Source organism: Pelophylax lessonae, assembly GCF_965119305.1.
Source record: "Pelophylax lessonae genome assembly, chromosome: 4".
NCBI classification, from domain to species: domain Eukaryota; kingdom Metazoa; phylum Chordata; class Amphibia; order Anura; family Ranidae; genus Pelophylax; species Pelophylax lessonae.
This window is the reverse complement of record NC_138771.1, coordinates 409339077-409483255: the sequence shown is the minus strand read 5'-3', so window position 1 is coordinate 409483255 and position 144179 is coordinate 409339077. Positions and strand designations below refer to the sequence as shown.

Sequence of the window (144179 nt, the reverse complement as noted above, 5' to 3'; positions counted from 1 at the left end):
TGCAGACCAGGAGTGAGGGGATAATGCAAACTGGAGGGGATTTTGCAGACTAAGGGGAGGGGGAATTGTGCAAATTTGGGGAGAGAAACTGAAGGGGATTGTACAGACTGGGGGGGGGGATTGTGAAGACTAGGAGAGGGGGTTGTGCAAACTAGGGGGGGATTGTGCAGACTGGGAGGATTATGCAGACACTTACAATGTTGTAGAGGTAAACTTGCAATACATATCATCAATGCAAAGAGGGCAGATGTGTAATCCAGCTAGTTCAGGTGCAGGAGTGGTGTCCCCACTTGCCCTTGCATTCCGTGTGCATTCCACTGCCAGCCGAGCGTAACGTCACTGAGGAATCAGAATCTGTGTTGACGCGTTTCGCCCATCCCACAGGACATTCTGAAAGACAAAGATTCTCAGTTGATAAAAAGGATCCTGCGAGCAACCTCTTAGTGATAGATAAATAAATAAATTGCTGCCGACACTCCACTACTCATAACAGTGTAAACAAATCAAATAAAATAAATAGTGCTGCGCAAAAAATAAATATATAAAATAAATAAAACTATCAATCCATGAAAAAAATGTATATAAATATAAATAATCAGTGCCGCAAAAGTGTTATTAAACATAGATATGATAAATATCAAACAATAAATATGCAATAATGCAAATATAATAAAGTGCAAATGCAAAAATTGTGCCAGTATGCAATATATAAAAAATGTGCAAACTGTATAAATATGCAAATAATGCAAAAGGAAGTCCAATAATAAATCCATGTGAATAATAGTGCTGAAAACAAACATTCCTATAATAGTGAATCAGCCAACTGCAGGTGCCTAGTGCTTCCCAGTGGTGAGTGACCAGAGTGTCACAGTAAACAGCAATCGTGCACCCCCTTGTGAATGGGTGCTCACCTTTAAAATGTATACAATGAAGCGTATATATTAGAGATCCTAATGAACATCCATCCGGATCCTTTTGACTCGTCTCATCCGAGAAAACCAAGGCTGGTATGCCGTATCCCTCAATGCAGCATCATATATAAACAGAGAACTCACAAAAGTGCATGAAATCCTTAAAACTTTTATTAAATAAAAAGTAGACAATCCCACTCACATGTAGTAGTGCATAACATGCACCTTCAAATGATCATAGCAGTAGAAACAATCCATCCAGAAACGATAATATCGTGGTGGTATAGTGGGAGACGCCGTTCGCATTTGCCTGTAGTGTGTACCGGCAGCCGACAGTCTCACCAATAGATAGTGAAGCGCTCTGTCCGTCCTTGCCCCTCCCCTACGCATGATGACACAAGGGACCACGTGTCTTCATCAGGGGGATATACCTACATGTGAGTGAGATTGTCTACTTTTTATTTAATAAAAGTTTTAAGGATTTCATGCACTATTGTGAGTTCTCTGTTTATATATGATGCTGCATTGAGGGATACGGCATACCAGCCTTGGTTTTCTCGGATGAGACGAGTCAAAAGGATCCAGATGGATGTTCATTAGGATCTCTAATATATACGCTTCATTGTATACATTTTAAAGGTGAGCACCCATTCACAAGGGGGTGCACGATTGCTGTTTACTGTGACACTCTGGTCACTCACCACTAGGAAGCACTAGGCACCTGCAGTTGGCTGATTCACTATTATAGGACTGTTTGTTTCAGCATTATTATTCACGTGGATTTATTATTGGACTTCCTTTTGCATTACTTGCACATTTATACAGTTTGCACATTTTTTATATATTGCATATATATTTTTACTGGCACAATTTTTGCATTTGCACTTTATTATGTTTGCATTATTGCATATTTATTGTTTGATATTTATCATATCTATGTTTAATAACACTTTTGCGGCACTGATTATTTATATTTATATACATTTTTTTCACGGATTGATAGTTTTAATTATTTTATATATTTATTTTTTGCGCAGCACTATTTATTTTTTAAGATTCTCAGTTACTCAGCGAATTTAGGTAGCTATGGACGGATGTATATCCATTCACTTAACTCCATATCTAATTCCTGTTGGGTGTACTAGGCTTGAAAGCCTCCCTCTTTAGTTACTTCTGTAATCACAAACTCATATATAACACCACCTTACTGCTGGTAGTTCGTTTTTACCTATATTTTGGATAGACACCATACCTATATCTTCCCAATGTTGTTATATATAGCTTGTATTATTTACATATTCTATAGACCTTAGATCCTATAGATCCCTCCTAGTTCTACCTGCGAGCTCAGCTACATAGACTTATACTTAAACCATTGCATTAAATTTATAACGAATTTAGTTATATATGATTAACATTTTATTGATATTAAAATCTAATTAAAATAAACACAAAACAATCCCGATAGTTGAAAATAATAAAACAAAGAGAAAATAACCGATACAAAAAAATATAAATGAAACTGAAATGCAAAAAAATAAATAAATTGGGAATAAAAATGAAATAAAAATACAAATGTGAAAAAAAATGAAAATAAAATAAAAATGAACATAAAAATTAAATGGGCATAAAAATATAAATATAAAAAAAATAAAATAAAATAAAAATAAATGTAAAAAATGATATATGAAAATAAAAATAAAGTAAATCTTCAGTGTTCTGGCTGAGGGAAGAAGGCTCTCCAAGATTTTACAATACATGGCACCGTCCATTGGTCCCTCAATGCGGCAAAGTTGGTCTGTACCTTTAGCAGAGAAACAGCCCCAAAGCATAATGTTTCCACCTCTGTGCTTGACTGTAGGGATTGTTTTCTTAGGGTCATAATCAACATTTTTCTTCCTCCAAACATAGAGTCCCCCTCCTCAAGAAGACACATGTACAGTCATGCCAATGAACATTTAATTGATTCAGAGGGAGATTGGGAGAAAGAGCTATGGTCAAATGAGACCAAAATTTAGCTCTTTGGCATTAACTCTCCTCGCCTTGTTTAGAGGAGGAAAAATGCTTACTATAACCCTTAGAACACCATCCCTACAGTCAAGCAGGGAGGTGGAAACATGATGCTTTGGGGCTTTTTCTCGGCTAAAGATACAGGCCGAACTTGCCGCATTGAGAGGCCAATGGATGGGGCAATGTTTTGTAAAATCTTGGATGAGAACCTTCTTCCTTCAGCCAGAACACTGAAAATGGGTTGTGGATGGGTTTTCCAGCATGACAATGACCCAAAACATACCGCTAAGGCAACAAGGAAGTGGCTCAAGAAGAAGCACATTAAGGTCATGGAGTGCCCTGGTCAGTCTCCCGACCTTAATCCCATAGAAAATGTATGAAGGGAGCTGAAATTTTGAGTTGCCAAGAGACAGACAAGAAACCTTAAAGAGGAAGTAAACCCTCCTCTACAACTTGTACCTTGTATGATAAGGCTTACCTATAGGTACAGTAAATATCTCCTAAACATGTACCGTTTAGGAGATATTTACCTTACATGCAGCCAGTGACGTCACTGGCGCATGCGCTCTGAAGGAACGGCCGCTCGTGCCGTTCCTTCAGAGTCCCGTGACGTGAATGTCGGCTATCGCACGCGTGCACGGGAGTGACGTCACCGCGGCTCCGGCCAATCAGATGGCCGGATGCAGCAATCCCGGAAGACGGTGAGTGGGCGGCACGGCGGGGGCTCGTTCTAAGGTAAGTATTGCATAATTAGCTAGTATGCGATGCATACTAGCTCATTATGTCTTTCTCTTGCAGGGTGAAAAAAATGTGAGTTTACAACCTCTTTAAGGATTTAGAGAATATCTGTAAAGAAGAGTGGACCAAAATCCCTCCTTAAATGTGTGCAAACCTGGTCACCAACTACAAGAAACATCTTACCTCTGTGCTACCCAAAAATGGTTTCTTCACCAAGTACTAAGTGATGTTTTGCTTGGGGATTGCTTGGGGATCAATACTTATTTTACTCACTGCACTGCAACCTAATTTATTGCATTTGTTTTAAGTGTTTTCTTCTGGATTTTTGCTTGATATTCTGTCATTTAAAATACACCTGTGATAAAAATTATAGACCCTTAATTTCTTTGTAAGTGGGCAAACTTACAAAATCTGCAGGGGATCACATAATTAATTACCCCATTGTATGTTGTAAATCCCCTTGCCTGATCCAAGGTTTGATGTTCATAATGAGGGTATCCATCTTTGTTTTTTTTTATCAGCAAATTTCAATTTCCACACTACTTTTGTGCTGATGGATGCTATAAATTGTCATCAAACCACCCAAGTAATTGACTGCCTGACCCATATTGGCTTAGCCATAGCTGCCTACTTCTGTCTGTTGCAGGGAGTGAACAGATACAATAAATATGCATAGCCCCCAACGGTCCCTGATTCCAGGAACTGTCCCTGATTTGGAACAAAGTCCCTATGTCCCTCTTTCCTCCTAATTTGTCCTTCATTTTGGTCTGATCAATATATTTGTATAAAAAAGTGTTTCCCAGTGCTAAACTTTGCTTTCAGTTTCTAAATGGCTGCATTTGTAAATGTCAAAATCCAGTATAAAGGAATAGTAGTGGTAAAAGAAAGCACTTGTGGGTTCAACCAATCTTTATATATATATCCTATGCCTACATACTTTTCCTTGTCTAAAAACTTTTATTGAAAGTGTTTCGGTACAAAACATACAATGCATAATAAAACATCCATACATCATATATAAAGTTTTGTAATATACATATAAAAATATAAATCCAAAAAAAATAAAAAAATAAATGTTCTCTTCTTCTTTTTAGAAAAACCAACTGTAATATCCGATTCCTCAGTCATAGCAAGATATTTAAGTATATCAATATCAATAGGATTCAGAAATATACATATGGTATAATGAGGTAAAGGTTAATGCAAACATATAGTATTAGGGATTGACTGGAGGTGCAACAATTTGTGAAGCTTTGTACGTGAGCCAAGGGTTCCATTTTAGGTCATATATGTGTTTGGTGTTAGTAATGGAGTGTTGTAAATACTCCATATGTCTTATTTCCTCAATTCTACTTTTCCTAATAGGTGTCCCTCATTTCCATCTCCCAAAGTTGAGAGGTATGATGATGTATGGGAAACATAAAAATCCGTAATCATCATCATCATCATTACCCTTCTTATCAGCTTTCCAATCTAATCTTGGTTGTTGTTAGTGCACATGCTGCTGAAGGGAGTGCTTTGTGCATTGTGTAAATTTAATACGTTTACTGTTTTAAGTGTAAAGCACACTATATATACTGTATTCAGTCTGTTGTTTATGCTGTGTATGTCAATTGTTATGCATGTTGTCCATGCTCTGTGCTCTCTATGGTCTATTTTCTACATGCTGTTGTATCCGGAACTGTATATGCTATGTACTGTGTGGTCTGTGTTGTACAGTATATGCTGTGCACAATGTGTGCTATATACTCATCTTTCAACTTTCTGAAATGATAAGGAGGGACACATTCAAACACACAGTATGTAGGCAAGGACACATCCCTGCCATGATCCTGGTGACCTAGACCGCAGTGGCTTAGGCTGGCCATACATTATACAATTTTCTTACAATTTTCTGTACAATTTTCTTGAAATTTACCTTCAACTATGTAGTACAAAGGCCTGTCTAATTGGATACGAGTGAAAGTGTTGTTTAGCTTTGACCTCATATTATGTGGTTTGTGGTAAATCTTACAGAACATCGTAGAAGGAAATTAAACATGTATGGCCAGCCTTAGTATGCAAAACATTTTTTGGCTAAACCACACAAGTGCTTTTGTGACCTCCATTTTTTTCTTTATTTTGGATTTTCAAAATAACAAATGCAGTAATATAGAAGATAAATACACTTTTAGTGCAGTACAACATTTTTGGTAGGAAAATAGCACATTTTGTATAGAGATGTACACAGAGATTACAGTAGACCAAAATGAGGGACAACTGAGGCTGCACAAAGGACAGAGGAAAGGCAGCAAAAATGCATCAGTGTGAAAGGGCCCCTTAAGACGTACAATGAAACTTTGAAACATTATCTATATGATGTTTACATATGCTAGATTTGTGTGTTGCCAGTGTTTGGCACTGTACCTATTAAGATGTACTTTGCTTTTTCCCCTGAAAAGCAGGCAGTCCACTGTTCTCATTACAAAGAACCCCTCTGGAGGTCTGAAAGGATGAAAGTGATGTTGCACTGGTCAATACAATGTGGGTGGCTGCTACTGAATAAGTCATTTCCCAAACAGTACACAAACTGTAATGCCTTAGAGGTTGAACAATAGTGTAAACAAATAAAATATCAATACTTTTGATTAAACTGCTGAGCTCTACCCACCAGGAAGCAAATTCATCTATTGTTTCAGCCTGTCAAAGATTTTCCTTAAATAAATGATTAGTAGGTAATTGTGAAATTGGACATCTGGAATATTTGTGAATGTCTAAATGACCCCCCCCCCCCTTTTCCCCCTAAGGTATCCCTAATTTGACATAGTGTAAGATCTAGTTTGGACAAATGCTCCTAAGAGCTATACTGGTAGTGGCATGGCTATTGGTAGGTCCATTAATGCCAACAAGGTCTCCAGTGACAACAACCCTGATATAATGGGAGCTTCAAGGTTGGGATTTGGTTAAGGAGCTAACAAGCCCAACCTGTAAAAACAGATTCCATTAAGACCAAAACAGCAATCAATGCTCTTCCTAAAATACAAATTAATGAGGTAAGTAGCAAGGAAAGTATTTGTTACCAAGTGGAATATAATGTTTTGGACGATCTAACAGAGCATATATGGGCAGACTTGAATAACTGACATGCTGGAAAAAGATTTTTAAGACTAAAGCCCCGTACACACGTAGCGATTGTCGGCCGAACGATCGGCCATCTTTTTTCCGGTGCTGTCCTGTCGGTTGAAAAGTGCTAAAGACTGCACACGAATTTTGTCAGCCAACAACAGCCGACTGCAGAAGGGATGTCATGTGATGGTTAACTTTCCATGTGTTTTTTCTTCTCTGAGCATGCCCAGTCTTGCTCATCTGCTGTTTGTCGGCCGAATTCTGTACTGACCGAGGAACAATCGGCCGTTCTGGTGTTGGCCAACAAAAATTTTAAAGCCTGCACACCAGATTCTGTTCGGCCGAAAAGTCACAGTCGGTTGTCCGAAGCATCATACTAACAAGCCGACAATCGGCCGATCGGACGTTGGCCGAATATTTACGGCCGACAATCGCTACGTGTGTACGGGCCTTTATTTGCACCTATGCACTTTTTTTGGTCGAATTCCAGCTAGTACACTTGCCAAATAATGACAAATCAATGAATCTAGTAATTGATGACTGGTGGGGAAGTAAAGTATAATTTTCCCACACCATGCAATTTACTTTGTCCCCTGCACTGACTTCTGTTCTGACACTTAACACCATGAAAACGTGTTAGTCATTAATACTCAAATTCAATCATTTTCTAATAATTGCTCTCACAAGCTTTCCTCACCGTTGTGTTGATATGGTGAAGAATATTAGGCAAGTTGCTGTTTAGTGGCAAATTTTGGTAACAACTACATTTGGTAGTGAATCAGAACACCAGATATACTTTGTTTTGGATCACTACTTGGGTTATTTATTACAGACTAAATCATTTGCTCATTTTTTTTTTAGTAAAAGTACAAAGTTATTAAACTGATAAAGGGTTTGTGAAAGCGAAATATACAAAGATAATAAAATGTTTCAAAGGAATATTATTATGTTATTATGGACAGATCAGAGATTAGCTAATCAATCCAAAAAGTTGAATATCCAAGCCAGAGCAGGCCAATGTACAGCTAATGGAGATTAACAGAGATCTGTTCATTACATATTCACATGGCCCTATTCCCACAATGTAAAAATAATTTGTTAATTCATTTAGAGTGACATTTTGTTTTCACACAGTATTTAAAGCAACCACCTTCATTCTAATTTAGTGAATGGACTCATTAGTAAGGGCATGGGAAGTTAGATGTGGGAACCTCTCATGACACTACAAAACATTACTACTGCAATACATATTAAATGTCACAAGGGATCATGCATTTGTAGTTTAACAAGCATCCGGTAGATGTGGGAGAATATACACTATATTACCAAAAGTATTGGGACGCCTGTCTTTACACACATGAACTTTAATGGCATCCCAGTCTTAGTCTGTAGGGTTTAATATTGAGTTGACCCACCCTTTGCAGCTATAACAGCTTCACCTCTTCTGGGAAGGCTGTCCGCAAGGTTTAGGAGTGTGTCTATGGGAATGTTTGACCATTCTTCCATAAGCGCATTTGTGAGGTCAGGCACTGATGTTGAGAGAAGGCCTGGCTCGCAGTCTGCACTCTAATTCATCCCAAAAGTGTTCTATTGGGTTGAGGCTTGGACTCTGTCTAGGCCAGTCAAGTTCCTCCATCCCAAACTCACTCAACCCCATGTCTTTATGAACCTTGTTTTGTGCACTGGTGTGCAGTCATGTTGGAACAGGAAGGGGGCCATCCCCAAACGGTTCCCACAAAGTTGGGAGCGTGAAATTGTCCAAAATGTCTTGGTATGCTGGCGCCTTAAAAGTTCCCTTAACTTGAACTAAGGGGCCGAGCTCAATCCCTGAAAAACAACCCCACACTATAATCCTCCTTCACCAAATGATTTGGACCAGTGTACAAAGCAAGATTCATAAAGACATGGATGAGCGAGTTTGGGGTGGAGGAACTTGACTGGCCCTATATCAGAATGCAAGATGGCTCATCAATCCAGAACGATACGAGGTTTGGAATTCCCAAATGGCTTATATGTGCGCCAACATATAAAAAGAGGTGACCTAATGGAAACATTGTAAAAAGAATAAAAATAAAAATGACATATATAAATATATTGAAAATTAGTTATAAACTAAAATCGCCGACACCAAGTCCTAAAACCCTTAGTGCCATCTTGTGGTTGAAAACACTCACAGCTCCAAAATAAAATTGTACAATATTCATATATTATTATATTGGTTAAAACAAAACACACAAATCGTAGCAAAAAAAGACTGATTACACAAAATCAATAAATTCACAAACCGTAAAAGATAAGCTAGTTAGAATCACAAAGAGCAAAACATTATCTTACATATCTCTCAGATATTGGCAATATGTTTCTTCATTCTTACCTGAAAGGAACGTACAGTGTGGCCTATGTATTGTAGGCTGCATAGACATGTAATTAGATATACAAAGTTTTTGATGTACAGTACAGGTATGCAATGACTGGATATGGGATTTTAGGGTGGTATTGGGACCAAAGGATGTGGATTTCCTATTCCATTAAACAATTATGCTAGCAGACGGTGAATAATATATATATGTATAGAAAAAGATTTATTTTAAAGCGCCCCCCTCCATGCTCACGTGCAGTGGTGAGCGCATAGGTAGGTCACGCCCACATGTGTAAACTGTGTTTTCACCACAAATGTGAGATATCGTCACAAACATCTGAGTGAGAGCAATAATGCCAGCACTTGACCTCCTCTGTAACTTTAAACTGGTAACTTGTAAAAAATGTTAAAGCGTCGCCTATAGAGATTTTAAAGTATTATAGTTTGGCTCCATTCCATGAGTGTGTGCAATTTAAAACCATGACATGTTGGGTATCTATTTACTTGGTGTAATATCATCATTCATATTATTTTTTTTTTTTTTTAATTCATTAAAGTGTATTATTTCCCAAAATATTGCGTTTGAAAAACCGCTGCGCAAAAACCATATGACATAAAAAAATTGCAATGACCGTCATTTTATTCTCTTGGGTCTCTGCTAAAAAAATAAATAAATATAATATATAGGGGTTCTAAGTCATTTTCTAGCAAAAAAAAAAAAAAATGAATTTTACTTGCAAACAATAAATGTCAGAAAAGGATGGGTCCTTAAGGCTACGTTTCCACTAGTGCCAAGGTTGCGCAATTTAGAGTACGACTTTGCAGTGCGACTTTGATGCAACTTTGAGTGCAATTTTGATTTGACTTTACACGCTCTGGCTCAAAATCGCATCAAAAGTTGCATCAAAGTAGTGCAGGCACCTTTTTAAAGTTGCTGCATCTTTAAGTCGCATAGATTGGAATGGGTGCCATTGAAATCAATGGACTGTGACCTGGCATGCGACTTTATTAGTCCAAAGTCACAGGACAAGTCGCACTAGTAGAAACGGAGCCTTAGTGGTTTTAAATTGAGTGCAAGATGTTCCCTCTATTATAAGTCATTATACTGTATAATTTAAGAACCTCCCCTGGAGGTATTATTACCTAGGTATATCTCGATGTAGTGCTCCTTCCAAGTTGGAAAGTGAAATGTGCAGTACTGGTTCCTCAGTAGGAATGAGCTTTGGGTTCAGGTTCAGCATAATTTTGTTTTAAACCTGAGCCATTCACAGTTCACCAAACAGGCAAAAAACGAAATGTTCAGATATGGCCAGTTCACCCGCCTGCTCTAGCTTCTACCTGCTGCAGACGAAAGTCATTCATTCATTTTTTTGGTCTTACATCATTAGGTGACATCTTTTGGCCACCCACTTGCCATCTTGTCTCAAACTGTAAACAAGCCAACAGGCATTCTGTGTTACAACATTGACAAAATATAGTCCTGAACCATATTTGGTCAATGATGTCAGCAGGCCAATTGTTGTCATTCAGCAGCCAACCGGAAATCTGTCATTTGCAGTGGCATTCTGGTGGGGGGTGGACATCTAGGAGCCCCTTATCTTAAAGATCAGTGTACATGAATTGCATACCCTTGCAGGAGGCCCTGAAAATCTTGGGTTCCCTGTTCATTACGGAGCCCTGAGCAGAGGACTACTTCAGCTGACACCACCAAATTACCTTGATCAGCTAATTCCCTGGCTGTCATACAAAAGAAAAATGCATGCACACTGAGGAGATAAATTAATAATTTGTATTAATATCTATATAAGGGTGAGACAGGTGAAGGAAACAGTTGACTGAAGTTATCAAACAACGTACAGAGATGTTAAAGTGACCAGCATAGTTTCCCTATAATAAATGAAGATAACATCGAGATTCACTTTAAAAATATTAGATAGTAGGAAGGAGTTACTTTAGTAGAAAAAGGGGCGGGGGTTGTCCGATGTACAGTATGTCCTTTTGAATGAGGAAACTGAACTTGAGCAGCTAATACTTTCGTAGGATGGCTTTAGCTTGAATTGGAATACATGCAGAGTTCCTGCAAGCAATATTTGTAGAGACAGTTAAAGTAATTGTAAATTATTGTTTTTTTAAAAAAAACAGTTATATTATACTTACCTGCTCTGTGTAATGGTTTTACACAGGGCAGCCTGGATCCTCCTCTTCTCGGGTCCCTCTACTGTGCTCTTGGCCCCTCCCTCCTGTTAAGTGCCCCCACAGCAAGCAGCTTGCTATAGGGGCACCCGAGCCGAGCTGCAGCTTTGTGTGGCCATTCAGACACGGAGCTGCCATTCCTCTCTCTTCTGATTGGCTCACTGACTTTAAACAACAGTGACGCAGCTGTACCTCAGCCAATCAGGAGAGTCTCTGTTCTAGAGATTCCCCTCACGTCCTGTTCTTGAGACACAAAGCAAAATAAATGTCATCCAATCATAAGGGAGAGTCCCAGGATGGCAGAGGGACTCGTGTACATCGCTGGACAATGATGGGGCTCAAGTAAGTATTAGGGGATTCTGGGGAGGCTGCTTCACACAGAAGGCTTTTTATCTTAATGCATAGAATGCATTAAGATAAAAAAACCTCCTGCTTTTACAACTCCTTTAAAGCATTTGATACCCAAAAAAAATATATATATATATATATATATATATATATATATATATATATATATATATTCTCTTCCTTTAAAGCATGTTATACAGCACAGCGCTTGTGATGTGTAATTTGGCATCTCATATCCCCTAAAAAACCTGGCCGCTTCTGCCAGTTTCTACCCTCTCCCTGTAAACTGACCATGGTGTATCATGGCTGCTGAGCCCTGACACCGTGGTCAGTGTACGTGCCTCCGTCAACTGCAGCTCTCCTGTCCTCCTCCCCCTCCCCTCCCTGCTTTATGCTTCTGTGTCAGGTGCCCACCCCCTCCTCTCTTGCTGCTGAAAAACCTTTTTATATCTTACATAATCCTCTTTATTTCCCAATAATAGGTGCTCCTATCACTGTGTTTTATTAAAAAAAATGCTGTTCCTACCTGTTTTTAGAGCGCCGGCTTTCTCCTCCTCTCCTTCTGACTGATGACAGCGGGGAAATCTTGGCCCCGCCCGCTGCAGCTGTCAGGCGCTCTGAATACAGGTAGAAACTGCATTTTTTTAGTAAAACACAGTGACAGGAGCACCTACCATTGGAAAAGAAAGATGATTATATCAACTGAGCAGTGTAGGTTAGGAACCACATTAAGGATAGTGAACTGCAGTAATAGATGGGCTCTGTCACATGTGCTTAAATTTAGAGGCCTGTACTGTTCAATGTACATTGCTCAAAAACCAGGACCCACTGCACCAGTGTAGGGTTTGACAATGGGTCCAAGGATTTCATCCCGATACCTAATGGCAGTCAGGGTGCCATTGTCTAGCCTGTAGAGGTCTGTGTGTCCCTCCATGGATACGCCTCCCCAGACCATCACTGACCCACCACCAAACTGGTCGCGCTGAACGATGTTAGAGGCAGCATAACTTTCTCAGTGGCTTTTCCAGACCCTTTCACGACTGTCACATGTGCTTAGGGTGAACCTGCTCTCATCTGTGAAAAGTACAGGGTGCCAGTGGTGGACCTGCCAATTCTGGTTTTCAATGGCAAATGCCAATCTAGCTCCAATGCCGGGCAGTGACCACAGGGCCAACTAGAGGGCTCTCTGGCCACCTCCATGAAGTCTGTTTCTGATTGTTTGGTCAGAGACATTCACACCAGTGGCCTGCTGGAGGTCATTTTGTAGGGCTCTGGCAGTGTTCATCCTGTACCTCCGTGCCCAAAGAAACAGATACCAGTCCTGCTGATGGGTTAAGGACCTTCTACGACCCTGTCCAGCTCTCCTAGAGTAACTGCCTGTCTCCTGGAAACTCCACCATGCTCTTAAAACTGTGCTGGGAGACACAGCAAACCTTTTGGCAATGGCACATATTGATGTGCCATCCTGGAGGAGTTGGACTGTCTGTGCAACCTTTATAGTGTCCAGGTATCGCCTAATGCTATCAGTACTCATACTGACCCTAGCCAAATGCAAAACTAGTGAAAAACAGTCAGAAAAAAATAGGTAGGGAAAAACAATTCTGTGGCCTCTATCTGTAAAACCATTCCTGTTTTGGGGGTTGTCACATTGTTGCCCATCTAGTGCACCTGTTGTTAATTTCATTAACACAAAAACAGCTACAATTGATTAACAACCCCCTCCACTACTTAACTGACCAGAGAGTTTAAATTACTTGATGCTATACACTGATCAAAAAGTGTTCCTTTCATTTTTTGAGAAATGTACTTAAACTTACAGCAACTGGAAATAGCAAACACACTTGAAATAAGGGCAGGGTCATATGGGTTTAGAACCCTCTCACCCAGTCCTTGAGCAAAGTAGAGGGAACCGTTTAGTGTCCTGTTGGGGGGGGGGGCATTGTCCTCAGTAGATGTGGCTATAATTATGGTGATGACCCAAACTGACCGCCCGCGGACTCCTCTAAACTGCCTTCTAAGGATGCTCGGCTCTCCGGTGACACTTGCAGCTTTCTGGCTTGATCTGATCCAGTCTGGGTCTATGCAGATCCACGCAGCTCTCCCTCACATGTCCGAACTTCCCCACAGTCTCTCTCTCTCGCTTTTTTTTTTTTTTTATATGCTCCCTTCCCCTAGTAATTGCTCCTGGGCTGCCTGACTGGCCAGGAATTGGAGGGGCATTGAGCATGTTTACTCCAAAACCTTATCTGGTCAAAAAGCCTTCAACATGGGAAGGATACCTTGCCAGGGGGCTCCCACATTCCCACCCCAGTAGATGTGAGAGTTTGTCTAGGGTGGGGGGACATGGAATCAGAATTGGAATCTAGAATCTCCCTTTAAGATAAGGGGACCCCCCTCCCCAATATCTGCCACCTCTATGTGAATGAATCAGAAGTACAATGTACCCCTTGTTACACATTCATAAATGATTGCAAAGTGAATAAACACACAGAACCTATAGAAAAGGTATTTTACGGAACATTTTATTGGAACATTCCACTTCAAGTGCATCGTCTATTGTCAATTATGGTAAACAACACTCCGATGACCCTTCAGATGCAGGCTTAAGGCTCGTACACACTTGACGAAAATCGGACAAAATATCCTCCTATTTTTCTCTCTCTTGCTCAGCCTTCTTTACCATTTTTAGTTGACAGTGAATAATGTTCACGAAATTTCTCCTCCGATATTTTTTTTTGGAACATTTGTTCCTAGACGGAAGTCGTCAGCAACTTCAGATCATGCACGGTCTTTCGTATGCGATTTTTCGCGGACGTACTGCATACACATTAAACAAAAATTGGTCGTGCCGGGGACGGACAATAAAAATTTTGGTGTTCATCCCTCCGTTTTTTTTTCGTTGAAAATGTCGGCATCGGCTGCTGAAAGTTGTGTACGCACTAGCCGAAAATCGCACGATTTTGGGAATTTTCGCCAGATTTTCTACTAGTGTGTACTCCACTTTAAGGCATCCTCCTAACATGTTAAACAGATTGTGTATTTTTAATGTTTATTTATTTATTTATTTTTTACCTTCAAGACTATATCAGCAAACATGCATTAGCAGAAGTGAGGCTCCAGGTAAAATGCAGAGCAGTCAGTGCCAGAAACAGGTTAGCAGATCATGCTGCTACATAAATAACTCATTGGCTTATTTAAGCCACTAACAATCGTCTACTGTACAACACAGTTGGCCTTTTTATAATATGAATTACTGATTTATTTTGTTTTATAAGATATAGGAGAAGATATACAAAACATACAGTATGTATATAAAATATACAGTATGTATAGGTTTATTTGTCGAAATAAATATTGCTCAACAAGCAAATAAAAAACTCCATTACTTGTGTTTTTTCACATTAGATTTAATATATATTTTTCAGTGCAGTAATAAAGTCTCCTCCATATACAATATCTGTATAGCAACAGATAAAGCAACAATTAAAGAAGGCCAGTGTTGATACTTCTTTCCTATAGGCTAATTGGGGTTAAGCAGTGCAAAGGCTTTAGATCTAAGTAGCTAATCAGGGAATGTATACCTCTTGTTGTCAAGACTTTTTCCAGGCTAAAATCCTTTCCTATCAGGGGAGAGTGGAGAGGAATGCATTCCATAGACTCATGCACCTCTTCACATGCAAAACAAGTGGACATATGGCTCATCTCCATCTTTGGGGGATGTTCTGTCTAAAGTCCTCCCAAAGTTTCAGATTGTATGACAAATCACGTCCTAGACTATCACAGGCAGAAAGGCTTGAAACATTTGCATCATTACCCCCAGACAACAGCTTTATTAGGCTGAATAGGAGGTTTGCTGCCTGGCTCGCTCAGACACTGACCTCTACTTCTCAATTTCTCTATTGTTTGTGTACTGCAAGTTATTGCTGTTTAAACCATATGGTTCCTTTTTCAGAATTACTAGGAGTAGAAATTCCATTTGGATTGTTTCTCATCAAATTGAGCTACTAGATCTTTGTAAAACGTAAATTCAAATAAACCAGAAAGTATACATGTATTAATAAATAACAAAAGCTGACCTAAATGAAATCACAGCTATACCATGCTGATACGTTGTTACTAAATAAAGTGTTATTTGAGTATTGCTTTTTCCACGTGATTTTTAACATTCATTGCTCCAAACGCTTAAATTGCTTACCAAATATTATTTGCTTTAAAGTTTTTTGTTTTTTTTTAGACTTTTTCCAAATTTACACTTCTTATGGATTCAATATTGATTCCTCTTCAAGCACTAAATAAAAGAGTGAATCCCCCAGCAGATCTTAAAAAATAAAAAAGCAGCTCATGCCTTGTCACCTGCAGACTCACCCACTCACCAATCCAGTGCTGGTCTTCTTCTTGCCAGAGTTACTCAACATGCATTTGTTTAGTTCAGGGACCCACCCTAGGCTCATAGAAGGATGCCATAGAGAGTGACGTAACATTATTATGGACAAGCAAAAAATTGGGGGAGCAAACCCTGAACATGTATATCTAAAGCCAGTGCAGCTATGGACCAAGCAACATATATATTAAAAAAAGAATAGCGCACACATGCAAAAGAAATGACTATCAAATATGGAGACAATCCATAAATAAAAATTGGGATTTAGACCCACCATATGGCCATATCGTGCTCAAGCCCACCACTGTGTCAAAGTACCCCATTATCAGTGGGTCCTACACTATCCATAAAAAAGGGGTGAATCCAGCCTCTCTAACCCTTGGAGACAACACTCCTTGCTGGGAAAGATGTGCTAATGTACTACAGGGGACTCCTCCTATATCTACTTGATAGTGGACACTGATAGAGTACAGGTGTGTGTGGGGGATGGGATGCTCAACCTCGGTAGTCTGGTCAGACCGAATACATAATAAACAAGCAAAAAATTGGGGGAGCAAACCCTGAACATGTATATCTAAAGCCAGTGCAGCTATGGACCAAGCAACATGTATATTAAAAAAGAATAGCGCACACATGCAAAAGAAATGACTATCAAATATGGAGACAATCCATAAATAAAAATGGGGATTTAGTCCCACCATATGGCCATATCGTGCTCAAGCCCACCACTGCGTCAAAGTACCCCATTATCAGTGGGTCCTACACTATCCATAAAAAAGGGGTGAATCCAGCCTCTCTAACCCTTGGAGACAACACTCCTTGCTGGGATAGATGTGCTAATGCACTACAGGGGACTCCTCCTATATCTACTTGATAGTGGACACTGATAGAGTACAGGTGTGTGTGGAGGATGGGATGCTCAACCGCAGAAGTCTGGTCAGACCGAATACATAATAAACAAGAAAAAAAATGGGGGAGCAAACCCTGAACATGTATATCTAAAGCCAGTGCAGCTATAGACCAAGCAACATCTCTTTTTCATGGATAGTGTAGGACCCATTGATATTGGGGTACTTTGACGTAGTGGTGGGCTTGAGCACTATATGGCCATATGGTGGGACCAAATCCCCATTTTTATTTATGGATTGTCTTCAAACTTGGTAGTAATTTATTTTGCATGTGTGCGCTATTCTTTTTTAATATACATGTCTTTTGGTTCATAGCTGCACCAGCTTTAGAAATAAATGGGTATTCTCCCCCAAATTTTTTGCTTGTTTATTATGTATTCGGTCTGACCAGACTACCGAGGTTGAGCAACCCACCCCACCCCCCACACACACACACCTGTACTCTATCGGTGCCCACTATCAAGTGGATATAGGAGGAGTCCCCTGTAGTGCATTTGCATATCTTTCCCAGCAAGGAGTATTATCTCCAAGGGTTAGAAAGGCTGGATTCATCTCTTTTTCATGGATAGTGTAGGACCCACTGATAATGGGGTACTTTGACGTAGTGGTGGGCTTGAGCACTATATGGCCATATGGTGGGACCAAATCCCCATTTTTATTTATGGATTGTCTTCAAATTTGGTAGTAATTTCTTTTGCATGTGTGCGCTATTCTTTTTTAATATACATGTCTTTTGGTTCATAGCCGCACCAGCTTTAGAAATACATGGGTATGCTCCCCCAAATTTTTTGCTTGTAACATTATTATGGGGCATTATTCAATACACCAATCAGGAATTACCGATCTCTCGAAGTAAAAAAGGGTGAAACTGGTGGCATCACAATACCAGAACAATGACACCTGCAGTTTTTTTTTTTTTTTTAGACTGTTTTTCCAAATTTACACTTCTTATGGACACCTGGTCTTCTTTTAAAATGGTGTGGGGTGCTTTAATTTGTTTTGCGGGTGGAGCAAACAGTGGGTGAATCGGAGTCTAGAACTGGGCTTTAAGAGGGCGCATGCAACATACAGCGTCACACCACCGTACAATTGTCAGTTAAAGCAACGCAGTGCAGTATCGCAATAAATGGCCTGGTCATTAAGGGGGTAAAACCTTCCGGGGCTTAAGTGGTAAATAAACACACACTCACCTGACCCACGATCCAGCGATGTGTCCACCTGAAACCTCGGTTCTCTCCCCGCCTCTCCCCGGCATCGGCAGCACAAGTGTGACAGCTTGCGGCTCCACACCTGGGTGTGCACTGCGCATGCGCGAGTTACGCTGTGCCTCTTCAATGGCCGGGCAATCTTCTGGGACCTGTGACATGCCCCAGAAGATTGCAGGGAGGGAGCAAGAAGAGGAGAACTTCTGCTTGAGCCGCCTAGGCTGCCCGAGCGGATGTTGGAGCTGGGTACCTGTCAAAACTAGGTACACACTCCTCTTACAAAAAAATGACATGCCAAATGTGGAAATGTATAAAGGGATGAGGAGTCCTTAAAGCGGATTTTCCACTTTTGTGTGGAACTCTGCTTTAATAATTATTCATGAGTGTGGGAATGCCTAATGTGCGTAGCCTAATTGTAGTTTATATATGCAAATATGTTCTACTTTTGTATGTGTGTGTTGTGCAAGTATAGGTTTTTTTTTTTTTTTTTTACAAATAATATTATTTATACATTTTTATTTTAAATTTTATTAACTTTATTCCTTTCTCAAGGTGGCTAATATGCTCACTGTGTACAAATATACAAACTTGGTGACAGGTTTTCTAATGTCTCTGATGGAGACTAGCACACAACATAGCAGTTTTGGGCATGATCCTCTAACTAGGGATAGGGTTCAGGTTTGCAGCTTATTGGGATTCACAAATTCTGATTATCACAATTTTTCAGGAGAAAACTTTAGATGTTCACCATCACCACCAGAAAAAAGGCAATAAAAGGAAATCTATACACAATAATTTCCTCTAAAACTGCTGGCAATGCAACAACTGTTCTGACCTGAGGGGGGGGGGGGGCACCCTTGCTCATATGATAGTAAGTGGACGGGTGTCAGAAGGAAGAGAAAGCTAGGGAGAGTATCCTGAAGATAGGTGATCATCCATCAAGTCTACTTGTTAGAGAGAGTAAAGAAAACAAGAGACTGAACCCCATTCATTCCAGTGGTAGGGTAAATTAACAGCCTGGCTGTTCCATATCTATCACCAGAGATTTGAAGATTGAAGTCCTCAAATGTTGTGAATAGTTCAATTGGAGTATCCTACTATTCCCTTTTCCTATCCCAAATACCAATAAACAACAAAAAAACAACACCCCTAGACTGTTCATTTCTGCCAAGAGCCAACAGGAGCAAGGAGGGATACAGGAGCTGTAATTAAACATAAACCTGTGTTGGTAACCAGGGGGGCCCGTAGAGACAGTATCCAGCAGTCCTTACAGGGGCAGTGCTACATACTTTTCCTTGTTCAATTATTTTTTGGTCAAGAAAGATCAAGGGTGATATAATCAAGCAGCGGTCTTTACATGGACAAAAAAGTGACCGTGTAGTATAACAGTAACCATGACTATTTAACACATACACACACACACACACACACACACAATTATGCATACATGTAGGCTTAAGATACATATTAGGTATCTTAGGGTAACACTTAGGTGTCCTTTTATGAAACGGAGATGACCAGGCTTTTGAGAACGCTCTGATTGGCGGAGCGAAACGCGTCAAGCCGTCCGAACACGTAGTACGTCATTTCCAGCTGCAACCTCTTCCGGTTTCCGGCTTCCGGTTACACGGGTGGAACGCACGGCCATTCGTTTGCCGTCCCGTGGGTTTGCTAAAGGCGGATTGACTTTCCACATATTGTAAGTGTATCTTTATGTTGCGTGTATAATAAACTTTTGGAACATACTGCACGATGATGGCCCTTTTCTTTTTATGATATTGGGGAGCATTACCTGGATAATTACCTGGATATAGAGGCACAGGAGATCTACAGCTTGTATCTGTTGGCGATCCATAGAGGTGTTCACCTCATAAAACCAGTTTTAAGGCGATATTTCTCTCAGCTTCTGGTGAGTGGGGAACCGAGAGGGGAGCACCAACTCACTAGGACTGAGCACCGGCACTTTATTCATATATTTATTGAGCACTTATATGAGCACAAGAGACTTGCACTTTATTCAGTTTGGAAGATTATAATTGCTATGAACTTTTAATTTTATATTTTGATATATGATATGTTACACATATGAGATTATTTTTGGAATATATTTATATTTATGCTGTTATTTATATTTAGTGTGACACTATATTTGTATACACAGTTGCACAGTTATTTATCTGCACGAGCACTTTATGATGATATTTATTAATTAGTATAATTGATGTCAATGGTTTCGGTTTAAGCAGCGCAGGTACTTAGTTTTTCAGATTCATACAGGATTTATGTAGTGTCAGCAGTTTGGGCAGTACTTTGAAATGTTCAATGAGAATGAAATTGAATAAAATATAGTGAAATGAACTGATGGCAAACATCTAAATATACAGATTAAATATATATAAGGGAACTGTTTTACCAGCCAAAGTATTTGTATTTCTCACAGCCCTTCTACACAGAACAGCCCTGTCTAGCAGAACAGAGAACGTGATTTTCCTCTGCTGCAGTTAAAGGATTAGTTCACCTTTTGTAAAATGTACATGTTACACCCGTATACAGGGTATAAAATGTAACATGTGACAGATGCAGTTGCCCCAGCATACCCTGCCCCAATCTCCCATTTTGCCCCCCCCCCCCCATATCCTAATTTAAAAAAAAACCGCAACCATGATGTGAAAGCGACAAATACCGACATTCTTTGCGGCTGTCGGCTTGCAGTTCTCAATGAACTACCAGGGCGCTGTTATTGTAATATTTCCATTTTCTTTCTTTTTAAACTGTTTTTATTGAAGGCAAAAGAAACATGGTACAGTAACATGCAGTAGAAAGATTAGGTACATGCCGTGATATAACAAGTCACAGTAAAATATAGAACTACAGCATATAACATTCAGGTAACAGGTAACAATGTGATGTGCATAATAGATCGACCCGGCGTCCCGACTGAGAAGCAGTAAGGGCACGTACAAACTGTAGGTGTGGCCGAGGTCACAATGCGGGGATGGGCCCCCACATAGAAGGGGTCTCAACCAAAACAAAGGTATAACACTTAATGAGATATGCCGGGGGCCGAGTGGGGAGGGGGGGCTGGGTAGGCAGGGTTGGGATAAAATCAGGGTGGTAGGAGAGGGTCATGGGGGGGAGGTAATAGCAGGTAACCCGGAGGAAGCCTCGAACCCCCCAGGAGCCCAAGTGGGGAAAGAGGGCTGGTAAGGAGGACTTCCCAATCAGGTGAGTACAAGGCTGTCGTCAAGGCCTGGTGGTAGGCAATGGTCAATCCAGGGCCACCAGAGCCGTTCATAGGGGGTCAGTTTATCCAACAAAATTGCTTCTGTTTTAGCATGTAGCATGGCTTGGGTAACTCTGTGTAGCATAGCCAGATGACAGAGCGTAGGGGTAATATTTCCATTTTATAATGTAGTACATTTTTAATAATAACGAAAAATGTTAATGCAAAAAGAATATGCTGATTATCCAAGATTTAAAGACTACCACGCCACTCTCATCTGAATAAAACAAACAAATCTGAATTAATACACACTCATTCGTTTTTAGGTTGAATTCATTTCCCCAACTGACTTTGTTGGGCCACGCACATACAAGGTAAATTAATAGTCTCTCAACCCCAATACAATAAGAATTTTATCAGAATATTCACGCTACGCTCACTAGAATAAAAACGAATGGATCCAAATAAATTCGGATCATTCATTATGTTGTTATATTATTTCGGATGCTTCAAAACATTACCAAAAGACCTAAACTATTGAATCATGTCATTCAAATAAAACAAATGAAAACAAATGAATTCGTTTTTTTCATTATAATTTATTTTGTAGTTTAAATTCATTACTATTGTGATTTGGAGATTTAGATACATCTGAATCTCCAAATCACGCAAATTTCATCCAAATCAAAATTAATAACACATGGTTATTGATTTGGATCTGAGAAGATGCCAACATCCCTATTTTGGTGTAAAACACAGAAGCAACTATTGGGTATTGTAAGGGGTTTGCTCGGTAGCTGAAAACCCGCATTTGCCTGCTGTTGATTTGCATTTGCTATAGCCAGTTGTTTCAGTATCTCCTCCATTTTGGCACTCCACCATGTGTAAGGGGTTGGCTCGGTAGCGGGTGTGGGTGACCCCCTGGGTGGGTTTGTTACACAGAGAGACAGCCGAGGAGTGGTTGAAAACAACGGTCTATGGTTTATTCTTCCAATTTGCTGGAACAAGTGCAAGCATCCAAACAGCATAAATCAAACAAAACATAAAATAAACCCTGGCCACTTGGGGCGTCTACCTTCACAACACAGGAACCTACCTATGGAGTCTGTCACAACCTACTGCTGGGAAGACACTGCTGGTCATACAGCAGTAAACCTATAGTCTATTTGTTTTTCTTTTCACACAGAAAAAGTCCACACCACCTCACCTTCAGAAGTCTTTCTCAGCTCACTGCTCTCCTTAACGCACAAAGCCTCAGGATGCAGCAATCAGTAGTCATCCTCTGGATAACTTATAGAGGCCTTAATTACCTCATTCTAAATAGCTGAAGCTTTCCAACGTCCTTAAACCTTCCTGGCTACCTCCGCAGCCGACACCTGATAGTAATTGGTGAATTGTCTAAACAAGGCAGAAATGTATCTCCCGTCTGTGACAACACCCACAGATTTACCTGACTTCCTGTCACAGTATATAGAACTTTAAAGGCACCAAAGAGAATTTTTATCTATAAAAATACAGACTTTTAGTGCTACAAAGGTAAAACACCTCAAATCATTGACTGATTAAGTCATAACAGTTGACTCTCATCAAATTATCCCTCATGTTAGAATAAGGTACAAATACACAACTTAAAGGAAGATAGCACGATTTACCAAACGTATTTTAAGCAGATCTTTGTCAGAGGGTGTCACGGTCTGAAGTCAGGCTCGTAGGCTATAGCAGAGGAAGCTCACACAGGAACCAGCAGTATAGGAACACAGGTAGGTTCCCTTGGCAGAAGACACAGGCTCACCTGAAGTGTGGAATCTAAGTACTAACCAGTGTTCACAAGTGCTCCTGATGGTGAAGATAAATTTTGCTGCGTGTTAGCACCAGGTCCCTGTCCTCAGGATCGCCCCACCAGAAGGTGAGCAAGCCAGGGTCCAGTAGCAGATATAGCAGGTAAGGATCAAGCAGAAGCATAGTCAAGGAGTAGCCAAAGGTCGGTAACGAGTAGTTGCAGGTTGGGACTAAGCAGAAGCGTAGTCAAGGAACAAGCCAAATGTCAATAATGGATGATAGCGAAGATACAGGCAGCAGTAGCAGGAGATAAGAGAGATATTGGCTGGTGAAGGCACTAAATTCTGGCAACCAGGAAGTGCAGAGACATGGCTTAAATCAGGAAGTTCATGGGAGGAGCAAAGGGTTCAAGGTTCAAGGCAGTTAAGATTAACAGCACGATCATTCAAGGATTTGTCCAGAGAACTGTCCAGCATTCCAGGTGGCTCAGCAAGCAGAGTCATTGTCAGACACAGCAGAGGTCCCAAGTTCAAGTATGGGTCCTGACAGGAGGAGAGCATATCTATATGACATATAAAATAAAATACTCCTTCACACTATATAGAGCTGATCTTTAGCATCAGTGTTTAACAAGCAAACATTTAAAGTGCTTATCCAAAAAAATGTCTATAAAAAAGTATCCAACCAATTCTCCAAAATTTTCAAGGAAAGTGTCACAGTGCTATGTGTATAACAATAAAAAAGTGCTATTGTAGTTCATGACCAATTTTCAACATTTGGACAGAAAGAGGTGCTAAAATGTGCCACTGTGCAACCAACGTATATCCAATCCACCTACAGTATGATGTACTCTATTGTTTCACCACCTTTGCCGCAGAAGAAAACTTACCAGATTTCCATGACTAGCCACTACAGGTAAGGTAAGTCATGTAAAGTATTATGTTATAATGGTGCTCCCAATAGTTCTGACTTTCCTCCTTTGTGTTGTTTAGTCAGCAATCATCTCCCCATTAAATAGAAGAGCAAAGGGGGCCAACAGTGTAAAACCTTCAATGTTTATTGTATTAAAAACACAATGCTCTTACTCACATTTAGCGGTGCTTGTATACCGCACACCAAAGGCTATACACAATGTAGGTACATTAAAATCCACTGCAGTGAAATCCTCTTATCTTCATGTGTGATCTGTGTAGTACTACCACACTTGCCAACTCCTTCCTACTTCCTCGGATGTAGTGTGCATGATGGTGCCATATTTTGTACCGCTTCACGCGTTTCATCACACAGGGGTTATCAAGAAGCACCTATTTTCATTATATGTAATAAAAGTTATCAGTGGTTTCAGGCTGTTTTCTTCCCCAAATACCCCATTCCTGGGGGGGGGGGGGGGTTATACTCCATGTACCTTCTCTTCCCCTTTGTGGGTAGTTTTCTGAGCAAGGAAATAAAGGAATAAAGGAAATAAAGCTCTGCAAAGTCTGTTTGAGAAGAGAGGAAGATTGAGGCAGCTAGAGGCAAGTGACGCAAAGATCGGCACACCCCCTAACATCCATGTGTCTAACTAGGGGGTATTTTGTCCTGATGTATGAGGAAATCAGAACCTATTCTGATACATTTAGCAACTTTACCAGAATGTCAGTGTCCACCTTTGACAGCATACTAACTATTGTTAGACTGCGGTTAGACTGCAGCTGCAAAGAATGAATACCAACATGAGGATGAATGAGAACCAACATGACAATCAACATGAGAATGAATACGAACATTTCAGAAAGAAAGATGGAAGTGTATTAAATTTTTCTGCTTCTAAAACACACTACAGCTATCTGCAGGTAAACGCAATGCGTGTTTAGCTGCATATAGGAACAAAAAGTCAACTCTGGATGCAGCCCTTTCCTTCTTTTACTAAACGCAGTTTAACTGTATACTGAGCATTGCTAATCATTATGTATGAATAATATGATTGCTTTGCATTGTGTGCATCCAACTGCTTTTAGAAAAGTCTTCTAAAAACTAAAAACAGCTAAACTCTGAAATGTAGACACCTGTGTGATGTAACCTTACGGGGGGGGGGGGGGGTGAGGACACAGCAAGCCAGCCAGATATTTATATACCCCGGACCAGTCTTTCTCAAACTTTTTTCAGTCAATGCACCCTTTATAACTGTGCAAAATCTTAAGGAAACCCATTCTAAAATGTGAAAAACAAAACTAGTAGTTTTATGTAATGCACCAACATCCACACAAATAGGACACCCAACATTTATTCTTATTCACCACTTCAGCCCCAGAAGGTTTTACCCCCTTAATGACAAGGCCAATCGCAAAATATGGCCTGATAATTAAGGGGGAAAATCTTCCGGTCCAGAAGTGCTTAATGTGTACAATGAAAACATATGGCTTCCTGTAACTGAAAGGCAGGTTTGATCCACCGCTGGCTTGTATAGAATTTTTAGACACATTTTGGGTAATTGTTAGGCCCACCTGAAGAAACCTGAAGGTACCCTGGTTGAAAAAGGCGGCCCCTGACCACCAAACAATATACCACTTGGGGAAATGGGACAATGGAGAGGTTGCTGCCCTCTAGTGGATCCCCCATGATGCAGGTGCAAAGCAATGGCCACCTCAGAATGGGGTGGTTATGTCATCATGCTAAACTTGATGTCGGCACTAATCAGCCATCTTTGGAATTCATATTTGCATTCCAAGAGGCTGCAGAAACTGGCCCAGGGCAGACAACCCACCAGGGACAAAGCATGGGAATCCCCACTTGGACTTTCAAGTGTTTGTACCTCATTGTAATATGAGGGGCAGTTTGATAAGTGTCAGTTATGAGTTTATCAATCAATGATTTTATGTGTTTTAACTTTGTAAACAATAAAAGTCTGTATTTTTACATAAAACATTCTCTTCTCTGTGAACTTTTACACCTTTGAAGACCCATATACTCAATAGTTTCTTCTGTGTATTGCAATTATATAGTATAGGTCTAATGCAGTGTCATATTTGCATCATATCAGCAGATTCATTTTCTTTTCATGTTTCCTTCCTTGTAGGTGTGATGAAGAGTGTGTAACCAGACCTCTTGAAACATACCTCTGCAAACCTAGTGCCTCTATTAGGCAGAGGACCCGCTAGGAACCCATCCTCAGTAGTGAAGATGGCAATCATGCCAGGTTTCTGTCTTCAGATAGGAAGGAGATGCAATGCCTCCCTGGGCAGTTGCCAAGGTTTCTATATGTAGTAAAGGGAAGAAAATACACAAGCACTGTTGATATTAGTAAAATGGTGTATGTTCCTCAGGTCACCTCTCTGTGGTTTAATTGCTGGGAGTGGAGCAAAGCATTATGTAACCCATTCCAGCTTGCTGCTGCTATTTAAGTGACAGATAACCTTCAGTGCTGCTTATTTTTGGCCTAACCCTGCATTTTATGTCTATTTTGTGTCCAGTAATGGCAAATCAAGGACAGACTCCCTAAACTGCACCTTGCCTGGGCTCTGAAATGAGGACACTGAAGCTATTAACTTGGAATAATTTATAACCGGCGGCTTAAGGGATCAATTAGTGTACAGGACAAAGAAAGTCCACTAGTTACTTACGGCTTGCCACCAATCCCCCCACCCCAAAAAAAATTAAAAATGAGTCTGCTGTGTAAAGTTTGTTCCACATTCTGAAATTAGAGAAAATAAATATTGACCTGAACAGTCTTTTCTATATGTAAGTTTTTAACTGTGGAAAGAGCTGCAGATCTGTTTATGTGTCTTTTAAAAGAATTGTAATTTGATTTGTTTGTCTCTATTTGGTATTATGTGAGAGTTCAAGCTTAAAGTGGTTGTGAAGGCTGAAGTTTTTTTTAATTTAAAGCGGTGTTCAAGCCTCCCCTCTACCCCTCCAAAAATTAAAAGTCAGCAGCTACACATACTGTAGCTGCTGACTTTTAATATTAGGACACTTACCTGTCCTGGAGTCCAGCGATGTCGGCACTGCAGCCGATGTTTCCATCGGCTGTTGGGTGCTGCAGCCGACATTGCCGGTGAGGGGACCCGGCAGTGAAGCCTTGCGGCTTCACGGGCGGGTCCCTAATGCGCATGCGCGAAGCGTGCTGCGCATTTGGATTGACTCGGCGCCGGGAAAAGGAGGAGGGGGCCAAACTTCCGAGGGACAGCGCTGCGGCAACGTCTTCTGGAAGTGGGGAAGGGTACCTGTCAAAAATAGGTACCCATTCCCCCTCCCCCTTGAAAGGTGCCAAATGTGGCACCGGAGGGGGGGAGGAAGCAAATGAGCGTAAGTTCCACTTTTGGGTGGAACTCCACTTTAATGCATTCTCTGCATTGCGATAAAAAACCTTCTATTGTAGTTTTGTTTTGTTGTTGTTTTTAATAATAGGTAGCACTCCTCCTCTTAGGGTGGTATGGAATGACCCCCCTCTAGGTAGTGTGGCAAGGCAACATTTCCAGTGTCTGGTTCTTGGTGTGTGATGTGAAGAAAGATAGGTTGAACACCAGTCACCTTTTTTTTACCTTTTATTGTTGAATTGCAAGGAAAAAGGTTTAGGGGTGTAAGATACCCAAAAATAACACAAGAACAGGACAGTTGTTCTAAAGTAGTAGTAGGCACTGGGAGGTCAATCAAACAAAGCTATGACCCTATAAGACAGGCACTGTCAGTTAAGTTTCAAATGTATCTCTTGCTGACTCTTGGCCCTCTGATCACAAAGATATCTGTGGACAATGAATTCTAACAATGTCCAATGACTTCTGCCCAGCTTCTCTGCAACACTCTTCAGCAAGAAGATTCCTTCCACCCCCACTACCTACAGATATCCTCTTCACTTTTGATGCAGTTTTTATGCTGAATAAATATACTCACAAGCCCAGCGTGTTCATTGTCATCTTCTTTCACAGCCATTCCTTTCTGTAGGTCCCTTCTGCCTGCCATCTTGCTCTCTGGTGTCATCAGGGAGCCAGTTTTCTCGTTCTGGTTCCTGCAGCCTAGCCATCTGATTATATGGTGCCTTATGCAACTTTCTAGTGCTGTGAGGAAGCCTGCATCCTCCTAGGTGATGTGATGCAAGTATCTGAGAAAGCAGCTGGAAGAGGCAAACATATCATTCTCACCGAGGCAAAAATGGAATGGGAGCAGGATGACCAAAGAAAATAAATAAAAACTGTTTTTAAAAAACAATTCTGCCATTTAACCACTTCTGGACCGGAAGGATTTGCCCCCTTAAAGACCAGGCCATTTTTTGTGATTTGGCACTGCGTTACTTGAATGCACAATAGTGCTGTCGTACAACGCTGTACCTAAGTAAAATGTATGTCCCTTTTTCCCCACAAATAGAGCTTTCTTTTGGTGGTATTTGATCACGTCTGCGATTTGTATTTTTTGCGCTATAAACAAAAAAATTGTGACAATTCTGAAAAAAAATATATATATATATATATATATTTTTCACATTCTGCTATATAACATTCCCAAAAAAAATTAAAAATCTAAATTTTTTAACATTTTAAGCCAATTTGTTTTCTGCTACATATTTTTGTTAAAAAAAAATTGCAATAGGCGTATTTTGATTGGTTTGCGCAAAAGTTATTGTGTTTACTAACTACGGGAGAGATTTATGTCATTTCTATTGTTTTGTTTTTAGATTTTGCGATGTAAACAAAAAAGAGCGACAATTTTGAAAAAAAAAAAAAAAAACACAATATTTTTACTTTCTGCTATAAATCATTCCCAATAAAAAATTTTTAAAAAATAAAACTTTTTTATCAGTTTAGGCCAATTTGTGTTCTGCTACATACTTTTGGTAAAAAAAATTCCCAAAAAAGCGTATTTTAATTGGTTTGTGCAAAAGTTATAGCGTTTTTACAAACTACGGGATAGATTTTTGTTTATTTTTTTTGTTTTTACTAGTAATCTGCGGCGATCTGCGGCGATCTGCGATTTTTAGCGGGACTGCGACATTGCAGCGGACAGACCCCCTAACTGAAATTTTTGACACTTTTGGGGGGACCAGTGACATTACTACAGTAATCAGTGCCTTTTATTTTCTATTATATTCCCTTATTTTCTATTCTATTATTTTTCTATTCTATTTTATTCTCTTCTGAAATTCAAATTTAAATACAAAAATGATTCAAATTCGATTAGAGAACTATTTAAATTTGAATTTCATCTGAATATATTGTTTCGTTATTTTGCATTCATTTAAATTTGTTACTTCTGTATTTCAGAAATTCGGATTCATCAGAATTTCTGAATAACTAAAAATTTGTCTGAATTTCAATTCGGAATGAAAATAACTACACATCTATTAGAAAACATCTCTCAGAAAGCAGGTCCAGCTCCTTTTTAGTGTATTCAGACAGCAGATATTCCTGCTGTCCGAATACAATGTCCCGGTGGAAGTGATTTTTTCATCCACCTCACTTGGAGGAAACCGTTATATTTTTGTTCAGCCCACGAAAGAAATAACCCATCTATGATCAGCTTTTTTTTTCGTTTTGTTTTGTAGAGTTTGAAGCTGCCCGAGTTGAAGGTTAGTGATAATTGTGTTTCCCGGTTCTTTTCTTGACAAGTTTTCCTGGGTCCGACCCATTGGTTCTGTGTATTATAAAAGGGGCAGTGGTCCATACCCAGAGGGCTCAGGGCTGAGAACGAAGAGGACTCGGAGACAGTTACATACACGAGAAACTTGGTATTGCTTTGGGATAACGTCCTGTTGGCCTTCTGAACACGCTGAGTTTGGGATGACAAGCAATGCACTGATGACCTCAGGACCCTGCTACAATCTGGAAGAGTTGCTGGGACTTGTAGTCCACCTTAAAAATGTCTGGACACTACCACTATGGACTCATTTCTGTGCAGGTATGCTGGAGCAGCCACAAGCCTGAGTTAGGGACTAGAGATGTTTGGAAAAGAATGCACTTTATGTTAAACTGTCAGTAAAGCTTTTGAAACTTCCTTTGCGCAGTCTGAAGTTGCTAAAGGGGTGTAATGCAAGTAATCGGCACATGTAAGTTACTGGTTGGTTCACTAAGCACATTGGGGTATGAAGATAACAGTACAAGAGTTCATACAGTGTGAAGATACAAAAGTTACTAAGGGTTACAAAAAGGTTTCTCTAACAGCCTGTCATAAGCATGTACATGTGACAGGTGGAATGGATTCTTGCAGGAGGAGTTGTCAGCACTCTCTACGTTTGAACAAGTCCATCAACCATAGCAACAGGAGCAGATGAGCACCGCGGAGGTCCCCAATTTGTACACAGGTATGGAAGAGGAAGAGTTAAGTGAAGTGCATGCATGGAGTCATTGCTAGGTGCACACCCGGGCTTCATACTATTACTGGGAGTGAGGTAGAGGTGATACACCGGACAAGTGGAGAAAGCAAAGTCTCTGCGTGTCCCTCCTTATTGCACAAGTGACCACGGTGATGTATATTATAGCAAGAGAGTTTACTAGAGTTCAGTCATCTGTTCAAGCAAAGGTAACCTGTGTGTAAGGCATAAGTGGCTATCGTACCCAAAAGAACCCACCCTGGGGCAAGCCTCTCACATGATCCTTACTTGGCTTCCAAAGAGGAGGGGAACATTGAAAACGTGACTTCCAGCACACGACCCCTACCTAAAGAAGCTAGCCAAAAACAAGGCTGATGGAGGAACCCTCCCTGCCGGGATGTTGAATTCTGATAGCTGCACCTGCCTCTGTCACAATACACTGAACATCAGCTGCTGCTGAATAGCTTGAGCCCTGATTAAGAAAAATTTTGTAGCATGTCCCTTCGACATTAGTCAAACAATCAACTTCTGTCAAGCCTAGAAGCAACACACACTAATTTTATTGAGGGATAGAATAGCACAGGCCAAGGTTCCTATAATTTTTTAAATTTATTATTTATTTTTGCTAACTTATTTACATTAATATTTTATTTCAAAAGTATTAAATGCATTGTGCTATATACATTAAACACCCATGTATTTTATCCAAAAGTCAAGGTTGACTTATGCACCAGGATATGATCTTGCACAAAATATAAAGATCAAGATATGACAGAGAACACACAAATCTCTTCTGTGTCTACTTTGCTCAGAGCTCTTGAAGGAATAAAAGCTTTGAGATACCCAGTCTCTGATGCCTGCATAGCTACAAAGAGATCAGTTACCATAGCTGAACTCTGTTTTGCTAAAGAAGAAGGCGAGTCCTCAAAGTGTGGAAGAGAGCTTTATTCTGGCACAATTGAAGCAATGGAGTAAGGAATTAATTACCATTTACAAGTAATAGTTCTGCACAATTTTTCCTTCGGAAGATGCAGAAGACAAAAAAAATCGCTCTCAAGTTTTGTGCTCTTCTACATTGGAGGGGTGCTGAGATTAAGCCAGGGATTAACATTTTAAACTCGTAGCAGACTTTCTGACTCAAAGATCCTTGCTCAGTAATCGTATTACTATCCCCAGGATTATTGGTTTACCACATACAAAACTTGAATTTAAAATCAAATTAGGCAAACTTGCCTCTCCTCTCTTTTTTCCAAGCATATATTTTTTTCACTCCACAGCCCTCTATCCTAAAATAAAAAGGCAGGCAGCAGTGAGCCCTGCTTTCATTTAAGCTCACAAAGACTGCGCCTAATTCCTGGTAATTTATCCCATATTAAAAGTTCTTTAAGTAAGAATGAACAAGAATCAAACACCTGCTATGCAAATTTGTATAGATCCCAGCCCAGTTTTGAGACTTTTCTTTAAAACAGGGAAAAAAATGCCAGCAATGTGCATTCACCCGGTCTCAAATGTAGATGCGAGTTTGTTGTTCGTATGAAAATGTGAACTGAGACTTGACAGATTGCTCAACGCTCTTTATAAAGAGATGCTAAGTTTGTCATGAATCCCCAAACACCAGAGGGTTTCTTGTTGTCTTTGAGAGGTATCAAGAGCACCCATCAAATGTTTTGTCTTCTTGGAATGCAGCAATAGACACAGGTCATAAAAAATAAATTGTTTGTTTTTTTTTTTTTTCATTGCTTTATGAGTCTGGCAATAAAAGGGTAGAATTGTTTATTGCGTTTATACCCTAAAATATTTCTTATTTTCTGTTTTATTAATTTTTTATTTTAGGCAGTGGCTTTTTATTGTCTATGTATTTATTCAGAGAGGATTTTAAAGTTTGTTAAATTTTCTAATTATTACTGAGTAGTAGCAATGTGTTCTTTGGCCCTATCTAGAAATGGTACCTTTAAAAATAAGTTCTATCTATCTATCTATCTATCTATCTATCTATCTATCTATCTATCTATCTATCTATCTATCTATCTATCTATCTATCTATCTATCTATCTATCTATCTATCTATCTATCTATCTATCTATCTATCTATCTATCTATCTATCTATCTATCTATCTATCTATCTATCTATCTATCTATCTATCTATCTATCTATCTATCTATCTATCTATCTATTATTCAATTTCATCATTAAATTATATTGAGTAAGCTGACACTCTTTAAACGGTCATTGATGATCAATAAAGTAGAGTTTTATTTTACAAATATAGTAAGTTTTACTAGAACTACTGTTCTGGGTTAGATTCAAACAATCACTATGCATGGAAGGACTCCATAGTATAAGTGCCATAGTTTTGCTTTTGGATAACATGGATTAGCTGTGTTCAAACTTTGGAAATTAGAAGATTTTCTCACGTGCCACTATAAAGAATCTAAGAGATTCTATTGCCTGACCTTTTAATCCTATGACAGGAGCATCCCAGCAGAATCCTCTTATATGCAGCAAGACCATAGCACATTAATCCATGACACAGAGTCAGGGAGTAGATGTGCATAATATGCTACCAAACCTTTTACTAATATCTACGCAGTTACAGCTCCAAGCATCTTAAAAAGTTGTCATTTTTATTACTTTACTGAGGAAAATGATGATGAGTTAAAATGCAGCAAGGCAAGACCATTAGAGAAACCACCCCAAGCTATAATTACCTTCATCCTCTGCACACAGAAGTTTTGCTGCTTTTATAAGTTCCTTTTGCATAATTTATAATCATGATGCCATTTAACAAGTGTATGTTATAAAAAAAAAAAAAAAGATTTTGACTAAAGTAGCCATCAAGTAATGTTCCAAACAATAAAAGGCAACAAAAATTGATTAGCAATTATCTGCAACACATCTACTTTGTATTTTATTTTATTTTTTATTTTTTGTGTTGAGCAAACATACAAACTGGAGTTAACACTCATGACAACCAAATAGGTTTTATTTTTAGTAAGGAAGCAAAGAATCTGGATAGCAAATCAAATTTGTCCAGGAAACCATATTATAAATAACACATTTATATTAGTTAGACCTTATAGTCCTTTTTATAGTCTTTACTCTAGTCAGATTATTATTTCAGTATAAAATATTTTAAAGGCCAATTATATTTTAGGCTGGTCATACATTATTCACTTTTTTTGTTCAACCAGTGGGTTGAACGAAAGAAAATTACTCAATTCCCCCATCCACACAATCAAGGTAAATGGGGGGGAACCCCTCCCGCTGCCCTATTGTATTCTAACAGCAGCAAGACTGCACAGATCGGCACCGCCAGCTATAGAGAGAACATTTTCCAACAAGCTGGTTGTACACAAGTCGATCCATAGATCGACTTGTACACAACCAGTGTGTCCATATACGGATCAAAATTTCTTTATGAAAATACTACAAGTCCTATTTTCTAGCATGGCAGAGGAACTGTGCAGGGTAATGGCAGAAATCCCTTCTCTCTCACCTCCTTGTAGTCCAATCAAACTTTCACCAAGTGGTCTGTTCCTACATATTGACCTGAAGCTGGAAGAAAACATTGATGCACTGATCACATGCTCAAATGCAAAAATGTAGTAAATACATATTGATAATGATTAATGATGATGCATTTATCACTTTTTTTGCAAACGACCGACTGTCCCTTTCAACCAAGATCAATTCTAGACCAACAAAGTTTAAAAGACAAATAGGGGTCTATTTACCAACTTCAATCTTGGATCAAAGTTGTGGGAATCTTGGATGAAAACATTGATAAACAGACCCCATTGACTGTATTGGGGCACTGTTGTCATTGGGATTTCTATAGTAAAGCTGTGCAAAAAGTAATGGTATCAATGACAGTAAATTACAAAATTGCAAAAACATAGCAACTAGTAGTGCATCGGTTTTCACTTATCTGTCTATACTCGTTGCTTTAGGATGCTACACTATGAAATGATTTGTTAAACAAACCTGTTATAAGTTAATGTAGAAGTGATAGTCATGTGATCATAAGTGCAAAGTACTGTTATTCTGATTGTTTGCTGAATTGATACAAAAAAAGAAGGATAATTTGCAGCATTCCACTCCTAGTGTATGTCTTAAAAGGATAAGTTATGTTATAAAGTAGGATGGGACAGAAGTAGCTTTCATTGTGCCTGCTGTGAGTGTTTGAATAAAAATAAAGGCTGAGGACTGTAACAAGGGGAAAGAATGAAGAAGACAAAGGATTGCTAGAAAAGGCTTAGGAAAGAGGACATTGCAAGTGAAATTGAAAGGATGGAGAAAAGAGAAAAAGGGGGCTTTTACAATGGGACAATGCGTGTACTAATCGCTTTGATATATTACACAAACTGAGAGACCCAAAACATTGTGTAATTATTTATAAATGACTTTTTCACTCCAATGTATAATACAAGCCGAAGAATAAAACTGCAGGCTCCTCTCTAAACTAGCCCAAAACAGAAGCAACTCAAAAGAGATCCTAGAAGGGTTTGAAATAAATAATTAATGGTTGATTTTATGCTTGTCTCATTAAAACATTTTAATTGCTGCAAATAAAAACTACATCTGCATCGGGCCAGGAAGTGTTTTTTCTTTAGTGATGTGAAAGAATACAAAGATATATGTATTTTGTCTTAAATACATATTGTGTTTGCTTATATTCTGAAATGGATCATAAGAACCAGCTATTGATGGCAGTTGAAGATATTGTGAACTGGATACTAAATTTGAAAATTAGGTATATAGATCAGTCTTAGATTTTTTTTTCCTTTGCAGCAGCTTTCTTCTTATTTTAAAACCCTACATAGCCTAAAGCAGTTGAACTGTAAACTGACTCCAAATCTTAATCATGGGGTTGATATGTCCTCTGGGAAAGCACCTTCTGTCCATTTCAAGGTTTACAATTCAGTGCTTTAACACTTGCCCTCAGTGAAGCAGTGTAACCCCACTCTAGGATGTTCTGTGTACTACATTTGCCAAACGTATCATGTGACATAGGACTAGGCTTAGGTGCAGAATTGCTAAATTTATCTTTTAGACCCAGAACATGTTAAGAGCCCTTTCAAGCACTCTTGTGTGGTGATGCAATTATAGCAATCCAATACCACATTTTTACAAATGTTATATTGCTTTTTCACATATTCTTTTATATTCCCAAATTTAGCTGCAAACTCCACTAAAGTCTTGGAGGAAACGAGGGAGCAAATTTTGATACCTAATTATAGCCATCTTTAACTTAACAGATTATTAACAAAAAAAAATGGTATGAGGAACTGATCACTGCCATGGGGGACAAGCCACAAAGTGTATATAGAATTTAAAATACTGTACAGCAGGGAGAGGGTCCTTTTATTGTGGCTTCAATGAAAAACCACCAATCTTATAAATATTGAGAGATGTCTTCAAACTGTATGTGGTGTTACAAAAAGTGCAATAATAATTTAAAAGCACCAGTGACACAAAATTCTGGCAACAAATATTTTGGGTAAGCAATTGATTTTGTAACCTTTACATTTAGTTTGGCCAACATACAGCACCGCCGCCCCAGTCTTTTTATATTTCAATTTATTTTTTGGGTAGTTTTGGCTGCAATACCTGATTTTTTTAGTTTTAAGTGGTAATAGGCCTGAAATGACTGGTGGAAGTAGCAGCCACAACAGATCTAAAAGCTATAGGAAAATGTACTATTAGAAAAAAATAAATATAAAGCAATTAGCATAATACAAACTGCCCAGTGGTAAAACCATTTAATGTTACAGTTTGTATAGTTTGTAAGCTTCCTTTTTCATAGTACTGCACTGCATTGCCCTAAAAGTATTTTAAAATGTCAAAACAGAGTCCACAGAAACATTTCAAAACCTCACATGCCCCATATCCTCATCCATCCCTGTGTCCACAATCATTCCTAAAATGTTTCAAATATAGACTTAAAGTATGTATTTGGTAGAAATTGGCTAGCGTCAAGACAAAACACAAATAGAGACAAGGCAGGTTTTTTTTTCTTGCAATAGAAATTGGAAAGAAACTGGTGTTGTATGCTGATGACATTGTCCTTTTCCTCCGGGATCCTTGCTCCTCCCTTCGGTGTGCCCTGGACCTACTGTTGACTTTCACTTAATTGTCCTGACTGAAGGTTAACTGGGACAAGTCACTCATACCCCCGGTGGATGGGGGGGCCAGACTGCAGGCAGGCCCTTTCTTACCCCTTTGCTGGACGGAACAAATATTTGGGCATTTCTATCTCCCCTAGAGTACAGGACTTTTGTGAATTGAACCTCTTTCCACTCATGCAATCCTTTGTGACTAGGTTGAAGGCTTGGGAAAACCTCCCACTAACCCTGATAGGCAAGATCAACCTAGTAAAGATGAAATTATTGCCTCCTCTTCCGTTTTGTTTAACGTCACTCCCCAGTTTGGATCCCAAGAAAACTATTCAAGCAATTTAACTCCCATATCATTGCTTTCCTGTGAGGGTCCCACCTTCCTCGTCTTAGGCTCTCTTTACTGCAGCGGCCTTGGACCCGGGGGGACTGTCCTGTCCTGACTTCTTCCTATATTACATAGCAGGTCTTCTAACTCATGCCCACAACTGGCTTACTTCTGATGCTTCCAACCCGGCGGTTGCTCTTGAAGCGGCTCTGGTTGGGTTCTACGAGGCATTGCGCGACATGTTGTATCTTGGGGCGAGAGCCCATTACTCTCTCACCACTTCCATGAAAACAGTAGTAAAGGCCTCATACCTGATCACTCTCTGAATTCTCCCTTATTCTCCCTTCAACCAGTTGAAATCCAGATTTTCCCTACCTTCCTGACCTCACCCAAGTGGACATTGAGACGCTTCTCCATGACGAGACTCTAAAGAAGCCGTTCTCCTCAATCTACAGCACCCTGTTACCTAGCGTACATACCGGTTTGGAGGGGCTGTAGGTGTTCTGGGTGGCGGAGGCGCCGGGGCTGGATTCAGAGGACTGGGAGGATGTTTGGGACTACCCCTTTAGACATCCTGGGACATGTGAATGCATTGGGCCATTTGACTGCCGTTGGCACCCTGTTGGGTCTTTTGCTCTTTTATGGCAGGAAACTGATTGTATTACGATGGCGAGAGAATGGGGCCCCTGCTCTTCTCCGGGTGGAAAGCCTTGGTGAACTCGGAAATACCATTGTATAAGAAAGTATATAACAACAGGGGCTGTCCCCAAAAATTCCTCAAGGTTTGGAGTATATGGCTGGAAATGAAGGAAACCAATGCTGATCAAGAAGTTACTGTTACTACTGCATGTTGAATCCTCCCCATTGCTGTTGATTCCTAGGGTGGGGGGCTGCGGGGCCATGATTATTTCTCTTTGCACTCATTGGCTGGTTGATACCAATGGTTCCTCCTGTTTTTTTTACATTTTATAGAGTTGCATGCACTCCGTCTCCATAAAGCAGCAGCCTAAGGTTGGGGTTTTGTCATGCTTATTGTTTTTTATAGTTTTTTCTGTTTTTCTACTCACTGTGTTGTTTTACCGAGCCGGGGTATGCCTCAATGCTCTGTTTTTGTATCTTTTCTTAAAAATTCAATAAAAAGAATCTATAATTTAAAAAAACAGTAGATACTTTTTTTACCTGCTAACATAACCAACATCCCAAAAAGGCAATGAAAGGCCTGAAATGAGAAGCACTCAGCCCACTAGTAAAATTCTGCTCATAGGCATAATGTGTGATACAAACACCAAAAACAAAAAAACAAAAAAGAACAACTGAATCACATTAACAGTATAGTAGTTTCTGATAAGGTGGTTCTGAAAAGATACCTTGTCTTTTGTAGGAGTCTAAAACTCTATCCTGGCATATTCTATACCAACACCCAGGAAATAAATGTGGAATAAGGCAGAACTGTGATTCAGCAGCCAAAGGAACATGATATGTGCATTAACCATCAAACTGGAAGACCAGGGAATCGCTTTCTTAATGCTCACTGGACTCTGGCTTTGAGAACAAACTTCCTACCGGGCAACAGTACACCATGGCAGCATACGTTTGGGTAGCCTCGCCTCCACTCCTACCCCATAGGACCCCACTCCCATAAATCCTTGCTCCCTTTCGGCATCTGTGTTCTTTAACTAGCCTACTCAGGAACTGGGAGGGGACTCCTGCTGCCATGGAGTCCATCAGGAAAGGAAAATTACGGTAAGTATTTGATAACAATTTTACGTTTTCATGACAGACTCCATGGCAGCAGACATCTGGGAAATAATTCGCCAAAACACAATAGGGTGGGCAGATGCTGAAAAAAATTTAATTAACACCTGTAACTTGAGTACCAAAACTAACAGAAGAAAGAGCCGCTGGCTCAACACAATAATGTGACATAAATGTGTGAATGGATGACCAAGACGCTGCTCTGCAGACCACATCCGGAGCGACATGTCTTGAGGCTGCCCATGAAGTAGCGACACCACAAGTAGAATGCGCAGTTTTAGGAGGAACCAAGCCCTTCTCTCGAATCGCCCATTGAATGGCCTCTACTATCCAGGAGGCAATTGATCTTGAAGAGGCACGCATACCCTTGTTCTTCCCTGAAAAAAAGGGTAAAGAGGTAATCCGTCTTCCGGGAAGGAGCTGTAGCTTCCAGATATTACTTGAGCGTGTTGCCCACATCCAGCGTATGGACTTCCGGAGGTTCGGCCGACGAGTTGAAGGTAGGAAGAACAATTTCCTGGTTCTCGTGAAAAACCGAGGTGACTTTAGGCCTTGATCCGAGCATCGGGATAAGAACAACTCTGTCTGGAAATAGGTCAGAAAAGGTTCCTTACTTCAAAGACTTTGAATCTCTGAAACCCTTTTTGCAGATGTAACAGCCACTAGGAAGACTACCTTAAGGGTTAGTTGTTTAACCGCTACTGGTTCTTCAGGATTTGTGCCAACCGAGGAGAGGAAGTCAAGAACTAAAGGCATGTCCCACTTGGGAAACCTCAGCTTCTTCTGTGGCCTTAGCCTCACTGCCCCTTTGAAGAATTGCCGGATCAAAGGATGGGCAGTCCAGGACGCACCTGTAAAAACGGAGATGGCTGAAACCTGCACTCGCAGGGTGCTTACTGAGAGGGGTAACTCCAATCCTGACTGAAGGAACAAATGGATGTCTTGCACAGAAGGAGATGACCAGGACTTTCCTTTGGATTCCAGGAAGGAAGTAAACCTGGACCAAATCCTTTCATAGGTTTTATTTTTGCTTTGTCTCCTAGCACTCAAGAGAGTTGGTATGGCCACCTCTGGACATCCTAACGCTTCCAGTCTTCCCCTCTCAAAAACCAGACTCGAAGGTGCAGACGGCCGGGCACGGGTGAAGTATGGAGCCCTGAGCAGATCCGATCTGAGAGGGAGAGGAACTGGATCGCGATAGCTGAGCTGAAACAGCAGGGGAAACCACGGTCTGTTAGGCCAGAACGGGATCACTGCGACCACCTTCACTGTTTCCATCTTGACTCTCCGCAAGAACTGAAAGGTGACTGGTACTGGGGGAAAGGCATAGGCCCTGTGGAACTTCCAGCAATCTGTCAGGGCATCTACCCCGAACGCTCTGGGATCCCTGTTCCTCGAATAGAATTTCTCCAACTTCCTGTTGTCGAAGGAGGCAAAGAGATCTACCTCTGGAATGAATCCTAAGGACAGGATCCACTTAAACACATCCTCGTGGAGGGACCACTCGTTGTTGTTGAGTTGCGTCCTGGAAAGGTAATCTGCTTGCGTGTTCTGAGTGCATCCACCAGAGGAGGAGATTCCAAGTGTTTGACTTCATCTTCCTTGAATGGATAGAGTTTAGCCAATTTTGAAACAATGGAGTCCTTTCTCTCCATCTTGCTCCATTCTTCCGTAATGATTTCTCCTAATTCAGGAAGGAGCAGGAAATTCAGCCACTCTCTGCTCAGCTGCTTAAAGTATTTTCTCTGTTTGGGGGCGGAGACCACTGGATCTTCCCAGTTTAAGGTTTCTCTGACAGCCTTAACTAAAGGTGGAACCAGATTGAAAGAAAATCCCAAACTAGGCTCATCCTGATCCGAATCGCTCTCGGACTCGAATATCGAGGGATGGCTAGGTTCAGATGATTCAAGGACCCGTCCGCCAGTGGAATCTCTAACAGGAGAGACAGATGGCTTTGGTGCTGGAGACTGCCGCCTATTAAGATCAGCCAAGGAGTCCTTGACTATGCGTTTGACCATGGACTCAAGCTGTTGGTTAGAACTTCCACCCGCTGCCCGGGAATAACAGGAGTCGCACAGTGATTTTCCGTCCAGCAATCGGATACCACAGCCCCAGCACATTGTCTCGCTAGATTGGCATGAAGACGTAGGGGGTGACCGGTCTTTACTACGTTATCTGGACTTGGATGAAGAGCCATGTCTGGAGGAAGAGCGAAGATGCTGCGTTTTAGCATAGCGATCTTCCCGCGTGCCCTGAGGTTGTTCAGACCTAGAAGAGGCGCTGCAAAGGAAAACATACAAAGGAATAAAGTAACAAGACCGCCCGTATGTCCTGCTCCCCCCCCCTCATTCCAGCCCTACAGTTACCTAAGAAAGGGCTGGTCACAGGGGAGCGGTGACGCATCTATAGGGAAAGCAGAAAGGTACACTGGAAAAGATCAATGCAACAGCATACTAATAACAGGCACAGCAACAGGGTATTGGCACAAATAAGACCCCCCACAAAGCAGACCCACATACCTTGCAACCAAAGTGTGTGAACTTGGGAACGCCACAATCTACAGTTAGTCCCACAGGCTGTGGGACTGACAGCTCTTTAAATTTGATGCCGGCCGTGACGTCACGGCCGCGGCATACTGCGCATGTGCGAGTATCGGCAATCGCCGCTACCGCGCATGCGTGAACCAAGCCTCGTTCTCGGTCAGCCGGCGTGCATGCGCAGAGCGACCGAGAACGCCGAGGATGGAATGCAGAGGCGTTCCACGGCGTCCATAGAGCCTCCCGGACCACCAGGAAGAGTACAGAGAGGCGAGGAGCCGCACGCTAGACCACCAGGGAAGCACTAGACCACCAGGCAAGTAAAGAGATAATATATTAGGGAAAGACACTTACCCCTCCACCTCGCTTACCGCTAGACACCAGGGATACATCAGAGCCAGCAACCAGGACATAAAATCCAACGATGGGGCAATGCACTGAGGCCACCCGCAGAAGCTGGGCTCACCGACCATGCCATTTGGCCTGCTTTGTCAGGCATCTTAGGCTCCTCTTCAGCTTGCCCACCCCATACCCCGCAGCAGCAAGGGCTTATTGGGGAATCAAATCCTGCCGACTCTCATTGACCCTGCGTCTTTTAAAACGATCATCAAAAAACAAAAAATGTAGGAATTCAGCACCAAACTGGTGCAGGAGAAGGACAAAGAAAGAACACTGATGCCGAAAGGGAGCAAGGATTTATGGGAGTGGGGTCCTATGGGGTAGGAGTGGAGGCGGGGCTACCCAAATGTATGCTGCCATGGAGTCTGTCAGGAAAGTAGAAATGCACTGTGATTTACTAAAAGAAAAGCAGAGCCCTTGACTGAATTGAGAGAAGGAGGAGGTGCATTGGAGAATACAGATATTTGTGGCTGAGCCCCAGAGGGGATCATGTAGCTACACCAAAAGCTTTCCAATGCTTCACTATTGAATCTTTGTGCTGCTTAACAAGAAAATAAATTTGAGATGAAGCAGGAAGAGAATAACTTGGGAGTTATAAGTTCCTGACCGAAAGCAGAGAATAAACAAAAAGATTTAATGTCAGATTTGACTAAAATGGCATCTGGACCAAATGGTCTAATCACAAAAAGAGGCTGATATACTGTAGATTTAGATATAGCAATGAGAATAGGCTATCAACATTAGATCAATAAGGCTGCATTCACACTTGAGTGTAGCGTTTTCACACGTTTATTACCGCAATTTTTACCACGATTTTCAGGCGTTTTTGGAGGCAGGCATTGACATCTATCAAAAACACTGGTAATCAGCCCAAAAAGAAGCTCATGTACTTTTTTCAGCTACAGGCGTTTTGCTTCAGACGTTAAAACGCTCAGATGTGAACAGGGGCCATTTAAATGAATGGGGTTTTACTTGTTGTAGGCTTGCTGAAAAATGCTCAAAAACTCCCAGGTGTGAATGGAGCCTAAAGAACAAGAACACTTAGGAACTGACAAATGATTAAACTCATTGGACTCTTCAGGTATCACAGACAAGAGGTGATAACCTAAATAAACAAATGGAGGAACAATATGAGGCAGGATCCTCTCTTTGTAAATTTCTTTTGAAAATTATAAAACACAATCATGTCTACATTTCATGTTTTGTGACACATTGTGTACTGTATGTGCACTGCTCTTTTACTTTTCCTAATAAAACAAAGTGGAAAAACGATATAGCTATATAAAACAAAACATCAGGCAACTCATTCACAGATTTAAAACTGACAACCCTTAAATACCCTAATTTCTGTAAAAGAAGTAAATTCAATCAACCCTCAGACAAGCCAATGATGATAAACTGACTGATCAGCCTGCTAGGCACACATGTACCCACACAATCCCCCCTAACAATCACTGATATAATAACAATGACATCCTTGAACCCTTACATGCTGTATGCTGGACAGGAGCACTGACCATTCTAGTGTAGTACCTGCAATAACTGCTACAAATGATAATACAATGAAAACATTTCACAGGTCAGAAGTGGGATAAGTGAAATATGAATGAAAGCACTAGAGACAGGAGAATGAACTAAAGGGGTGACTAAAGGCTGACAGACAGAGCACACTGAGCAGGGAAGACACTGACACAGAGGGGACTGACAGCAGAATTCCACCCAAAAGTGGAACTTCCGCTCATTTGCTTCCTCCCCCCTCTGGTGCCTTAGGTATCTTTCAGGGGGGAGGGGGGGGGGTACCTGTTTTTGACAGGTACCCTTCCCCACTTCTGGGAGATGGCACTGCGGCACTGTCCCTCGGAAGTTTGGCCCCCTCCTCCTACCCCCGTTGCCGAGCCAATTCGTATGCGCCTCGCGCATGAGCAGTAGGGACCCGCCCGTGAAACTTCACTGCCAGGTTCCCTTACCAGCAATGGCAGCGGCAGCACCCGACAGCTGATGGAAACATCGGCTGCGGTGCCGAGATCGCTGGACTCAAGGACAGGTAAGTGTCCTAATATTAAAAGTCAGCAACTACAGTATGTGTAGCTGCTGACTTTTAATTTTTGGAGGGGGAGGCGGGAACACCCCTTGGAGCAGACAGAACAGAGTAAAGTCTGTGTAGATTCCCAGCCCTCAGAGCCTTTACTCACCCCTAGCCTATGATGATGATGAGGGTCCTGTTGGAGAGGTGTTGATCATGCTGTCGGACCATGGCGGCAGCTTCAGACCCTACCTGGCTCATGGTGGCAGGAACAGTGTCTCTGTGGGTGTCTGGGGCCTCCTTGTCCTGCATATTCTTTCATGGTAGTTCCTGCCCTGGCGGCCTTTGTGCTGACACTTCTAGTTAGCGATCCTCCCCTTCTGGTCCCTGCCAAGTTCCGATGGCCACCCGGTCCCAGTGGTGATGTGATTCTTCTATGGTCCTGCCGCAGGTCCTGAAAGAAAAGTTCTCTGGCTGACCGTAGGTGTTTCCCGCCAAAAGATTTGTCACCAATCCAGTGCTAAGCAGCTGAGGTAAATCTTCCTAGCAACAGCAGGCAGCTTGTCACCTGAAACACAAAACAGAAAGAACCAGCAAAGCAGCCATAGAAAAACATGTACTTAACAATCATCATAGCCCTCTATTAAAAGTAAAATGTATTTATAAAACAAATGGGGGTTAGGGGTGACAATCCCATGGGGCCACTTCTCTATTTTATTCTTTCGTGGCCCTGACAAGAGTGCACAAGGAGTATGGAATCAAAATTTTGATTCCTCCATTTAACATTGTTTTTGAAGATTGAAGTTATGTTTAAAAATACATAAAATAGATTATACATACATTATATTGGTCCAGTTCCTCTGTTTTTGAGCCATAGAGTTCAGCTCCATACACACTGGGCTTAAAAAACATGCCAGTTCCCTTGGCAGAAAAGAAATGCTCATATAGAGCATTTTTGTACATAGTTTAGGAGAGTTTAGTGTTTTTTTTTCTGCCAGAAAGCTCCAATCGAAAACACAAACCAGAAGGGTTTTGTTTCCTTCCTCTAAATGTTGAGCTTAAAATATGCCTGTAATCGTCCTAATGTGCATGAACACATAGGATATCATTACCTGCTTCTATAGGAAAAACACAAAAATCCTAGAAGCAGCGATTTTTAAGCCAGTGTGCATGCAGTATTGCAGTGTGTATAAAAAAATTACCTCGTTTTAAGTTTAAAAAGTACAGGCAAAACGTATTAAATTCAAATACAAATGAGTTCACCAGAGCTTTACAGGTTGTCACTGGAGTCCTCCTCCACTCCTCCATGACGAGACCAGAGGGGTGGTGGATGTTAGAGACCTTGCGCTCCTCCACCTTCCGTTTGAGGATGCCCCACAGTTGCTCAATAGGGTTTAGGTCTGGAGACATGCTGGGCCAGTCCATCACCTTTACCCTCAGCCTCTTTAGCAAGGCAGTAGTTGTCTTGGATGGGTGTTTGGAGTCGTTGTCATGTTGGAATACTGCCCTGTGGCCCAGTCTCCAAAGGGAGGGATCATGCACTGCTTCAGTATATCACACAGTACATGTTGGCATTCATGGATCCCTCAATGAACTGTAGATTCCAAATGCCGGCAGCACTTATGCAGCCCCAGACCATGACACTCACACACTTGTATTTCTACTCCTCACCTGGTGACACCATCTGTACCAAATAAGTTTATCTTAGTCTCATCAGACCACAGGACATGGTTCCAGTATTCCATGTCCTTTGTCTGCTTGTCTTCAGCAAACTGTTTGCGGGCTTTCTTGTGCATTATCTTTAGAAGAGGCTTCCTTTTGGGGACGTAGCTATGTATACCACTTTGATGCAGCATGCGGGATATGGTGTGAGCACTGACAGGCTGCTCTCCCACCCCTTCAACCTCTGCAGCAATTCTGGCAGCACTCATATGTCTATTTCCCAAAGACAACCTTTGGATATGACGCTGAGCACATACACTCAACTGCTTTGATCGACCGTGACGGGTTCTGTTCTGAGTGGAACCTCTCCTGTTAAACCACTGTATTGCCTTGGCCACAGTGCTGCAGCTCAGTTTCAGGGTCTTGGCAATCTTTTTATAGCCTAGGCCATCTTTATGGGGAGCAACAATTCTTTTCTTCAGATCCTCAGAGAGTTCTTTGCCATGAGGTGCCATGTTGAACTTCCAGTGACCAGTATGAGAGAGTGAGAGCGATAACACCAAATTGAACACACCTGCTCCCCATTCACACCTAACAAGTCACATGACACCGGGGAGAGAAAATGGCTAATTGGGCCCAATTTGGATGTTTTCACTTAGGGGTGTACTCACTTTTGTTGCTAGCAGTTTAGACATTAATGGCTGTGTGTTGCATTATTTTGAGGGGACAGCAAATTTACACTGTTATACAAGCTGTACACTCACTACTTTACACTGTAGCAAAGTGTCATTTATTCAATGTTGTCACATTAAACCACTTTAACCACTTACCGCATAATAACGTAGATCTACGTCGGCAGACTTTGCGGTATGTAGTTTGTCGCCATCCCACAGGTGTGCGCAATTTTAAACCGTAACATGTTGGGTATCTATTTACTCAGCGTGACATCATCAATCAAAAAATATTGCAATGACCGACATTTTATTCTCCAGAGTCTTTGCTAAAAAAATATAATGTTTGGGGGTTCCAAGTAGTTTTCTAGTAAAAATGCTGATTTTAAGTGGTTAAGACCAGGCCTATTTTTGACACTTGGTGTTTACAAGCTAAAATCAGTTTTTTTTTTTTTTGCTAGTTAGAACCCCCAAACATTATATAGTTTTTTTTAGCAGAGACCCTAGAGAATAAAATAGAGATTATTGCAATATTTTTTATCACACCGTATTTGCGCAGCGGACTTCCAAACGCAATTTATTTGGAAAAAAAACATTTTTTGAATTAAAAAATAAGAAAACAGTAAAGTTAGCCCAATTTTTTTTCCATAATGTGAAAGATAATGTTACGCCAAGTAAATAGATACCCAACATGTCATGCTTCAAAATTGTGCACGCTTGCAGAATGGCGACAAACTTTGGTACTTAAAAATCCCATAGATGACAATTTCTACAGGTTACCAGCTTAGAGTTACAGAGGGCTCAAATTTTTGCTCTCGCTCTAACGATCGCTGTGATACCTCACGTGTGGTTTGAACACCGTTTACATATGTGGACGGGGCTTCCGTATGCGTTCGCTTCTGCGTGCGAGCTAACGGGGACAGGGCACTTAAATTTTTTTTCCCCTATTTATTTTATTTATTATTTTTGATTTTTACCCTGTTTTTAAAAAAAAAAAAATTGATCATTTTTATTCCTATTACAAGGAATGTAAACATTCCTTGTAATAGAAATAGTGATGACAGGACCTCTTTATTGTGAGATCTGGGGTCAAAAAGTCCTCAGATCTCACAAGTACACTAAAAAAGACAAAAAAAAAAAAAATGGTTAAAAAAAAAAAATCGTCTCTTTAAGCCGGTTGCTAGGCAACGACGTTTGACGTCGCTCCGGTCCTCCAAGACCATAGAGTCGAGTGAGGGCCATCCGGGCCGGATTGTTTTCTCTGCTGCCAAAGGGGCCGGTAAGCTGGGAAATGACCAGGATGCGGCGGGAGGGGGGTCATCTCTTCCACTGCACTGTAAGGGTGATCCCGCAGCGAATCCACTGCTGGGACCACCCTTACCTGAAAGCTGATTGCCCGCCGTTCTTAAAAATACCGGGGTTATGGCAGCTATCTGCTACCATAACCACGGTATTTAGCGTCAAAGTAGTAATGTACATCTGCGGTGGGCGGTCGGTAAGTGGTTAAAAGATATAATAAAATATTTACAAAAATGTGAGGGGTGTACTCACTTTTGTGAGATACTGTATATATTAGTATCATGAAGACTTTAAGGGCCGTTCACATTAGTGCAATCACAGAGATCGCATGTAATTCAGATCGCACTGCTCCTAAATTACATGTGATCTCTGTGCGGAGCAAATTTCAGCCATACAATTCTGTGCAAACTTGCAGATCACACTGCGATATGCAATCTCAATTGGGGGAGTCGTTAACTTTTAATTGACACCCCCTGCGTATCGCATATGGCAGTGTGAACTGCCAGGGGTGTGGATGCGATGCGGGAACACGCTGCATATTTGCAGCGTTCCCGCATCGCAGAAGTGTGAACCAGGACTTACAGTGGGGGTATTGTTGCAGCCTTGCTGAGTCTCCACAGACTTTTGAGCAACTTATTTTGACTTTAGTAAAGCAGACTTGATGTGTGTATTATGTGTTACTGGACACAATATAACAGATCTTATAAACAGTGCTAATCGCACTCACAGCAATGTATTATTCTCTCCTAAAGTTTGGTAGGACAATAACTTGCCTAATAAAATCACATAAACTATAGGTTAGGTAGGTGTTGTGAAATTATAGACAGAAAGCTAATATAGGTGAGACATAAATAAGTAAAAAGAATATAGAAACAGAAGCTTACCGTACTGATAAATTGATGATAGATACAAAAAGGCAAAAAATAATAAAAAAAAGAAAAAAATATAGGTTAGGTAGATGCAGTGCATTGATAATATAGGCTAACAGAAGCACCACAGGTGATCTTTAGAGGCGTACCTCCCCTGAGGTTACAAGTTGCCCCCAATATTATTAATCCCCCAAAGAGGGTTTCCTTCTTTCAGGATAAAGTGGGATTTTTCCCTTGTAGATCCTGTGCGGTTTGTAGAAAAAACACAGGAGGAAGGAAAAAATGCGAGGAGTTTGAGGCGGGGGTCACCAAATGTAATGTTCTGGTACCTTTGGGTACCCTAATTACTCTTTCATAAGTGTATGCGCCCCACCATTCTCTTTTGGTAAGGTGCGCATAAACCTTTAAGACTGATGCTGTCATCACTGAGCGCCGGACTGGATGGCTATTTAGATCGCCGGCTCTCACTCACATGTGTTCGTTCAAACTGCTTTGTGCCTTGATGCTAACCTGTCTTGAAACTCTCATGCTTGCAAGCATACCTCGCTGTCGGAACCACGCTGCGCTGATCCCTGTATCCCGCTACCGGATCATCCGCTCTTGCCGAACCTCTCCTCTGCTACATTGCTATTAGTGATAAGTACCCCACAGGGGAAACCTCTATAACCTTTAGACTAAAGCTTACACTATCTAGCTCTGCATACTAAGGACTATTACTACATCTGCATTATCTAAGATTGCTAGCTCTTGAGCCTACTACCACCTGTTCTTGCACTGGGTTGATCTCTCTTGTATGTCCACCTGCTACTCTGTCATCTGCTACCATACATGATTGCTAAACCTATCTGCATCCCATCTGCTACTATCTTACTTTCAAGAACATTTCCTTTCAAGTGTCTGTCATCTACCATCTCTACCCAACCTGTCTCTTCAGCCTATCATCACTGTGTTACTATATACATAAGTGACTCTAGGAAACATCTTATTGAGTGTGTGTATTTACTTGCTGAATTGAGATCATCCACACATGATGAGTCATTGAGAGTTGGGATTGGTGTCTCAGTGTTTCTCTACATGACTACTGAAGTGGAATATTTCTGCAGCTGAAAATCCACATCATACGTAAAACGCAGGAGCGTTACACCAAAGAAGTACATAAGATTAGTACATTTTTATTACTTGTGCCTCCAGGCACGTGGTGTATCTTATTAGATGCCCATGTGGATTGGAATATATTGGACGGACCACTAGGATGCTTAGGGTCCGTTTGAATGAGCACATTACAAATATAAGTAATGGTTTCCCTAAGCATAGTGTCTCCCGCCACTACGACACACACCATAATAGGAACCCAGCAGGTACCCTTTTCTTGGGGATTGACAGATATGTAGGAAATTGGCGGGGGAGTAATCTCACTTGGGGTGTTTCCAGGATGGAGACCTCCTGGATTTATCGTATTAAAGCTTATGCCCCTTATGGACTTAATGTTGAGTGGGATTTGAATGCATTTATTAATAATGCATGATTTTACCCATACAATATTTTAGTTGGTAGGAGGCTTGATTTTTTATTACGTTTACCTTTTATTCCATCTCCATTTTTGATAATTTTTATTGTTAATGGAATTATAGAAGTCTTAATCATTAATAATGTGAATATAAGTAATGTGGCTGATGCACCACGTCGTTGATGATTAATGTTTTAATTGTTTTGTTTGTTTTAAATGTAATGTATAATGTTTGTATTAGCAGGTTGTAGCTGTTTCGTTTGGCCACAAGATGGCGCCGTCCCCAGACTTCGCATGCCTACTCGCATAGAGTTTTATATGATTAAATAGATAAATGATCTACCAATATATATCCTATTGGATGTTGCTGTGGGAATTTATCTTTTCTTTGCAGTATACTATTTTTGGATAAGTACATAGTATTGCCGATCTTTTCCCTAATATCCGGTCAATGGATTGCATAGCTCCTATTTCTGGCTTTTAGTTGACCAATCCGCCTCGTCCTGCCTGTATAAATAGTGTATAAAAGAATAAAACCAAATTAATGCAGCGCTAGCAACAAATTACTACAAAAAATTACAAATTATTTAAATTGAAACCAATCTATATCATGTGAATACAATATGTAATAATAAAATATATTAATCACATTAAGGTGCATAAATTTCTATAGAAATATTTTAAAGTGCATATTTAAACTAGAATATAAACATTCAAAATGTGAGATTTAAAGTGCAAAAATGGTGGGATAAAGTCCTTATTGATGATCCAAAAAGGTGCCAAAGTGCCAAGTAAATAAAGGTGCTTGTGAGGTGAAGGTGCCCTCTTGGTTCCCCACTCACCGGAATTAGATAGTATAAAAGCCCTTGGTTTTATTGCACATTTGCCCAGGATCAGGTATGGAATTCCTCCGATGTGTCCTCCGTATGGAAATCGTTCCCGATAACACCATTAAAAGAAAAGAGGGCCATACATCGTGAAGTACGTAGATATAATTTTACTCCCCAAAATACGATTGAATACTTACAAGATCAAAGGATAAAAATGGCATATAGCATACAAAGCAAGTGGCGCCGCTGTCTCCCCTGATCCGGGACACGGATCAGGGGAGACAGCGGACACGGGGCAGATATATCGTCAACAGGAAGTGATGTCCTTTGAAGACGCTGTGTGTGATGGCGAAACGCGTTGACGCACTTCCGGTTGCGGACGTAACGTCATTTCCGGTCGGGAACTTCCTGTATGTGGAACGCACGCCAAGAGCGGCGCCACTTGCTTTGTATGCTATATGCCATTTTTATCCTTTGATCTTGTAAGTATTCAATCGTATTTTGGGGAATAAAATTATATCTACGTACTTCACGATGTATGGCCCTCTTTTCTTTTAATGGTGTTATCGGGAACGATTTCCATACGGAGGACACATCGGAGGAATTCCATACCTGATCCTGGGCAAATGTGCAATAAAACCAAGGGCTTTTATACTATCTAATTCCGGTGAGTGGGGAACCAAGAGGGCACCTTCACCTCACAAGCACCTTTATTTACTTGGCACTTTGGCACCTTTTTGGATCATCAATAAGGACTTTATCCCACCATTTTTGCACTTTAAATCTCACATTTTGAATGTTTATATTCTAGTTTAAATATGCACTTTAAAATATTTCTATAGAAATTTATGCACCTTAATGTGATTAATATATTTTATTATTACATATTGTATTCACATGATATAGATTGGTTTCAATTTAAATAATTTGTAATTTTTTGTAGTAATTTGTTGCTAGCGCTGCATTAATTTGGTTTTATTCATTTATTCTAAGAATTTCTTAGTGTTGCAGCAGCTGCACACCTTCACAGTTTTTTCACAGAATAACATATCACTACTGTGTAGCGCGGGTTTAAATTTGTTTTTTCATGTATAAATAGTGTGTCCTTCCACCATGAGGCCACGCCCCTGACAACGTCATTGCGTATGACGAAACGTACGTCGGGTGGACCCTCATTGGTGGAGGCGGACGCATGCGCAGTGGAGGACGACGATGGCGGCCATCTTTTCGGTTGGAAACAGCTACACCGATGTGGATACATTAAACGCTGCTGCCACTCTGCCTAAATGTGAGTGTGATATATTATGTTTAAGTAAATAAAGGATTGCTTTGGACATATTACACTATGAGAGGCTCCCTTTGTGTCTTTTGAGACAATGTTTACAGGGGAACACCAGCATTTGGGACACGATTGACTACGGATATCCGCTGGGAGAATGTCTTATGCCTGTTGATATCAATTGATACACACTGCCTATAAGATTTTGAGATCTGGTAAGGGTGTTTAAGATGTCTCTCTTGGTGGTGGTTTTATGTCACTTGGTCTTCCGTGGGAGAGTTGGTGGATGCCATTGCTAATACACACGTGGATATCTGCTGTCATATGGATTTTAAAGGACATTTCCTTTTAATAATTTATGTGGACTTTTTATCATTTTAAGCGCTACAATTTTTAAACTTTTAACAGGTAATATAGGTGAGACAGAAAAAGAGAAAGGATATTAAAAATGTGGAGAGCGAGAGACAGGGACAGACAGAGAGACAGAGAAAGGGAAAAGTAAAAAAAAATAAAAGTGAGTGTGTCAGGAAAGAGCTCACCTGCTGGTGGCACTGTAGCTCCCAGATCCATAAGCTGCAGTTCCAGTGTCCACCAGCGGGTGTCTCTCAGTAGTCAGAAGCGAACATCTTATGCAATCAGTCATCACCTGATGCTGGTTGCAGGAAGTATATTTAAACCCTGTGTATGCTTCTTCTCACTGCCTTGGTATTGTCTCCATGTGCGCCTGACCTGCATGCCTGTGTCCCTGTATCCTGATCCTGGACTCTGATCCTGACCCTGACCCTGCAGCCTGATTCCTTCCTTCCTGTTTGCTTACTCCATCTCCTGCAACCCTCTCTCTGTTCTGTCTTGCTCCCAGCTCCCTCTGCTTGATCTCCCGTGTATGACCCCGGCTCTGTTTCTATTACTATTCATTTATCCTGTTTTGTATATATTTGGTTTGAGCAGTTGTTTGCTGTGTGTCACTATTGTTTGGGTATCTGATTGGATTTACACAGTTATAGTTTTCTGGAGGTGCGTTTACATTTGTGTTATTCACTTATTTTTAAATAAATTATATTCTTTACACCTTAATTATGTCTAATGTTCTCTGTGTCAGTCCACACATTTCTGGTCACACCTGTTGCTGACAGAATACCAAGGCCCGTCCTGACCAGAAGTGGCTGCACAGAGAAGCCATCTTAGCTCTGTTGTTTGTGGCAAGATGCATCTTGAGGAGGTAATTTACTTTTCTTTGCTGGTGACAGAGGAAAAGGAATACTGCTGCCAGATATTAAAGGAGTGGGCCAGGGACCAGCTGTTAGAATGCATTCGTCTTGCTCATTCCCTAGTTGATCAGGGCAGGATGCTGTTTGATGATGTTCAGCCATTGATTCAAGTTTGTGCAGAGTTGGCTTTGTCCAGTATTCCTAAAGAAAGTGATGACTTTTCTCCCCCCTTTAGTATGGCTCAGGTAGAATCACTGGTATGGTTATTGGAGGATGACTCCTCTTATTTCTTTGAGCACTATTCAGCATGTTCCCAACAGGTGCTAGTAGATTGTATTAATGCAGTGCAGTCTCTTGTCAGACAGGCAGAGTGTAAACTGAATCTTGTTCAACCGTTATTACAAGCATGGTCAGATATATTGCACTCAGCTTCAGTCAGTTTGCAACAACCCCTTCCTACTGCTAGACACCTGCCTGCTCAAACATCTCTCTCTCCATCACCCACAGCAACCACAGTTGCAGCCCAGTTTACCCTTCTACCAACCATATGTCAGTACCCTGTTCCCACTTGCTGCACCTACCCTGCCTTTAACTCCTTGAAGCTTACCTCTTCTCCACTGTCTGCACCAATCCTTCAGAAATCCTCCTTAGTTACTGCTCCCTCTTTTTCAAAATCCCCCAGCTTTTCTTTGCTACCAGCTGCTCCCCCTACTCACAGCCCTGTGTTCACATGCAGAACCTCAGTGGCAAAACCCAAAAAGAAACGAAAGTTTTTCCCAACTTGCAAAATCTTGCCACTATCCAATTGTGCATCCACACCAGCGGATCTGCTCCAGCCTGCATCCATGCCTGCTTCCACGCCAGCGGATCTACCCCAGCCTGCTTCCACGCCAGCCGATCTGCTTCAGCTTGCTTCCACACTAGCCGATCTGCCTGCATCCACGCCAGTGGATCTGCTCCATCCTGCATCCACGCCAGCGGATCTGCCTGCTTCCACGCCAGCGGATCTGCCTGCTTCCACGCCAGCCGATCTGCTCCAGCCTGCATCCACGCCAGCCAATCTGCTCCAGCCTGCATCCACGCCAGACGATCTGCTCCAGCCTGCATCCACACCAGCCAATCTGCCTGCATCCACGCCAGCCGATCTGCTCCAGCTTGCTTCCACGCCAGCCGATCTGCTCCAGCCTGCTTCCACGCCAGCCGATCTGCTCCAGCCTGCTTCCACGCCAGCCGATCTGCTCCAGCCTGCTTCCACGCCAGCCGATCTGCTCCAGCTTGCTTCCACGCCAGCCGATCTGCTCCAGCTTGCTTCCACGCCAGCCGATCTGCTCCAGCTTGCTTCCACGCCAGCTGATCTGCTCCAGCTTGCTTCCACGCCAGCCGATCTGCTCCAGCCTACTTCCACGCCAGCCGAACTGCTCCAGCCTGAAGTTCTGGTCCCTTTTGTCCAGCCTGAAGTTCTGGTCCCTTTTGTCCAGCCTGAAGTTCTGGTCCCTTTTGCCCAGCCTGAAGTTCTGGTCCCTTTTGCCCAGCTTGAAGTTCCGGTCCCTGCTGCCCAGCTTGAAGTTCCGGTCCCTGCTGCCCAGCTTGAAGTTCCGGTCCCTGCTGCCCAGCTTGAAGTTCCGGTCCCTGCTGCCCAGCTTGAAGTTCCGGTCCCTGCTGCCCAGCTTGAAGTTCCGGTCCCTGCTGCCCAGCTTGAAGTTCCGGTCCCTGTTGCCCAGCTTGAAGTTCCGGTCCCTGTTGCCCAGCTTGAAGTTCCGGTCCCTGCTGCCCAGCTTGAAGTTCCGGTCCCTGCTGCCCAGCTTGAAGTTCCGGTCCCTGCTGCCCAGCTTGAAGTTCCGGTCCCTGCTGCCCAGCTTGAAGTTCCGGTCCCTGCTGCCCAGCTTGAAGTTCCGGTCCCTGCTGCCCAGCTTGAAGTTCCGGTCCCTGCTGCCCAGCTTGAAGTTCCGGTCCCTGCTGCCCAGCTTGAAGTTCCGGTCCCTGCTGCCCAGCTTGAAGTTCCGGTCCCTGTTGCCCAGCTTGAAGTTTCGGTCCCTGTTGCCCAGCTTGAAGTTTCGGTCCCTGTTGCCCAGCTTGAAGTTTCGGTCCCTGTTGCCCAGCTTGAAGTTTCGGTCCCTGTTGCCCAGCTTGAAGTTTCGGTCCCTGTTGCCCAGCTTGAAGTTTCGGTCCCTGTTGCCCAGCCAAAGGGGCAGGTGCCCAATGCCCAGCCTGTCTCTGGACATCCTGTCCCTAACAACCTGCCTGCCTCTGATGGTCTGCTGCTCGATGACACGTCTACCCCTAGGGATCTGCTGTCTGACAACCTGCCTTCTTCTGCCTCTGATCCGGTGACAGATGTCCAGCCTGATGATCCCATGCTTGATGTCCAGCATGCGTCTGATGATCCTTTTACCATTGACCAGCCTGATCTTACTTCTCTTCTACTTACCACCCAGCCGGGTTCTACTGACTCAATACCAGCTGCTCGGTTGGACTGTCATGCAAAAACAAAGTGTTCACCTGCTAATGGGTTTGAAAGCTCTGAGTCCTCGCATGCTTTATATGGGTTACCTGTTTGGCCTGAAATCCGTTTGTCGGTTGCCTCGGTTGAGTCCCTCTGGCAGAGTGTTGTTCCTATGGCTCCAAAGCCTGGTGGTCCGGACATGCCCATGGTAACTAGTAGCTGCATTTGCCTTCATGGCCCTGGTCATGGTAAGCTCCTGGGGAATGGAGGGGTACTATCTGTGCCTCTCCATGATCCGGATGCGCTTGCCCCAGCTTTGGGTGCACTAGGGGACCCGGGTCAGGTAACCAGTGCCTCAGAGATACCTAGGTGGCTTTTGAAGTGCAGAGTAAGTCCTGGAAACCAGGCAAGCTACTTGGTTATGGCGAGACACTTCTGTGTCAGAGTTCTGGTATTGTCACATGACCCCATGGCTAAGTCTGCAGGCAACTCGTGGGACCCCAGCAATGGGGTACCTGCTGTTCTGAGGGACTTGAAGTATCAAATTCTGTACATGTCAGAGGATCTGGCCAGCAGGACACCCAGCCAGTTGCTTGACCTCAGCGGTGGGATACCCAGTCAGTCACCTGACCCAGGCGGTGGGACACTTTGCCTATTGTTGGATCTTGGCAATGGGGCATCTCGCTTGGAACCCGGCACTTCTTCAGCCTACAAGGAACTTTTGCTCTGGATTTGTGCAGCAAATGACTGTCTTTTATGGACTGGTTTAGCTAGGGTTTTTTGGAGCGTCCTGAGGCCGCTCCTTAGAGGGGGGGTACTGTCAGGAAAGAGCTCACCTGCTGGTGGCACTGTAGCTCCCAGATCCATAAGCTGCAGTTCCAGTGTCCACCAGCGGGTGTCTCTCAGTAGTCAGAAGCGAACATCTTATGCAATCAGTCATCACCTGATGCTGGTTGCAGGAAGTATATTTAAACCCTGTGTATGCTTCTTCTCACTGCCTTGGTATTGTCTCCATGTGCGCCTGACCTGCATGCCTGTGTCCCTGTATCCTGATCCTGGACTCTGATCCTGACCCTGACCCTGCAGCCTGATTCCTTCCTTCCTGTTTGCTTACTCCATCTCCTGCAACCCTCTCTCTGTTCTGTCTTGCTCCCAGCTCCCTCTGCTTGATCTCCCGTGTATGACCCCGGCTCTGTTTCTATTACTATTCATTTATCCTGTTTTGTATATATTTGGTTTGAGCAGTTGTTTGCTGTGTGTCACTATTGTTTGGGTATCTGATTGGATTTACACAGTTATAGTTTTCTGGAGGTGCGTTTACATTTGTGTTATTCACTTATTTTTAAATAAATTATATTCTTTACACCTTAATTATGTCTAATGTTCTCTGTGTCAGTCCACACATTTCTGGTCACACCTGTTGCTGACAGAGTGACAGAGAGAGACAAAGTGAGAGAGACAGACAAAGAGAGAGAGAGAGAGAGAGAGAGAGAGAGAGACAAAGAGAGGGAGAGACAAAGAGAGAAATTGTGAAACGTGTTGAGCGGAGCCTACCAGGACAAGTGATATCCCAACAGTTTGGGGAAATGCAAGGCATGTACAGTATTTGTCACACTGAATGTAGTATACCATATTTTATCCTCATGGGGAAGTTCACTTAGTCCAGAATTTTGGTTTTAACCTTACTTATACATATTTCCTATGGTCATTATTGTACTATTCTGTAAAAACTTTTTACAGAATGAACAATAAAATTCATTAATTTTAGTTAAGGTGCCTTTAAAATACATTTTCGTTTTCGTCCAATTCCAAATTCAGACTTATAGGATGTGGCACGGATGAATTTCATGGTGTTCACAAGCCACCAGTGAGTGCCAGACCAATTTGTTCCAGAGAGGGAGAGAGAGACAGAGAGAGAGGGAGGGAGAGAGAAAGAGATGCAGACAGAAAGATACAGACAGAGAGACAGAGAAAGAGAGATATAAACAGAGAGAGGGAGAGAGAGAGACATAGACAGAGAGCGACAGACTGGAGAAAGAGAGAGACACACACACAGACAAAGAGAGAGAGACAAAGACAGAGAGAGAGAGGGAGAGACAGAGAGAGAGACAGAGAGAGACATAGACAGACAGAGAGAGACATAGACAGAGAGAGACAGAGAGAGAGAGACAGAGAGAAACCGAGACACAGAGAGAGACAGAAATAGAGAGAGTGACAGAGACAGAGATACAGAGAGATAGAGACAGAGACACAGAGAGAGACAGAGAGAGAGATCGAGACAGAGAGAGAGACAGAAAGAGAGAGAGTGACAGAGAGAGAGAGACCGAGAGAGACAGAGACAGACAGATAGAGAGAGACATAGAGAGAGAGAGACAGAGAGAGACAGAGAGACAAAGAGAGAGAGAGACAGAGACACAGAGAGCGAGAGACAGAGACAAAGAGAGAGAGAGACACAGAGAGAGAGACAGAGAGAGACAGAGAGACAAAACGAGAGAGAGACAGAGACAAAGAGAGAGAGACAGAGAAACAAAGAGCCAGACCATTATTCTTGATCTGTAAGGATAGTTTACAGACGGGTATGGTGCCAGCTGATGGGAAAAAAGCCAATGTGGTACCAATATTTAAAAAAGGGCCGAGATATATCCCGTGTAACTATAGGCTGGTCAGCCTAACATCAGTAGTCTGCAAGATTTTGGAGGGAATGTTAAGGGACCACATACAAGACTTTAGTAATGAAAATGATATTATTAGTAGTAATCAGCATGGATTCATGAAAAATCGTTCTTGCCAGACCAATCTATTATCCTTCTACGATAAAGTGAGTTGCAATCTAGACAAAGGAAGGCCTGTAGATGTGGTGTATCTGGACTTTGCAAAGGCCTTTGACACCGTTCCCCACAAACGCTTACTGTACAAACTAAGGTACGTAGGTATGGACCATAGGGTGAGTACCTGGATAGAGAACTGGCTCCAGGGGTGAGTCCAGAGGGTGGTGATTAATGGGGAGTACTCGGATTGGGCGGGTGTGGAAAGTGGGGTCCCCCAAGGTTCTGTCCTGGGACCAATCCTGTTTAATTTATTCATAAATGATCTAGAGGAGGGGATATCTAGTACAATCTCAGTATTTGCGGATGATACTAAACTAAGCATGCCAATATCTTCTATGCAGGATGTGGAAACCTTACAAGCCAACCTGAACAAAATAACGGGGTGGGCAACACAATGGCAGATGAGGTTTAATGTTGAAAAATGTAAAGTAATGAACTTGGGTGCCAGAAACCAGAAAGCAAGCTACTCACTAGGGGGGGAACCTCTGGGTGAGTCTAGGATGGAAAAGGACTTGGGGGTACTGGTAGACAACAGGCTTTGCAGGGGCATGCAATGACAAGCTGCTGCAAGCAAAGCCAACAAAATACTGCCATGTATAAAAAAGGGGATTCACTCCAGAAATAAAGAGATTATTCTCCCACTCTACAAGTCCCTGGTCTGGCCACATCTGGAGTATTCCGTCCAGTTCTGGGCACCGGTCTTTAGGAAGGATGTGCTGGAACTGGAGAGAGTCCAGAGAAGGGCAACAAAAATAATTAGGGGAATGGAGGACATCAGCTATGAGGAAAGACTACAAGCACTGAACCTATTCTCTCTGGAGAAGAGACGATTGAGGGGGGATATGATATCAATGTACAAATACTGTACTGGCGACCCTAGCATAAGGAACAAACTTTTCAGAGAAAGGGAATACAATAAGACACGTGGCCACTCACTAAAACTAGAGGAAAGGCGGTTTAACCTTAAAGTACGTAGGGGGTTCTTCACTGTAAGAGCGGTAAGGATGTGGAATTCTCTTCCACAAGCAGTCGTATCAGCAGGATTTTATATCGATAGTTTAAAAAAATTATTAGATGGGCACCTTAAAGACCACAACATACAGGGGTATACAATGTACGGCTAACAGCAAACACACACATCATAGGTTGAACTGGATGGACTGATGTCTTTTTACAACCTCATAAACTATGTAACTAAAGAGAGAGAGACAGAGAGAGACACAGGACTCAAATCACAAAGAGATATTTTACTGTTAAATTGTGAGATAAAAAAACTCATAGCTTATCTCAAACATTTTTTGCAAATCACAAAAAACACTACAACAATAAAGCATGAGTTATTTCAATAAAATGTGAGGTATTTTGTTCATGAACCCATGTAGTATTATATCTAATGACATGATAAGAGTGGAGAAGGATTAGAACCCCTGTCAGTTTTTAGTGCTAATAAAGAAGTAAAATGGTTTAAACTGTATAAATATGCCAACTCACCTCAGCCCCAGTCACACTTGTGCGACTTGTCATGTAACTTTGGGTTCCTCATGTTTTCCGATGAGTACCGTTCATATATGTGTGACTTAAAGTCGCAGCAACTTTAAAGTAGTTCCTGCATTACTTTGATCTGACTTTCATGTGACTTGAGGGCCATGAACTTGAACGTAAACCCTCAAAAGTCACATGGAAGTCGCACCTGCATGATATGCATGCACTTGTGTCCAACTTTGTAGAGCGAAAACAATTACAATAGTAAAATGCAGAGTTGCAACAAAGTGGCACTCATCCAAAGTTGCATCAAAATTGCATTAAAGTAGCACTGAAGTCGCACAGTAATATCGCAAAGGAAAACACACAATGTTTAAGTCGCAAAAGTGTGAATGGGGCCAGTATATGTATTAATACAAAAGAAAAAAGGTGACTGGAATACCAGCCAAAGGGAAGCTGCTTTCACAGGACACACATGTCGTATCAAAAACAACAAAGTTAAATTAAAGGAGTTGTAACGTCAGAAGGTTTTTTTTTTTTTTTTATCTTAATGCATTCTTTGCATTAAGATAAAAAGCCTTCTGTGTGCAGCAGCCCCCCTCAGCCCCCCTAATACTTACCTGAGCCCCCTCTCTAGCCAGCAATGTCCACGAATGCTTCAGCCTTCCAGGACTCTCTCTCCTACTTGGCTGAGACTAAGCAGCAATGCCATTGGCTCCCGTGGCTGTCAATCAAACTCACTTAGCCAATCAGGAGAGAGAGGAGAGGTGGGGCTGAACTTCAGCTCTGTGACTGAATGGATACACGGAGCTGCAGCTCAGCTTGGGTGCCCCCATAGCAAACTGCTTGCCAGCCAGGGACCTGAGAAGAGGAGGATCCAGGCTGCTCTGTGCAAAACCACTGCACAGATGAGGTAAGTATAACATGTTTGTTATTTTAATAGAAAAAAAACCAAAACTTTACAATAACTTTAGGTATATACATAATATTTTAATAAATGTCAAATATTGAATGAAAATAGTTTTAAAAATCACACCCATATAAATCCCCTTCTTCCGCCAATAAAAAAGACAGCTTTGTCATTGGGGAGATTTGCCTTCACTTCTGTCCCATAGCAAAAACAGAAAGTGAGAGAAAATTCCCACAAATTAAAAGAAGCCCTTGGGGGCCTTTAGTTATACTTTAAGTAAATGAGCCCCAATAATTCTGTGTTTTTCCATATTTAGGTTTCTATGCATTACTGTGAAAGTGATCCAAAAAAGTAGAGACTACTCAAAATGATATTTATTATATTTTTACATTCCTTAAATACCTTATGCCTGGACCACTACTTAATTAACTCATTATTATAATTTTTAATAATAATAAATGCATTTATTTATTTCCTTTGTGAATTTACTTCAACACTGTTTTAGGAGTAATGAGATGATCTTGAATTGACATTTTCAGCATCCCATGAGATAACAGGAGAACATTTGTTACCTGATTCAATTATCTCATGAGATATTCTTTCGTTAATTGAGCGCAAAGAGAGAGAGAGCAAGAGAATGAGAAGGAAAAAAGAAAGAGAAAGAAAAAAAAAAGAGAGAATAAAAGAGAAGGAAAAAAGAGAAAAAAAGAGAAAGGAAAGAAGAGAAAGAAAAAAAAAAGAAAAAAAGGAGGAAAAAAAGAGCAGAAAGAGAAAGAAAAATAAAGAGAGAAAGAAAAGAAGAGAAAGAAAAAAAGAGAAAAAAAAGAAAAAAGGAGAAAGAAAAAAAGAGAGAAAAAAGAATGAATTGACTTGAACACTGTTTTAGGAGTAATGAGATGATCGTTAATTGACATTCTCAGCATCCCATGAGATAACAGGAGAAGATTTTTTACCTGATTCAATTATCTCATGAGATATTATTTCGTGAATTGAGCGCAAAGAGAGAGAGAGAGCGAGAGTGAGAGAATGAGAAGGAAAAAAGAAAGAGAACAAAAAAAGGAGGAAAAAAAGAGAAAAAAAGAAAGAAAGAAAAAAAGGAGGAAAAAAAGAGAAAAAATAAAAAAAAAAGAGAAAGGAAAGAAGAGAAAGAAAAAAAAGAGAAAAAAAGAAAGAAAAAAGAAAAAAAAGGAGGAAAAAAAGAGAAGAAAGAGAAAGAAAAATAAAGAGAGAAAGAAAAGAAGAGAAAGAAAAAAAAGAGAAAAAAAGGAGAAAGAAAAAAAGAGGGGAAAAAAGAGTAAATTGTCTTTAACACTGTTTTAGGAGTAATGAGATGATCGTGAATTGACATTTTCAGCATCTCATTAAATAACAGGAGAAAATGTGTTACCCGATTCAATTATCTCATGAGATATTCTTTCGTGATTTGAGCGCCAAGAGAGAGCGAGAGAATGAGAAGGAAAAAAGAAAGAGAACAAAAAAAGGAGGAAAAAAAGAGAAAAAAAATAAATAAATGAAAGAAGAGAAAGAAAAAAGAGAGAAAAAAAGAAAGAAAGAAAAAAAAAGGAGGAAAAAAAAGAGAAGAGAAAAAAAATAAAGAGAAAAAAGAGGAAAAAAAGAGGGGAAAAAAGAGTGAATTGACTTGAACACTGTTTTAGGAGTAATGAGATGATCGTGAATTGACATTTTCAGCATCTCATGAGATAACAGAAGAAAATAGAGATATTCTTTTGTGAATTCAGTGCCAAGAGAGAGAGAGAAAGGAAAGGAAAAAAGAAAAAAAGAAAGGAAAGAAAAAACAGAAAGAAAGAAAGAAAGAAGATAAAAGGAAAGAAATGAAGGGGAGGGAGAAAGAAAGAAAGAAAGAAAGAAAGAAAGAAAGAAAGAAAGAAAGAAAGAAAGAAAGAAAGAAAGAAAGAAAGAAAGAAAGAAAGAAAGAAAGAAAGAAAGAAAGAAAGAAAGAAAGAAGGAAAGAAGAGAAAGGAGATAAAAAGAAAGAAATTAAGGGGGAGGGAGGGAGAAAGAAAGAAAGAAAGAAAGAAAGAAAGAAAGAAAGAAAGAAAGAAAGAAAGAAAGAAAGAAAGAAAGAAAGAAAGAAAGAAAGAAAGAAAGAAAGGAGATAAAAAAAAATAAGGAAAAAAAGAGATAAAAAAGGAAGAAGGGAAAAATAAAAGAAAGAAAGAAAAAAGGTGAGAGAGGAAAAGAGAAAGAAAAAAAAATAAAGAAAGAAAAGAGAAAGAATAAAAAGGTGAAAGAGAAAATAAGGAAGAAAAAAAGAGAAAGAAAAAAGGAGAGATATAAAAATAGAAAGAGAAAAAAGGAAGAGAAGAGCATATAGAGGTTGAATAATAATGGTAATATTGACTATCTGAGGTGAGATGGAAATAAAGAATGAAGCGAATTAGAATATGGAAGAAATTTGATGAGAGAAAGAAGGAAAGTGGAAGATGTGAGTGGGTTGGGTGGATTCCGCTTAGATGGTAATACTGACAGACAGCTGAGAGGTGAGACAGAAGTGAGGAGAAGAGGGAATTAGAATGAGTGTCAGTAGAAGTAACAATGAAAGTTCTAGAATGCGCGCTGCTCTGACAATAACCCCTTAAAGCTCCTTTATTGGGGAACGTGCCCGTGCCTTCCAGGCTAATCACTTTGTTCAGTCTCCTCTCCTCTCCTCACCGCTCCCCCTCCGCTCCTTTTAATAGACTAATGAAGCTCAAACAAGTCGGCTTACGGCGGTGCTGGTTAGAGGCTCACGTGTCACGGATAGGGCGGCGCGCTGTGATTGGCCGGCTGTAATTCTAGGCACACTCCCGGGGGAGAATGGGAGCCGGGGACATAAATTATGCAAATGACGTAGAGTGCAGCACGGGGCAGACCTGATGCCTTGATTCATTCATCGTGCAGTCCGGGGGGGGGTGATTGTCTTGCAGCATATATAAGGTGTCTGAGGCCAGTCGTGTGCCAAACTCACTGCTCACACGAGCTGATAGCAGCAAGGATCACTTCAAAGACAAGAGCTGTCGCGTGTCCCTTTCATCTGAACTTTTCACTGTAAGTAGTATGAGTGTCCTCTCCACTTACTGCATACAACTTATTGATGTCTTTCTTCTTTCTACCTGCCTGCTGTATCAGCATTGCAATTCATCTGCCTGGCTTACATGTATTCTCAGCTGTGTTTTCATGTTATGGTTATATTTTTTGGCCCCATTCACACTAGTGCGACTTGTCTCGCGATTTTGGACCGCAAAATCGCATGACAAGTCGTTTTCCATTATTTTCAAGGAGCCCCATTCATATCAGTGCGTTTTGAAGTCGCACCAACTTCAAAGTAGGTCCTGCACTACTTTGCCACGATTTTAATGCGTTTTGAGGCATATAGCCTTGCCATTGCTTTCAAAATCGCGGCAAAGTCGCGGCAAAATTGCGGTAAAATCACGTCACATAAGTGTGAAAGGGGCCTTTATGTAGTTAGCGATAAGACATGAGATATATTTGTATTTTGTACATTTTCTGCTTTTATTTATAAGTTTAAGTCATATTTGGTTACTTATTGCGCTGTGCCTCTCTTTGCAGAAATCCATCCATCCATCCATCCATCCACCATGGACAGAGCCTACTCTGATTATGATGCCTCCAGCCAGATGTCCTTCTCTCTATCAGAAGATGAGGATTGCTCCTCCAGCCTCCAGTCCCCATCGCCCTTCTCCTCCGGTCACCTGACTTCTCCAACACAAACCCCTGAGAAGGACCAGGAACACAAGGAGGAGAAGAAGAAGAGGAGAGGCAGGAGCAGAGTAAAAAATGAAGCCGTCCTTCACACCATCAAAAAGACCAGGAGGGTGAAAGCTAACGACAGAGAGAGGAACAGGATGCACAACCTCAACTCAGCTTTGGATGAGCTCAGGGGCATCTTACCCTGCTTCCCCGATGACACCAAGCTGACCAAGATCGAGACGCTGAGACTGGCACATAACTACATCTGGGCACTCTCTGAAACCTTGAGGCTAGCTGACCAGTGCAAAGACAAGCCGGAGAAAGCTATGATGCACCCTGCTTTTATGAGTCCTTCAGCGCCACCCAGCCCTGGCAGTGACGCTGGATCCTGGATATCCACTGCCTCTCCATCATCATCCTCCTCTTCCTTTTCTCTATGCACCTCAAACCCAAGCAGCCCAGCTATGTCTGAAGACTGTTACTATGCGCATACAGAGAACTTCTATTCACTACACACCATGCCGCAAAACCTTATGCAGCACAATGCCTGCTATGTTCATTACTAGTAGACTTTAGTCTTTTACTCCTCTCTTCTCGCCTTTCCTCGCCTCGAACCTTTCTTATAATTCACCTGTGCTATAGTGTATTATAGAGGCTTGACCTAAACTTCTATATGCTGCCTTAAAAGACTTATTGTAAGGTCTTCCAAGACTCTTAAACTCACTGTGAAACCAAATCGTCGTGAAATAACATAACCACTTCGGCAAGGCTTTCACTATTTTTGCACTTTTAAAAAAAAAAAAAAAAAATCCACAACTTTTGTATTATTTTCCTACCAGAGCCTTTTCTTCCTACCAGAGCCTTTTTCTGCCAAGACGTCTCTTAAAAAAAAAAATCATGTTAGTTTTTTTTTTTTTTTCCCTGATGCACACTGGGTGAAAAGTCAATTTTACAATTTGTAAAACTCTCACGAAGAAAAATGAGCATGAAAATTTGGTTTGGATGCCCTGACAATACAATGAAAGGACTTGAATAGGAGACAAGGCCTTGGGCTCATACATTATTTATCATGACCTCCTCCACTGCTGTCTTCCTATAGAGTAGGTAGGACTCAATCCGGTAAAAATTGAAGTTCTCAGACCTGGAGCCTCACCAGAGTTTAATTTATTCAAAGAAATGTTTCATTGATATGAAAATGTATTTTTTTGTATATAAAGATTTTTTTATTCTATTATGTATCGATTTTTTGGTATGTGCTTTTTCAGATGTGATAATAAATTTGCTACATTTTTATGAAATGATTTTACTCGTCTTTTTTTTACAAGGTTGAAGTCTACAAAAACAAAACACATAACAGTGTTTTGCAATTTTATTATTATTTTTTTTTTTAAATAACAAACATACTTAAGTAATAACATTTTACAATAAAATAAAAAAAATACATAAAAAAAATACAAAAATACATAAAATAATTACTTATTAATATAAATTTAACTAATAACATTCTATAAAATATGAACAAACATACTTAAGTAATAACATTTTAAAATAAAATAAAAAAATACATAAAATAATTACTTATTACTATAAGTTAAAGTAATAACATTCTATAAAATATGAACAAACATACTTAAGTAATAACATTTTATAATAAAATACAAAAAATACATAAAATAATTACTTATTAATATAAATTTAACTAATAACATTCTATAAAATATGAGCAAACATACTTAAGTAATAACATTTTATAATAAAATAAAAAATTACATAAAATAAATACTTATTAATATGAATTAAAGTAATAACATTCTATAAAATATGAACAAACATACTTAAGTAATAACATTTTATAATAAAATAAAAAAATACACAAAATAATTACTTATTAATATAAATTTAACTAATAACATTCTATAAAATATGAACAAACATACTTAAGTAATAACATTTTATAATAAAATAAAAAAATTACATAAAATAATTACTTATTAATATCAATTAAAGTAATAACATTTTATAAAATATGAACAAACATACTTAAGTAATAACATTTTATAATAAAATAAAAAATTACATAAAATAATTACTTATTAATATCAAGTAATAACATTTTATAAAATATGAACAAACATACTTAAATAATAAAATTTTATAATAAAATAAAAAAATACATAAAATAATGACTTACTAATATAAATTAAAGTAATAACATTTTATAAAATATGAATTAAAAAGTAGATCCAATTAATAAATATTACAGCTGTGTTGTTCATGGCAACAAAGGTGTTCGGTAAAAATTCTAAGGTGCCTTAGAAAAAAAACTGCAATCTGATTGGTTGTCAAGGGCAATGCCCATGCTATTTGCAGCAGGTTTTGTGATTTAGCCCCAGTGGGGTGTTCAGTGGCTGTACACATGGAAGTACTCTGGCTAAGAAAGAATGGTATGTTCCTATAGTGAGAAACATTAGCCTGCAACAGATTTCTAAATAAAAGGGATTAAATGGATCGATAGAGTGACAGTTGGGTAGGGGTGACAGGTGGATGCCTGAAGCACAAGTGCAGGCTGCAGTGACCCTGTGCAAAGAGTAAATGAGAGTTTTTACATTACTATTCCCATATCCTCCAAGCAACTTTCACTTTGAAGAGCTTGTAAGCATGTCAGCAAAGCTTTGTTGTCAAATGAACCGCTACAAAATGTGCTTTGCATTGCAATCCATTGTAACGAGTGTAAATATAAGTCACACTGATGTAAAAATAACATTATGGGGTTATTTTAATTTATTAAGTTTAAGAACATTGATGTGCAGAAACATACAGCAACTCATAGAAACCTACATACACTACATTGCCATTGATGGCTGACTGCAGCAAGGTGATACCAGTATCTGATAGCAGCATTTTATTAAAGTGACAATTGGAAAAAGTGAAGTAACAGCAGCCAATCAGATTTCTTCCATCAGATCTGCATTATAACTGATAATTTATTGCTGTGAATGATTGTACTTTACACATTGCTTTGATGTTTAGAGTAAGGCAATAAGTATCAATTAGCACAAAGCCTAATAAGTATATGCAGGAAAGCAGGCTGGCTGGCTTGCATGCTGACACATAATTATGTAGAAATAGATAGGGTACACCAGCATTGCATACAAAATATACAGCATCAACAGCAACTACATACCAGTTTATCTAATAATTTAAAGCGTCAGTCCACCGAAAGCTGATATTCCAATTATAAGTGGAGCACCCTGAACTGTGCCACTTGCGGGCTTTTTATATTTTATGGGAACTCCAGCTATTTCTTAAGCTGGATACACACTATACAATTTTCTGAAGATTTTTTCCTTTAGATTTACCAAAACCATATAATACGAGGTCAGACCTAAACACTTTCAATTTGTATGCAATCAGACAACATAGTTAAAGGTAAATCTAAAGGAAATCAAACAACAAAAGTTGTATTGTGTGTATCCAGCTTTAGTCTCTGGCTCTGATCCTGCCCACACTCTATAAAGTGCTCCCTCTCCTACTGTTATATTTGATAAAAATTCAACAGGAACAGCAGGTAATGTGCTTTATATGTGCATTGGCATTTAGATCAAAGCATATCTAACCCCAAGAACAAGAAGAAAATATTGACAGTATTGCAGCTTACTGTGGTTGTTGCATTAGTTTTCTTTCACAATTATTTTTCTTTTTTTCCTGCCATTAACACAGTTCATGTCCTAGGGTGACAGTCGTGCTAAAGAGCGTTGTCACCAACCTAGGACATGGGGTGGGACTACATAACACTGTTAAAACTACATAGCACCTCCCTCTCTTCTTCACAACAGTTATAGGTGTTTTGTAGTCCAAGAGGTAGCGGGGAACAATGCTAACTGATAACAACCCACAGGCAGAGAGTATAGGAGGTTATCAGTTCACAAGGTTTCTGGCTGGATGAACTATTTATTATTCTTTTCATTGTTCAAATAGATATAACAAACCATTATCAATGGTATATTTACCAAACCAAAAGGGAGCGAATAAAAAAATAAAGTGTTGTTGGAATTTACATGCACTTTAAGTGTGCTAGAATAAAATGCTATAAAGGGTGGGATTTTGCTTTTTTTCCGATTGTATTAAGGCAGTTCTTTTATGAATGGGCTCCCAAGAAGTCTAAGGCTGGCCATACATGATCCAATTTTCTTACAATTTTCTGTCCAATTTTCTTGTATGTAGTACAAAGGGCTGCCTAATTGGCTAAGTGAAAATGTTGTTTAGCTTTGACCTCATATTATGTGGTTTGTGGTAAATCTATCAGAAAATTGTACAACAAAAATTGAACATGTATGGCCAGCCTTAGCACAACACGTGTCATGAAAACACAGATTCTGGCGTAAATAAGCCCATGGTTTAATTCCCCAGTAGCCTCATAATACTGAAATAGAAATATCAGTTTTTGAGTGGAATGATCCTTTCAATTGTGCACAAGTTTTCCAAAAGTGCCCCTTATGGTACAAAATAAAGTGTAGCTTTTATTGCCTTTAGGGCTAGTTTACACTTGCAGTTGGGGGGGGGGGTTTGAACCTGCATTTTCACCCCTCTAACTGCCCCCCCCCCCCCACACACACCAAGCCGCAAAGGGAGACTGGGGTGTACAGAATCTGTGGTCGTGATTCTTTGCTTTGAGGCAAAAATGAATCCCAAGTCGTGTTCAAAAAGCAGTACTATTATCATACATGATCCATTCAAGTGAATGGACCCCAGTGCAACCATATGAAATGCACGTGGTTGCAATGTGGTGGTGTGGCATTAGGAGTTTAAAATAGCTGGTGAGGTGGCCCCATATCACCTCCTCACCACCTATCAAACGTCTCTGAAAAGTGCTCCACTGTGGATCACTTTTCATAGGGGAGGCAAGCACTGTGCCAAATGTGTAAACTAAGTATTAGCATTATGCCTAATCAAACATATCATTTGGTTATCATGAGTAATAATTCAACAATTACTATACTTTACATACATCATTTCCTCATCACTATCTTTTTTTTACATCAGCACATATAAGACGTTTTTATTTTAACACACAACTTTGCAGAAATATTAGCACGCAGTTCAATCAGCAAAGGAAGTAATTATCCCCGAACGGAAAATGGTTTCTAAAACACAGAAGCGTATGTTCCTTTTGCTTCTCTGTATAGAGTGAATGGTAACACACCCGGGGCACGCAATACGTTGCTTATTCTTCATCCCTCATTATGTATGAGGTCTCCTAGAAGTGACTCACTTAGGCTCTATTGCTTGGAGGCTTAGGCCAATTCTATAGCTAAGGGTAAATCCTCTATTTGTGAGGGCAGCAAGGGGTACAGGCTATGGGGCTGTCGGTGCACGTGTCCAGGGATAGCTTTAGATTTCAGATCTTTAGGAGACGCTCACCATGAAACCAACTCCACAAAAATTCACCAGCTTCCTGCTGGAAGCAAAATCCAATCCAATTTCATCCCAAAATACCAGCTGTATGCAGACAAGAGTGGCCAAAGGAAGATTAACTGTGTGCACAGCTTGGCCACAGGTTCTAAGCTTTTGGAAGATATTTAAAAAGAATGGTGTTTTTAAGCATGACACATGTCAGCGGTGCTAACAAAGCTACTGGTGGCCTGCTGAATGCAAGACGGTCACACTACTTCTGAACATTGCTAATTTAAAGATCTGCAACCAACTCATAATCCAACCCTTAATGAAAATAACATGGTACTTATAAATAATTTTTGAAAAAATAAATTATATATATATATATATATATATATATATATATACTGTATATATACACAGGTATATGATAAGTGCTCCTATGCTACATAGGTTTTAATAAAGCATTGGTACCTACATTTTAAGACAATGAATTATTGGATAAAAAAAATGCAGGGGCAGCAGGATTTTTCTTGGTACCATATAGTTACTTAATGTATAAAAAATAACCGCGCTTCGCACATAAAAGGAATGGAGGTTAAATTAATAACTGTAATGAACCAATGGTGTGTTTTAATAAAGTGAAAAAATGTGAAAAAGCTGCAGCTATAGTGGGAATACACTAAATAATAAATACAAAGAATAGAGCCACGCTAAATTGACACAAATGTTATTAAAACATAAGCATAATCGTGAAATAAAACAGTGAACAACCTAAATCAAGACTATGGTAACACAATGTCCATATAGAATAACCATAGTGTTCATAATTAGAAAATCATCAAAAGAAGGATAAACTGAGTCCAAATAAGATGTGCAAAGTGCAAGAAAAGGAACCACATGGGGGTCCACACGGGGAGGGGGATTAGTGACATACAACAATTGTGTCTCTTTTCCTCTAGCTCCACCGCAATTTTGTGATTTCTTCCTCAATCAGTGATGCATGCCAAAGCCACGCTATGTGCTTACCAGAAGGAAGAAGTAAAATGGCCTTTAGGTGTAATTATATATTGTGACTCCAATCAGCTCCAATAGATGATGCTCTATTCGCTTATGCCAAACAGGTCCGGCGGGGAGCCGCGATCTGAACCAAGCACCGCGATGCAGACAACCCAAGTCCGGCACTCTCCAGTATATAACATAAAAAGATGGAGGCCACAGATAGTCAAGTACGTAGGCACACAATTTATTAAGAAAGGTAAAACACTGATATGTGAATACAGGATAAAAGCTCTAAATATCGGCCGACTCCAAATGAACCGCAGCCGCCCGACTTCCGGGTTTTACATGGTGACGTCCCCAGGAAGACGTCATCTATGACAAAACGCATCGGGAAGGCGTGCTGATGTCACCACGTGATACCCGGAAGTCGGGCGGCTGCAGTACCTTTGGAGTCTGCCGATATAGTCACTTGGTAAACATATAGTCTTTATTACATATTTAATTTGTGACAAACAACTTACCATTTAAAAAATAATTGATAGAAAGTCCCTCTTAATTCTGCTGTCCATGTATATATATATATATATATATATATATATATATATATATATATATACACACACACATTATCTCACAAAAGTGAGTACACCCCTCACATTTTTTAAATATGTTATTATATCTTTTCATGTGACAACACTGAAGAAATGACACTTTGCTACAATGTAAAGTAGTGGGTGTACAGCTTGTATAACAGTGTAAATCTGCTGTCCCCTCAAAATAACTCAACACACATCCATTAATTTCTAAAGCGCTGGCAACAAAAGTGAGTACACCCCTAAGTCAAAATGTCCAATTTGGGCCCAAAGTGTCAATATTTTGTGTAGCTACCATTATTTTCCAGCACTGCCTTAACCCTTTTGGGCATGGAGTTCACCAGAGCTTCACAAATTGCCACTGGAGTCCTCTTCCACTCCTCCATGATGACATCACTGATCTGGTGGATATTAGAGACCTTGCGCTCCTCCACCATCCATTTGAGCAGTGGCATAACTTGACCCTTCTGGGCCCTGGTGCAGGAAACCATGAAGGGTCCCCCCCCGACCCCATCCCAGGACCCTTTCCATCAGTATCAGGGCCCTTCCCTCCGAGCCCGGGTCCCTTTACTCCCATTCTGCGGACCTTTATTACTGTCCGGCAGTAGGCCCCCTTCCTGCATAATTGCCAAAATTGTCAAACAGATTTCAGGGACACCTTTTTTCGCTTTGTGTTCAGCAAGCAATTGTAGGCAGATAATTACTTTAATTAGGGCAGGCCCTACATTTAAAATGGGTGTGGTAAACTAAAAGGTATGCAGTGCTGCCGTAAGAAGTGGTAGTACTGAAAAATCTAGGATATGGTATGTAACAGCAGGGGAGTCAGTGAGCAGTATGTAGTATCAAGGCAGCCAGTGAGTAGGGTTGAGCGGACACCTAGATGTCCGTGTTCGACGGGTTCGGCCGAACTTTAAAAAAAAGTCAGGGTCCGTGTCCCGGACTTTTACCGAACTTTTCCCGGACACCGAACCCCATTGAAGTCAATGGGGACCCGAACTTTAAGGCACTAAAATGGCTCTAAAACACCAAAGGAAAGGGCTAGAGTGCTGCAAATGGCAGCAAAACGTAATTAAGAGCATGGCAAGTGCTCTGCAAACAAATGTGGATAGGGAAATAACTTAAAACAACAAAAAAAAACAGAAAAATAAAATAATGTTCTTCTTCATCTCTGAAGGACGAGGCCCATATGGAGTAGGAGGGAGGTTGAGGTGGTGGTGGATGTGGCGGTGACATAGGCATGCGCACAGGGTGTGCCGGGTGTGCCTGGGCACACCCTAATCACCTAGGGCACATAGCATTGCCAGTGAGGAGATGGGAAAGATCTCCCTCGGACCTGCTCTGCTCTATTTCTCTTTGCCTACAGGTACATGGCCCCGATACATTACTCTCCCTGCTGGCAAACACATGCATGTGTATTTCAACTTTGGGGTGCACACCTTAATGCAATAGGCTGCGCACACCTATGGGCGGTGTAGGTGGAAGCGGCGATGGAGGAGGACCAGGGCCGGATTAAGAGCATCATGGGCTTGGTGCTGAGGATTTTGAAGGGCCTTAAGGGCCGTGCCTTGCCATGCACCCAGAGGAGGAAGGGTGCAGCCATGCATGCCTAATTCAACATGGGATGCTGTCTCTGAAGCCCATAAACACATCCATGCATCGGCAACTGTCCCTCCTTGTCCGGCCTTCGCGCTGTGTGGGGAGGTTCTGAGGGTGCTGCCTGGGGAAGCGAGCATAGAAGCCAGACTTCTGTGTTTACAAGTGACAGAAGAGCGGTAACAGTGAATATGGCCAACCCGGGGCCTATATAAAAGGTAGGGGCCTGGAGCTGCAGCTCCAATAGCCCCTACGTTAATCTGGCCCTGAGGAGGAGGACGAGGTAGCCAACACTGCTTCTTTTCACAAATTTTAAATGAGGGTACACCCCAAAAGAGTGAGAAAGAGCAAAAATGGAACAATGGGTGGGTAAGGTCGGTATCCATTGCTATTCTGCATAAGGTATGGAAAAGTCCCGTGGGATCCATGCCTGGTTCATTTTAATGAACGTGAGCTTGTCCACATTGTCTCTGGACAGGCGGCTGCGCTTGTCTGTTATAACGCCCCCAGCCGTGCTAAATATCCGTTCAGATAATACACTGGCTGCAGGGCACGCCAGCACCTCCAAGGCGTAAAGGGCAAGCTCAGGCCATGTGCCCAATTTGGAGACCCAGAAGTTGAAGGGGGCAGACCCCTCATTCACTACATGTAGGCGTGTGCACACATACTGCTCCACCATGTTGGTAAAATGCTGCCTCCTGCTAAGACGTTCCATCTGAGCTGCTGGTGCTGCTGTTTGTTGTGGCGTGCTGACAAAGCTTTTCCACATTTCGGCCATGCTAACCCTGCCTTCTGAGGTGCTGGCGGTGCCCTGGTTGCGTTGGCGACCTCCTCCTCCTCCTCCTCCTCCTCTGCCTTGTGCTTCCACTGTGGCCCCGCTGTCAGATGGGAATGCCAGCAGCATGGCGTCTACCAGCGTGCGCTTGTACTCGCGCATCTTGCGATCGCGCTCCAGTGAGTGAATTAAGGACGGTACGTTGTCCTTGTAACGGGGATCCAGCAGCGTGGCCACCCAGTAATCAGCACAAGTTAGAATGTGGGCAACTCGGCGGTCATTGTGGAGACACTGCAGCATGTAATCGCTCATGTGTGCCAGGCTGCCCAGAGGCAACGAAAGGCTGTCCTCTGTGGGAGGTGTATCGTCCGTGTCCTCTGTATCCCCCCAGCCACGCACCAGTGATGGCCATGAGCTGGCCTGGGTGCCACCCTGCTGTGAACATGGTTCCATCTCCTCCTCCAGCTCCTCCTCCTCCTCATCCTCCTCATCCTCCAGAACTGTGCCCCTGCTGGACAATTGTGTCCCTGGCGTTTGTGTGTGCAGGAACCCACCCTCGGAGCCCCTTGCGAATGACTGCCCTGAAAGCCTTGGAAATGTTACCTCTTCATCCTCCTCCTCCTCCTCATCCTGTGCCACATCCTCTTCCATCATCGCCCGAATTGTTTTTTCAAGGAGGCATAGAAGTGGGATAGTTAAGCTGAGAACGGCGTCATTGCCACTGGCCATGTTGGTGGAGTACTCAAAACAGCGCAACAAGGCACACAGGTCTCGCATGGAGGCCCAGTTATTGGTGGTGAAGTGGTGCTGTTCCGCAGAGCGACTCACGCGTGCGTGCTGCAGCTGAAACTCCACTATGGCCTGCTGCTGCTCGCACAGTCTTTCCAGCATGTGCAAGGTGGAGTTCCACCTTGTGGGCACGTCACATATGAGGCGGTGAGCGGGAAGGCCGAAGTTACGCTGCAGCGCTGCCAGGCGAGCAGCAGCAGGGTGAGAACGCCGAAAGTGCGCACAAACGGCCCGCACTTTCTGCAGCAGCTCTGACATATCGGGGTAGTTTTTAAGGAACCTCTGCACCACCAAATTCAGCACATGCGCCAGGCAAGGGATGTGCGTCAAACCGGCTAGGCCCAGAGCTGCTATGAGATTTCGCCCAGGCCGGGCTTGAGGTTCGCTGGCAGCAACCACTCATTTGTCTGCTGTTCCATGCTCCTCCACAACTCCTGCGCGGTGTGTGGTTTGTCCCCCAAACAGGCAAGTTGTAAAACTGCCTGCTGTCGTTTACCCCTGGCCGTGCTGAAGTTGGTGGTGAAGGTGTTACGCTGTCCGGATGAGGAGGCGGTAGAGGATGAGGAAGCGGAGTAGGAGGAGTTAGGAACAGGAGGCAAACTGAAGCGCCCTGCAATCCTCGGTGGTGGAAGGACATGCGCCAAATTGCTATCCGCCTCAGGCCCATCCGCCACTGCATTTACCCAGCGTGCCGTTAGGGAGATATAACGCCCCTGACCGTGCTTACTGGTCCACGTATCGGTAGTTAGGTGGACCTTGGCACAGATGGCGTTGCGCAGTGCACACCTGATTTTTTCCACCACTTGGTTGTGCAGGGAAGGGATGGCTTGCCTGGAAAAGTAGTGGCGGCTGGGCACGACGTACTGTGGGACAGCCACCGACATAAGGTTTTTAAAACTGTGCGTCTCCACCAGACGGAATGACAGCATTTCAAAGGCCAATAATTTTGAAATGCTGGCATTCAGGGCCAGGGATCGCGGGTGGGTAGGGGGGTACTTCCTCTTCCTCTCAAGTGTTTGGGAGATGGAAAGCTGAACGCTTCCACGGGACATTGTGGAGATGGTTGTTGGTGACCCAGGTGGGGGTGTTGCTGACAGATCGTCTGTTTGCGGGGTGGCAGGTGCCGGTATCACTACAGATGTGGCTGGAGCGGCCGAGACTGCAGCAGAAGAGGAAGCAGGATGAGCCAGAGACGTTTCTTGGTTTTGAAGGTGTGTACTCCACTGCAGCTCGTGCTTTGCACTTAGATGCCTGATCATGCAGGTTGTGCTCAGGTTGAGAAGGTTTATGCCTCGCTTCAAGCTCTGATTGCATAGGGTGCAAACCACTCGTGTCCTGTCATCAGCACATTTTCTAAAGAACTTCCACGCTAGAGAACTCCTTTGAGCTGACTTTGGTGCGCTCGTTCCCTTGCTGCGTTGGGCAGTAGCGGGCGTAGTGTCTAGGGCACGGCCGCTCCGCTTCTGCACCCTGCTCCCTCTTCTGCTGTGCTGGTGGCTCTGTGCGACCACCGCCTCTTCCTCCAAACTACTCAGGTCACCTGCATGACGTTCATTCCATGTGGGGTCGAGGACCTCATCGTCCTCCACATCATCTTCCACCCAGTCTTCACCCCTGCCCTCCTTGTCGGTCTCCACAATGCTGAACGCCGCAGCAGTTGGCACCTGCGTTTCGTCATCATCAGAGACGTGCTGCGATGATCCTTGCATGTACTCATCTTGAGAAATAAGTGGTTGGGCATCGCTGCACTCAATCTCTTCCACTTCTGGGGCAGGGCTAGGTGGATGGCCCTGGGAAACCCTGCTGACAGAGTCATCAAAAAGAAGAAGAGACTGCTGTATGGCTTGGGGCTCAGACTGCTTGCCTGATTTGCAAGGGGGTGAGGTGAAAGACGGTTGGACATCGGCTGCAGGTGCCAACTGTGACCTTTCTGCAGTAGACTGGGTGGGAGACAATGTGAAGGAACTGGAGGCACTGTCAGCAGCAAACCAATCTACTATCGCCTCCACTTGTTCTGGCCTCATCACTTCTAGGGGCGTATGATGCCCTACCAAATACTGATGCAGGTTCTGTCGCCTACTCACACTTGAGGAAGGTGTTTCACTTGTGCGTGTAGCTGGCACAGATCGACCACGTCCTCTCCTTGCAACAGGAGCTCTACCAGCAGCACCACGACCCAGGCCACGGCCCTTATTTGACGGTCTCCTCATATTTCTGTAATTTAAGATCTTGCCCTAGAAAGGTTTTTATTGAATAGCGGAATAGGAACTTGGAAAGGTGGATCTCACACGTACCGACACAGACTATCCCGCAATTCAATTGATCCTCAAAGGTTTTTATTGAATAGCGGAATAGGAAATATGATCAAAAAGAAAGTGTATGTATCTCACACGTACACCACCACACTAGGCCCCAATTACTATTGTTTGTACCCCTAAAAGGATGTTTGAGCAGTAGGAGGAGGAGTATGGAACAGGCAGCACCCTCAAATCTTCAGAAGTATGAGATGAACCCCAAAAACTTGGAAAGGTGGATCTCACACGTACCGACACAGACTATCACGCAATTTAATTGATCCCCAAAGGTTTTAATTGAATAGCGGAATAGAAAATATGATCAAAAAGAAAGTGTATGTATCTCACACGTACACCACCACACTAGGCCCCAATTACTATTGTTTGTACCCCTAAAAGGATGGTTGAGCAGTAGGAGGAGGAGTATGGAACAGGCAGCACCCTCAAATCTTCAGAAGTATGAGATGAACCCCAAAAACTTGGAAAGGTGGATCTCACACGTACCGACACAGACTATCGCGCAATTTAATTGATCCCCAAAGGATTTAATTGAATAGCGGAATAGAAAATATGATCAAAAAGAAAGTGTATGTATCTCACACGTACACCACCACACTAGGCCCCAATTACTATTGTTTGTACCCCTAAAAGGATGGTTGAGCAGTAGGAGGAGGAGTATGGAACAGGCAGCACCCTCAAATGTTCAGAAGTATGAGATTGTGTTCACTGTACCCCACAAAGACTGTGTTCACTGCACCCCACAAAGATTGTGTTCACTGCACCTCAAAAAGGATTTTGTTCACTGCACCCCACAAAGATTGTGTTCACTGCACCCTAAAAGGATTTTGTTCACTGCACCCCAAAAAGATTGTGTTCACTGTACCCCACAAAGGATTTTGTTCACTGCACCCCAAAAAGATTGTGTTCACTGCACCCCAAAAAGGATGTTGTTCACTGCACCCCAAAAAGGATTTTGTTCACTGCACCCCAAAAAGATTGTGTTCACTGCACCCCACAAAGGATTTTGTTCACTGCACCCCAAAAAGATTGTGTTCACTGTACCCCCCAAAGATTGTGTTCACTGCACCCCACAAAGGATTTTGTTCACTGCACCCCAAAAAGATTGTGTTCACTGTACCCCCCAAAGATTGTGTTCACTGCACCCCACAAAGATTCTGTTCACTGTACCCCACAAAGATTGTGTTCACTGCACCCCACAAAGGATTTTGTTCACTGCACCCCAAAAAGATTGTGTTCACTGCACCCCAAAAAGGATTTTGTTCACTGCACCCCAAAAAGGATGTTGTTCACTGCACCCCAAAAAGGATTTTGTTCACTGCACCCCAAAAAGATTGTGTTCACTGCACCCCAAAAAGATTGTGTTCACTGCACCCCACAAAGGATTTTGTTCACTGCACCCCAAAAAGATTGTGTTCACTGCACCCCAAAAAGGATTTTGTTCACTGCACCCCAAAAAGATTGTGTTCACTGCACCCCAAAAAGGATGTTGTTCACTGCACCCCAAAAAGGATTTTGTTCACTGCACCCCAAAAAGATTGTGTTCACTGCACCCCACAAAGATTGTGTTCACTGCACCCCACAAAGGATTTTGTTCACTGCACCCCAAAAAGATTGTGTTCACTGAACCCCAAAAAGATTGTGTTCACTGCACCCCAAAAAGGATGTTGTTCACTGCACCCCAAAAAGGATTTTGTTCACTGCACCCCGAAAAGATTGTGTTCACTGCACCCCACAAAGATTGTGTTCACTGCACCCCACAAAGGATTTTGTTCACTGCACCCCAAAAAGATTGTGTTCACTGCACCCCAAAAAGGATTTTGTTCACTGCACCCCAAAAAGGATGTTGTTCACTGCACCCCAAAAAGGATTTTGTTCACTCCACCCCAAAAAAGATTGTGTTCACTGCAACCCACAAAGATTGTGTTCACTGCACCCCAAAAAGGATTTTGTTCACTGCACCCCAAAAAGATTGTGTTCACTGCACCCCACAAAGATTGTGTTCACTGCACCCCACAAAGGATTTTGTTCACTGCACCCCAAAAAGATTGTGTTCACTGCACCCCACAAAGATTGTGTTCACTGCACCCCACAAAGGATTTTGTTCACTGCACCCCAAAACGATTGTGTTCACTGTACCCCCCAAAGATTGTGTTCACTGCACCCCACAAAGATTCTGTTCACTGTACCCCACAAAGATTGTGTTCACTGCACCCTAAAAGGATTTTGTTCACTGCACCCCAAAAAGGATGTTGTTCACTGCACCCCAAAAAGGATTTTGTTCACTGCACCCCAAAAAGGATGTTGTTCACTGCACCCCAAAAAGGATTTTGTTCACTGCACCCCAAAAAGATTGTGTTCACAGCACCCCACAAAGATTGTGTTCACTGCACCCCACAAAGGATTTTGTTCACTGCACCCCAAAAAGATTGTGTTCACTGCACCCCAAAAAGGATTTTGTTCACTGCACCCCAAAAAGGATGTTGTTCACTGCACCCCAAAAAGGATGTTGTTCACTGCACCCCAAAAAGATTGTGTTCACTGCACCCCACAAAGATTGTGTTCACTGCACCCCACAAAGGATTTTGTTCACTGCACCCCAAAAAGATTGTGTTCACTGCACCCCACAAAGGATTTTGTTCACTGCACCCCAAAAAGATTGTGTTCACTGCACCCCAAAAAGGATTTTGTTCACTGCACCCCAAAAAGGATGTTGTTCACTGCACCTCAAAAAGATTGTGTTCACTGCACCCCAAAAAGGATGTTGTTCACTGCACCCCAAAAAGGATTTTGTTCACTGCACCCCAAAAAGATTTTGTTCACTGCACCCCAAAAAGGACGTTGTTCACTGCACCCCAAAAAGATTGTGTTCACTGCAGCCCAAAAAGATTGTGTTCACTGCAGCTCACACACAGAAAAATGGATGTGGATCACTGACACCTGCCTATCTCCTATCCCACACCACACAGCAATATTGATTGTAGTTTGTAGAACACAGTTTCCCTAAAATTCAGCAGCAGCAGCCTCTCCCTAACAGGATTGAGAAGAGATCGTAGATCAGGATTGAGTGCAGAGTCACCCCACCCCCCACACAGCAATATCGATTGTACTTTGTAGAAGACACTGACCCTATAATTCAGCAGACTCTATCCCTAAAATGCCTACAACTCGCCCTGCCTAAACACTCCGAACTGTCCCTCAATTCTATCCGGACACAAATGGTTTTTTCCTGCCTGTCTTTCCCTAATCAGCAGCCAGCACATTGATGTGTGCTCTGTCCCTGATCTAAGCAGCAGAATGAAGACGCTGCGGCTGCCTGGAACTTATAAAGACTTGGTCACATGCTTCAGACGGCCAATCACAGAGACATTTGCAGGCATGGCTGGGATGGCTTAAGGCACACCAGTTAAACGATTGTTGATTGGCTGTTGAAAGCCCGCCATGAAAAGAGCGCCAAAGCATGCAAAACCCGGAAATAAAACGACCGAACACAGATTTTTACCCGAACATACAGTAAAGTGTCCGTGTCCGTGTTCGGGTACAAAAAATCCAATTATTCTGTACGAACACGAATAATACAGTCCGTGTTCGCTCAACACTACCAGTGAGTGTTATGTCAGGGCAAGGCAGTCAGTGAGTGTTATGTCAGGGCGGGGCAGTCAGTGAGTGTTATGTCAGGGCAGGGCAGTCAGTGAGTGTTATGTCAGGGCAGGGCAGTCAGTGAGTGTTATGTCAGGGCAGGGCAGTCAGTAAGCAGTATAATAGGGCAGGGTAGTCAGTGAGCAGCATGGTAAGGCAGGGCAGTCAGTGAGCAGTACGGTAAGGCGGGGCAGTCAGTAAGCAGTATGGTAAGGCAGTCAGTGAGAGGTATGCTAAGGCAGGGAAGCCAGGGAGCGGTATGGCAGGGCAGTCTGTGAGCGGTATGGCAGGGCAGTCTGTGAGCGATATGGCAGGGCAGTCTGTGAGCGGTATGGCAGGGCAGTCTGTGAGCGGTATGGCAGGGCAGTCTGTGAGCGGTATGGCAGGGCAGTCTGTGAGCGGTATGGCAGGGCAGTCTGTGAGCGGTATGGCAGGGCAGCCGGTGAGCGGTATGGCAGGGCAGTCGGTGAGCGGTATGGCAGGGCAGTCGGTGAGCGGTATGGCAGGTCAGTCAGTGAGCGGTATGGCAGGTCAGTCAGTGAGCGGTATGGCAGGTCAGTCGGTGAGCGGTATGGCAGGGCAGTCTGTGAGCAGTATAGCAGGGCAGTCTGTGAGCAGGGTGATCCATCAGTCACTTACTACATTGCTGCAGACAGTAGATTTCCCGGGCTGCTATGTGACTAGATAGGGGAGGATCTACCAATACCAGTGTGCTCCAAAGACAGGGACCTACCAGTTCCAATGTGCTGTTTGCTAAGGAACCAGTAGTCCCAGTGTATGCTGACTATCAGAGGCTGTTCCCTCAGATGATGGAACATGCTGAGACTTGTAGTTCATTGGCAGGGATTGCTAATATAAGTCCTATAAACATCTACAAGCCCCAGCATGGCCTGATAGAGAACTACAAGACCAAGCATGGCCTGATAGAGAACTACATGTCCCAGGATGGCCTGATAAAGAACTATATGTCCCAGCAGGAACTGATAGAGAACTGATAGAGAACGACAAGCTCCAGCATGGACTGATAGAGAACAACAAGCCCCAGCATGGATTGATAGAAAACTACAAGCACCAGCATGGACTGATAGAAAGCTACAAGTCCCAGAATGACCTGATAGAACACTACAAGCCGCAGCATGATCTGATAGAAAACTACAAGTGCCAGCATAACCTGATAGAACACTACAAGTGCCAGTACATGTTATGGTTTAAAATTGTGCACACTCGTGGAATGACGACAAACTATGGTACTTAAAAATCTCCATAGATGACACTTTAAAACATTTTAATGGTTGCACGTTTAGATTTACAGAGGTATTTTACTAGAATTATTGCTCTCGCCCGGACAATCGCAGTGATACCTCACATGTGTGATTTGAACAATTACATTTGTGGGCGCAAGCTCATGGGGTTTTCCCCATTTATTTTATTTTATTTTATTATTTATTTTTATCACTGTTCCTTTAAAAAAAAAAAAAATCTGATTACTTTTATTGCTGTCACACGGAATGTAAACAGGCAGTAACAGGCAGTGAAATGTACTCTTTTTGGAGGGATCGGGGACCCCAAACCCCTCCTCTGCACTGTATTCAAAACGCCAAAATCTGTATTTATGAATTCTGTCACTTTTTTAAATCTGTGCCGTTGGTAGCCGAGTAAACTGGAATTGACGTTGCTTCCAGGTTACATGATTGGAGACCTGATCGAAGCCAAATCCGGCTTCATTCGGGACTCTAACCAGCCGGCTGGTGGGGCCGAGTGGCAGGGGGGGGGGCACCCCCTCCCACTTGCTGTGATAACAGCTGAGCGGCTGCTGAGCAGCATCCGTTGCTATCATCAGAATGTCGACCGTTGGCTCTAGAAAAACGGTACCTGGGTGATACATGCAGCTGCATATCATCCCGGTACAACTACTTCTTAAAGCCGATGTACAGGTACGTCGGTTTGCAGGAAGAAGTTAATAAAGAACTACAGGTGCTATCATGCCCTGATAAAGAGCGACTTGTAGTTCTTTATTAAGGTATACTGGCAATTGTAGTTCTCCATCAAATCAGCCTGGGACTTGCAGTTCTTCATCAATTCAGCCTGGGACTTGTAGTTCTCCATCAAGCCATGCTGGGTCCTGTGGTGCTCTTTTGGACTACGCCCACTGCTTCCACCAGCAGGGTGCACTCACTTCTTATGATTATCCTGATGAGAGAGGCCAGGGTGAACTATAGACAGCATTTTTTGCTGACCTGAGGTGGGCATGGAGAAGAAGCCCAGGTCCGGAGTGATGCCCCTTTCCTGGCTCTGGTGGTTCTTGTTGAAGGCAGCAGTGGAGAGGTGATGCCACGACATTTGGGCTCCGTGTCTCCCCCTCTGAGGAAACAATGCGTTCCAGCATGGTAACTTAAAACTTCCTGGTTGTGCACTACTTCTTCTTCCCTCCTGGAAACAAATGATGGGAATCATACCAGCAGCACTCATGCCAATATCAATACCAGCAGCACTCATGCAGCCCCACAGAAAGACACTGCCACCATCATGTATCACTGTAGGCACTATGCATTTTTCTTTGTATTCTTCACCTTTGGGATGCCATACAGTTTTGAAGCCATTAGTTCCAAAAACATTTTTCTTGGTCTCATCACCAGGGCTGCTGATAGAAATCGCGCCCCCTACAGACTACCTGCCAGAGCCCCCCAAGAAAACATTAAAGCTATATTTTGATAAAAATACAATAAAATCATTATTAGCAGACACAAATACAACATAACTCACAGAATTCCTGCTAAATCTAAAAGATGCCGAGAGTCCCGCCGCTCCTCCGTACTCCGTCGGTGTGATCACTTCCTAGTTCCATTCCCTGCAGCAGCAATGCTGCATGGGAGCGGAACTAGGGAGGGAAATTCAAAAAAAAAAAAAAACGTTACACAAAACACATTTTATATATATATATATATATATATATATATATACACAGTGGGTACGGAAAGTATTCAGACCCCCTTAAATTTTTCACTCTTTGTTATATTGCAGCCATTTGCTAAAATCATTTAAGTTCATTCTTCTTCCTCATGAATGTACACATAGCACCCCATACTGACAGAAAAACACAGAATTGTTGACATTGGTGCAGATTTATTAAAAAAGAAAAACTGAAATATCACATGGTCCTAAGTATTCAGACCCTTTGCTCAGTATTTAGTAGAAACCCCATTTTGATCTAATACAGCCAGGAGTCTTTTTGGGAAAGATGCAACAAGTCTTTCACACCTGGATTTGGGGATCCTCTGCCATTCCTCCTTGCAGATCCTCTCCAGTTCTGTCAGGTTGGATGGTAAACGTTGGTGGACAGCCATTTTTAGGTCTCTCCAGAGATGCTCAATTGGGTTTAAGTCAGGGCTGTATTTTAGGGCATAGCAGTCCACTTTTATTTAAAATCAAGTAAAAATTCATACAGATAGCTCTTCCCACCCAGTGGGTTCTCACCTTCACTGCAAAGACATAATGTTTAGCCTCCTGGCTCTCTTGTGGCAGCTTTTCTGAGAGTACCTCTCCTGACCATCAAACACATCCAAGTGTTCATGAACAGACACTGTATCTTAGCTCTGCATCTTTCCTGCGCTTGTCCTGCTAGGACTCTCTATCACTATCAGAGGCTGTTAGCCATAGGGCTTCGGCCTGTCCCAAACTGCACAGCATGGTGCACCAGCGCCTCCTGGCTCCCTTCACACACTAACCTTCTCAAGGGGGGGCGGGGGCCCTGAGCTCTAATTCTGACTCCAATATGAAGCCAGCACACACCTGACCAGCACATCTCACTGAATGTTGGATCATTAAATCGCTCACCGTTCTCAACTGATTAACCCCTTCTCACCCCTTCCTCCTATCAACTATCATTTTCCTGCTGATTTTTATTTTTTCTTTATCTATGTTCTATTAACTATTATTGTTTAAACTTTCTTCAGTTTTTATTCATTGTTTTATTAGTCTTCTTCCCGGTTCACATTTGTGCGATGCGGGAACGCTGCGAATATACAGCGTGTTCCCGCATTGCATCCGCACCCCTGGCAGTTCACACTGCCATGTGCGATACGCCGGGGGTGTCAATTAAAAGTTAATGACACCCCCAGTTGAGATCGCATATCGGAGTGCGATCTAAAAGTTGGCACAGAATCGGATCACACCAGTGTGAGCCACCATGCGATCCGATTCTGCTGCGGATTAAAAAAAGGGTCATGTGCGTGTTTTAGTGCAATTGCGGTGCAAATTCAGCCATACAAACTGTATGGCTAAAATTTGCACCGCACAGAGATGGCATGTCATTTAGGAGCAGTGCGCTCCGAATTACATGCGATCTCTGTGATCGCACTAATGTGAACCGACACTGAAACAGGATAAATTATACCATAAAATGTATACATTTTATCTACAGTGACCTTTTTTGCCTAAGGTCCTTTTCACACATAGGAGTCTGTCGGCGGACTCCGTTTTTCGATCCCCCGCTGAGCAGGCGAATGGCAGCTCTGTCTCCGCGCTGTGTGCGGAGACAGAGCTGTCAGGTCCCCGCTGTTCTCTATGGGGGAAACAGATGGGAACGGACCGTCTGTCCATTCTCATCCGATCCCATCCGCTGGATGCATGGAAAATAGGGTTTCCATCCGTCCAGATTTTACGGATCGGATCGGATGGCAGCGGACATGCATGAAAAACGGACAGGTGGATCTGAACAGTACTCCTGTGTGAAAGGGGCCAAATGGGCACTGTTACCCCATTTCTGCCCAGGTCAATTTTCAGTTTTCAGCGCCATCGTGCTTTGAATGACAATTGCGGGGTTAGGCTGTACTTATATAAACTTTTTATCATTTTTTTTCCACACAAATAGAGTTTCTTTTGATAAACAAACAAAAAAAGAGTAAACAATTTGCAAAAAAGGTAATTTTTCTCCTTCACTGATGTGTGCTGATGAGACTGCACGGATGGGCACCATTGGGGCTGTACTGATAATCAGTGCTCTGATTATCAGTGTAGACATTCCCTTTCACACAAGCCAGTTACCGGCTCTCCTCTCCTCACGCTGTCAGATTGAAATGTCAGAATGTCGGTAACCAGTGTGTGTTTACATCTTGATCAGCTGTGATTGGACACAGCTGATCACTTGGTAAAGGACCACTGTAGTTGTGATCACAGAGTGTGTGGTTCTGAGAGGATTTCAATAGACCCTCGCTCTGTAGCAGTTATTCAGCTATACCGTGGTTGGCAAGTAGTTAAAGCGGTCACACTCTGTATCTAAGTACCACAAATCATAAGCACTATTTATTTTTAATATTCAAAGCAAACTCATCCATCCATTCCTGTCTCTATGCTTTGTTTTGCTGAGAAATAACTTAGAATCCCCCCAGCATTTCTGGCGGTGGCCCTCTTGAGTAGGGGCAGGTGAATTATGTAGAAAATTACTTAATGGATTCCATCTCCCCTTGGCTTAGACATGCAGGGAGGAGGGCGTGCTTTATTCATTTATTACAGGTACTTTTATAGTGCTGTCAATGTATGCAGTGCTTTAAATATATATTGTATATTCACATTAGTCCTTGCTCTCATGGATCTTAGAATCTAAGGTGCCTAACTCACATTCATACATATACTAGGGCCGATTTAACCCACCAGCATGTCTTTGGAATGTGGGAAGAAACCAGAGTACCCAGTTGAAACCCTCACCGGCACAGGGAGAACATGCAAACTCCAGACAGGTAGTGTAGTGGTTTGAGATTTGAACATGCAACCTTAGCGCTGCGAGGTAGAAGGGCTAGCCACTTAGCCACTGTGCCCTGAGAAAACCCCTAAACCCCTCCAGAAAACTCCTGAGATGTATGACATAATAACATAGGCATGGAAACTAGAAAGTAACTAAAGACATTTAAAAAAAACTGTTTAAAACAGATAAATACAATATACTTCCCTATCTATTTACTAATGCTAGCAGCATAAGGGTTAAAAATAGTCAATGTTAATTGAGAGAGTGAAGTTCCACTTTAACACAAAATTGAATTGCTCTTTTTAATTTTGTTAGTTTTTTGTCTACGGGTTGCAAAAAAATCATTTTTGCACAACATCATCATAAAAAGAAAGCCTTATTTGTTCTTTAACCAATATCTGTATTACTTTGTTATCTTAAGAAATGACAAAGTTATTGCTAAGTAAACAGATCCATAGCAGAAATGTAAAAAACTGCTCTGGTCTATAGTGGGTGGATAGAGCCACACAAACCATAAAACTAGCTTTCATTATGTTGTCTCTGCATCTAACTCTGAGTCCTGGGATAGTTTGATTCTTCACTTGGGAGGCATGACCCTCAGGTCTTCAAAGCATGCAATGCTTTATACCTCAAAAGGATGAGGTCAGAGAGCAAGACAAGCTAATGTAATCACGCTTCTGCCTCTTCTCTTCTTTCACAGCCTCTCTTTTTCAGATACACTATAACTGGTAATGAACACTCCAAATTGCCTGTAACATGCACAAAAATGGGTTTTTGTAAAATATATACAGTACATTCAGGATAATATATACAATTTTACAGTATGCCTAAATAATAATTCCTGATGTTATAATTTGAATATGAATAAAGGAAAACGTTTACATATTATGCATGCCAATATGTGAAGCACTGACATAGATAGAAGCAATTATTTGACAGTGTATATGTCGATAATAAAGATGCCCCTTGCAGTGTATAAAGTGGATGGGTAATCGGTATACCAGGGGTCTCTGAACTGTGGCCAGTAGGCCGGATGTGTCCCTTTGATTGCATTTATCTGGCCCTCGGGGAACTGTTCCTTTTCACTGACTTTTCCTTCCACTGACAACGAAGATGGGCAGTATTTCTTCTACCGACACCAACAATGTTGTACTATTCCTCTCACTTACATCAGAGATGGAGAATTTATTCTTCCACTGACAGCAATTATGAGGCACTATTCCTCCCACTGGCACCAGTAATGCCATTTTTTTACTCCCATTGACTACCAAGCCTATGGCAATATTTACTCCTACACAGGGCTTTTTTTCTCAGACAATAGGTGCAGGAACTCCCCTTTCCGAGTCACCCCTTGTCTCCGCCCCCCCCTACCCACCTCCTGCACCATTCCTTAGTTCCACCCCCTAAGTACTGCTCCTTTTAGAGAATACAGAACCAGGTAACAATTGTGGTACTAAGTAATTTGTATGGAATTTGTTAATAATAACAAGAAAAACAGTAAACTAGATCACATGCGCCAGCAACAATAGATCTTCTCAGCAACAATGAACCACCCGGAAGGAAATACCCCCTCCCCCAGCAACAAAAGATGTCCAGCAGCAATAACAGCTCTCCCTGCAGCCAGCACCAATAGACTCTCCAGCAGCCAGCAGCAATAGACCCTCCCCCAGCAACAATGTATCACTAGCAACAAAATACCCCCAGCAGCAACAACAGATTTCCCTGCAGCCAGCATCACTAGATCCCTCCCAGCAACAACTGACTCCCAGCAACAGTGGAACCCCCACCAACAACAATAGACCTCCTGAGCAACAGTAGACGCCCCTCCCCACCCCACAAAAGTAGATCTCCTCCAGCAACAATAGATCCCCCCAGCAGCTAACATTAATAGACCTTGAACCCCTTGCCATTACATACAGTCAGTGCTGGAGGTACCGGAACTGCGTTTCCCCACGTTCCCGCTGAAAAAAGCCCTGCTCCTACCAATACCAGGACATTTTCTACTCCCACAGCCCACAGTCTGGCCCATCCAAAGTTTGTAAGGCAGTAAACTGGCCCTTTGTTACAAAAGCTTTGAGACCCCTCCTATATACAATAACACATTAAAGGAATAGCTGTTAAATAAAAAAAGACTATCAAGGAAGAGATGGGAAATAGTCAGACTGTCTTGTACAAGGCTCCTATTACCTTGGCTAATGCCAAACAGATTACTGCTCACTGATAGGTTAATTTAGTCACAACAGTTTGCTATTTGCTCATAGGTTCTTACAGGTCCCCAGATTCAGTAAAGGTAGGGTGAAGAACACAGGTCTAAGACTTAAAAATGTGATCAAAAACTTTTTCTTGGCCATGAATTAACAGCAGGAGTGGGGAAACAATGGGTTGTGAGATGCTGGTAAATAACTAAGTCTATTTAATCAGTTGCTAGCTGGTTCTATTCAGTTCTACAACCTTGAGGAGTGTCTCAATGGCACTTTCTAAACCTGAGTGGGCTAACCAGGTTATAGATCCACACTACATATCTCTTGTTTTTACAGTAGTGGTAGCAGAGAGCTGACCCACACACAGCTAGGACCATTTCAGACAAGCAGTTCTGTTGCCGGCAAAATTTCACAAAAGATATACATGTCCTATTCCATGAAGCTGCTGCATCTCCTTATCAATGGGTGCTGATTAGCTTCAAAGTAGGCAACAGTACAAGTTTTTACAAGACATAGCAGCATGGTGAAAATAGGAAGACCACCCACTTGAAAGAATCTTGAGTTACCGACTTAGTTTGCAGGAGTGTCTTGGCTGTCTGGGACTCCCCTCCTTATTGGCCCATTTGCTCCCACTGCTGTCGATTAAAGTCAGTCAGCCAATGAGGAGAGAAAGGGGGTGGAGCCAGGGCAGGGCTCTGTGTCTGAATAAACACAGGGAGCTGTGGCTAAGCTCAGGTGCCCCCATGGGGGTGCTCTTCAGGAGGGAGGGGCCAGGACCCCCGAAGAGGGACCTGAGAATAGGAGGATCTGGGCTGCTCTGTGCAAAACCACTGTACAGAGCAGGTAGGTATGGCACGTTTTTTTTATTTTTTTTTTTAAAAAAACAAGACATTAGTATCACTTTAAATCAGACCCAATGTAACAAACACTCCACCTCACCCACACACATTGCCTAAATGCTCCATACACCATAAACTGTAACAAGAGAGGGAGCAGAGAGTAGAACTGGAAATGGTATATCAGCTAGGTGATTGTGTTGCCAAAGCCCCAAAGAAGTAGAAAAGGCCAGTGGGTTAAAAAAAATAAAAAAAAATCATCTATAACAGAAATATCATTTATATTAGCACAATTGTGGTCCACTAATTGCAAATCTAAATCCTAATGAGGTGTATTTTACTCTTATCAGAATGTGCTATAGATTTATTTTCATAATAAACTATTCTGTATTGCTCCCTGCATGAAACCCATTAAAGCATACACAATTACAGGAATGGGGACAATACTGTGCTCATTAGTGTAACTGTTCATATGCACTGTTATTAGGCCAATTCTAATGCTTATGGCCACAATGAAAGGACTGAGAGCTAAACACAAGAACGCCCACCCGGTGATCACTGTTTTTTCACAGACATTTCCTAAAAAGGCCTGGAATTCCTTAAAACTGCTTTGTCTCAGATAACTCAAAACAAAACTCAAATAAAATTCCCATTTTAATGCCATGCTTGTGAAAACTAAACAAACTGTTGGAAGAAGCCATAGCATGTCTGTAGTAGAGATGTACAGGCTCAGAGCGCACCTAAGGCAGTAATAGGTGGGAAATCAATAAACTCATCTGCAACCAAATAGCAGGCTTCATGGGAATTGGCCATTCAGAAACTGACAAAAGTGATGGCTTAGCTCCAGCAAAGGCTATTCGCATTGAAGCACAGACAGGAGTACTCCTTTAGGGTCAAGGGGGTAATGTGGAGAAGGTGAACACCACTTTGGACACAGCGAAGGTGAGCAAGGTCACTATTCCAATGCTGGGGCTGTTAAATTGGGCTCTCTCTATTGAGACTGCATTAAATATACACAGTGAAAACAGTTAATATAAACAACCACATCTTCTGTTCTTGCAAATGTAGTTGTTCCACCTTGCCACCCCACAGATTAACTTCTAGCAGTTGGGCAGCAAGGTGTAAAGACTACCCATCCAAGAAACAAAGCTGTGGCTGACTAAGCTAAACTGATATAAAATCCTGATTTGCTTGGAGTGAAGCCTAAGAGTAGGCCTTAGATGAACCTTATCCTTGTACTGGAAGAGAATAGATGGGCAGAGACAGTGAGAACCCAGTGGTTATCCACCCATAAAAGGCAAGCCAGTTACAGCAGTGGCCCAATCCTTCAGAAACATCAAAGCTAATACCAGAAACCCTAAAACTGCTGAGTCAGTGGTCCCATCTCATCCTGAGGGATAGTATACTATAATGCAAAATCATTTTTCCCCCGTGTCATGTAAGTGATCTGACAGGTCTTACAAGTGCCAGGGCCCTCTCTGTGGGAGAGAGAATCCAAGTGAATTCTTACAAAACCCTCAAATGGTTTAGGAGACAAGCCATGTGTATGGTTCTGTTTCAGTTGGTTGAGCAAGTTAGCCATACTCTATGGTCTGTTCAGTGTCAAAAGTGCCGAGGACCAAATCCTACCTCTGACTTGGCACACATCTACACCACTGGAAGTGCCCATTTAATTACCATTCTCAGATGCAGATGTAGGTCACAGTAAAACTTTTCCCCAAAACGTTCAGTGTTCCTGGACACACCCAGGGAAAGCAAGTTTCTATTTTTTCCTCCCTGAGTAGCTCACAGATGCCCCTCCTGATGAGGCAGAGGTAGCATGGCAAGTGTAGGGCTGGTGCAAGGATTTTTGTCTAACCAGGCGAAGATGCATTTTGGTGCCCCCCATCCTCCAGTCACCTCTGTCCCCTCACAATGCAACCCTCTACTCCCCTATCTTCAGCCTCACTAGTACCTCCTTCATGTTGTGCTTGTAATGTGATGGGGTGCCGCTTGAAGGACTTCACACAGCATTAAAAATGTGAGCTGTGTTGAGCAACCACTAAATGGAGGTGTGAAATAAGGGGGCAGGGTTATGCATTCTCTGCTTCCCCTAACTGGCTGGTGAGGCAAACACAAACTTCCAGGGCACACCTGGTAGGAGAGAGAGTTCAGCATTTGGTAACACCTCACAACTTTTGAAATTCAGAATGAGACATTTGAGGGAGTGACCTGCAAGATGCATATAGCTCGCCGCAGCAAATTGTGGGTGTGGCAAAACTAGTAACAGTGAGAGGGCTTTAGGTGGCATAGTTAAACCAAATTAGGGATTCCTTGTACCTGTAAAATATGCTTTGACTGCTATGCCACAAGCAAGAATCTCACAGACACATATAAATCCCAGCACAACCATCAAAAAAAGAATAAAAATCTTCTATTGCATATGGTTTTCCATGCACTGAAAATATACAAAGAGCTAACACTTTGTTTGAGTCGACCTTAAAGAAGAACACTTTGAGACAATGAACACTTTGGTGAGAGTTATATAATGTACAGTATTGTGTATATAGTGCAGGAGTCTGTAAGGCAGAGCAAAGGGGTTGCGGATGTGCAACGCACAGGGTGCTGCAGCTAGTGATGGCTTTAGAATACATGAGCAGGGAATGTAATGCAATGTGTTCAAATATCAGGAGAGAGTAACGCACAGAGGGCTGTAGTCAGACTGAACTGGAGTGGTAACTGTGGTACCCCAAGGCTCTGTCCTGGGACGAAATCTCTTTAATTTGTTCATAAGTGATATACAGTAGAGGTCGGTATAAATAGCTCGAGCTCAGTTTTTGCTGACGACATAAAAATAAGCAGGGCAATAACTTCATATCAGGTTATAGAAAGTATACAAGAAGACCTGAATAAAATAATGGGGTGGGCAACTACATGGCAAAGTAGGTTTAATGTTGAAAAATGTAAAGCAATGCACTTGGGGGCTAAGAATATAAACGCAAATTACTCACTAGGGGGAGAACCTCTGGGGAAATCAAGAATGGAGAAAGACTGGGGGTAGAAGATAAACTGAGCAATAGCATGCAATGTCAAGCTGCAGCAAGGAAAGCCAACAGACTATTAGCATGCATAAAAAAGGGAAATTACTCCAGAGATAAAACTATTATCCTGCCACTTTATAAAATTCTGGTTCAGCCACATCTGAAGTATTCCCTCCAGTTCTGGTCACCAATCCTCAGGAATGATGTGCTGGAACTGGAAAGAGTCCAGAGAAGGCAACAAAATTAATAAGCGGACTGGAGGACCTTAGTTACGAGGAACGACTACAAGCACTAAACATATTTTCGCTGGAGAAAAGAAGATATGATAGCAATATACAAATACCTCAATGGTGATCCCAGCATAGGAAGAAAACTATTGAGTCCCAGGGAGTGTAAGAGGACACAGGGCCACACAATGAGACTGGAAGAGAAGCTTTTTATCCCTCAGTAGCCTAGGGGTTTTTCACTGTCAAGGCGGTAAGGATGTGGAACTCTCTTCCACAATTGGTGGTGTCAGCGGGTAGTATTGATAGTTTTAAAAGACTCTTGGATGTGCATTTCAGTGATCACCACATACAGGGATATGGGAAATTATTATCGACATTGACAAACATAAACCTAGTCTACAGGTTGAACTGGATGGACTAGCATCATTACTCAACCTTACCGACTAAGAAACTTTCAACCCTGCCCCCCCCCCCCTTCAAGCACAAATTCCCCCAGATCCCTCTTCTAGCACAGATCTTCCCAGTGTAAATCTTTTCTCCACTTCTAGCACAAATCCTCTCCTCCAAATCCCCCTTCCAGGCACAAATCTTCTCCCAACACCTAAATCCCCCCCCCCCCTCCTAGCACAAATCCTCATTCCAGCACAAAAGAAAAAAAAACCCTCTTAGTGGGGTTTTAAGGGGCAAGAACAATTTGAAATATAAGTAAAAATTTATATTTATTATTTGTATCAAAGTTAAAACCAATCTGAAAAAGGTAGAATGTATCATACACAAAATGCAGTCCTAATACAAACACATTGTATGCAAAAAACACATAATTCTGTCACTTGGTAGATCTAAACTGACAGAGGAAACACCCAACGCATTTCGAAATTGTTTGTTCTGCAATCTTCTTCAGAGTTATATATGTGACAGAAAGAAAATGTCATTAAGTACTGTACATAGCATGTAGAAGAGTAGTAACATACATTACACAATGTTACTCAAAAATACTAACCGCAAAGAATGTGTGCAATAATATAATAGACTACATGTTCTTAAAACAAAAGAGCACTGTAATTGTTACCAGCCAATTGTTATTCACCAATGTTGGGGGAAGCGACGTTTAAACATCCACTCCTAAACCACTGAGGGCACTAGAGGAACAAATTTCACTGACATTCTCATCTAAATATTCATAAGAAAACAGAAGGGTAGAAGTGTATAGGTATATATACGCCCCAGTATAATCAAAAGTGTAATTTTAGATCTACCAAATGACAGAATTATGTGGTTTTCGCATACAATGTATTTGTATTGGGACTGCATTTTTTGTATATGTTCTACCTTTTTCACACTGGTTTTTACTTTGACACAATTAATAAATATTAATTTTTACTTATATTTCAAAATGTTCTTGCCACTTAAAATCCCACTGAGAGGGTTTCTTTCTTTCTTTTGTATAGTTACTAGGGATGTGGGCATCCTTGAAAGCCCCTTATATACAACAGATTATTTACATTATCTGTTTTCGGATAGTAGATACCCTCCCTAGCCTCTAGCTGTTGAATAGGGCTTCTTGCAAACCTAATATACTAATTTGATGTTTAACAACCATGACCACACTGGTAAAGATTCGGAGTCCTTAATGTCCACCTTTTATAAGGATTTTACACAAAAAGAGTGGAAGGATACAGAACTTTTATCCCTATTTGTTAATTTGAGGAAAGTATTAGAAAATAAATCCTCATAATTTTGGCACAATTATTCTTCTGAACAATACATTAAAGACAATATAAATCCACTTGGTCTTAGAATACAAATCTTCATACTTTTGTGAATATGGATACAATGTTCAAGAGTAAACGGGAAAATAATTCATCAGCCTGTTCAAGGGAAATTATGTCTCTCTTGAGGGATGGATACGAAACAAAAATTAAGGAACTAGATAAGGAATTAGAACTCATTCATACACAGTTACTAACCTTCAAAACACACATTCATCCTATATGCAATATGAAAAAGACCTGAATGAGCATTTGAAACACAACAATAGGAACCTACTAATTAAAAAGAGAAGAGATTTAGGAGAGACAAAATGGCATTTCAGGAGAATAAGGCGTACACATGGAATCAGAATAGTTTTCAGTCTAAACCTAAAAACTATAGAAAACTTGATGATGGTCAGTCTGTAATGTCTGATATCTGTTCTAACTCTTCTGTTTCTGTTTCCTGTAAGGGATCATTCAAATCCAAGAAGACACGCACATTTAAAAGGAACCCTAATGGTAGTGGGTAACAAGAAAGGATTCTAAAAAAAACATATCACTAAACAGCAACCTCTGCTGGGTTCAACTTCTGGTGACCATTGGGGGGTCAGGTAACACGTGGTGGCAATGCTGCTTTTCTTTCTATCTTTTCCATCTATGGGGAACTTTCCTATCTTTTCGGTCACTCACACTACATCTTATCACAGGGGTGTACCCCAACTCACCCCCCAAGATAGCACTTTTTTAGAGCAGATATCCGGCAATTAGACGATACACCCTCCTCATACAACATAGAGAAGGAACCACATGTTTAGGAATGAAACAAGAAGATGAAACCTTAAATGTAGTCAACCTTTCCAAACATGTACTTACTAAGATAAAAATGCAGGTATTGGCAAAAGGTTTAAGCTTCTGCCCCAATAATGACATGGACAAATTTGAAGTGATCAAGGATCTACAACTATTTGTTAAGAAATTGATCCTCAAGTTACTATATTCTAAAAAGGTAGATCAGGCCCCTCCTATAACCTCAGGAGTTAGCAGCTATAGATAATTTAATTGATCGCCTCGAAGAAAACGATCCGGCCAACCTTATTGATAGGAATTGATCTAGAGGATTTACTGCAATGCCTAGATGAATCAGAAGGGTCAAAGTCACCAACATTCCTAAAGAGAAAAAATAAAAATAAATCCGATAAATTCCCCACCTTAGGCCTGAATTCTAATGTCTTGGCATTTATTAAACTTACAAGTGACGTAATTAAAAATATCAAAATCAAACGGGATGATACAAATAAAAATTTCCCAAGAGAAGAATAAAAGGCCCCCTCTGACCTAGCCCAGAACTCCATGTTGACAATAAAGCCCTCCGACAAGGGAGGCAATATTGTTGTCATGGATAACGACAAATATATCGAGATGTGTAACAAAATACTTAAAAATAGAAAATGGTATTGCCGTATTTCGACTACCAAAATCGAAAGCTATTAAGAGGAATTTTACAATTTGGTAGATTCGGCCTACTCCAATAACATTATCTCCAATCCATCCGGACAACCTTCCCTAGAACGTCTACCTTCTATTCAATACCAAAATTGCACAAAAGCCTTCAACATCACTCAGGGAGACCTATTATTTCAGGGAAAGGGTTACTAACCGTAGACCTAAGAAAATTTGTAGAAGACCACCTACATTTGCACGTCATTAATCTTCCTAGTCATATACAACACATTGGCTACAAAACATTGATGGCCTGTACATTCCTCCTTCAGCCTTGCTAGTAGCCTTGCTATTAGCGATTGATGTAAAAGCACTTTATAGTTAGATTCCACATGATAAAGGATTATCCTGCATCAAGCATGTTCTATCTCAGAAAAATCGTAGGGATTGGAAACTCAATGAATTCATGATTGCGCCATTAGAGTTCATCCTTCACAACAATTATTTTACTTTTAATGGTTCCCACTTCCTCCAGGTGCAGGGCATAGCAATGGAGACTTCCTCATGCCATCCTATGCCAATCTGTACCTGGGGGAGTGGGAATGGAGGATCATGGCAACGGATCATCTAGCACCATACATGAACCACACCGTTTTTTGGTATCGGTTTATTGATGATATCTTTGTGATGCAGGATGGACCGGCCGAAGAGCTCCAAAACTTCATGGAGTTGCTGAATGTCAATAAGTTCAATCTCAAATTTACGATGACTTACAATCTGTCTACCATAACTTTCTTGGACATACAGTTTTCCAAGATGGTCTATTGGGAAGCAGTTTGTACAGGAAACCTACAGCAGGAAATTCTATATTACATGCAAGCAGCTTTCATCCTAGGGCATTGGTCTCTTCTATACAATACAGCCAATACCTAAGGATTAGACAGAACTGCTCCGATGATGCAACATTCAAAAATGAGGCAGACAATTTAGGACAGAGACTCCTTCGTCGAGGATATCCCTCCACAAGCCTTAAAAGGCCTTTAGGAAAGCTTGTAGCAAAACACGCCATGATGTTCTGCACAACCAAAACCCCCAAAAAGATGATGATTCCATGCGTATTATAACACACTTTTCTAATCAACATACGGAGATCAGGAACATTTTCCCAAAAAATTGGCACATCCTGACTATTGACACACTAGTAGGCCCTCTAATACCTGAGACACTGCTGTTCACCTTTAAAATAGGTAATTCCCTTAGAGACAGATTAACATCAAGTGAATTTAAGGGAGGAAATAGAAAAAACCCTTGTCGTATGATGGGCACTTTTACATTTGGCGGTTGCCAATACTTCAAATACATGCATACAACTCAAGTTACCCATTTACCAGGTGGCATTAAATTCATACCAAAACATTTCGCTAATTGTCAGACAAGGGGAGTAGACTATCTCCTTTTGTGTGACTGTTTATGCTTTTATGTTGGGAAAACCAAAGTTGAATTTTGGCATAGGGCATACTGCCACCTGGCCAGCATGAAATCATGCAACCCAGAACTCCCTCTGGGGAGACATGTCACTCTCGTACATGGAGGTCATATCCCAAAAGTTTCCTTTCTTATTCTGAATTGTATCCATCCTGGTCTGTGGGGCAGAGATTGGAACAAAACTCTCCTGGAACGCAAGCAGAAATGGATATTCAGGCTTGATGCCACCTCACCCCTGGTTTAAATGAGTCCATTCCTTTTAAACCCATTTTAGAGAGGTTTGTATCAGGGGGAGGTGAGTTGGATTAGGTTTACAAATCCCTTCTATTTTGTGGTTTATTCTTGTACTCGAAAATATCTATATATGTATATACATCTGTGTTTATATCATTGGTGTATGAATGTGGCCATATGTAATTATTGGAAGATATTACTGGCTGAGATTCTGTATATCTTTTTGCTTATTATTGTAATTGCTCTCCTATAGTTGTCTACTAGAGGGGTGACGTGGTCGTGTGCTCCTTTTCCGCCCAATATTTACCACCTGTAACGCGTCTGCATTCCGGAAGCGGTATACTTGGATTTTGCAAAAGCGTTTGACACAGTTCCCCACACACGGCTAATGTGTAAGGTAAAGTCTACAGGCTTGAAAAAGTTCAGTTTGCAAATGGATAGAAAATTGGCTAAAAGATAGAATTCAGAGAGTAGTGGTTAATGATTCTTACTGTGAATGGTCTAAAGGTTATCAGTGGTGTACCCCAAGGTTCAGTGTTGGGACTCTTACTTTCTAATATCTCTTTATAAATGATATAGGGTCTGGGAGTAAAAGTACCATTTTAGTCTTTGCAGATGACACCAAGCTTTACAGGATGTCGCCAACTTACAAGCTGACCTCAATGCACTGTTTCATTGGTCAACTATGTGGCAAATGAGGTTTAATGTTAATGAATGTAAAATTATACACTTGGGGGCTAAGAATATGCATGCATCATACAAACTAGGGGGAGTAGAACTGGGGGAATCCATAGCGGAGAAGGATCTGGATGTTCTGGTAGATCCTAAGCTTAATAATAGCATGCAATGCCAGGCTGTGGTTTCCAAAGCAAGCAAGCAAAGTCCTTTCTTGTATTAACATAGGCATGGACTCCAGAGAGAGAGATATCATTTTGCCCCTGTACAAATCATTAGTAAGACTTCTACTGGAATATGCAGTTCGGTTTTGGGCACTAGTTCTTAAAAAGGATATCGGGGAACTGGAGAAAGTGCAGAGAAGGGCAACCAAACTGATAAGAGGCATGGAGGAGCTCTGCTATGAGAAAAGATTAGAGGAACTGAATTTATTCTCTCTTGAGAAGAGGAGATTAAGGGGAGATATGATCAACATGTATAAATACATAAGGGGTCCATATAGTGAACTTGGTGTTGAGTTATTCACTTTAAGGTCAACACAGGGGATAAGGGGGCACTCTTTACGTCTAGAGGACAACAGATTTAGTCTCCAAATACGGAAAGGTTTCGTCACCGTAAGAGCTGTGTAAATGTGAAATAGACTCCCTCCAGAGGTGGTTCTGGCTAGCTCACTAGATTGCTTTAAAACAGGCCTGGATTCTTTCCTGGGTGTACATAATATAAATGGGTACTAATATTTATAGGTAAAGTTGATCCAGGGACTATCCGATTGCCTCTCGGGGGATCAGGAAGGAATTTTTTTCCCTGCTGTACCAAATTGGATCATGCTTTGCTGGGGTTTTTTTCGCCTTCCTCTGGATCAACTGCGGGTATAGGATTGTGTATATATGGAATTGTATGGTTGGGTTTCCTTTACTGTTTTTTTTTTTTTTTGTTTATTGGTTGAGCCAGATGGACTTTTCAACCTTACTAACTATGTAACTATGTAGCTTGCTTGCTAAACCCCCCCCCCCCCCCCCCTTAAGGCAACCCCTTTTTCTAAGCTCACTCCTATGCCATTCAACACTGGGAGTATATGAGGTATGTCTTCCACTGCATTTGAATAGTGATCTCGTTCTTCCCTGTACATGCCTTTCTATATGGTTAGTTTCTTTTTGATATGCTTAATACTCTATCCTTCTCTGCAGCTGCTATATTGTACTTTTTGATAATGCATATATATGCATGCAGAGATCTATTGAATCCCTAATCTATGAGCATGTGCAGTGGATACAGAGGTCACATTTTGATTGATTTCCCCCATTACTAGTACAGGCTGATATACCCTACCATCCTCTTTCTTTATATGTTTTATAGCAGAAGGATATCTGATATTTCCACTTTAATGCAACGGATCCTCTCTCCCTTTCCATTTGGAATTTCCTATTCAGTGAGTTCCTGATGGAAATGTTCATGCTGATATGTGCTTTCAAGTGAGTTTTTATGGCTTTCATGAACCTTACATACATAGACCCTTCAGTGAAACAACTGTTATTTTTTTCCCCCCTTTTGATTATATACCTATACGCTTCTACCCTTTTCTTTTGTATATTTAGATGAGACTGTCGGTGAAGTTTGTTCCCCTATTGCCCTCAGTGGTTTAGGAGAGGATGTCCCCACACTGATGGTCAACTGTTGGCTGGCAACAATTACAGAGCTCTCTTGTTTTTAGAACATGCAGTCTATTATATTATTGCACACATCCTTTGCGGTTAGTATTTTTGAGTAACATTGTGTAATGTTTGTTACTACTCTTCTACATGAAATATACTTAAATTTCTGTTATAGAAATATATACTGTAACAAAAATCATCTGTTTAGAAGCCTATGTAAAAGAGAGGTGTACTGGATATTTCATCTAGGCACCCGCATCCCAAAAGGAATGAATTATGAATGGGATGTTTCCCATTATTTTGAGTAAGATAAAAAATATACTTTTTTGTCCAATTTTCTTTTGCAAACTTCTTCTACCTTTTTCAGTCAATTTCTTTACATATAACATCTATTGGGCTTATAGCCACTCTCACTGCAATTAAATGATTTCATATAATGTATTCCCTCTTATATAAATATCAGTCTTTTATTTAGGGGTGGCACATATATAGGGAACTCTATTTTACATCGGACACTTGAGGTTTATGCTAGGTCCTGACATGCATTATTTGTTTGGTGGGATAAAAAATTGTATGTTGCTATCCTGTCTGTCTTGTTACATGTTCGATGTTGGACCTTTGATTTGAAGAAATAAACTTACGTTTCTACTTTCCTGAGACTGGAAGTACCGCTTTCTTTTCTACACATTACAAAAATCATCTATCCTTATTCAAGTTGGCCATTGCTAGAAATGCTAGGAAGGGATTTCTCAGCAGATGCAGTTTAGTTCCACTTTAATACCCAATTTATTTTGGAGATCTGCATGCTCTTCATCAGAGCTTAGTGTAGGAGAGTAATTTTGATGCAAGATGGTGATGCAGTTGTGATCCTGAATAAATACATTAGGTAATAACATACGCACGATAGGTAGCATCACAGATAAGTCAAGAAAAGTGTTGGCCTTACATAAGTGTATACATAAATCAATATCTACTTTACCTTAATCTGAGACATAATCTTGTCTTGTGGACCTAGGTGTTGCCCTTCTTTCAGTGTACTCAATATCCTTTGTGTTTGTAATGCACCCCCAAAAGAGCCACTGGTTTATAGAAACTAGTTTTCCTCTCTTCCAGCTGGTCTGCCACCTTTATTACTCTGACACACCCCTACTCGGTTGAATGAACAGCACCAGATTAGATTGACACTGTCCCATATATTAGGAATAGATTGATTAAATAAAGCAAGGCAATACAGAACTATGACAGAAATGTTATAATGTATGTTTCTATACAGAGTGCTACTATACTAAAATTGCAGGCAGAGAACAATGCTAATGGATAACTGGGCCCAGGTCTCACCACACACCCAGATCAGCTTAAACAGTAAGTGTCCCTGAGGGAGCTTTAAAGGCAGCTTAAGGAAGATGGTATACACCCCCGGAGGCTACACTGCCATTAGACCCTTGGGTGACCCTGCTAGGTCTAGTCTGCCTGCAGGGTCACTGTTATTATATAACAGATTTATCAATACTTAGGAGGAAGTGCTGCATAGCAGATGGAAAAATCTATGTGAAGGGCTATGAGACAGAATAGGGAAGTCTCATAGAAAAAAAAATGGTAATTCCTGCCGGCTTTGTTGGGGCCGTTTCGGTGGAGCACAGTAGTGATGCTTGGTGGTTTCCATATGCTTTATTTCAAGAGAGCAGAAGATTGAGGAGGGGTTTGGTGAAGTTAACTTGTAGAAGATCTTCAACAGTAGCAGGAAAAGTGTAACAAATTCAGGGAATAGGAAGGTGGCTCTGGATTACTGGGGTAATCCAAGGTGGATGAGATGGCAATGCTCAGTGCTGAACTAGGCAGGTAATGCAATGTCTAAGTAGACAAGTATTAACTGCCTAGGCAATGCAATGTCTCCTTAGACATTGCAAGAAGACATTGCACTGTCCCGTGTATTCCTATCCAATCTAATCTGGTGTTGTTCATTCAACCGAGTAGGGGTGTGTCAGTGATAAAGGCAGCAGACCAGCCGAGAAGAGAGGGAAAACAGTTTCAGAGGACTCCTATGGGGATGGACTACAAACACAAAGGATATTGAGTACACGGCAAGAAGGGCCACACCTAGTTCCACAAGAGAAGATTATTTCCCAGATTATGGTAAAGTAGATGTTGATTTATGTATTTAAGGCCAACACTTTTCTGGGATCTGCATCCACGACTTATCTGTGCTGCTACCTATCCTGCGTATGTTATTACCTAATATATATATATATATATATATATATTCAGGATCACAACTGCATCACCATCTTTTATCTAAATTTTTTCCAGAAGAGATGGTTCTCACTGTTCTATGCAAAACCATTGTACAGAGCAAGTAAATATGAATTGTTTGTTATTTTTTTTTTTTTAAATAACACTTGAAGTACTGCATTTGTATCATTATTCAATTAGTGACAGCAAAGGGCCACCTCTCTCCATACTAATAAAATAAATGAAATTTACAATGTACAACTTTTGTTATTTTCATATTAAGTATTTTTGAAATTCACTAAAATGCCTACCAAATAACGTAAATACCTACTTCCATGTATATTAGGTAAACAAATGTGGGGCATGAACTTTTAGGCTTCTTTCACACGGTCCGCCTCCGCAGGCGGATCCGTGTTGCTCAGCAGGGATCGATCCGCGATCCCCGCCGAGCCGGGCGGATGACAGCTCCGTCTCCGCTTGCAGAGCGGAGAGGGAGGTGTCTCAGCACCCGCTGCCCTCTATGGGGGATCGGAGGAGAGCGGACCGCTTGTCCGCTCTCATCAGATCCGCTCCGCTCCGATTACTGAACGGATGGAAAAATAGGGTTTCCATCCGTCCAGATTTCAGCACAGGATCGGATGCGGATGGCAGCGGGTGTCAGCGGAGGTGACCTCCGCTGACACCCGCTGCCCCATAGAGCTGCATGGAGGATCCGATCAGATCCGCCTAAAAAACTGACAGGCGGATCTGATCGGACCGCCCGTGTGAAAGAGCCCTAAAGGGCACATACATAAAGATTGTGGTAATGATTGTGGTATGTACAGTTAAACAATTACATTTGCTTTATTAAATATAGATAAAAAAGCATGCATATGACCATTATGTGCACTTTGTAACCATGGCATATGTTGATTATAATATTAACACATCATTTATAAAAACAATTCTTTGATTCAGTTGATGATCGGGTTCGCCTGAAAAAAATATGCTTCGAACACTCGTTTTCTTCAGGAGTTCATGTGACCAGTATTATAATCAATCCTTTAAGTGCAATCTGTAAGAATTATCATTAAAGTGTTATAAATTTTAAAAAAATAAAATAAAAACAACTGATACTTACCTGCTCTGTGGAATGGTTTTGCATAGAACAACCAGAACCTCCTCTTCTGGGGTCCCCTGCCAGGGCTCCTGGTTCCTCTTCTTCTCTGTGTCTGTGGGTCCCCATGGGAAGCCACTAAACTATGTGGGCTCACTCCTAAGCCATGTTGCCTGCATCCATAGGACACAGACTGTCACCCCCTGCTCTCTCATCATAGGATTTGACTGACAGCAGCAGCAGCCAATGGCGCCCACTCCTGCCCTCGTGAGCACAGGAAGAGGAGGAGAGAAGACTGCAGCTGGGACCATGCTGGATCACTAACAGGCTGACAGGCTCAGTTAAGTGTTTATGGTGGTGGGGGAGGGGGAATTATGAATTAGTGGGGTGTTTATCTGCAAATATCTTAATGCAAGGAATGCATTAAAGTAAAAACACCCAAACCTTTAAAACCACTGGAAGTTTTGTTGTCAAATTTTGTATTAAACCTTAGGGATGTTGTATACTCCAATGTTCAGCCAACTGTGTTTCTTCAAGAGAGTTGTCATTTTTGATTTATTATCTGTAGAATAGGTTTACATTTAATCTTTCTGTTGTGATGTCAAGAATACATGATTTCTTCTGTCAAAGTCAATACTTTTTAATGTGTCTCGGGAACATATTCATTTTTCTTGGACAGTCACAGGTCGAGCTAGAGGGAAACATGCTGCATGGACCATGACGGGAAAAATTATCCATTAACAATGATCACTTTATAACAGTAACAGTCAAAGCTGAGTTGTTCCCTGGAATATTCCAGTCCACGTTACTCATAATCACGCAGAGCGACCTCTTTCCATGAAAGAAATATTGTATTCTACAAAATAATATCTTGAGGCAACTTTTAAAGCATGTTTATAAAGCCAGACTTGTATTGAATTGGGGGCTTCTGAAGATAATAGTGATCAAACATAAAACCCTTAATGCCGTATTCCACAATATCATAAATAAGGGGACAATGAAAAAGTAACTTCATCTGATCACTGAATAACCTTTTTCATGACATACATGGAGCACAAGTATAAATATACAGTATAGTGGATTAAAAGAAAATGCCTGTTGCTAAATCTATTTTAGAATAATGCCAAGTGACATAACTCTTCTTTAATATTAAAATGTGTGTGCAATAAAGCAATAAACAATGCAACCACTGTAGCAAGGGTTCTTATAGATGGATGTTCATGTGAAATGCTGCACTTTTCATTCTGTGCTTTGCCTGTAGTTAAAACACACCTCGTTAGGAGTTGCTGCATCAAAAGAAACATTGCGATGCAAAGCAGGTCAAACACAGCTTCTGAACAGCCGTATGCACTGATTCATTAAAGTCAATGGGATTTTGCTTACCTGTGTTTAATGTGCATTACAATTGCACATCATACACAGGAAAGCAAAATAAGCCCTAAAGTTGGCCCTTTCCATTCTCTTGATGGGTCACCTAATGGGTTTTCACATATTCAGCACTTCCTAACTGCCAGATCACATCCCACATGGGCTTTGCTTCCGGAGACCCATGACATACCAGAAGAGATGCTCTTCCACTACCTCCAACTTCAGCTCACCTTGCTGCGTAGGACTGCTACTTTTCAGAAAACAGCATTCACACATATCTGCTTGCACTCCCCCGGTGTCAGGACCTGGGCTCAAACCTGGGACTTCTACTGTGTCTGGCACTGATTCTTCTCACTGAGCTATCTGGGATGCTGGACAGCTCCCTGCCTGATCTATTGCACAACCCTGCCTCATGTCTTGATTTCTATTGAACCTTAAACTCCTTGCTTCTCCCATGAGCTTTATATATAAGCCTTGCCTCTGCACTTCCTGTTGCCAGATTATTGTGGTCTGATCCTGTATACTACTTGAGCTACTTCTATTGCTTATTGGAATAACGACTTTGGCTTGTAAACCTTCTCCTCCTGCTTCGAACTTGGCTTGTGACCCCAACAGGGATTATTGGTCTAGTAATTTAGACTTTCCTATCTCTCGCAGACCTGAGAACTGAGCTTGCCTGACATTGTAGGCCATTGGTCATTGGTCTCCACTCATTACAGGTATTCTCCTTACACCGGGAACCCCAGGCCCCATCTCAGCTGTCTATGCTTCTCTAAATAATCATTCATCTCCTACCTCTCTCACTTACATAGCCCAGTGGGAACAAGACTTGGAGACAGAAATAGACTTGGTGGACTGGAGCAGGGCGTGGTCTTCTGTGGCCAAATGCTCATTAAATACAGCCACCTTTGGAGCGGTGTGTAAGGTGCTTCTACATTAGTATTGGGCCCCTGCTCACATTGCCCATGCCAATCCATCCTACAGTCACCGCTGTGATCCAGGTGCCCCCCCCCCCCCCCCTGTTCTGCAGAAGTTGTTCATTGGATAGATGTATGTGGAACTGGAATTTTGGAAATTCCAAATCAGTGGCTGCAGCCACTGATCAGTGTATTCTGACAGCAGAGAGTCCTGCTGTCAGAATACAATGCCTCAGTGTGGGGATTCCTTCATCCACTTCATTTGTGTGAATAGAGAAATCTGTTGCTTTTTTCTCTTCCATTCAGCCCTCTGCAAAAAAAAAAGAAAAAGAAAAAAAAAGACCCCTCTATGGCCAGCTTAAAAGTTCTTTTGGCCATACTTCTCTTGAGGGTCACTGGAGTACACTTATTTCTGAGCTCCTGTGACCCCGATTTACCCGACAGTGGGCCAAAGTCTGCTGTCGACTGATATCACAGAGCTGGTCTAGGCTCTGCAGAGATCCCGACAATGTTGGGACCCACCCAGATGCCTCACTAGAAGCTGGTTCAGCCTCTCAGTTCCTTGCTGAGACAATGAGCCAGCTGTTCCTGCCCCCTCCCCAGGGCCATCAGTCACCACTCTCTACTCAGTGAAGAATGAGAACCAAGCGATCATTTGTCAAGCATTGGATCAGTACTGCAGCCATATGGGGAATATGTATGTTTACTTTGTTCCAATTCCACAGGTCTCCTTTAACTCATAGTAACCAACCAGCTTTATTTTACTACTATAAAATTTTGAAAGGTAAGAAATGATTGGTTCGTAAAGGGGTAATGAGAGGACAGTCCAATTAAAGCAAAATTATCATGAAACAAGTGTGGAAACCCACATTTCTATATGCACTTTTGTATGCTCGAAAGTCCTTTTAAAAAATGATGGACACTTGGATATTTATGATTTTATGGATTTGGCACCTACTGTGTAACTTCCATGACAGAAGTCATAATAAAATCTGAAAGCCTAGTCTTCTTGCTCTGTATTAGTGGCTCAGAAAGCATTGAAGTCAAAGGAGCGGGCTGACAAACCACTTTAAGAGAGTTCAACAATGGTAATTCATGGTTTTCTCTCATAATTGGTTTTCCATAAAACTCATGTCTAGGAATCCTCCTCCCACAACTACCCTTTAAAGGACATGTGCACAGGGCTGCGTTTTAAATTAACATCTCTCTGCGAAAAGATTTTTTAGTTTTTGACCATTTTCACCAAGAAAGAAATTAAGGGGAAATGCAACATTTTGGAATTATCCCCAATACAAGAAATTAAGGGGAATCTTCCAATAGCAACACCTGTACCATGCACAACTGTCATGAACTAGCCATATGTTCTAAGATTTCTGTATCTCAACCACGCTAAGTAGTGTCCATGGGTGAATCTTTTCTGCCGTTATTGTATTCTAACAGTTGGCACCTGGCACTGTCAGAAAATCCCATTATATCTCTGGGACACGAAGCAAAGGGAAATTTCCCCAAAAGAACACAGGCAGCACAAAATAAACTGATCTCTTTCCCTACTCTATTCACATCAAAAAAAAAAATAAAGAAATAAATAAGAATAGTATATATTTTATTTACTAAAAACCAGAGAATAAAAAATCTTGTGTTTTTTTTTTTTTGTTTGTCAAAGCCTAACCGCTTGCCTACTGGGCACTTCCTGACCAGGCCAATTTTCAGCTTTTATTGCTCTCACACTTTAAATGACAATAACTCATGTCATGTAACACTGTAATCATATGAAATTTGTGTCCCTTTTTTCACACAAATAGAGCTTTCTTTTGGTGGTATTTTTTCACCACTGTTTTTTTTTTTTTGCGCTTTAAATAAAAAAAAAAGACCAAATATTTTGTAAAAAAAAAAATGCATTTTTCTTTGTTTCTGTTATAAAATTTAGCAAATTAGTAATTCTTCTTCATACATTTCAGTCAAAAGTCTTACTGCTACATATCTTTGGTAAAAATAACCAAATGAGTGTATATTTTTTGGCCTTTGACGAGTGTTATAGCGTCTACAAGCTATGGTGCCAATCATGGTAAATTGATTACACCTGATGTACTTACAGTCTATCTCATTTCTTGAGACACTAACAAGCCAGGACAGTACAAATACCCCCCAAATGACCCCCCCCTTTTTTTTTTTTTTTTTTAGAAAGTAGATATTCCAAGGTAAGGTAATTAGTAAGAGGCATGGTGAGTTTTTTGAAGTTGCAATTTTTTCTCCACACTTCTTTGCAAAATTAAGATTTATTTATTTATTTATATAGAATTATATAGGTTATACCAGTTCCAGGGATGACACCTCCACATCCCAAAGAACTGTAAAGAACCACAACATATAGAGAGTTTATTATATACCTCTAGAAAGTAGGGCGTCGTCATTGAGGTGAGCGTATACAACAAGGATTATAGTTTAAAATGAAAACGTTTTATTTATATAAACAAAGTAAAAATATTCTACAACTATAGATAAAAACAGATATACAGCTGTATGGCAGCTGTTATGAGGCAGGTGGAAGGAAGCCTGTCGTGCAGAGAAGGCTTACCGTTGCCGGTGGGCGGAGCTTGGTTGGAAACCCGAGGTGAGTAGCACAGGCTAACCTGAGGTGCGGGGTCTAAGCATCCACCGGTCTTCACCAGAGCCTCTAATGGTAAGGATGGATTTGGCTGCAGGTGGATACCAGGTCGCGGTCCCCAGGGTTGCCCCACCAGGGGGTAACCGGTCAAGGTCCGAAGGTGGATGAGCCGACAAGGAGAATCCAGAAGAGTAGTCAAAATGAGCCGGGATCAGGACAGGCAGCAAACAAGCGAAGTTAGGGACGAGCCAAAGGTCAACAGGTATCAGACAGGAAATCAACAGGAAGCAGGTTAAGAACACAGGAGAGCTGAAGACAACACAGCATAGTGCAGTGCTGCTGAGCTGTTTAAATAAGGCAGCCTGTTTGCCAATTATTGCAATTAGTCTGCTCTAGGTTAACCCTTTAGGTTGCAGACTCATGACAGCACATGCTCAGGAAGCGTTCCTAACAGCAGCACAACTCAGTGCATTATAAATGATATCCATAGATACATAATTGTCCAACACGTTACACAGAACACTTTCTTTGCTTCTTCAGGGAGCTTGATTATGCATCTACACCATTATTAATTTCAAAGAGATAGAAATCAACATATTATATAGCATATCACCTTAATTGTCTCATATGTGCACTTATCGTATAAACCACAAAATAATAAATCTATGCTCACCAAAAATTATCCACATTATATTGTTAAATGTCTCCAAAATGGCATAACATAACCCTAGCCATAGGGCGACCAACTGACAACTGGTCATATGCCAGGGTCAGGTCTGAGGGACACTGGACTGTATTTAGCCCGTTCAAAATCGGCCACAAGTTTATCTGGACCACTGAAATATAAAATACTACAAAAGATCAGGTTAGAGTTGTGTATGGAAGGCCCATACACCACAACATAATCACCAAATCAGTTGTCAATACCCAAGCAGTCACCCATCTCAAACACATCAGAATCAAATATATACCAACACAGACATCCCAACCCAACTCATTTCACAATGATCCGTACCAACCTTGCACAACAAACCACACTTACCCCATCACCCACAAACAACAAAAAACAACTACATCCACCCCACCACCCCATACATCCAAAACATCCAACCTACGCTCTGAAACATGCCAAAAAATACCTACATACATGCATACAATACCCCCATCAACAAACAACCCCATCAAATCCCTCCACAATAGGCTTTAGGACAGCCTTCCCACACACACCCCCCGGTCCCCAACCCTCCCACACATACACCTTCTCCTAACAAGACATAGCCATCAAATGCCATGATCATTGTGGTCATTTGGGGGACATTTGTACTGTCCTGGCTTGTTAGTGTCTCAACTTAATGAGATAGGCTGTCCGTACATCAGGTGTAATAAATTTTCAATGATTGGAACCATAGCTTGTAGATGCTATAACCTTCACCAAAGGCCAAATAATATACATTCATTTCTGTTATTTTTTTTAGCAAAGATATGTAGCAGTATGACTTTTGTCCAAAATTTATGAAAAAAAAAATGATTAAAAATTTGGTAGGGGCCTTTCTCAAACAAACAGGAAAGGACATTGAAAATCTGTCTTTAAAAGCTGATCCTACTCCCAACCTCATATACTCCCAATGTAGGGCTTTGGACGATCTTGTCCAAAATGACCGGATTGTTATCAAACCCTCCGACAAGGGGGGCAATGTGACAGTAATGGACAGGAATCAATATAAAGATATGTGTTTAAGAATTTTATCAAATGCGCAATGGTATAGTGTCGTATCGCAGGATCTAATTAAAGATTTGGGAATACAGTTCAAATCCCTGTTATGTGATGCATATCATTCCCACATAATTGACAAGGATCTTTTCGAATATTTGGATATACTGTATAATGGCCTGTAACACCTACTTTTTATGCCCTTCCAAAAGTGCACAAATGTCTAACTTTTTTTTTACAAAATTGGCATATTAACAGGTTTTTTCCCTCACATGTCATATGCATACTTGCAACTACACCCCAAAACACATTCTGCTACTCCTCCTTAGTATGATGATTCTACATGTGGAAGACTTTTTCACAGTCTGGCCACATAGAGAGACTGGGAGCATAAATTAGACATCTAATTTGTTGACTATTACACTTTTGAAGGCTCTAGATTACCTGGACAGTGGTATCCCCATTTTGGAAAGAAAACACCCCAACGTATATTTTGAGGCATAACGAGCATTTTGAACATGTCATTTTTTTCCACAGTTTTTGCAATATGTGGAAAGAAAATGAAAACACATTTTTTTACACATTTTTACGGCACTGACGGGCGCTGATGAGGATCCACTGATTGTGTAGCACTGATGAACATTCACTGATGGGCACTGATGTGCACCATTGGGCACTGATGAGTACTAATAGGTCACTGTAGTGGCACTGATGAGCACTAATAGGCACTGTAGTAGCACTGATGAGCACTTTAGTGACACTGATGGGCACTTACTGATGGCACTGATGTGCACTATAGGGCACTGATGGCACTGATAAGCACTCAATGATGGGCACTGTAGGGCATTGATGGCAATGTAGGTCACTGATGAGCACTGATAAGCACTCACTGATGGCACTGATGTGCACTGTAGGGCACTGATGTGCACTCACTGATGAGCACTGTAGTGGCACTGATGAGCACGGTAGTGGCATCATAGGGCACTGATGAGCACTGAAGTGGCACTGTAGGGCACTGATGAGCACTGTAGTGACACTGACATGCACTGTAGTGGCACCTTAGAGCACTGATGATTACTGTAGTGCCACCATAGGGCACTGAAGAGCACTGTAGTGATACTGATAAGCACTGTAGTGCCACCTTGGAGCACTGATGATTACTGTAGTGGCACCATAGGGCACTGAAGAGCACTGTAGTGCCACCGATAAGCACTTTAGTGCCACTGATGAGCACTGTAGTGGCACTGATGAGCACTATAGTGGCACTGATGGCACTGTAGTGGCACTGCAGGGCACACAGAATCAAGTCATCTCACGCTGCTGCATAGTGTCTCTCCCTTGTATCGGTGTGAGGAGAGAGCTGAACCAGGCATGGCTCCAGTTTGTTTACAAAGTGATTTTTCTGTCTTTGAACGGAGGGATCATGTAGTAAAGTGCCACTGTGATTGGCCCATTACCCTGATCTATGATGTGTTGGGTCTTGCCGATCCAGCGATTATGAACATTTCTGGATGCGCGCTCCAGGGGGATCTATCACACACATACACCAACAGATCATATCTCCTATTTCGGGATGGAAAAGAGGGACACCTATTACCAAAAGGTATGTTACAAGGAAACACGATTGGGTAAACCCACAACTGCTTTTTTACCACTACTATTCCTTTCTACAGTTTTCTTTTACATTTACAAGTGCAACAGTTTAGAAATTGGATAAGATTTAGCAATGTAAAACACTTTTTAAAAGATAAATAGTGCAGTTTATTTAAATGTATATGCATCAGGCAAAAATGAGGGACAAATGAGGGACAAATGAGGAGGAAAGAGAACTTTGTTCCAAATGAGGGACATTCCCCCCAAATAAGACTGGACAGTTTAGACCTATAGACACACACGAAGCTTATCTAAACCATAACAAGATGATATTTACTTCCCTAAAGTACTTATCATGTGCAAGAAAAACTCTTTTTCCCCCTCTAAAACCTGAAGTGATAAAAAATAATATCCCTGTAATAAATCAACCTCTTTCTACATTCATTGCTCCATCATCTTTGTACATCATTTCTCTGGACTGTCTTCCTGATGGTGACAATGGTGGATGATGCCTGTACAATGAATGTGAGCACAGCCATTTGTAGTCTCAAACAGGGCCACTTGTGACAAGGTGCCAATGTAGAAACACAATTGGGAGACAGTTGTCATCCTATTTGGGGAAATGCCTAAACAAGGCCCTTCTTAGCTAATTCACCTGGTATTATTTTAAAGAAAAGAAAGAAATTATTCTGTTTCAATTACAAACTTAAGAAAACTTTAAACTACTACTACTGTCATTAAAGATTACAGGGACCACCACTGGCAGTAAAGATGGCAGCGGTCACCGCTAAAAGGATAGAAGACAGGGGTCGTCCCTGGAAAGATAGAAGACAGGGGTCGTCCCTGGAAGGATAGAAGGATAGAAGACAGGGGTCGTCTCTGGAAGGAGAGAAGACAGGTGTCGCCCCTGGAAGGAGAGAGTACAGGGGTCACCGCTGGAAGGAGAGAGGACAGGGGTCACTGCTAGAAGGAGAGAGGACAGGGGTCACTGCTGGAAGAAGAGGGGACAGGGGTCACTGCTGGTAGAAGAGGGGAGAGGGGTCACTGTTGGCAGGAGAGGGGAAAGGGGTCACCACTGGCAGGAGGGGGGACAGAGGTCACCGATGGCAGGATAGAGGACAGGGATCACCGCTGGCAGGATAGAGGACAGGGGTCACCGCTGGCAGGGCAGAGCACAGGGGTAAACGCTGGCAGAAGATAGGGCAGGGGTCACTAACGGCAGTAAAGATGACAGAGGTCACCGCTGAAAGGAGAGAGGACAGGGGTCACTGTTGTAAGGATATAAGACAAGGGCCACCATTGACAGACAGGGCAGAGCGCAGGGGTCAACACTGGCAGGAGAGAGGGCAGAGGTCAAGGCTGGCAGGAGAGAGGGCAGGGGTCAATGCTGGCAGGAGAGAGGGCAGGGGTCACTACTGGCAGTAAAGATGACAGGGGTCACCACTGGCAGTAAAGATGACAGGGGTCACTGCTAGCCGTGAAGATGACAGGGGTCACCATTGACAGTAAAGATGACAGGGGTCACTACTGGCAGTAAAGATGGCAGGGGTCACCGCTGAAAGGAGAGAGGACGAGGTCACTGTTGTAAGGATAGAAGACAAGGGCCACTGCTGACAGGGCAGAGCACAGAAATCAATGCTGGCAGGGAAGATGGCAGAGGTCACCGCTGGTAGGAAAAGGGACAGGGGTCACTGCTGGTAGGAGAGAGGAAATGGGTCACCACTGGCAGTAGAGAGGGCAGGGGTCACCGTTAAAAGGAAAAAGAGGACAGGTGCCACCTCTGGTATACACTACTGAGTGGAGCTCAGTGCCTGAACTTGTTCTCTGGGACTCCAGCCCTGACCTGCAGGACACCGGGATGTCAAGTAAAATCCAGGATGGTTGGGAGGTATGGTTTATACTCGCTGCATTAAAAAGTACATTTTTTTAACACAACATCTACATGTTTTTGTACTATGTTTTTGTACAGCTTCTGCTGTATGTCCTCCCCATTGTCAACACAGTGCTACACTGATGATTGACATCAACCTCACTGTTGTGTGTCCACCATATTCCCCATTACAAAACACAGTCTGTGAATTTACTGCAGCGTGGAAGATGTACAAAACAGCTCTACTTTAAGCCAATGCTTAAGAATGCATTGCTCAAGTAAGAACATGCTAACACAGCTAAACATAATAAACCAGTGGTTCCCAGGGTTTAGATAGAGCCTAAAAGCCAGCATTTCTCTCTCCACTGGCTACCCTTAAGCTGATCATATTTAATTTATATTCAAGTAAGCTTTTAAAAGAGTCTAAATTTCTCTTTAAACCAGAGGAGACCTGGTATAGTGTGGGGCCTAGAAGAAAAGGAGACACCAGTGGTTTCATTTTTACTTTTTTCATTACTTGGGCAGACAAAGGTGGGCAGTCTTCTTTTATGTTGAATATTTTTACCCTTAATGGGTCCTAATGATTCCTTTTGCATTCAAGTGAATGGGTTGGGGTATAAAGGATTATTTTACCACTTCAAAAGCATCTGGAGGTAGGAACTTTTTGTCACCTCTTCCCTACTTAGCAGGAGGTGAAAGCACGCTGTTTTTTTTTTTTTTTTTTTCGTCCCTGATGCTAAATAGGCAGATGCAATAAATTATCTTGACATATTGGGCCCAGCAAAAAAAAAGTTTTCCAGTCTTGGGTGGAACTTATTCAATTCAGGTCACTCAGGTAATGTAGCTCAGAACTAGGACCAGGCTTCTGTTTGCAGCCCCTGTAGTCCTCTGGAAAAGACCAGGAACCAATATACAAATGTATTGTTTCTTATTATGTCATCAACTTGATTCACTATGGTGATCATGGGAAAAGTTTGTTCAAGTAACACATTTTCACACTGCCAACAACATACATTAACACTGCATTTCTCTCTCTTTTCCAGAGAAGAAGATTGATATTCCAAGCAAACTAGTGTAAAACATGTTCTATGCTCAAAAAAAATCTACAAAATTTAGGCTTCTTTCACATGGGCATTCCGTTCCATAGATGCATTCCTATGGACAAATAGATAAAAACAGATGAGCATCCATTTACATCTGTTTCTGTTCAGTTCCGTTTTTTAACTGGAGCAACCTGCGTCCAGATCCGTTGAAGCGGTGCGGAACAGATGTGAGCAGATGTAAACCGATCATCTGGACCATCCAAAAGAATTAGGGATAGGATTAGGGTTAGCATTACGGTTAGTATTATGGTTAGGGGCCTTAGTGGAAAGTATCTAATATACAGTAACATTTTCATTTTATTGTGTCTTACAGCCAAAGCAATTGTTACAGGATGGCAATCTGTTTGTGACCATTTTCATCGAGACTTAAATGATGAAGCCATGGAGAGTCACAGTGATGCAGGAAGTTAAAAAAAAAGAAAAGCATATATTTTGAGATGCTGGAATTTCTAAGAAGGGTCATGGACTTGAGACTGTAAGTTTCACTCTCAAATCCAGTACAACTTGAACTAAATTTTGACGTTCTGTTGTGAAACGACCAAATTTAGATCCATCTATAGTCAACTTAACATATGGATATAATATATCTACCATTATTTTTTATAGTACCACATCAAACATCTCAGAAGGAGAGGAAGAACGTGAAGAAGGAGCTCAGGCAGAAGCAGTAGAGGGAGTTGGACAATCCGTGGAGGAAGATAGCCAGTCTGTTCCAGCACAGCAGCAGGAACCCTGTACTGGGAGTTCTTAGACAGCAGGAATAGAAAGACCTCAAGTGAAAATAAGAATCCTGGATAATAAGCCACATTTGAATATGTCAACATAGGCATCATTACATTGATCATAATCAATCTTGTGTGCACTGTTAAAATGTGTATGGCCAGAACATCAGCATATGTGCTAATTATATTTCTTTTCTTCCACAGGCTTGTTATCAAAGAGCAAGCTCATCTAGAGCCGCTAACCGACCAAGAATGGCTCAAACTGAGGAGATGGACACAGTCAGGATCTCGTTCATGGAAGAAATTAGAGAGAGAAGGGATTCTTTTAATGATGCCCAATATTGCCAATGCTGCATTCCTTCTAAATCGATATCATCTGTTATATCAAACACCTAGCGAGAGGCAGGTAGAAGTCCAAATGACCATTTTAAATTATGCAGGTGCTTGTGTAAGGGCTGCCATGGCAGGAAATCCTTTATCAATAATAGGCACAGCTGATTCCCTTCATAGGTCATACTGGCAAGTCCAATTTGAAGGTCCGCTGATTCAAACTATGCCCTTTAAAAAAAGCAGACCACAGCAGCACCACCAAACCTACCGACAGCAGCAACCACCAATCTATCCACAGCAGCACTAGTTTCAGCCACACAGCTCCACTGCAGAGACCACCTGGTTACTCCTCACCAAATCTGGCTACAAAGGAAAGTTGAGAGAGTCGTAAGAGTGTAACCCCCCTTACACTCTTACGACTCTTCTCAATCACAAAGCCTAGGAAGCTATAGAAGCTCCTCTCACCCTCCCTCCCATATTTCACAGTCCCCTCCCCCTGTTTATCATACATTTTTGAAAAAAAAGATTTTATTTTTGTCCTAAAGCGGAGTTCCGGCCGTTTTTGTGTTTATTAAAAGTCTTTTTATAAAGACTTTTAATAAACACACCTGCCCCACGATCCAGCGATGCGGCCACCTGAAGCCTCGATCCTCTCCCTCTCCTCTCAGAGGCGCCAGCATCACTAGTGTGGGCATCCAACTGTGACCACTTGCCGCTTCATAGCCGGATGCACATGTGAATGGCTGGGCAATATTCTGGGACCTGTGACGTGTCCCAGAAGATTGCAGGGAGGGAGGGGGAGAACTTCTGCTTGGGCTGCCTAAGGAGCGAGTACCTGTCAAATCTAGGTACCCGCTCCCCCCCCCCAAAAAAAAAATGACATGCCAAATGTGGCATGTCAGGGGGTCAGGAGCACTTAAAGCAGAAGTTCTACTTTAAGCATGAAACTTAATGCCTTTGGAGTGCAATCTAAAAAAAAAAAAAAAAAAAAAGATTATATTAGGGTGAAAATTTAGCACATTTTGTTAGTTTATATTATGTTCTTTACATATTGCATTTTCAGGTATATATTTATATATATCTGAGGTCACAATGATCTATGATCGTTCATGTACGTCTGTTTTGTGCTTGTTTTTTTAAAGTGTACCTACTTTTCGGTATTGGACAAAACCTTATATGATACCCTGTGATGTTACTGAATTGTTTTTTGTTTTTTTGTTTTGGTGGGGAGATTAAATGCTTTCAAAAAGCTATAGTACTATATTGTAAAAAAAAAAAATACACATACAATTACAATCATTAGAAATTCAACGTAGACATATGACATTCCGATTGTTGCAGAAAAATGCACCACACAGTTTGACAGTGTCCTTTTTGATTTGGCAGATAAATTGGGAAAAGCGGACAAAAAAACGGTTGTAAACTGATCTAAAAATGGATCAAAATGGTTGGAAAATGGCTGAAAACGGATGTTCCAAATAGGTATAAACGGAAGGAAACAGATGCAAAACGGGTAAAAACAGATGCAAAACCGGTGAAAACGGAATGGAACTAAACAGAACAGAAATGCAAAGGGATGTAGACTGATATAAACTGATGAAATGTATCCATACAAAATATGACTGAACTGATGATGCCTGTGTGAAAGAAGCCTTAATTTTTCCCCCTGCCCTGATAGCATGGCCAAGGATGGATAAACATCTACCCAAAGAGAGACAGTGACATATTTAGTCATCTTCTAAGGACTTGCACTGGCATTTACCTCCTTCCTTCCAATTTGGCTGATAAGTAAATGCTGTTTTTACAAAGTCATGCATGGTCAGATCCATCCATGCAATAGCAAGCAAGTGTTGCTTCAATTGTTTGTTATCCTGAGGAAGACGAACTTGTGCATCGTTGAGACATCAAAATAAAACCGTTATCATGCATTTACCTTTAAAGACCCGTGAGTGACGCTTTCTGTTTAGGAATATATATATATATATATATATATATATATATAGATATATATATAATATTTTTGTGTGGCCACCATTATTTTCCAGTACTGCCTTAACCCTCTTCGGCATGGAGTTCACCAGAGCTTCACAGGTTGCCACTGGATTCCTCTTCCACTCCTCCATGACAACATCACGGAGCTGGTGGATGTTAAAGACCTTGCACTCTTCCACCTTCCGTTTGAGGATGCCCCAAAGATGCATTGCTCAATAGGGTTTAGGTCTGGAGACATGCTTGGCCAGTCCATCACCTTTACCCTCAGCTTCTTTGTCAAGGCAGTGGTCGTCTTGGAGGTGATCATGCTCTGCTTCAGTATGTCACAGTACATGTTGGCATTCATGGTTCCCTCAATGAACTGTAGCTCCCTAGTGCTGGCAGCACTTATGCAGCCCCAGACAATGACACTCTCACCACCATGCTTGACTGTAGGCAAGACACACTTGTCTTTTTACTCCTCACCTGGTTGCTGCTACACACACTTGACACCATCTGAACTAAATAAATGTATCTTGGTCTCATCAGACCACAGGACATAGATCCAGTAATCCATGTCCTTAGTCTGCTTGTCTTCAGCAAACTTTTTGCAGTCTTTCTTGTGCATCATCTTTAAAAGAGGCTTTCTTCTGGGACGACAGCCATGCAGACCAATTTAATGCAGTGTGCGGCGTATGGTCTGAGCACTGACAGGCTGACCCCCCCCCCCCCCCCATCAACCTCTGCAGCAATGCTGGCAGCACTCATATGTCTATTTCCCAAAGAAAACCTCTGGATATGACGCTGAGCATGTGCACTTAACTTCTTTGGTCGACCATGGCAAGACCTGTTCTGAGGGGAACCTGTCCTGTTAAACCACTGTATGGTCTTGGCCACCATGCTGCAGCTCAGTTTCAGGGTCTTGGCAATCTTATAGCCTAGGCCATCTTTATGTAGAGCAACGTTTTTTTTTTTTTTTTTTTAGATCCTCAGAGAGTTCTTTGCCATGAGGTGCCATGCTGAGCTTCCAGTGACCAGTATGAGAGGTTGAGAGCGATAACACCAAATTTAACACACCTGCTCCCTGTTCACACCTGAGACCTTGTAACACTAACGAGTCACATAACACCAGGCAGGGAAAATGGCTAATTGGGCCCAATTTGGACATTTTCACTTAGGGGTGTACTCACTTTTGTTGCCAGTGGTTTAGACATGGCTGTGTGTTGAGTTATTTTGAAGGGACAGCAAATTTACACTGTTATACAAGCTGTACACTCACTACTTTACATTGTAGCAAAGTGTCATTTCTTCAGTGTTGCCACATGAAAAGATATAATGAAATATTTACAAAAATGTGAGGGGTGTATATATATATATATATATATATATATTATGTTACTAAGAATTAAATAGTATTATCACACTTTTGTTCTTCTTCTGGTTTTAATTAGCATTTAGCTGTACAGGACACACCAGAATAATGGACTGGTTCCCACAGTTTGCTCACTCATACAGTCATTCTGGTTGGCTCAAGGTTTCATGTGCCAAGCAAGCATCTCTCGCTAATTTGTACGCAGAACAAAAAGATGAATACCCTCTGCCATCTAGTCTCCCTTTTCAAAACATTCACACCTAATACATGGCAAGTTATATCTTCACAGCCAAGAGGATGAAATACCTTGTCTGTTACCACTTTCACTAAGGCTTAATTCCCAAGCACCCTGCCATCTTTTTTAGGGTCTTAACAATTGCTTTTTGTTTAATGCTAATCTTCAGTATATTTCATTTTACCATTAACATTGCCTTGAGACAGCAGTCTACCTCAATAAGTGTAAAGTACATGACATGCAATACTATAATTATAGTGTCTGGGAACTCTAGTGACCCATTAAAATTGATTTGTATAGTAAGCAGAAATTCTAAGGACAGAGGCAGGTGAGACATAAACGCCAGCCTGCTGAGTTCATTCATTGCCAGTCTATGAAGTACAAAAAAGCATAATCCTAGCTGGAAAATCAATACAGAAGTGCAAATGCACTATTGGCTAAATGTGGAAAAAACTGACATCAAAAACATTACTTTTGAAGGTTTTTTTTTCAAGAAAAAAAATATATAGAGCAGTTTACAAAAATCTATTTTTTTTAACTGCAGAAGGCATTTCTGATGGTTTTAATTTAAATTTAAACAGTTTAAGTAATAAAAAATATTAGACTTGTTGAGTCTTTCCTAAAAAAAAAAAAAAAAAAAAGCCAAATAAACAAATCCTAAGTTTAAGAAAACAAAACAAAAAAAAAATGACTGCATTGTGTATGTCGAACATTTGCTTCACCAGTAGGAGGGCTCCCCAAAATTACTTCACTCTCTGGTCTTGGCCCTCAGTTTTTCCTTTCTGTTTAACCGCTAACATTGTAGATTTCTTCAGCAAAGTACCAATTCAACAGATAGAATCTTTAAAGTAAGAAATAGTTGCGTTGGTATGTTCAGGCATAGATGTACAAAAGACAGAGGATAAGGCTGGCAATAAAAAAAAATCTGACATACAGTAAGTAACAGAAAGATGTTTGACCAGGATTCAGACAGATGGAATCAAGAAAATAGAGTGGCATAAAAAGGCAAAAGGGCAATCATAACTAACTAACAATCATTATCAAACACCACAACAGACCATTAGAAATGTTTTACCAGAGCTTTATCATATAGAATTGATAGCATCTGGGATTGTCATATTCTAACTAGGACGAACTAGAACGAGAAGAAATTCATGAACAGAGTTATGATTTTCTTCAGACCTACAGTAGTGAGGTGAGGAGAATCCTGGGATTTCCAACAGCAGATTTAGAATATTGTTTAAAACAGTTGCCGTTTATATTTACTATGAACTGTGCTGGATGGAGGGTAATGACTGCAAACCGGTATGTAAAATTATAGTTATATTTTCTATCCAAATAGGAAAGCTGTAATCCATGAAGTTCCTCTGTTGATCTTAGACAACTGCTGACTTCATAGGGAAAACACTGAAATCCAGGTAAGCAGCAGCAATGAGGGCAATAGAGAAGAGGAAACAACTTGAGGAACGATCAAAGTACCAAATCGTCTCTTTGTGATTGCAAAGATTGGTATATAATAGGGGTATACGATATTTCCCTCTTGACATTTTGCTGTGTGAACTGTGCTACACACACAGTGACAACAGTTACTGGCCAATTTTTTGTATAACTGGTGTAATAGACCAGTGGCCCCCCCAAAACCACAGATTGAAGCGGGGTGTTATCTAACAGTATACTTTTATAACAGTGTATTTTTGTCCTGCAAAAATATTGCCTCTTTTGCTGCGTTAACTCTGCTACACACAGTGCCAAACTTACTGGCCAATTTTTTGTAGAACTGGTGTGATAGACCAGTGGCCCCCCGAAACCACAGATTGAAAGGGGTGTGTTATCTAACAGTATACTTTCATAACAGTGTATTTGTGTCCTGCAAATATATTGCCTCTTTTGCTGCGTTAACTCTGCTACACACAGTGCCAAACTTACTGGCCAATTTTTTGTAGAACTGGTGTAATAGACCAGTGGCCCCCCAATACCACAGATTGAAGCGGGGTGTTATCTAACAGTATACTTTTATAACAGTGTATTTGTGTCCTACAAAAATATTGCTTTTTTTGCTGCGTTAACTCTGCTACACACAGTGCCAAACTTACTGGCCAATTTTTTATATTACGGGTGTGATAGACCAGTGGCCCCCGAATACCACAGATTGAAGTGGGGTGTTATCTAACAGTATACTTTTATAACAGTGTATTTGTGTCCTGCAAAAATATTGCCTCTTTTGCTGCGTTAACAGTGCCAAACTTACTGGCCAATTTTTGTATAAATGGTGTGATAAACCAGTGGCCTAATGTACCTCCAGCCACAGAATACAACGTTCTTAGCTGTCAAGCAAACGCATGTGGGCAAATTTTTGGGGCCTAGAATGGCCGGGCGACACTTACTTATTTATCCTGTGAATGCCTAATGTACTTTCAGCCACAGAATACAACATTCTTTGCTGTCAGGTAAATGCATGTGGGTTAATTTTTGGGGCCTGTAATGGCCAGACGACACTTACTTCTGTATCCTGTGAATGCCTAATGTACCTTCAGCCACAGAATACAATGTTCTTTGCTGTCAGGTAAACGCATGTGGGCAATTTTTTGGGGCCTGGAATGGGCGACATTTCTGTATTCTGTGAATGCCTAATGTACCTTCAGCCACAGAATACAACGTTCTTTGCTGTCTGGTAAACGCATGTGGGCTAATTTTTGGGGCCTGGAATGGGCGACACTTACTTATTTATCCTGTGAATGCCCTAATGTACCTTCAGCCGCAGAATACAACGTTCTTTGCTGTCAGGTAAACATATGTGGGCTAATTTGTGGTGCCTGGAATGGGCGACACTTACTTATTTATCCTGTGAATGCCTAATGTACCTTCAGCCACAGAATACAACGTTCTTAGCTGTCAGGTAAATGCATGTGGGCTAATTTTTGGGGCCTGCAATGGCCGACACTTACTTCTGTATCCTGTGAATGCCTATTGTACCTCCAGCCACAGAAGACAACGTTCTTTGCTGTCACATGAACGCCTGTTGGCTAATTTTTGGGGCCTGTACTGGCCGACACTTACTTCTTTATCCTGTGAATGCCTAATTTTTTAGCCTGGAATTGAAAATCAATGGGTCTGTAAAAGTTCCACCAAATTGTGGAACGAATGCGGACCCATTTTACAGACGTGTGAATGGACCCTATATGTATTTGACATGTATTTGCCAGCTCCTGTCCATTCTGGCTGATTTAAAAAAAAAAAATGTTTTTTGCTGGAAAAAAAAAATAAAAATTTAGGGCAACTTTTCCAATAGCAATACTTCTGTTATGACATTGTCCATGTTGTGGGACTATTTGTGCACAGCTAGTAAGTATTTTGTGGCTGCAAATATTACCTGAAGTTTTTTAAAGTTCGCTTGCCATTAAAGTCAATGGGACCCGCCGCGAACTTGCGGTGGGCGAACATTTGAGAAAGTTTGCGGATAACGTTCGCGAACCGCCCCGGCCGATGTTCGTCCATCACTATCCCCAATATTACAGAACAACAAAAGAGACAATTAGACCATGGGACTTTAGGAGTGGTGATGAGTAAAATGGTACAACAAATGTATAAAAATACAAAATGTATTTAATTTCACATAAGAAACATATACATGTCTACATTAACTGTGTAGAAATAAAAACACAATTTTGCCAATGTAAATACCAACATGGTTAGTAAATCATTGTTCATTTGCAAAGCTGTAATCTCTATGCATTTCGTCGGACAGCGCCCACTTCATCAGGAGACAGCCACAATTGGTTTATGTGTACGTCAATGGAAAAACCATGTCAATATGCAAAAAAATTTGAATTTGTTCAGCATCTCATAGAACTTGTTCAGCATTTCATTTCATAGAACATACAATGACTCCTCGTGAAGTGGGTGCTGTCCCGTGAAATGCATAGAGATTACAGCTTTGCAAATGACCAATGATTTACTAACCATGTGGGGTTTTATAACGTGCATTGGCGAAACTAGGTTTTTATTACTACACAGTTAATGTGAATGTGTATATGTTTTTTAAGGTAATTGAAATAAATTTAGTATTTTTATAAATTTCTTGTACCATTTTACTCAGCACCATTTCTAAAGTCCCATGGGCAAATTGCCTCTTTGGTTGTTCTATATTGTGCTGTGTAATTTGCATAGGAACACATTGAGAGGGCAGGGTTTTCTCTTCCACCCCTAGTCTGGAATTCCTACATGACAATCATAGATGTTTGTGACACTGAATAATATGGTGTTGTCATTAGAAAGCACTGACTATTTTATCTAAAAAATCAATGAATAACAGAGCCAAAATGCATTATGGCAAAAGAATACAAATGAGTAAATGTGCAAAACAAAAGTTGACGACTAATCATCTAGGGTCCAAATGTGTATGGCAAATCTTGATAATATTTTATACTATCATATAATTTAAAAATTCTATGTATTTACTTTGTACTGTACATAATATTACACATACAGTGGGGAAAATAATTATTTGATCCCCTGTAGATTTTGTAAGTTTGCTCACTTACGAAGAAATGAAGGGTCTATAACCATTTCCATACCGGGCCATTTCTGGCACTCCGCTCCAACATGTAAAAATCATAATTTTTTTTTACTAGAAAATTACTCCACACCCCCAATCATTATATTTTTTTCTTTAAAAGAGACCCTAGGGAACAAAATGGCGGTCATTGCAACTTTTTATGTCACATGGTAATTGCGCGGAAAGTTTTCAAACTCGTTTATTTTGGAAAAAAAACGTATTTATGAATTAAAAAGAAAAACAAAACACTAAAGTTAGCCCAATTTTTTTGTATAATGTGAAAGATGATGTTACGCCGAGTAAATAGATACCTAACATTTTACGCTTTAAAACTGTACACTCTCGTGGAATGACGCCAAACTTTGGTACTTAAAAATCTCAATAGGCAACATTTTAAAAATGTTTACAGGTTACCAGTTTAGAGGTACAGAGGAGGTCTTGGGCTAGAATTGTTGCTCTCGCTCTAACATTCGTGGTGATACCTCACATGTATGGATTGAACGACGTTTACATATGTGGACGCGACATACGCATGTGTTTGCTTCTGCGTGCAAGCACACATTGACAGGGGCACTTTACTTTTTTTTTATTGTTTATTTTATTTATTTTTTTTATTTTTACACTTTCCCTTGATATTATTTTTTTTTTAATCATTTTTATTCCTATTTCAAAGAATGTAAACATCCCTTGTAATAGGAATAGTGCATGACAGGTCCTCTTTATGGAGAGATCTGGGGTCAATAAGACCTCAGATCTCTCCTACAGGCTGGTAAGCCTGAAATGTAAAAAAAGAAAACAATCTTGGCTATCCAGCCAAGATCACGGCAGTATTGACAACTGCCAGGCCGTGCGTGACGTCATCATGTAATGCACGGCGTCCAAGAGTCAGAGACGCACCAGAGGGCGGCAGGAGAGGGGGATGTCCCTTCCCGCCACCTGTAAGAACAATCAAATGGCTGAACAGCACTTAGGCATCATTCAGATTCAGTGCCTTACAAAAGTATTCACCCCTCTTGGCATTTTTCGTAGTTTGTTGCCTCACAACCTGGAATTAACATGGATTGTTTGAGGATTTGCATCATTCAATTTACAGAACATGCCCACAACTTTGAAGATGTTTTTTTTTTTTTTTTGTTTTATTGTGAAGCAAACAACAAATAGGACAAAATAACAGAAAAAGTCAATGTGCATAACTATTTACCCCCCTAAAGTCCCTTTGTAGAGCCACCTTTTGCAGCAATCACAGCTCCAAGTCGCTTTGCATAAGTCTCTATGAGCTTGCCACATCTTACCACTGGGACTTTTGCTCATTCCTCCTTGCAAAACTGCTCCAGCTCCTTCAAGTTGGATGGTTTGCGCTTGTGAACAGCATTCTGTAAGTCTGACCACAGATTTTCTATTGGATTGATGATTGATGGATTGATTGATCGATTGAAACACATTTACATGTTTCCCCTTAAACCACTCAAGTGCTGCTTTAGCAGTGTGTTTGGGGTCATTGTCCTGCTGGAAGGTGAACCTCCGTTCTAGCCTCAAATCACGCACACAGAGTTGTACAGGATTTGCTCAGAAAAAAACCCTGTATTTAGCACCACCCATCTTTCCCTCAACTCTGACCAGTTTCCCAGTCCTGGCTGCTGAAAAACATCCCCACACCACTATGTTTCACAGTGGGGATGGCGTTCTTTTGGTGAAGTGATGTCTTGGGTTTACGTGGTGTGTTGGGTTTACGTGCCATTTTGTTTTTTGCTGAAAATAATGACTTTCTTCTGGCCACTCTGCCATAAAGCCCATCTCTATGGAGCGTATGGCTTATTGTCCTCCTATGTACAGATACTCCAGTCTCTGCTGTGGAACTATGCGGCTCCTTCAGGGTTACCTTAGGTCTCTGTGCTGCCTCTCTGATTAATGCCCTCCTTGCCCGGTCCCTGAGTTTTGGTGGGAAGCCGTCTCTTGGCAGGTTTGCTGTTGTGCCATGTTCTTTGCATTTGGTTATGATGGATTTGATGGTGCTCCTGGGGATCATCAAAGATTTGGATATTTTTTATAACCTAACCCCGACTTGTCCCTTACTTGTTTAGAGAGTTCCTTGGTCTTCATGGCAGTGTATGGTTAGTGGTGCCTCTTGCTTAGGTGTTGCAGCCTCTGGGACCTTTCAAAAAATGTGTGTATATGTAATGACAGATCATGTGACACTTAGATTGCACATACACAGGTGGACATCATTTCACTAATTATGTGACTTCTGAAGGTAATTGGTCGCACCAGAGCTTTTTATGGACTTCATAACAAAGAGAGTGAATACATACGCACATGCCAATTTTCTGTTTTCTATTTCTAAAAAAATAGTTTTTGGATATATTTTTCTCATTTCACTTCACCAACTTAGACCATTGTGTTCTGATCCATCACATGAATTTCAGATTAACAAAACATTGAACTTAAGGCTGTAATGTAACAAAATAGGTAAAAAGTCAAGGGGGTGAATACTTTTACAAGGCACTGTATCCCCACTTAAAGCCCTAAGGAAGTGGATAATTTTTATCATAGGTGTATTGAAAATGATAGAGACAAACTATCAACCACAAATCCAGAAAAAAAAACATATAAAACAAATGTTATAAATTAAGTTGCAGTTCAGTGAGTATAAAAAGTATTTTTTTTTTTTCAAATTCTTTCTTTATTAAGTCAAGCATAATACAAATAAATGTCACACTCATTAGAACTTAAAAAAAAGATGTATCAACAGAAACATACCTTTCGTAAACATGAAAGAGATAAAGTAGAGGGAAAACAAAAGATGCATTCAATTCGGTTATATTGATAGAGTAGTGTGCAATATCAACATGAGTCCGTAATCAAATAACACTTCCAACAGTCCATAACTTATAACTATGTTTTGTAAAATTCACATATCCAGCAGCATGGAAAAGATAATGTGTAAATACACTAGAGTGTGAGGGTGGTACTCAGAAGGAACATTGCTCACCAATGAAGTAAGCATAATAATAAACAGCGCAAAATATGGGATAGGGATATAAAGGGAAGGGGGTAGGGGGAAAAGCGGAGTGTCAGAAGGAAAAGGAGGGAGGGTAGAGAGCGGAGGGAAAGAAAAGAGATAGATTAGGACCACCTCCGCATCCCCTTAGGAAAAGAAGGTTGCAGAGAGGATCCGGGGAGGGGAGCGGAAAGACGGGAAGGGGTGGGATGGGATGGACCCCGCGCGGGCACCCAGCTCCGGAACCCGGTCATGTCAAGTAATATTGTGTAGTGCACGTCCTTCATCCAAGAAAACAAACATGTTCCAGCAACTCCATGTCTTAGTGTATTGTTCCCTCCTGCCCTGCGAAGTCAGCACCAGGTCCTCAAAGTCATTGATAAGTTTATAAAAAGTATTTTACCCTCAAGCAAAAAAAATGATTTAGTACTAACCCTTGTTGGAAAGCACAGAGGTGACATGTTTTTTGTAATTGGTTACCACCAGGTTTGCACACATCTCAGGAGGCATTTTGGTCCACTCTTCTAAACAAATCTTCACTAAATTGTTAACCATTTCAATACAGGGCAGTTACACCCCCTTCCTGCCCAGGCCAATTTTCAGCTTTTAGCGCTGTTGCATTTTGAATGACAATTGCACGGTCATGCAACACTGTACCTAAACCAAATGTATGTAATTTTTTCCCCCACAAGTAGAGCTTTCTTTTGGTGGTATTTGATCACCGAAAGGTTTTTCGTTTTTGCTACAAAAACAATAAGATAAAAAAAGACAGAAAAGTTTGAAAAAAAAATGTTTTTTTTTTTTATGTTATAACATTTTGTAAATAGACACGTTTTTTCCTGCACTGATGAGGCCACACTGACAGGCACTGATGAGGAGGCACTGATGGAGGTGGCACTGATGGGGTGGCACTAATATGCAGCACTGATGGGCACTGATAGGTGGCACTGATATGCAGCACTGATGGACACTGGTATGTGGCACTGATAGGTAGCACTGATATGCAGCATTGGTGGGCACTGATAGGCGGCACTGATGGGCACTGATGGGCATTGATAGGCAGCACTGATGGCTGGCACTGATTAGCACTGATAGGCAGCACTGATGGACACTGATAGGCGGCACTGATGGGCACTGATGAGCACTGATGGGCACTGATAGGTGGCACTGATGGGCACTGATAGGTGGCACTGATGGGCAGCACTGGTGGGCAATAATGGGCACTGGTGGGCGGCACTGATAGATGGCAATGATGGGCACTGATGGGCAGCACTGATAGACGGCAATGGTGGGCAGCACTGATGGGGAGGGCACTGGCAGGCCCCCTGAGCCCTGATTGCCATCCCTGGTGGCTATTGTGGGCATCCCTGGTGGTCATGGATGGGCATCCCTGGTGGCCATGGGTGGGCACCCCTAGTGGCTCTAGTGGCACCCCCCAAGGGTCTGCCCTGGTAATCAATGCTCTGATTATCAGCACAGACCCCCCCTGTCAGGAGACCCCCCTGTCAGGCACGAACTGAGGAAAGCCGATCAACGGCTCTTCCTATTTACTATGTGACCAGCTGTGATTGGTCACAGCTGATCACATGGTAAAGAGCCTATGTCAGTAGGCTATTTACCGAGATTGAAGATGCGGTGTGTCAGAGTGACACACCGCAGCTCTGATCGCCGCTCTGCACATTATCCTGCTGGACGTCATATGACGGCAAGTCAGGATAATGCAACCACCTTCCCTCCGTCAATTGCCTATAGGACGGGCGAGAAGTGGTTAAGGTTTCTTGGCTGTCTCTTGGCAACTGGAAGTTTCAGTTCCCTCCATAAATTTTCTAAAGGATTACGTTCTGGAGACTGACTATGGCACTCCATGACCTTAATGTGCTTCTTTTTGAGCCACTCCTTTGTTGCCTTCCATGTGACCCATCCATGACCCATCTTCAGTGTTCTGGCTGAGGGAAGATTTTTCAATACATGGCCCCATCCATTGGCCCCTAAATGCAGCAAAGTTTACCTTTAGCAGAGAAACAGCTCCAAAGCATCATGTTTCCACCTCCGTTCTTTACTGTAGGGATGTTTTTTTTAAGGTAATAGTCAGTATTTTTCTTCCTCCAAACATGGCGAGTTAATGCCAAAGAGCTACATTTTGGTCTCATCTGACCACAGCACTTTCTCCTAGTCCTTCTCTGAATTATTTAGATGTTCATTGGCATGACTGTACATGTGCCTTCTTTAGGAGGGGGACTTGCCGTGTTTGGAGGAAGAAAATTGCTGACTATGACCCTAAGAACACCATCCCTACAGCCAAGCACGGAGGTGGAAACATTATGCTTAGGGCTGTATCTCTGCTAAAAGTACGGACTGACTTTGCCGCATTGAGGGCTCAATGGATGGGGCCATGCATTGTAAAATCTTGGATGAAAACCTTCTTCCCTCAGCGAGAACACTGAAGATAATAATATCTTTTGACACCATTGGAGATTTTCCCACATGTCCTGTCCCTGTGACCACTGTACAAAAAAGTAGGGAATGGTTGTCACCAGGACAAAGGGACACAGACAGCGGTAAAAACATTGTAAGATGTTCTAGTCCTTTTCAACTCTACCAAAAATACTTTTGACTGTATCCTCATTGTAACCCTTTTTTTTATCATTATCATGTTCCTAACAGGGGCAAAGACAGCTTTTTAAATATTGAAAGAGGCTCTGTAACTTTCCAATGCTATCTAAAAAATAGCATGAAATTGACATTCAAAGAGCAAGTACTAGACATGTGCAGAATAAAAACATTGTTAGATTGGTTATTTAAATCATTTAGTTTAGTTAAATTCCTTAACTTCGCTTAATTTGTTTTTGGAATTCGTTTAGTTTAATGTATTTGTTTTTAAATTTGATTTGAATTTTCAGAATTCGGTCAAATTTAATTCAAATTGGCATTCAAATGTATTGTATTCGAAATTTGAATTTGGAAGATGTTTATATTCTAATTCAATCTATTCTTTTTATTCCTTTCTTTTCTTTTTTTATTCTATTCTATTGTATTCTATTCTAATCTCTTATTTTTCTTTCCATTCTATTCTATTGTAATCTACTCTATTCAAATGCATTCTATTTGAAATTCAATTTTTGGAAGATGGTTATATTCTTTCTATTCTACAGTTTTTTTTCTCTTCTATTCTATTCGTTTCTAGTCTATTGTTATCTACTCTATTTGAATTAATTCTCTTTGAATTTTGGAAGACGGTTATATTTTTTCTAACTCTATTTTATTGTTTTGTCTATTCTATTCTATTCTATATAGATAAAAGGTGTAGCGCTAATCTAAAATATGACAGTCCATACAAAAGGAGAGTCCACAATGTGTTTAGCAAACACTCCACATCAATATGTCAAGCAGGTGATAAGAATCCAGATCCCAAGGCCACCACCAAGCTGAAAGACACACTGCCTCTTACCGGATAACATGGACCCTCATAACAAAGGTCATGTTCAGCATTCTCATAAGTGCACAATCAGTACTTCTCCTGGGCAATCAGCACATCTCCAGATCTCCCGGAACCATGGCTTCCAAATGTATCCTACTGAAATAAAGCAAACATATGCTCATAGCGTAACATGTACAATCTATTTATTGGTAACTAAGTAAAAAGCAGCTTACAAAACGGTGGTGGTACTGGCGCAGAGTGGAAGCTCCCTTATCTGGCGATTTGCGTCCTTATCCCGCCAACAAGATGGCCGCCGCGTCTCCTTGTGTGGGCTAGCGTTGCCGTAGGCCCCTCCCATTCTATTCTATAATCTATTCTATTCAGATTTAAATTCATCTGTTTGAAATTTGAATTTCGAAAGATGGTTATATTCTAATGTATTATTTTCTATTCTATTCTATTTTATTATCTTATTTTCTATTCCTTTCTAATCTATTCAATTCAAATTTGAATTTATTCTTTGTTAAATTATAATTTATATTTTATTATATTCTATTATATTCTATTGTTTTTTTCTATTCTATTCTATTCTATTCTATTCTATTCTTTTCTAGTCTATTCAAATTCAAATTTATTCTATTCAAAAATTTGAATTTCAGAAGATGGTTATATTCTATTTTATACTATTCTATTGTATCCTATCCTGTTTTTTAATATTCTATTCTATTATTTTCTATTCTATTCTGTTATTTTCTATTCTATTCTCTTATTTTCTATTCTAATCTAACTTATTCTATCTATCTATCTATCTATCTATCTATCTATCTATCTATCTATCTATCTATCTATTCTATTCTATTCTATAATCTATTCTATTACAATTCAAATTTATCTGTTCGAAATTTGAATTTCGGAAGATGATTATATTCTAATTTATTCTATTATATTTTATTCTATTGCTTTTTCTATTCTATTCTTTTCTATTCTCTTATTTGCTATTCCATTCTAAGCTACTCTATTCAAGTAATGTATGAATGAATGTATTGTTTTGGAATTTAAATTTCTACTTTATTCTATTCTATTATTTTTATATTGTTTTTTCTATTCTATTCTATTTTATTCTATTCTATTCAAATTTGAATTTATTCTATTCTAAATTAGAATTTCAGAAGATTGTTATATTTTATTTTACTCTTCTATTGAATTCTACCCTGTTGTTTTTTTCATTTCTATTCTATTCTATTTTATTATTTTCTATTCAATTCTTTTCTTCTCTATGATTTTCTATTCTAGTCTAATCTATTCTATTCAAATTCAAATTCATCAGTTTGAAATTTGAATTTTGGAAGATGGTTATATTCTAATTTGTCCTATTCTTTTCTGTTAGTTTTTCTATTTCATTATTTTCTATTCTGTTTTATTCTTTTATTTTCTATTTTATTATTTTCTATTCTATTCTGATCTTGTCTTGTTGTCTTGTTGAATGTATTCTATTCAAAATTAGAATGCTGAAGATGGTTATATTCTTTCTATTTTAGTCGATTCTATTCTATTGAATTCTAGTATGTATATATATATATATATATATATATATATATATATATATATATATATATATATATATTTGTTTTTATTCTATTCTATTTTTTTGTGATATTCAATCTTTTACTCCCCCAGCTAGGAAACTTAAATCAAAACCAATAATTGCCACAGCAGCAAAGCTCCCCAAGAAAAGATATATTACTTTCCTGGCATGCTAACTTTCCAAAACATTTAAAATTGTGAGCTGCACTATAGTGAGGTGAATAGTGATCAACAAAGGCACTGTGAAAATTTTGTTAACAAAAAAAAATCCAATATGGTCGTGCAACTCTTCCAATAGTCCATATACCATCAAAAACACATACAGTAAAACCTTGGTTTGAGAGTAACTTGGTTTGAGAGCGCTTTGCAAGACAAGCAAATTTTTTAAATAAATTTTGACTTGATATACAAGCGATGTCTTGATATACAAGTATTGCATCATGTCACAACCGAGTATTAAATGGAGGCATCGCTAAGTGTAGCAATATGGTTACATTTAATGAAGGTACAATATTTAGCAACTCACATGGTTGATGTTTAAAACCGGTACATCTGGGGTAAAGCTGTCCACATAGACCATCCTCCACACTGCCATCTATGTCACCCCTTCCATACTTTGCTCCACGGGTGCTTCAAGCCTCGCTTTCAGATCGCTTTACTGCAGGGAAGTCTTCTCGGTCACGATTGCAGACTGACAGCGGTGAGAGCCGGCTGAGCGGAAGATGGTCTATGACTGTGCACAGCTTTACCCTGGATGAGTGCATACTTTGATCTGCCTCTTTATCATCAACCATGTGAGTTGCTAAATCTTGTAACTTTATAAAATGTAACCATATTGCTACACTTGGAGGCGCCTCTCTTCTCTTCTATACTCTGTAGCTCCTGCTGGATTTTGCTTCTAATCCCCTTGTGGAGGCTGCCCTTTGTGAATGGACACTTTATGGTTATCACATTGCTATAATCTTTGTATACAGACTATAAACTGAAAGATTTATGAATAAATGGTTGTGGAACGAATCATCTGAGTTTCCATTATTTCTTATGGGGAAATTCGCTTTGATATAAGAGTGCTTTGGATTACAAGCATGTTTCCGGAACCAATTATGCTCGCAATCCAAGGTTTTACTGTATATCCCTCCTGATAGCTATAAAAAGTAACTTTAAAACTATAATAAAAGTCCCATCAAGTGTGTGATATCCAGAGAATTACATAAAATGCTATGCCTACTAAACTCAGTAGCATACAGAAAAATGAATCCTTCATGTGCTTGTGCTTATAAAGTGCCTCAAGTGCTTCAATAAGTAGGGTGACTCCTACACCCCCTTCACACCAAGCACTCACCAGAAATGTATGACCCCAGATGGTGGGTCATAAAATGCCTAGAGGCTAAATTCACTTTTTATTTTTCTTTAACCAGTTGCCGACCACCCGCCGCAGTTTTACTGCGGCAAGGTGGGTTTGCTGCGTGAATTGACATACCTGTATGTGGGTCGTGTGCAGGGGTAGAAGGCGCTCGTGCGTGAGCCCGCCGACCCGGTGGTGATCAGATTTGCTCCAGAACAGATTATTTGTCAGGTCCAGGCCAATGATTTATGGCCTGGACCTGCTGATCGGTTCTGGCGAATCACAGAACGTCCTGTGCATATGTAATGTAAACACAGGCACAGGAAATTATGCAATCTCCTCTACTGGAGTCCTTTCCGGTTCCAGCATGAAAGGGGAGAGCATTTACTGTGAGTACACAAGCACTACACTGACACCAGTACATATAGGCACATTTGTCACCCCCAGTTCCCTCCCAAGTTAACCTTTTCACTCCCTGTTACAGGGTCACTATATACAATGCACAGATATTTTACTGATCACTGTATTAGTGTCACTGGTGATGCTAGTTAGTGTGAGCGACAATTAGTGGTAGTTGGTGTCTGTCCCACATAGTTTTAGGGTACCCACCATATATCCCCTAATAAAAATGTAACCCCCTGATTACCCCCAGTTAACCCCTTCACTGCCATGTCACAGCGTCACTATTATAGTGCCCAGATCTTTTTTCTGATCACTGTATTAATATCACAGGTGACATCAGTTAGCGTTAACGTTAGTTAGCATCAGTCCAGGATATTTAGTAAAAAAAGTTAACCCTTTGATTGCCAGTGACACACACACACACTAAACACCTCCATTACTAGTATAGTGCCTGAACAGATCAACATATTTGATTCAGATCAGAACTATATTAGCGTCCCCAATAGTTTAGTATAGTGTTCCCAAACCACAGCGTTAGCAGGATCAGCCCCGACATTTGACAGCACAATGTTTAACCCCTCCGCCCATCCCCCAGGAAGTGCAGTATCAGCAGATTACTGTCACTTTCGATACACAGTACACAAAACCGCAGCGTTAGCCAGGCCTGATATTTGCTAGCGCTAGCAGTTAAATTTTTTGGCAGTGGTTTAAACAGTCCTTGGCAAACAGGTACTTTTTTACCTGTGAGTCTCACTAGGTACCTATAAATGTATTGCCCAAAATGTCCAAACAGAGGTACACTAGTGACGACACGATGCTGAGCATGACAGATAAGAGCAATGGGGAAGCCTCGCTGTCAGAATCATGCTCAGTATTCAAACCTGTAGAGAGCAGCGGCATCCTGACAGACAGCTCTGATGATGGAGTAGTGGTCCCTGCTAAGGTCAGGTGTACCTGACCCTGTTCTTCTTATGCTGAGGTGCAACATTTGCAGGGTTCTCATATGCAGAAGAGTGTCGGTACTAGTGCTGCTCAACCTTCTGGTGAACTGGCAAGCACCAGCGGCCTAATACATCCTTGCAAAAGACAAACCAATTTACCTATTAACCCATTAACTATGTTTTCACAGCACCCCTGGTATTTTTCCACATATGCATTTGCCTGGCTTTCTTAGCATTCCCTCAGACGGGCTCAGGCTGCATGCTAAACTCCCTGGGGCCACATGCAGCCCACATGACTCCCCTGGTGTTGTGCAAGGGCCTTCCGGAGTGGATAGATGGTGTGTCCTCTTATTATATAGTTTTGGTAAATCTAAAGGAGATTATACAAAGATTGTACAATCAGATTGCATAGTGTATGGCCAAATGTATACACCTAAAATTACCTAGCTGCGCTTTCAGTGTCATTAATTGTTAATGAAACACCAAACACAGAAGCAAACACACATTTTGCCACATGCCAAATGGGTGACAAATATAGTAAAAAATGTGCAACTCGCTCTACACCAAAATGTCCCATAAGCCACTTTGCTACATGTAGCGCAGCCCAATAAAGTCCACGGGCTGCCCTATGTGTGTCACTGGAAAAACAAGACAAAAAACATGCGCTCCCACTACTCTAGGTGTGAATGGGGCCTGAAAATGAAATTGGTGTGCTTACACAAGAACAACAAGGCTCCATTCACATCTGTGTATTTCCAAACGCATGGCAAATTGCACAAGAAATGTGTGCTTTGCCGTGGGTTTCAGAAATGCTGCAAACATGCATTGTGCTTGTGTTGTCGGTACATGTTAAAGGCACCCCAAGTGCTGCAAACGTACCAAAAACTGTGGTAACGCACCATGCTCCGCTCCAAAAAAATGTTCTGGAGCTTCTCTGGGGTGATTGTTGCGTGTAGAGCAGCCCATTCAAATAAATGAGCTGCCTTATATATGACTAGGGCAAACGCTCCAAAACACCCAAAACAAATGCATGCGGGAAGGTGAGTTCCCGCTACGTGGAGATGTGACTGAGGTCGGACAACTGAGTGTCTCCATCCACTCCTTTCTATGTACTTGTATAAAGATGGACAATAGAAAAGGATGACACACCTGAACAATCCATTCAATTTCTATAAAATCAGACAGGCCTTTGTACTACATACCGTAGCTGATGGGAGATCTAAAGGAGATTGTACAATCAGATTATATAGAAAGTGGGTGGAAGATGGTAATGTAATGAGGGAGGTGTGATCCAGAGTGGTGAACACACCTATAACGCACTCTTCTGGGATGCAACAAGGAAGTGAAGGCTTCTGGGAGATGACCCAACAGGAAGTGAATGCTGAGGAAGTGATGGAATCCTAAAATCCTTTCAAAAATACAAATAAACTTACAAGATTTTAAACCTCTTGTAGATAAGGTAAGTGAGAGAAAAGCACATTGGGATGGCTGGGCCAGAAATTGAAAATGCTTCTATTTATTATGAAAAATGAAATTCTGCCCAAAAAAGGTAAACTTATCCTTTAAGTGTGGATATAGTGTCTCCAGTGTCACTGGTTCCGGTCACCTTACTTGCCTCCAAGCAATTCAATCCCAGATAGATTAATGGCATGTTTTAAGAGATCACAGAGGAACTGATCGAACAGGTAGTTTTTTAATGAATTCACATTAAAAACAACGTTTCCCCCGTCAGTGGTACACTTATATGTTAATATGCCCTCTCAGCATTTAGGATTTCCAGCGATATGCATGTTACAATCCAAAATCCATGTGTGTTTTTGATGGTATATGGGCTATATGAAGAGTGGCGCGACCATATTCGAAATTTACATTTTTTTTAGCAAAATTTTCACAGTCAATCACCATAGCGCAGCTCACAATTTTGTATTGTTTTGTAAAGTATTCTATTATTTTCTATTCTATTCTTTTATTTGTTTATATATTATTTTCTATTCTATTCTACACTATTCTAATTGAATTCATTCTATTTGAAATTCGTATTTCGGAAGACGGTTATATTCTTTATATTCTATTCTATTCTTTTTTTCTATTCTATTTTGTTTTCTATTACATTTTTTTCTATTCAATTTTTTCTATTTTATTCTATTCTATTCTATTCAAATTGATTCTGATCTTTTCTATTCTTTTCCTTTCAGTTTCTTTTATTTTGTATTCTATTTTGTTCTGTTTTACCATAATCTTTTCTATTCTAGTATGTTGTATTATTTTACTTTCTATTATATTCAGTTCTGTTTTACTCATTTCTTTTCCATTCTATTATTTTATTTTATATTATGTTGTCTTATTTTCTATTCTATATTCTATTCTATTTTAGTCTATTCTTTTTTTTTTCTATTCTATTCCTTTATTATTTTTTTTTTATTCCTTTATTTTCAATGATATTGTATTCTATTATTTTATTTTCTATTCTATTCTATTGTTTTACTCAACTCTAGTCTATTCTATTCCTTTACTTTCTATTCTTTTTTATTCTATCCTTGTTTTCAAATTCAAATTTGAATTTGTTTTTTTAATTCTATTCGAATTCGAGTTTCGTCCAAATTTAATTTCATATTTTCAGATTCGTTTAAATTCATTACTATTGTGATTTGGAAATTCAGATGCATCCAAATCTCCGAATAACAAAAAATCCATCTGAATTTAGATTCAGAACTAAACAAACTGCCCATGTCTAGCAATTACGGGTGTTAAATAAAACCAAATCAATGCAATATTAATTCTATCTAACTGACACTGCAAAAGCACTAAAATGATGATGTTCTGTAAATTTACATTAATGTGAGTTCTGGGTAATCCATCATGGCCTGAATCTAGACTGTATCTCAGAGTGTCAGTGGGAGTATACTTCCTGAAGCTTGTGCTTTGTAATTACTTCTCCACTTGCTTCTTGTATCACCCATCACATCCAGAGAGGATTGAATTTAAATGGGGAATGTGATATTTTTTAACTCATGCTTTATCTATGTAAGAAACAGCAGATAGTCTGCAATGGGCATGTTTAGAAGATTAGGGGTTCCCAAATGACCTGACTGATAAAAGCAAATGGGGTGTGCTGCAGAAATAATCTGATGAGTACTTAATAGGTATGTTGTACACCATGTATGAATTGTAAGGTTTAGTTTTCACTTTGACTGTAGTTTAACTTTAAGATGGAAAAAGGTCCTAAACAGTTGTTTGGTAAAAGCAAACGTGTCAACCATTGGGAAAGAAATATAACCACTTGGTAAAACCCAATGTTTTGTTGCCTCCAGACTACAGGTCCAAATTACCCCAAATTAGGAATTTCCATACATTATAAAAGTGCTTGCAAAGAAGAATGAGATATCATTACATAGTTACTGTAAGCATCTGAGTGCTAAATTATACCTAACATCAGACATTTTTCATCATATGTACACGGACCATGCTTGCAAGGTGTATGTAACACCTACAAGTATTTCATACTTCTCACAGAGGTCACTCCCTTTGACAGTATCTTCATCATTGGAAGGAAGCGTGATTTTTGTTAAGGCATCATCAAGGGTCTTGGACTAGCTTGTAGATGGAACACGCGTAATCCTGGTGCTGTAAGGTTAACATTAGGTTATGCTGAACACCAAAAGCAACCGAATTCATACCCCAAGGATCTACAAATAAAATCAAATGGAGTGTTTCATTAATGGTAAAATACACAAAAATATCAACATATTTAAGTAAAATGGTTTAAAAAAACTTGATTAACTTGATTAAGACTGATTCCATAAAAAGAGTTGAACATAAATGGCCCCACACCTGAAAACTAGTTTAGGCAAATGTAACAATTTCAGTAAAAGTATTTAGACATTTATGGTGTCTATTTTATTTTTGCTGTCGTGTGTGTGCACAAAAATCAGAATTTAGGTCATTCTTACTGAGCAGGTATAAAACAAAAAGATGAGAGCTCTAATTCTATACAAATACTACTAGGGACTGATTTCCTTGACTCTTGGGCTGTGCCCCACCAATTGCTATCCTTTGTTAGGTAGGACTGCCCATACTGACCTCTCTGGTACTCTTAGTGGGTGTAGCAGTTGGTGTTACTTAGCTCAGAAGCCATATAGATTTTTCATGCTGAGTTTGATTAGGCCTTACTGTAGTTAGGCCATTGACATGAACACTTACAAAGTGAAACTAGTTTTATAAAACTGGCTAATAAAGTTAAGAGAAGAAATGTTGTGGTGTTTGCTTTTTGGTTTTTTGGTTTTACTTTCTTGATAGACATCAAGAAATTGAAAATATAAATGACACCAGTCATTGGCTGTTTGCGTCACACCATCAGTGAAACTAGCACAATGATCAGAATCTTGACTGTGAGGCAAAAGCATTCAATATAACATTTTGGGTTTTTAATTACTAACCAATGTGTAAGATCTTAATATTTTCATTCATTTAACTTCTCCTAATCAACACTTGTTCATTAAAGCGGAGTTCCACTCAAAAGTGGAACTTCTGCTCAGGGGCTCCTGACCCCCTGAAGCCGTAAGCTGCAACAGCCGGGTGCCCACAGTAGTGATGCTGGCTCAACGGGGAGAAGAGGGAGGGAACCGGAGCCTCCGCCGGCTACATCCCAGGACCGTGGGACAGGTGAGAGTGTGTTTATTAACCACTTCCATACAGAGCAGTTTGACACCCTTCCTGCCCAGACCAATTTTCAGCTTTCAGCACTCTCACACTTTGAATGACAATTGCTCAGTCATGCTACACTGTAACCAAACAAATTTTTTATCATTTTTTTTCACACAAATAGAGCTTTCTTTTGGTGGTATTTGATCACAACTGGGGTTTTTTTTCGTGATATATGCAAAAAAAGAGCAAAAATTTTGAAAAAAAAAACACTTTTTTTTAGTTTCAATTATAAAATTTTGCAAAAAATTAATTTTTCTTCATACATTTGGGCCAAAATGTATACTGCTACATGTCTCTGGTAAAATTAACCCAAATTAGTGTATATTATTTAGTCTGTGTGAAAGTTATTGAGTCTAGAAGCTATGGTACCAATTACTGAAAATTGATCACACCAGAAGTACTGACTGCCTATCTCCTTTCTTGAGGCCCTGAAATGTCAGGACAGTACAAATACCGCCCAAATGACCCCTTTTTGTAAAGTAGACAGTCCAAGGTATTTAGTAAGAGGCATGGTGGGTATTTTGAAGTTGTAATTTTTTCCCACAATTCTTGGGAAAATGAAGAAAAAAATTTTTTTTTCTTTTTTTTCCCACAAAGTTGTCAATTTATAAGCTATTTCTAACACATAGCATGTACACAGCAAAAATTACACCCAAAAATACATTCTGCTACTCCTTCCGAGTATGGCGATACCACATGTGTGAGACTTTTACACAGCCTGGCCACAAAAAGATACTCCACGTCCAAGAAGCACCTTCAGGCGTTCTAGGAGCATAAATACACATAAAACTTTCTTACTACCTATGACACTTTTAAAGGCCCTAGAGCACCAATACAATGGAAAAGTCCACAAAATGACCCCATTTTGGAAAGAAAACACTCCAACGTATATTCTATGAGGCATTATGGGTCCTTTGAACATGTCATTTTTTTCCACAGGTTTTTGGAAAATGTGGGAAAAAAATGAAAACTTTTTTTTTTTACACAAAGTTGTCAATTTATAGGATATTCCTAACACATAGCATGTACACAGCAAAAATGACACCCCAAAATTCATTCTGCCACTCCTCCTGAGTATGGCAATACCACATGTGTGAGACTTTTTCACAGTCTAGCCATATAGAGGGGCCTAACATCCAAAGAGCATCATCATGCATCCTAGCCACTTGCCTAGGCCTATTTTTGACATTTGGTATTTACAAGCTAAAATCAGTTGTTTTGCTAGAAAACTGCTTAGAACCCCCAAACATTATATATTTTTTTTAGCAGTGACCCTAGAGATTAAAATGGAGATTATTGCAATATTTTTTATCACACCGTATTTGCGCAGCGGTCTTCCAAACGCAATTTTTTTGGAAAAAATTCACTTTTTTTAATTAAAAAATAAGAAACCAGTAAAGTTAGCCCAATTTTTTTCCATAATGTGAAAGATAATGTTACGCCGAGTAAATAGATACCCAACATGTCATGTTTCAAAATTGCGCACGCTCACGGAATGGCGACAAACTTTGGTACTTAAAAATCCCCATAGGCGACAATTTAAAAATTTCTACAGGTTGCCATCCTTGAGTTACAGAGGAGGTCTAGGGCTCAAATTATTTCCCTTGCTCTAACGATCACGGTGATACCTCACATGTGTGGTTTGAACACCGTTTACATATGTGGGCGGGGTTTCCGTATGCGTCGCTTCTGCGCGCGAGCTAACGGGGACAGGGTGCTTTAATTTTTTTTTTTTTTTTTTTACTATTTATTTTATTTATTATTTTTTATTTTTACACCGTTTAACAAAAAAAAAAAAAAAAGGATCATTTTTATTTCTATTACAAGAAATGTAAACATTACTTGTAATAGAAAAAGGCACAACAGGACCTCTTTTTTGTGAGATCTGGGGTCAAAAAGTCCTCAGATCTCACAAGTACACTAAAAGATATAAAAAAAAAAAAAAAAAATTAATATATAAAATGAAAAAAAAAAAAGGACCTTTAAACCGGTTGCTAGGCAACAACATTTTCCATAGCCCCGGTCCTCCAAGACCATAGAGTCAAGTGAGGGCAAGCTTGCCCTCACTCGACATCCTGTCTGTGAGGATCCGGGACCGGATCGTTTTCCCCGCTGCCGGCGGGTCCGGTAAGCGGGGAAAAGGACCGGACGCGGCGGGAGGGGGGGGCACCTCTTCCGCCATCCCAGAAGGGTGATCCCACGGCGAATCCGCCGCTGGGACCACCCTTATCGGAAAGCCAACCGTCCACCGTTTAAAAAAATACCAGGGTTATGGCAGCTATCTGCTGCCATAACACCGGTATTTAGGTTTAAACGGAGGACGTATATAAACCTTTTTGGACTTAGACATGGTGGCTGTATGAAGGGCGACAGGTACTCGGGTACTTTGTTGGGCAGGTGACAGGTACTCTGGTACTGATGAGCAGGTGGCAGGTACTCGAGTACTCCGATAGGCAGGTGACAGGTACTCGGGTACTCTGATGGGCAGGTGACAGGCAGGTGATAGGTACTGATGAGTAGTACTGATACTGATAGGTGATACTGATACGTGATAGGTACTGATGAGTAGTGATGGGTACTGATGAGCAGGCGGCAAGTACTCGGGTACTTCAGGCGTCAGGTACTCTGATGAGCAGGTGGAAGGTACTCGGGTACTCTGATGGGTAGGTGACAGGTACTCAGGTACTCTGATGACGGGTACTCCATTGACAGGTACTCAAAGTACCCGAGTATCCGTCATCAGAGTACCCGAGTATCCGTCATCAGAGTACCCGAGTACCTGTCATCAGAGTACCCGTCATCAGAGTACCCGAGTACCTGTCATCAGAGTACCTGCGTACCTGTCATCAGAGTACCCGAGTACCTGTCATCAGAGTACCCGAGTACCTGTCATCAGAGTACCTGCGTACCTGTCATCAGAGTACCCAAGTACCTGTCATCAGAGTACCCGAGTACCTGTCATCAGAGTACCCGAGTACCCGTCATCAGAGTACCCGAGTACCCATCATCAGAGTACACGAGTACCCGTCATCAGAGTACCCGAGTACCTGTCATCAGAGTACCCGAGTACCCGTCATCAGAGTACCCGAGTACCTGTCATCAGAGTACCCGAGTACCTGTCATCAGAGTACCCGAGTACCTGTCATCAGAGTACCCGAGTACCTGTCATCAGAGTACCCGAGTACCTGTCATCAGAGTACCCAAGTACCTGTCATCAGAGTACCCGGGTACCTGTCATCAGAGTTCCCGAGTACCTGTCATCAGAGTACCTGATGGGCTAGTGACAGGTACTCGGGTACTTTGATGGGCTAGTGACAGGTGCTCTTTATTGGGGGGGGGGGGCAATCAGTGTGTTTGGGGTGCACTGTGATTGGTAACTAGCTGTTACCACACTCTCTTCCTCACACAGGATCAGTGTGTGAGGAGGAGAACACGGTGACAGCTAGTTACCGTGTTCTCTGTTGACATTTGTGACCGGCTGTGATTGGACACAGTCGGTCACGTGGTAAAGAACCAATTTCATTGGCTCTTTACCTAGATCGGGGATCGACTCTGTCCGAGGGACGAGCCTCGTCCCCGATCGCTGCTCTGCGCGCCCCCGGGGGCGCGCATTGCAGAGAGAACGAGCGGCTCGTGCTGGAGCCGCTCATGTGATCGGCTGTGATTGACACAGCCGATCACGTGGTAAACAGCCAATTTCTATTGGCTGTTTACCTTGATCAGGGATGGGCTATGTCCGAGGGACGAGCCTCACCCCCGATCGCCGCGCTGCGCGCCCCCGGGGGCGCGCAGTAGCAGCTAGAGCGGGCGGACGTCATATGACGCCCGCCCGGATCCGTACAACCACCATGCCGACGTCATATTACTATGACTCGGTATGGAAGTGGTTAAGCACTTCTGGACTGGAAGATTTTCCCCCTTAATGACCAGGCCATATTTTGTGACAATTTAACGGACAATTGCGCGGTTCTGCGATGCTGTACTTAAATAAAATTAATGTCCCTTTTTTTTTTGATGGTATTTGATCACCTGTGTGATTTTTATTTTTTTATATTTATATATTTATATATTTTTTATATATTTTTTATATATTCTATAAACAAAAAAAGAGCGACAATTCTGAAAAAAAAATATTTTTCACATTCTGCTATATAACATTCTCAAAAAAAAAAAAATCTAATTTTTTTAACATTTTAGGCCAATTTGTTTTCTGCTACTTATTTTTGGTAAAAAAAAAAAATCGCAATAAGCGTATTTTGATTGGTTTGCACAAAAGTTATTGCGTCTACTAACTACGGGAAAGATTTATGTCATTTGTCTTGTTTTTTGTTTTTTTTACTAGTAATGGCGGCGATCTGTGATTTTTAGCGGGACTGTGACATTGCGGCAGACAGATCGGACCCCTAAGTTACATTTTTGACACTTTTGGAGGGACCAGTGACATTACTACAGTAATCAGTACTAAAAATATGCACTGATACTGTAATAATGACACTGGCAGGGAAGGAGTTAACATTGTGGGTGATCAAGGGGTTAAATGTGAGCCTAGGGGAGTGATTCTAACTGTGGGGGTGTGGCTTCTGAAATGATCATAGAGACCTGTGATTCTATATAGAAGGATCACAGGGGCTCTGTGATAATTCAAGGGAGAAGAACGGTTGGCTGTGTTTACAACAGCTGCCCGTCCTTCTCTCTCAGCGGGGAACGATCACGGGTGTCAGGCTGCCTGCTCGCGATTGACGTAGACCTACGTCAATTTGCGCAGCAGAGCCACATTGCCGCTGTAAAAAGGCGGTGGCCAGTTGGGAACCGGTTAAAAGTCAGCAACAACACTTTTTGTAGCTGCTGACTTTTAATAAACACAAAAACCAGAGTAACTCCGCTTTAGTCTTACATATAACTATGCTTTCTGATCATTCCATTGATACTGAGTAGAACCTTGGAAAAGTATCTCTAAACATAGCACAACCATTAGAAACAAGTGTAGTACTTTTTGGACACAGCGGGAGCCAATCAGCGGGTCCCAGAAAGGCAGAACGGCGGTAAACAAGGCAGACCACAGTTCTGTGCGAGGGGAACATGGAGATCTTGTGTTTCTGCTAAGCAGGAACAAGGATCTCTGTCTTCCCCCAGTCAAAGCATCCCCCACACAGTTAACAAGCACTCCTAGGGTACCCATTTAACCCTTTGATCGCCCCTGATGTCAACTCTTTTCCTGCCAATGTCATCAGTACAGTGACAGTGCATTTTTTTTAGCACTGATCAATGTATTAGTGTCACTGGTCCCCAAAAAGTGTCACTTAGTGTCAGATTTGTCCACCACAATGTCGCAGTCCCGCTAAAAATCGCTGATCGCCTCCGTTACTAGTAAAAAAAATGTTTGAAAAAATTCAATAAATCTAGCCCATAGTTTGTAGATGCAATAACTTTTGCGCAAACCAATCAATATATGCT

The 144179-nt window shown here is 41.3% G+C and overlaps 1 protein-coding gene across 1 annotated transcript; it reads left to right on the top strand.

Moving 5' to 3' along the window:
* Positions 1–64181: 64181 nt before the first annotated feature.
* On the top strand, positions 64182–64865 carry NEUROG1 (neurogenin 1). Its single transcript, XM_082256220.1, has one exon. It carries the CDS (start codon positions 64187–64189, stop codon positions 64862–64864), a length of 678 nt encoding a protein of 225 aa, XP_082112346.1. The 5' UTR covers positions 64182–64186; the 3' UTR covers position 64865.
* The last annotated feature ends 79314 nt before the right edge of the window (positions 64866–144179 follow it).

Coding starts and splice junctions, on each gene's coding strand:
- NEUROG1 (XM_082256220.1), top strand. CDS start 64,187: ATGGACAGAGCCTACTCTGATTATGATGCCTCCAGCCAGATGTCCTTC.